The 144,179-nt window shown below is 46.5% G+C and overlaps 1 protein-coding gene across 1 annotated transcript; it reads right to left on the bottom strand.

Moving 5' to 3' along the window:
* Positions 1–29,429: 29,429 nt before the first annotated feature.
* Positions 29,430–104,759, bottom strand: B4GALT5 (beta-1,4-galactosyltransferase 5). The gene is made up of 9 exons (XM_080813424.1): positions 104,500–104,759; positions 48,785–48,919; positions 39,094–39,207; positions 38,056–38,180; positions 36,955–37,071; positions 36,140–36,327; positions 35,315–35,437; positions 33,016–33,117; positions 29,430–32,084 (listed from the first exon to the last, which is right to left on the bottom strand). The coding sequence occupies exons 1-9, from the start codon at positions 104,612–104,614 to the stop codon at positions 31,937–31,939; spliced, it is 1,167 nt and encodes a 388-aa protein (XP_080669550.1). The 5' UTR covers positions 104,615–104,759; the 3' UTR covers positions 29,430–31,936.
* Positions 104,760–144,179: the final 39,420 nt, after the last annotated feature.

Genomic DNA, 144,179 nt, shown 5'->3' with positions numbered 1-144,179 from the left:
GTCCCACATCAAGCTCTCTGCTTGGTGGGGAGCCTGCTTCCCCCTCTCTCTCTGCCTGCCTCTCTGCCTACTTGTGATCTCTCTCTGTCAAATAAATAAATGATAAAAATCTTTAAAAAAAAAAAAAGAAAAGAAAATAATCTTTTCTCTTGATAAGGTACATGAACAAGGACCTGGCACATAGTAGGTGTTTAATAAATACTCATCGAGTGTATGAGGGCATGAATGAATGAACAAACAAATGAGAGTCATCACGAGTATGATGATCGACTATCAGCTGCTGAGTAAACCTTTCTTCATCAACTCTGGGTTCTTTCTGTTGTTGTTGGGTTGTTTTGCTGTATCTGTGTACTCTCTGTACTATATTGCTTAACGTTTTTCTTTAGATCAATTTCTTCATTTAAGGAAACTTACATAAAGGAGTCTTTTTTCATTTTGTTTTTCTTTTTTAAAAAGATTTATTTATTTGAGAGAGAGAGAGAGAGAGTATGTGAGCAGGGGGAGGGGTGGAGAGAGAGAATCTCAAGCAGACCCTCCACTAAGCACAGAGCCTGACTCGGGGCTTGATCTCATACCCTGAGATCATGACCTGAGCTGAGATCAAGAGTCGGACCCTTAACTGATTGAACCGCCCAGACACCCCTGTATACAGGCATCTTGACAATAACACCACATAGGGAGACTCACCAGACGCTTTCTATAAATAGCAGGAAAATTACATAAGTAGGTTCCAGGGAGGTGCAAGGACACTATCTGATGTTGGACACTGATGCTGCCGCAGGTGCTAAGCCTGGGGCGGCTCTGTTTTGTTAGAAAGGAGATTGGCAGACAACAGAGAGCCATTGGAGACACGGTGGCTCCAATCTGAGATGTTGTCCCAGCCACAGCATGTGGGATTAAAGGAGAATGGAAATCAGACTAACGCTCTCACCATCACGTAGAGTCAAACCCATAGTTGTCCCAAAGTCAGCCCGCGAACCACCATGGTGCCATCCAAACACCAGGACACACTGTGTTATCGCCTGTAACTGACGCTCACGTGGGCACATTGCACAGCTAGCAGGTGGTAAATCCAGGGTTCGAGCCACTCGATTCACACCCCGAGTTCTTTCCCTATTCTAAGGAAAACATGGCCTCTGGTCTAAAACAGACTATTTGATTTCTGACCCCTGAGTCGGGCTGCCCCCCGCTCTCCTGGTATAGGACTAAGAAGGGCTGCCAACGGTAACTGCGAGGTGGTAAGAAGTTAGGATCTGGGGGTGCCCAGTCCTGCTGTGAACCTGGTTCTTTCCCTACCAGCTGTGGGGCCAAGAGCCGGGTCACTTCTGCTCCACAAGTCTCAGCTTTCCCACCCTACATGGAAATAGGATCACTTTCCCCCTGACTCACTAGGCTTCCAGCCATGCTAACTTTCTTCCGCTCCTTGAAGTTTCAAGGTTGGCCCTGCCTCTGGGGCTTTGCACTTGTGGTTCTTAGTGCCTAGAATGCCTTCCCCTCCACAAGCCTCAGCTTTGAAGCATTATCAGTACCTGCCTTCTAGGCGTCTTGGGAGTTGGATGGTGAGTTCTAGACTTGTGCCCCCGTCCTCAGTGAAACATGGGCACAGATGGGGCTGCCCTAAAGGTGTGTTGTCGATGTGATTAACATCTACAGTCATGGACTGTATGTAATGGAGATTATCCCAGATCATCTGGGTGGGCCTAATCTAATCAGTTGAAAGGCCTTCAGAGCAGAACGAGGTTTCCTTAAGGAAGAAGAAACTCCCCCTGTGGACGGAGTGTCTGTATCCGGTCCTGCTGAATCTCTAGCCTGTTCTTCCTAATGGCCTGCCCAGATGTGGACTTGCCTAACCAGACTCCCATCACATAGGCCCCAAGTCCTTACAATCGACTCTCTCCCTCCCTCTCTCTCCCCACCCTTCTCCCCCACCCCACGGCCTCTCTGCTGGACCAGCTTCTTTGGCAGAAGCTTGACCAGTTCAGAAAGGATAAATAAGCAGACGTAGCTGAAAAGACACTGACCTGGGCTGACACTGACCTGACACTGACAGGACATGGGATCCGGCTCAGCGCCTCCCCCATCCCTTCCCGGCAGTGACCTCCTCTAAGCCTCAAGACCCTCCACCTGTAGACAATAAGCTCACCTCCCACAGGCTTGCTGCGGTTTGAGGCCCCCCTGACCGTGTACCGCCCGGGACGCCAGACACGTGGGCCTCCACACGTGTTCGTGTCCTCCGCGTGGCACAGGCACAAACATGTTGTGCGAGACATTGGGGGAGGGGGATTATAACCCTCCTGGAAGCCAGGGCATCCCATGGCCCATCTCTGAACATAGACACACGCGGTGTCTCTCCGCAAATACACAGCCTCTCCCTGGAGGGGCTTCCACTCGGGGAGGCCAGCAGAGACGGAGGCGGAACTGGCCTGGGTGACTCGGAGGTTTGGAACATGACAAGTAATTTTCCTTCAAGATCAGCGTTCTCAGGCTTAAGTTCTAACCGCCCACCCAGGCAGCCAACCAGCCACCCACCCAGCCCCATCCTCCTGTCGGTTCATCAGATGCTCATCGAGGGCCTCCTGCGAGCCTGCACAGTGTAGACGAGGGATCGAAGAGGGACTAGACGGGCCTCTCCTGGCCCCAACCGCCCCTCATTCCTGCTTCCACCCTCTCCTTCCGGGGACAGTCCTTCTTCTGGGACATCCACGGACTAGGACATTCAGGGACTAGGAGGAGCTCAAGGGGCGGCTCTCCGCAGAGATCCAGGCCCCTCCCACCATGTGGAAAAAGTGAAAAGCTGTGGTTTCCCTCCAGGGACAGAGGCCAGGCCGCCTGGGGCTGGGTCTGGGCCCCTGGAGCACTCCTGACCCACCCACGCTGGTGGTGAACACATTTCCCCTGAGAGCTTTCCAGTGGGAGTAGGGAGACGTGGGGGGCGGGGTAGACGGGAGTCAGGCAGGGACATTTGTGTTACCAGACGGGGCGGGGGGGAGATAGAGGGTACACACAGACAGAAAGGTGGTCAGAGAAAGACTCAAAAGGACAGACAGACATAGAAAGAGAAGTTGGGGGGGGGGACGGAGAAGGGGAGAGGGAGGAGAGGTGAGCCTCTGTAGATTGTGAGGCAGGGGCACTGGCTCCTGTCCTTTCTGTTCTCAGGCCCCTCAGGGCCCCCATGGCCCTCAGGACAAGCCCGCCCTCCCCTCACCCCAGCTTGTGCCTTGGCCCCTCCCAGACCTCCTCCCACCCCAATTCCCTCCCACTACGGCAGCTCACTGACCAGGCCCCCATCTCTCCCTGGCCTCCAGGGTTTTGTCCAGGCTGTACCCTTTGCCTGGACCCCCTCGATCCCCTCCCCCGCTCCTCTTCCTCCCCCAGGAAGCTCGCCTTTAATCCCTCTCCAGGGGTAGGTCCGGTCCCCCCACCCCTGCCCCACCACACCGGTTCCCACAGCCCGGGGACTTCCTTCCCCCTCCCAGCCCTGGCTTCTCTGTGTGGGGATTGTCTGTGTCCCTGTTCATCTCCTCACCTGACCAGCTGCTCCAGAGGACGGGCCCGGTGACCATCCCGTCCTCTGCTGTACCTTAGGGTCAGGCACACCTTGGAAGTATAGGGCATATGGTCAATATTCAATAAATTTTGGCCAATTGTCAATTGGTCAGTCCACTGTGGCTCAGAGGCAGCCCCCACTGGGGACTCCGGGACCCTGGCAAACCACGTCCCCTCGCAGAGCCCCCCCTCCCCCCATCTGTAAACGGTCATTAGAAGTTTTAGATCTTAGGTCCTACATGTGTGAACACGCAAAGACTAGTTTTTGTTTTTTGTTTTGGGGGCTTGTTTTTTTAAGATTTTATTTATTTACGCGAGAGAGAGAGCACAAACCAGGGAGGGGAGAGGCAGGTAGAGGGAGAGGGAGAAGCAGATTCCCTGCCGAGCAGGGAGCCCGACGTGGGGGTCGATCCCAGGACCCTGAGATCATGACCTGAGCCAAAGGCAGCCGCTTAACCAACTGAGCCCCCCAGGCGCCCCACAGACCAGCTTTTGGATAAATGAATGAACTCAGAGCCGGAGGGGCCGTGTGAGTCCAAGGCTGAGAACTCAATCACCTCGACACAGCAGGATGAGAGTCAGAAATGGCCAAGTGGGCTGGGTGGGGACTGTGGTCGCCACTACCCAGCCCCAATCACCCACTGCCCAACCTTCCGATTCTCAAGAGTAACCTTATAAATATAGCTTTATGAGAAGTTTCCCAACTTTTCAGTGGCAGCTGCTGATGTAAAACATTTAAACACATCTGGGAGCAGCATGTAGGTCTGTGGGTCTGAGACCCTCAAGAATCTAACCACTGCGGGGGCGCCTGGGTGGCTCAGTGGGTTAAAGACTCTGCCTTCAGCTCAGGTCATGATCCCAGGGTCCTAGGATCGAGCCCCGCATCGGGCTCTCTGCTCAGCACGGAGCCTGCTTCCCCCCTCTCTCTATGCCTGCCTCTCTGCCTACTTGTGATCTCTGTCTGTCAAATAAATAAATAAAATCTTTAAAAAAAAAAAAAGAATCTAACCACTGCGGCACAGATTTGGAGACTGAGGCCTGGGGACAGGGGAGCCTTGGCCCAGGTCATGGAGCGCAGGAACTGGAGAGAAAATGGCCATCTTTCTCCCTGCACCCAGGCCTGGCAGTTCCAGGACAAGAGGGAGGTTATGAATCTCTGCCCACCCCACCTAGACCAGGCGGTATCAGGCACCAGAGATCCAGAGAATAATGCTAAGCAACGGGCTGGCCTAAGAAGCCAGAGATGGGGTGGGGTGAGAGGTGGGCACATTCCTTCCTCACTTCCGCAGGCCTGGGCAGAGCTGGGAAAGGGATGGATCTCCGTTCAGGGCCTGCTTGGAAAAGCATGCTCTGCTTCTGAGACCTGGACCCCAGGCCCAGCACCACCTTTCCAGATCTTGTTGAGTGTCTGTGTGCCAGGCCCCTCTCACCGGAGCCCATTTGACCCCCATAACCACCCTGACCTCCTTCTCTCATCTCCCCCACCTCTGCCCCAGTCACAGTGGCTGTCCAGACATGCCCCCACCTCAGGGCCTTTGCACTTGCTGTTCCCGCCACCTGGTACACTTCCCGCCATTATCCATATGGCTCATGTCCTCACCACCTTCAGGCTTCTGTTAAATGTGACCGTCTCAGTGAGGCCCTCCCAGCCTGTTCACCCTGTTTGAAATAACAAACCAAGCTAATATCCCCATCCCCCACCTGGCTTTATGTTTCCCACAACACCTCTCACCACCTCACCTATTAATACATTACGCTTGTTGATTTGTGTGTTAGTTTCCCGTTGCCACTGTAACAAATCCCTACAACTTGGTAGCTTACAGCAATGCCAGCTTATCTCCTAGTTATGGAGATCAGAAGTTCAAGCCGGGTCTCATTAGGGGGAACTCCAGGGGCCGGGCTGAATTTCTTCTAGAGATTTAAAGACAGAATCTGTTTCTTTTCCTTGTCAGTGGCTACAGGACACCTGCCTTCCTCGGCGCCAGCCTCCAGCCTCCAGACCAGCAGTGGCGAGTCTGGTCTCTCTTGTGCTGCGTCCCTCTGGCTCTGCCCCTCCTGCCTCCCTCTTGCACTTAGTAGGAGCCTTGGATTCCACTGGGCCCACTGGATAGTCGGGGATCATCTCCCCAGCTCAAGGTCTGTTGATGAGCATCCTTGATTCCCCCTTGCCATGTAACCTATTCGCAGATCCTAGGGATTAGGATGTGGACGTTGTGGGGTCGGGGTTCACATTATTCTGCCTCCCCCGCCCCAACAAAACCAGCTCAGGAATGCACAGATTATTGTCCATCTGGTCTACTGTGAAGCCCAGTGCCTGGTGCTTCGTGGGTGCTCAGTAAATGTTTGGTGTGGGGGCCCCTGGGGGGCTCAGTTGTCAGACGGCTGCCATCGGCTCGGGTCATGGTTCCAGGGTCCTCGGATGGAGCCCCGGATTGGGCTTCCTGCTCGGCGGGCAGCCTGCTTCTCCCTCTCCCACTCCCCCTGCTTCTGTTCCCCCTCTCGCTCTGTCTCTCTCTCTCTGTCAAATAAATAAATAAATAAAATCTTTAAAAAAATAATAAAATATAAAAAAAATAAATATTTGGTGAGGGCATGGATAGGTGGATACACTGTGGCAGCCGAAGGAAAGGGAGGCAAGAGGTGATTCGGACACCCCCAAAATCACCCCTATCAGATGCACGTAGGGACCTTGACTCAGAAAGACCCACCAGGCCGAAGGCCGGGGAGCTACCCCTTAGCCTCTGACCTTGCTACCCTGGCCAGAGCACGCCCATGCCATCGTGCTGTGCCCGTAGAGCGTGGACGTGGGTGGTTCCACTCCCTCAGCACTTAGCTCTGCCCATTCCAGGAAGGAACCGAGCTTCTTGCCCTCTGACAGGCCACGGACCGTGTGTGAGAGCCCCGGGGAGAAGCCCGAGGCTTGACAGTCCAAACGAAGAGGGGAGTGCCCTGGCCTTGAGCCCACCCTCCAAGGGCTCCTGCCACCCTCAAGGCCACGCCACGCCCGCGCAGGCAGGTGGCTGCCGGGGCCCCGCCTGCCCACCTGGAGGCCAAGGCGGCAGGTCGGGGCAGGGGGTGGGGGGCCAGCAGGAGCCAGCATCAGTCATGTAGCTGTTGGAAATCTCTCCCTCCTGGCCCTGCGTCTTTCTGACTTTGCAGGAGATGGGCTCGGGCCCAGGTTGGCTCATGCCAAAAAAATGTTCTGCCCCAAAGGATATGAACCAACGGCCCACAGGAAAGGCAGCAGAAACGTTCGGCTTCTCAGCACGGCGGGAGCGGCTCAGCCACATTTGGCCACACGTGGCCATTGTGGAAACAGAATGTTGAGTGAAAGAAGTAAGAAACAGAAGGAGAACCTGTGTGTAAATTAAAAACACTCATGCATAAAATACAAGCAGTAGCTTGTGGGGCACCTGGCTGGCTCAGCCAGTTAAAGGTCTCTTTTTTTTTTTAATTAATTTATTTATTTTAATAAACATATAATGTATTTTTATCCCCAGGGGTACAGGTCTGTGAATCGCCAGGTTTACACATTTCACAGCACTCATCATAGCACATACCCTCCCCAATGTCCATATTAAAGGTCTGACTCTTGGTGTCAGCTCAGGTCACGATCTCAGGGTCATGAGATCAAGCCCCACGTCCGGCTCTGTGCTCAGTTCAGAGTCTGCTCGAGATTTTCCCTCTCCCTCTGCGACTCCTCCTGCTTGTGCACTCTTTTTCTCTCTCTCTCTCTCTGTCAGATAAATTAAAAAAAAAAAAATACTACTACTTGTTTTACAAAAGCACATATACACCCAAGGCATCTGTTGTGGGCCTGGGCACCAACGATGAAGGGGAAAATATAATAAAATAAACTTAAATTAAAAACAGTGGGGCAGGGGCACCTGGGTGGCTCAGTGGGTTAAAACCTCTGCCTTCGGCTCAGGTCATGATCCCAGGGTCCTGGGATCGAGCCCCACATCGGGCTCCCTGCTGAGCAGGGAGTCTGCTTCCTCCTCTGTCTCTGCCTGCTTGTGATCTCTACCTATGAAATAAATAAATAAAATCGTTAAAAAACAAACAAAACAGTGGCACACAGACCAATGATGGCAGATTTGACACAAAAACCAAAAGGCACTCTGCTTGGCTCTCAGTTAAAGAACCAAAGTTTAGCCTGAGATCCCTGCTTCCACCTATAGAGCAACAAACATCCAGACGCTCGTTGCACACAGTGCCGCCAGGCTTCTGGGCAAACAGGCACCCTCACCCGTTCCTGTCGGTGGGGGGAGAAATTGCTACAACGTCTCCAAAGTGCAGTTCGGTCCTATGGATCCAAAGGTAAAACGCACAAGTCCTTCGTAAGATCTGATCGCAGGGATTTTTTGCACAGATCTACTCACACACACAGCACGATGGTATTAAGAACGACGATGGGGGCGCCTGGGTGGCTCAGTGGGTTAAAGCCTCTGCTTTCGGCTCAGGTCATGATCTCAGGGTCCTGGGATCGAGCCCCGCATCGGGCTCTCTGCTCAGCGGGGAGCCTGCTTCTCCCTCTCTCTCTGCCTGCCTCTCTGCCTACTTGTGATCTCTGTCTGTCAAATAAATAAATAAAATCTTTAAAAAAAAAAAAAAAAGAACGACGATGACTCTAACATTGCTTGCAAACGACGAAAAGCTGGAAATAACCTAATGGTCCAACAGCCAGGGAATGACTAAGGGGAACACGGGCCAGCCCCAGGGCAGAATATTACACAGCTATGAAAAGGGACGACGGCAGCACTCACGAGCCAAGTGAAGATTAACAAGACATGTCAGGTGAGGACAAGCAAGATGTAAGACATCGCGTATGTCGTGCCTCTATCTGTGTAACTAAAGAGCGTCTGTGGTCACGTACACTTTCTCTGTGAGAGCCCACGGGACACCAGGCATGGGTTTGCTGTGGGAAGGGGGGCCAGCAAAGCTGGGGATCAGGGGTGGGGGAACGAGTTCATCCTCACTGCATACCTTTTTGTGCCATCTGATTTTTTTTTTTTTTTGCCACTTACATGTCTTGCCAAGATTTTGAGCAGAATTTAAAAAAATAGAAAAGCAAACTCATTTCTCCCCCAAATTTAATGAAATGCAAATAACAGGAAACCAACAGTCTCTCTCCCCTCCCCTGAAACCACTACTATCAACAGCTTTCCAGATTGCATAAATGATCTGAAATGTTGGCATGGGTCTGTGCTGTTTGAACTTGAAGGACAGGATGTATGATCTGAAATTATACATAAAACCTTTCTCTGGTTAAGTCAGAACGAGCAAGAAGGTTGTCGTAGCTGCAAAGGTGAGCAGAGGTGGTGGTCTGGACCAAGAAAGGGTGGGTTTTGGGAGACGAGCATCAGGGACAGGCAGGTAGAGGCAGAAGGGAAGGTGCACCACAGCTGCCGGGGCCAGGTCTGCACTGGGCGTGTGTCTCTGTCGTGGTCAGGAGAGGGATGAGTGCAGGGAGCCCTGATAGGGGCCCAGACAGGGGAGATTGGAGTCTGGACCAGAAACTCTGTGTGGGGGGCCCTGGGGGCACCAGGAAGAGGTACTGGAGTTCTGGATATTAGAGTCTGGGACCCTCAAGTTCAGAGCAAGATTAGTGGGTAATGTACTCAGTTACTCCAGACTGCCATGAAGTCTGGAGGGAGACAGTGTTGACATTAATATCACCAATAACAATAACAGTGGCCCACACTTTGTAGTGCTAACTAGAAGCCAAGTGCTTTAATCCCCACAACCATTCCCTAGATAGGTGCTGTCATCCCCATTTCACAGATGAGAACACAGAGCCACAGAGAGGTAAAGCAACTTGTCTAAGGTCACACAGCTTGGGTGACGTGGACACCACTCAGGGTACACCGCTGAGTGAAAAGGAGGTCCCTTCACCCCAGAGTCCCAAATCCAACCTTCCTCACTCCCTCTCCCTCCCCTGGCCACCACACATGGACAATTGCAACAGCCCGGGCCTCGGTCTCAGGTGCCTTGCTTCTGTGCTCACCCCCCAACAGCCCCTTCTCAACCCAGCAACCAGAGAGATGGTTCTAAAGTTCACATCACATCACATCGTCCCTTGGCCCCGTGTCTGGTAGGGCCAGGGATTCAGGTGAGGTAAAGTTCAGGGCACATAATGTTGGGAGACCATTGTTCCCGGGTGAGACCCTGAGTCTGCCCAGCCCTGACGGCAAGTACCTTTCTCATCTGAGGCCTCTCACAGGCCCTGGGCCTGGGTCTCGGCCTGCGGTGGCTCCCCATGGCCTTCTAGAAATGTCCAAAGTCCTGAGCAGGTCTTGGAATTCCTGATCCAAACCTGCTGGCCTTCCATTTCCACTCCCCTGCCGCTCCTCTGCTCGAGCCACTGTACCCTGAATCTCCCACATTCCTCTCACCTCTGGGCCTTTGCTCAGGCTGTGCCCCCCACCAGTCCACCTTTCCCCTGACAAAATACCGTTCAGTGACCAAGCGTTCCTCACTGGACACCTCCCCCTTGAAGCCCCACTGGCTTCCCCAGCCAGAATTAATCTCAGGATTAATCTCATGCACCTGTCAGGTGCGTGGGATCTGTTCCCTGGGGACCTTGCAGAGCACGAGTCCCAAAGCCCTCTGACCTCTCTATGCCTCCCTGGGTCCTGCACGGGGTCTGCTCAGAGCAGGCTCAGTCACCACGGCGGGAGAGACCCACAGGTGACTTTCTCTCCCAGCAGAAAGGGCTTCTGGGGGCAGAGTCTTCAATTCAGGGAGGGATGGAGGTCAGGACAAAGTCAGGAGAGGCTTCTGTGTCTCTGCAGTGGTTGTCAGGCCCGTCCTCCCCTCCGCCACCCACCCTGCCTGCCTCAGCCCTCTCCCCTCCATCACTTGGCCCTGGGCTCTCTCTGTCCCCTTCTGACAGAAGCATCAGGAAGGAAAGAGCGGGCTTCCAAGGTTGTGCTGGGGAAACCTGCGTGTCTTCTGCTGTTGTCACCCCTTCCCTAGGCTCCCTGAGAACCTGTGCTGTGCTGGGTGGGGGATGGGGTAGAGAGGAGGTGGGGGTGGCTCTCTGGACCTCCCCCTGTATTCACTGGGCACTCACCAGTGGGGAACACGCCCCCACGTCCCACAGCGAGTCCCTGTTGTCTCTTGATCTAGGCACGAGGCTAGCAGCTCTCCTAAACTAAGACAGACTCCTCCTGTTTACCTAAAGAAGCCCCAGGAAAGAGACTCATTGGCTTGGCTTGGGTCATTTTCCAGGTGTTGCCAATTGCTAGGGCTACAGGATACTGAATTCTGACTGGCCAGACCAGGCCAGGCCTGGACCTAGGGCTGGGCACCACCATCAACCTGGATCCCCTCTTCCTTACCTAGTTATAAATTAAAATTCAAAGCAAGTGAAAGCAGGCCTGAGGCTACATAGTATCAAGGGATACTTTTTCCAACCTAGAGCTCAACTTCTTACATAGAAGTTAGATTTTTTTTTTTTCTAATACCCCTTTAACTGAGACTGAGGCTCTCAAGGTTCCCAGCAGTCTTCCCTCCCTGCAGGAGATATGAAAATAGAGCCCCCACATAATGATTAATTACAAAGGGAAATAGTAAATTACAGGAAATTTTTTGCTTAGCTTAGCCGAGAGATCAACATGAACACCACCAGTAAATTATAGTAATAATCATCAGTAATGGTTACTAATAACTAGTATCCTGATAAGCTGTACCCAGAAGGTTACAACATCCTTTCTGTGGCTCCCAACAAAAGCATGCAACCTGAGTCATCAGGAAACGTCAGGCTGACCCCAAAAGGAGGGACATTCTAGAAACTGACCTCACTCCTCAAAGAATACCAAGATTAAAAACGGAGTCTCTCTGATTCAGAGAGACTGGAGAGACATCATGCTATGAAGGACTTTACAGGGGCAGTTGGCAAAACGTTTACGGATTTTAGATCGTATCTGCTGAATCTGGTAGCTATGTGGTTGTGCAAGAGAACGTCATGACTCTTAGGAAATGCACATGAAAAATATTGAGGGGTAAAGGAGCATCACGTCTGCAGTGTATTCCCAAATGATTCCGGCGGGGGAAACGATATTTCCAGAAGGAGAGAGAGAAGGAATGATTGAACAAACGCAACAAAGTGTGGACAGCTAGTAAATCCAGGTCGAATTATGTAATTCTTGCAACTTTTACTTATTTCAGAATTAAAAGTCTCTTCGAAAGTTCCTAGGATCCCTCCCATGGCATTGGCCCGGGCCACAATCTTCTGCTCTTCTTTGCTTGAACCCCTGCAGACTTCCCTTAAAGTCTGTGTCGTCCATGTACAAGGCTACTTACTTGCCATGTTTTACCCAGAATCCCTCGGTGTCCTGGCGGGAGGGTTTCCCACTTCTCTGTCCTGTCCCAAAGCCCAGCCTCCGGGCTCCCTGAGGGCAGGAATGGGTCTCCCTTGTGTTGCTGTAGCCCTAGGGGTGGGGGGGCAGACCCCGGGCTCTGGAAATATTTGATGAATGAATAAACAAACCACGGGGATTACAGGCTGGGTTCAAATTGTAGTTCTTTTTTTTTTTTTTTTAAAGATTTCATTTATTTATTTGACAGACAGAGACCACAAGTAGGCAGAGAGGCAGGCTCTCTGCTGAGCAGAGGACCCGACGTGGGGCTCGATCCCAGGACCCTGAGATCATGACCTGAGCAGAAAGCAGAGGCTTTAACCCACTGAGCCACCCAGGCGCCCCTGCCCATTGTTTTTAAATCTCCATTTCATTTAAGTCTCTTTCCCTTTCTGTTTCCTGCTCTATCTGTGGCTCTTCCTTGCAGCCTGTCCGCTGCAGACACTGTGCGCTCTGACCTGCAGACTCCCCGGGGGGCGGGGAGTGGGGGGCTGCAGCGGGTTGGGGGGTCTGTTCTACATGCCTAGCTTTGGTCTTTCCTGCAAAATGGCAGCTGCTTCCAGAGGCCTGAGCCGGGTATTGGCAAGGAATGAGGATGTGTGGGAAGTGCCTGGCTTGGGAGGGCAGCCCCCAGACACAGTCGCCACCGAGACTATCTGGGGTGCCCGCGTGGCTGGCCACAGCTTGGCCAGGGGAGGCGTCCAGTCTCAAGAGCCCCCCACACAGTCCTGCCCCCCCCCCCACCACTGCTGGCCGATCCCAGGGGGAGCTGGTGGCAGAATGGTCCGTAATTTCAGCTGTTCCTCTCCCCTAAAATTATTTCTCATCTGGAAATGGTTTCCAAACCCTTCCCAGGAAAGAGTTAGTGGTACAGGGAACATTTTTTCAATTAAAAACAGAAAAATAAGCCCAACGACCAAACACTGGCTCTCTGCAGCCCAGACCCTGGAGAGGTCTGGCGGAGCACCGGCTGTATAACCTGCCCTATGGGCTCTGCCAGGGAGAAGCAGAAGGTGAGAGGGACAGTCAGGGCTCTGTCGCCAGGATCCCCCCCACCCCAACCTGGGCACGGACTCGGTCTGTGGGAGCAGGGTCTGGGAGCGCCAGAAGGAGCTGAGGAGAACAAGCATCTGGCCTGGGGTGGGGTGGTTTGCTCCAGCCCCACTGGAAGACTCGAGGACTCTGGATTGTTCCAGATTGTTCTGGATGGCTCCAGCATCAGGTCCCGGAGAGGCAGTTTTCCCTCAGGGATTCTCTCGCAGCGGCTCTGAGCATCTCAAGGGAAAAGGCTCCCTTGCTGCCAGCATGTCCCTCAGCACCTGGCTAACTCTCTCTTGTGTCCGTTTTAAAGAAGCCCCAACTGGGCTCTGCCTCCCAGCCTGGCCAGCGAGAGGATCTGGCAAGAATGGAATGACATTGTTTAGCTCATTTTGTATTTATTTGCATCATCATCTTTGATTGGTGATACATGACATGGGTTTCCCATTTCTGCTAATGATATATAGTTTCCTTTGTACAGAAACAGATTCAGCTAAAAACAAAAAATGTGGGTGGGGAGTCCATTTAAAATCTACATTGAATGGGGCGCCTGGGTGGCTCAGTGGGTTAAAGCCTCTGCCTTCAGCTCGGGTCATGGTTCCAGGGTCCTGGGATCGAACCCCACGTTGGGCTATTTCCTCGGTGGAGAGCCTGCTCTCCGCCCCCCAACCCCCGCCTGCCTCTCTGCCTACTTGTGATCTCTGTCAAGTAAATAAATAAATAAAATCTTAAAAAAAAAAAAATCTACATTGGGAAGGCAGAGCACAGTTAGCACAGAACTCAGGGGACTGGAGATTGGAAGGCTCCGGTGCCGTTGTTAAGACTCCAGAGCCAGAGGGCCTGGGCTTAAATTCTGGTCATCTGGGCAAGCTGCTCCCACCTCACTGAGCCCCAGCTTCCCCATCTGTAAAAAGGAGGGTGCCGCTAGCCCTTTGAGGGGGAGGGCGATTTTCTGCCCCCACCCCCCCACCCCGGCTCACTGTGCGTCCTGGGTCTGACCCAGGGATGTGCCCCTGCACTCCGTGTCAGAGAACTGAGCCCCACACCCCTCTGCCTTCATCTTGTCTTTCTCCATCTTTTTATGACATTTTTACAGACTCAGTTATTAGGGCTCCTTGAATCACCCCGGGGCTTTTGTACGCACTGTCCCCTCAGCCTGGAATGTTCTACCACTTCCCGGTGGGGAACTACTGTTCCTCCCTGAAAAACCCAGTGGGCTCCCTCCCCTTTCCCTGAAGCATCCCCATCTCCAACTTTCCTGATTCCCTGATAGGGAGGGTCCAACAAATGTTTTAAACAAACTATTAGGCTCTGTTTGTTCTCCTCCCTCATGGGCACAGCTGTCTGCCTCCCTCCCTTTCGTCAGCAACCCGACTCCTCGGAGAAGACCATGCAAATGTCTAAGGCAGTCCTGGTGTTTATCCAACCAGAGGCGGGAGATCTGCCTCCGTATACCCCACGTGCAGTGTGGAAGAGCATTACCTCCTGCTAGTGACCTCAGGAGCCCAGCCTCAGTTGGCCCCTCTGACTAATGGGGCAGTAACAGTGCCCCCCTCGTTCTGGTTGTCCTGAAGGCTGCATGGGTTAATATATACAGGAGCCCCTTGGAGAGCACAAGCGCTCAACGCAGAGCAGGAGAAAGGCATCTCCTAGTAGGACAGAGCCTCTGAGACCACGGTCTGGGCTGGCGAGAGGCAAGCGACCTGCCAAGGGTGCAAAGGTTAAGGGAGGCGCTCCCTCCGGGGGCAGCGCTGGTCGCGGGAGCCACAGTTGTTCCAGGTCGCCGCTCGCCCCCTGCTGGCCGCTCTGCAGAATGACAGCCCTTCCTTCTGCTCCCGTGGGTCTCTGACCCTCAACCTCACCAGCTTGGAGGGACAGGTCCTGCCTCTGTCCTGTGGGAGCCTCGGTTTCTTCCCCCATAAACTAGGAGAGCCTGCCTCAGGTGTTTGACAGATAGAAGGCACGCCTCAAACATTTATGTCCTTCCCTTCCCACAACGCCAGTATTTAATGAGCACCTACTGTATGTGGTGGAGTGAAGAACACAACTGAGACATAAGCCTTCCCCTTCCCGGGTTTAGGGCGTGGAAGAGAAGGAGGAAGAGGTCCGGGAGCGGTGACTAAAGTAAGGCATGGTCGGTGTTGAGCAGGCACTTGGTGCCACACGGGGTCCTAAACACTTGCAGATACTGTCAGAAGACAATGAGGTGGGGACTATTTTTAGTTCCGTTAGGGAGCTGAGGGCCAGAGGGGTCGACTAGCTTGTCCCAGGTGGCACAGCCTCGGTGGTGGAAGCAAGACTAGAACCCACGAAGCTCTGTGCCAGGCTGGGGTGGGGGGTACGAGGATCCATCTGCCCACCCAGTTCAGGACATGTTTGTTGAGCACCTGCTGCTCCCAAAGCCAGTGCTGGATGCCGGGGAGAGCGCAGGGACCCCGTGGACACAACCCCAGGGAGTTTTTCTCCCCGGAAGAGATTGGCAGGAAGGGAGATAAATAAGTAAAACATGTCATCGGCGATTCTCGCTGTACATAAAAAATAGAGAGGGGCGGGGAGGAGGCAGGCTGGAGTGTGTTTCGATTTTAAATAGTGGAGCGGGGCCTTGTGGGCTCTTTGGGAGTTTGGCTCTCCCCGTGAACGAGGTGGGAGCCACGGTGGGAAGGGGGGTTCTGAGCAGGGGGGACACGGGGATGACAGAGAGGACTGGGACGACTCCCTGAGCATCTGCGAGGATGGAGGTGGAGGGTTCCGTTTCAGACACACGTGTCCATTCGGCCTGTTAGTGTGCATGTGGTTGGGGCTAATCCGAAGAAGACACTTCGCATGAACCTGGCAGGCGCACCGTGAGCCAAGGGCGAGCCGGGATCGCTCCTACCCCTGCCGTGGGTATTAATATTACCGGAACCCTGGAGGGATGGCTTCTCCGTCTTGGCTCTTCCCCGGGCTGCTGCATTGTCCCATGGGGCCACCAGGTGGCGCCAGCGCACAGCGGGCGGGCCCGTCCCTCCCAGCTAGCTCGGTTTGGAGGGTCCCTCCGTGGTGGCGGCTGTCCTGTGCGCTGTGGGTCCTATAGCAGCATCTCTGGCTTCCACTCACTCGAGGTCGGAAGCATGCGCCCTCTTCCCCAGGGTGAAAACCTAAACCATCTTCAGGCACTGCCAAGTATCCCCTGCAGGGAAAAATTGCTCAGAATCTGTCAGAGCCCCTGCCTTGGTCCCTGCTCCCCTGTGTTCATTTACTGCACGTCCTCTGTGTGCTGGAGCCTGGGCTCAGCTGCGGCTCGGAGCCCGGAGGCCCTACTGCTTGCAGAGCTGACGCCCAGACACGGCTGGCCCCCAGGGGCCGGTTAAGCATTCAAGACAGTGGAACACCAAGGGTCACGTTCATCTCTGGCCCCCTCCATGGGCTAGAGGAGCCCTGGGGTCCATCCAGGTTTCACCGGTTATTAGTTCGGTGATTTTGGGCAAGACCCAGTAGCTCTTTGAATTTTCCAACAGAGAGAATGAAGTGGGAGTCCATTTCAGAGCCAAGCCCCTTGCTGGAGTCTGGGATCCAGCCACGGGGAGACCACGGTCCCCCTGCGTGAGCTCACAGACTTGGACGCAGTGTGGAATCTGCACGTGCCAGCATGCTCCCCGACACTCCGGGATGCTTCCCTGCCTCCCTTTTCTCCACTCCATCACCTGACATACTAATCATTAAACTCACTTCTCTGGTTTATCATCAGGCTTCCCTGTCGCATGCGAGCTCCCTGAGGGCAGAGGTTTGCTGCTGTATCTCTGGGGCCAAGGCCTGGCACACAGTATGGGGCTCCATATGGTTGGGCGAATGAGTTCCCTTCTTCCATTTTTGCCCCATCTAGTCCATTCTCAACAAGGCAGCTTAGGGGAGCCTGCGGAAACCCACCTCAGGTCATGTCCCTTGGAACTCTTCTCAGAGATAAAGCAATTTCTCCCTGTGACCTGTACGGCCCCGGGGGATCTACCCTCTCTCCCACCAAGCTCATCTCCCTGACCTCATCTCCCACCATCCTCCTCTCAGTCACTCTGCACCAGACACACTGGCCTCCTTGCTGCACCTCACACACATCAGCATCCTCCTGCCTCAGGACCTTTGTACTTGCTGTTCCTTCTGTCTGGAAATTTCTTCCCCCCAGATATTCGGGTGGCTTCTTCCTTCCATCCAAGTCTCTGCTCAAATGTCACTGCCTCAGAGCAGCCCCCTGCCCAGATGCTTTCTATCCATCATCTGATTATTTTTACCATACAGATCACTAGCAGAAAGGATTTTATTGGACTGATAACTTCTTTATCATTAGTCTTCCCCCCCACACACACACACAAAAGACAAACCCCTTCCCTCTTGGAGCTCATAGTGAGCCCCAAGGTCAGGAGGAGCCTCTTTAAAATGGTGACATTTGAGTTGTGACTTGAAGGACGAGAAGGGACTGGTCATGGGAAAAACTGAGCAAAGGTTTTTTCTGACAGACGGAATAGAAAGTGCAAAGGCCCAGGGGCTGTTCAATCCTTCCTGTCTAGGCAGGCCCTGCTCATTTGGGTGGTGGTTTTCCCAGGCCATGCCCAGCTGCTGGCTGAGTGCCCTGAAGTCATCAGGAAACTGTAGAGTGTGGCCGGGGGCTGGGCCAGACCTGGCCACACAAAGGCCCATTGACAGCCAGACAGGAAGGGCCAAGGTGGCCCAAGCAGTGGCTCCCTCTTGCCAGCTCCCAGGAAGCTCTGACAAGAACAATCGAAAGCCTGGAGCTTCTCAGAGACTCCTGTTTCCCAGGGTAGGGGAGAGAGATGTAGGCACCTGGGCCCGCAGGGCAGGGGTGTGAGGGCTCTGAGGTCCCACAGTCTCGTTCTAAATCCAGCCCCGCCCCTGACTAGCTGAATTGTCCTTGGCCACATCAACTCACTGAGTTTCAGCTCACCCCTAAAACGGGGTGAAAGACAGGACCAACACTACAAGGATGGTGGAGGCCACGTATGAGAGCAAGGGGGACCAGACGTGAGCCGGCAGGTGGTGACAGCAGGGGGCCGGCCCTAGTGTCTGCTGGTACTAAGCACGAAGACCCGCCGGGGAGCACGGCTGGGGTTTCTGGTTCAGACAAACCTGGGTTTGGCTCAGGTTTCCTGCTTTCTGGCTGGAGGCAGGTGGGATCTCCCCAGGCCAGGCCTCAGTTTCCCCAACTGTAAGGCAGGGCTAACAAGAGCCTTCCAGGGGGAGAGGACTGTGATGGAGCCAGCATGGCTGACAGGCCGAGGGTTCAGTCTGATGACTGAGAATAGAGAAGGCACCAAGGCACACTGGAGCCAGGAGGGGAAGGAGGATGTGAGCAGGGCTTCGAGGCAGGTGGGTGACCCCCGTACATTCGTGCGAACATATTTACAAGCTCGACCACACGTTAGGGTGGTTGGGCACGTCGCAGACTCGGGGGAGCCGCTAGAGAAGAGACCCTGGGAATGGAAAACCACACAGCAGCGACCGCGGCCACGGGCGTCTTGAGAGATCCTGCTAGAAAAGCTGGCTGGCCCCAGGCTGGGGACGGCAGACCTGGGTGGTGCACTTAGGCCTGGGGCGAAGGGGAGGTTTGGAAGGCTTGGGAATTGAGGGCCACGACATCGTGCCCTCCAGCATTGGCACAGCGAGGACACCACGCTCTGTGGCTTTGCCCACAGCACCCAGCTCAGGGCGGCCACACAGCTGGTGAGAGTTGGTTTTGAATGAATCTGTGAATGAATGGGGGAGTGACACACCAGCCACAGAAAGCTGGGCCTCGGGGCACCCGGGTGGCTCAGAGGGTTAAAGCTTCTGCCTTGGGCTCAGGTCATGATCCCAGAGTCCTGGGATCGAGCCCCGCATCGGGCTCTCTGCTCAGCAGGGAGTCTGCTTCCTCCTCTCTCTCTGCCTGCCTCTCTGCCTACTTGTGATCTCTGTCTGTCAAATAAATAAATAAAATCTTAAAAAAAAAAAAAAGAAAGAAAAAGAAAGCTGGGCCTTCTCTGGCCCTTCTCCACCCATACAGCGCTGGGGACTTAGAAATAGCTACGATTTGTGAAGCCTCGTTCATTGTGCATCTGCGATGTCCTAGGTAGGGGCTCGAGCCAGGAACGAAGCAGATCGAGTCCCAGCTCACATTTCAGTGATAGGTGAGGGCCAGGGAAACCAACAAACTGGATTCTTTTGGCTGTCGGTGCTAGGGAGGAAGCGGGATGGGAGTGTGAGGGAGCAAGGAGGGGGATCTGAGGAGACCGGGGAAGGAACAGCCGGAGAAATAGCTGAGGGAAGGGCATACCAGGCAGAGGGACTGGCACAGGCCAAGGTCCTGAGGTGGGAATGGGCTCAGTGAGACGGAGGAGCGGCCAGGAGGCCAAGGAGGCCGGGGCGGAGAAAACCAGGGGAGAGGCGCCCAGGCCCCGCAAGGCCTGTGGGGTGAGAAGATAGGAGGGCACTTCTGGAAGGTTTTGAGAATGGCTTGGTCTTATTTGCCTCTTAAGTCCTCCTTTCAAAGGGCTTAATCATTGTTATCCCCATTTTACAGATGAGAAAGCCAAGGCTCCAGAGTTTTAATGATTTACCTTAGGCGCCACAGCTACTAAGAAGCAAAGCTGGGATCTAGCCCCAGCCTGTCCGTCTCTGGGGTCTGCCGGGCTGGAAAGGATTGAGGCTGCCTGCTGGACCCAACACGGGTCTCCTGAGCCAGCAGTTGGGACTGGAAGTCACCTCTAGCAGCCAGCAAGTGCCCTGGGGAGGTGCCCCTCACCATGTCTCCGGGGGCTGCCCCAGGGCGCATCCACACGCTTTTACTCTCTGGGCAGTTCTGGTCACGGGCACCTGGGCTGGCTGATTTGTTGGGAGACAGAGTACAAGCTGCCACCTGATCTGGCCTCCTGCTTTTGCTCTGTGGCCTTGAGGAAGCGCCGCCCCAATGAGTGCCTCCTCTGGGCGCCTCCTCTGGGCCTGCTACCGGGTGCTGGTCGCCTGGTCCAACCCCAGAGCACAGTGCCTGTCCCTTTGTCCTATGAGCGCTGGCCCACTGCAGCTACTGGTACAGGCTCAGGGCAGAAGGGCGGGCAGATAAAGGCAGCCCAGATGCCTGTGGGTGCAGCAGAGGCTCAGGCCCCCCAGATAACAGGACCCCAGAGGAAGGAGACTTCTGTGCCAGAAGCTGGCTGCCCCATCCCTCCCGTCCTTCTCGCATCAGGTTTCTGGGGAGCGGTGTCCGCACTGCCCGACCCACTTCTCACTCTACCCCCTCCTCAGTGCCCTGCAAGCAGGTTTCCACCCTCTGTGCCACCAAATGGCTCTTGACGTCATAATTCTTGCTGCCAAGGCCAACGGTGGCACCCCCCGCTCATGGTCGCCTCTCAGCAACGTTCTTGTGGAGCTCTGTCTTTGGGTGCTGCTACCACCGGCCCTCCACCCCGGCAGGTCCCTGTCCTCGGTGACCTCCCCCATCGTGCTGCTTTAATTAAACGTGTGTGTGTGTGTGTGTGTGTGTGTGTGTGTGTGTGTGTGTGTGCATGTGCGTGTGTGCATGGTGAATAACTTCGGAATCCCATCAGCACCTGATCTCTCTCCTGGGCTCTGGACTTGAAACCCTAAAAAGACATCTTGATTTTCCCAAACACGTACCCTCCTCCAAGCCCACCCAGAACCCCCAGTCTTTGCTTTTCTTTTACTCCTGTCCAGCTCCACTGCCACCACCCTCGTCCGAGCCACCTCCATGCTTGCCTGTGGCCTTCTTGCTGGTTTCTCTGCCGCCACATTTGCTCCCAAGGGCAGCCAAAACAGGTCACTCCCCTGCTGAAACTTTGCACTGGCCTCTGGCTGCTCTCCTCCAAATTCCAAAGCTCTCCCCGGGGCCTCCGGGACCCTACTCTGGCCTCCTCCCCTCCCTTTCAGCCAGACTGGCTTCCTTTCACTTTGCTCCAGCAAGCTAAATTCTTTCCTGCCCCCGGGCCTTTGCATCTTGCCCTTCCTCGCTCTGTAACTCTTATCCCTGTTCTCTTCATAACTGCCTTGTTTCCTTTAACCGTCAGCTAAATCATGACCTCCCTAGAGGTCTCCTCCCTGGCCATCCGACAACCAAAAGAGCCTGACCCTGTCCCTGGTGACTCTCAGTGCCGTTACCCTGTTCATTTCCTTTATCGCTCTTAGCACGTCTGGAACCCACTTATTTATTTTGTATTCTGTCTCTACCTCTCTATCCTCTCTCTATCCTGCTAGCCTCCCCGGGACGTTGGTTCCGTGAAGGCAGGGATTTAGGTCTGTCTTGTTCACCGCCAGAGATGGAAACCGGGAATGCAGTGTCTGGCACATAGTAGATGCTCAGTAAATATCTGTGGGCTGACAGGACGGCTGCACGGATGGATGGCTGGGCAACTAGATAAACGAACTCAAACTATGACTTCCATCATGGCACGCTCCTACTCCGGAACCTTCCTTGGCTCCCCACTGCCTGTGGAATAGAGAGCAAGCTCTTTGAGCCTTCAGAGCATTCTGAACTGGTTCCAGATAGGATGGTGACGGCACTCCCAGCAGATACACACATCATTCGTGCTAAACCATTAGGAAGTGGCCAGTCAGCTGTCTGACTGATGAGCAGCAGCGGAGAGGCTGGACGAATAAACACAAGAATTGGCGAGTGGCTGAGTGAGCGAGGGAAAGCAGCCCGCTGTGACCCGAGCGGCCGGGAAGCAGGAAGGCTCGGCAGCAGACGCCTCACACCCAGACCACTGACCTTTTCAAATTTAGACGATGGGAGTCGTTTTGCTGTTTCAGGTGACTGCTCCTGGTGAGAGTTTCAAAGTGTATCAAGCTGGAAAGTGTGGTGACAGGGAAACTTTGAAGTCCGCCAGAAACTAGTCTGGCAGTGTCTCTGAGGAGGGGATGATTTGAATAACGACTCAGTTCTCTGATTAGAAGAGCCCTGTGGCGGCAAGTTAGTAAAAACACGCTCCCGCGTAATCTCAGTGAAAACCGCAGAGACCCACAGCATCAGGAGCGAAGGTTCTCGGGGCTTCTAGAAGGTCTTGCCGGCCCACTTCCAGTCTGAGCCTTTCAAACCGGACTCTCTTGTTCCGCAGGTGGGATGGGAGTCTCGCGGTGACAGAGGTGAGGTGGCTGTGTGACCATGGGTGGGGCCCTCTTCTGAGTCATTGGCTCTGGAGAGGGGACCTGCCCCGGCAGAGCAGTACAGCCTGTTTCCACGGCTCTTCAGATCAGTCCCTACCCCTGGCTGGGGTCCCTGGAAAGCAGACTCTGATGGGTTGTCACACAGGCCACTTAGTTGGGGCCTCACTGGCGAGGGAGTGAGGGCAGCGACGAGGGGCCCAGGGAGACACTGGGCTGTGATGTGGCCGCAGCAGAGGCTGCAGCCGAGCTCTGAAGCTGGGACGGCTCTTCTGCCCCCATCAGGGCGAGAGGACGGGGTCCTTGGATCTCTGCATCAACCAGACATTGGTTACAGGCACCCCTGTGGAGGGGACGTGGCTGCAGGCTGAGCGAGTCCTGGAGAGGGCTGACTTGGTCGTCCACGGGGAGGTGGGTGGCATTCCACAGTGTGGATGTGGACTGTGGTCTGCTTCTCTGCACCTTCACCACCTAGAGCCAACCACCACCTGCTGGACGGCTGTCATAGGCTCCCCACTGGTGTCCCAGCTCCCGCTCTTTTCCCTCGTTCAACACCAACTCCATCACCAGTGACCTGAAGCCAGAGGAGCTCTCCCAATGCATACATCAGACCTCCTCACTCTGGTACTTAAAGCCCTCCAGCGGCCTCCGGAGATACTCAGACTAAAATCCCAATTCTTCGCCACAGTCCACAAGACCCTGCCTCTTGAGCCCCACCTCTGCCTGTGACCCCTGTCTCCCTCCTCCATGTTGTGCCAACCCACAGCCTTCTCTTTTTCTGAAGGAAGATGTTCTACCCCAGGACCTTTGCACTTGCTGTTCCCTCTGCCTAACACTCCTTCCTTCAGATCGCCCATGGCTGATTCTCTGTCCTTTACGTCTTATCTGAAATGTCTCCTCCCTACAGCCCTGAGCCACCCTTGATGCTACCATCGATCATCAGGAGAAGGAGCACCCCCAGGTGCTATGAGGCTCCCGCTATGTGGCAGACACAATTGCTCGCTCCAAACCTGGCACCCATAATGCTACAGTAGAGTGGGGCTGCGCTGTCCCCCAATAACCATGATCGCTGAATAATGATTCATACTCACCATCACATGCGAATTCGCTGTGAGGACAAAAGCTACCACTTACGCAATGATTTCTGCTTGTCCCTGGCAGAAAACTTGCCGGGGAGGGTATGAGCCAAGCAGCTCCCTTACGAGCACGGCTCTCCAGCCTTCTCTGTCACCCCCAAAGGCAGACCTTTCCTCTCTGCCACCCGCCCAGGTCCCTCCGCGCCTCACGACTGCTCACCAGGGCGCGCACCACAGAAGCAGTGCGATTTATTTCCAGAACAATAGTGGGTGGCTTAGCGAAGGAGCCGAACAGGAAAGAGGTCCCTGCTTTGTGGGGAGCCTAGGGGTAAGGAGGAGAGGAAGTGGGGGAGTAAATCTACTCTTAATTCTAGAAAGAGCAGGGATGTGGGAAGATGCCCGATGGCCAGATCCCACTTCGACAACCAGGGCTCTGCCGCCTGGGGAAGTCACTTCCCTTCTCCGGACTCCACTTCCTTCACTGTCAGATAAAGAGAAATTAGATGAAACCAGGGGTGGCCCATAGAAGGACAAATCGAGAAGTCTAGGAGTCTGGGTAGATACACCTTCCCCCCTCCACACACGCACACCCCTCCTGTCTCTCTCTGTCTCTCTTACTTTCAACATATATCTTAACACCGTCTCCTGCCACGGGCCACTGTGGATGGTGGAGAGTTGAGATTCTTGGCCTTCGGAAGTTTCCAGTGCTGGGGGGGAGGGGCAGACAGCTCACACACCAGGGGACAACTAAATGAACAAGGAGATCACCTAGTGATCCGCTATGAAGAAAAATCACACGGGACGGGGACAGTCGGCTGCTTCCGACTGGGTGTTCAGGGAAGACATGTACCCTCTGAAACCGAAGTGTGCCCAGCACAGGGAGAAGCAAGGGAACCCCGCCCCCGCCGAGGCTAATGTCCCCAGCGTCAGCTTTAAATGCAATCCAATCATTCACTTACTACGCGAAGTGCCAAGGCTCAAAGACAAAATGTAACCTTCTGTACATGAAATGAATTAGGGAGCCAGAGGCTCGCAAACATGTCCCATTAAGGGCCGGAGAGTAAACAGTTTCGATTTGGGGGCCACACGGAGTCTGTCACGGCTGCTCAGCTCTGCCGTGGGCCACACGTAAACAGATGGCATGGCCGTGTTTCAGTGAAATTTTATTTGCAGAGACGGGCAGCTGGCTGGCCACAGCTTGCTAAGCCCGGAGTTGGGCTAAAACATAAGAGAAGTATGAACGGAGAAGGAGGGACCACAGAACAAGGAAGGAGTCCAGGAAAATGAAACCAACAAGGTGTACCGGCTGGTTCATCACCATGGAACACGGACTAGCAGTGACGAGGAAGGAAACCGGGCCAACGAGGGCAGAAAAGACAATTGAGGCTCTGTCGGCGCAAAGGTGACAGATTACAGTGAGGAGTGACAGATTACACGGAAACACAGACGAGCCGGGCTGACAAGCGGAGGGAGGACACAACACCGAACCGTGTTTCCTTGGATCCTTGTCGAGGCTGCAGAGAGAGCTCCTGGCAACGGAGGGCAACGCGGGACCTGAGGTTTTTGCGTCTGTCATTCTGCCCGAACGGGTGACCAAAGACAGCATACAGGCAAAACAGATTCTTAAAAAATTTACAGATTAATTCAACAGATACTTGATAAGGGCCTACTATGTGGGGGGGTACCAAGACTTTAAGTGGAGAGCATGGTCGTTCCTACTGGATGAGGTTAATAAGTAGAATTCTTACTTTTTTTAAAAGATTTTTTGTTTTAGAGAGAGAGTGCACGTGGGCACACGGGCGGGAGGGGCAGAGAATGTCAAGCAGACTCCCCGCTGAGCGCAGGGCCCCACGTGGGGCTCGATTTCATGACCCTGAGATCATGACCTGAGCTGAAATCAAGAGCCAGATGTTCAACTGACCAAGCCACCCACATGCCCTTCATAAGCAGAATTTTGTAATTTTTAAGATTGTGGTAAAAATACGCATCACGTGAAAGTGGAATCTTGACCATTCTTACATGCCCAGCTCCGGATCGCCGGGTATAGTCACAGAGTTTTGCAACCCATCCCCAAAACTTCTTCATCCTGCAAAAATGGAACTGCACTATCGTCGGCCAGCACCACTCCACTCCCTGTCCCTTCTGAGACTCAAGCTGGACCCAGTGACACCCGGGCCCGCGGATTCACACACAGCTATGTTCACTGTGGGGCATGTGATGGGACCGTGGAAAAAGGGGAAAACCAAAAAAACTTCCACTCCATCGGGAGGGAAGGCGTTAAATAAACGCGGCCGTTCGGAGGAAGAAGGCAGTTTTCGTTCAACAGATTCCTGAGGACCTACTACGTGCTGGGGCCAGTTCTTGGCACCGGGGAGAAAGCGAGGACAAAGCGGTCTCTGCCTTCATGGAGACGACATTTAAGTGGGGTTGACAGCCGACGAACAAAGAACCCATAAAAATACAGGATTCAGAGTCGGAAATCTTGTGGAACAAAATAAAGGAGGCCCGGGGAGGTAGCATGTTAGCGTGCCGCTTCCTCGATGCCTCTCCGAGGAGGGGACCCCGAGCTTGCTTTGAGAAGCCTTTCCATTACAGGGAAGCCATCTCCGCGGAAGATTAGGATAAAAAACCACAAGTAATTACAAGACGATTTCTGTTGTTCTTTAACATAAACGTGTCTTCGTCTCCCCATACGCATGTGCAGGTAGACGGGCATCAAGACGAGCCCAATCCCAGCATTCTAGGGTGAGGGGTCTCGAACTTTCTCAGTGACGCTGTTCTCATGTGTTATTTTTAATCCATAAAAATACTTATCAACCGTCTGTAAACAGAAGGCATTTAAGAGCACACACACACACACACACACACACACAAAAAGGAGCTTAGGGGTTCCGAGCATTCACGTCGGGGCAGACCCCAGCTGTCTCTGTGCGCTGACCTTGGGACCTCCAGCGGACAGCGGCTTTGGTGGCTTTCGCTCCCCAGCTCTCGAGCCGCGGCTGTCACCAGGGGATTTTGCTCTCCCCAGGGTCATTGGGCAATTGTCTGGTGACAATTTTGGTTGTCAGGACTGGGGAGGGAGGGGCGCTGCTACTGGTCTGTAGAGGGTGGATGCCAAGGGTCCAGCTATCCACCCCCCCCCCCCGTTCCCTGTACAGAGAATGATCCGGCCCCAGATGTTAAGCGCCGAGGGTTGAGCACCCTTGTTCTAGAAAGCGGGGCAATGTCTTCCTCACAGGGCTGAAGACTAATTGGCACAGCCTGTGGCACGAACCCCAACAAATGGGAACTACTATTTTTAGGACTGTACTTCCCCCAAATTAATTTATTTTTTTTGAATGGGGAGGAAGTGGTAATGCCAGGAATCAATTCTGCCTAATTCCAATTCTGGTGACTTCTTACTGAAAAGGGAACCTTGATTCTTTAAACAGCCACACGGGTCTTCACGGGCTATTCGTGTCTGCCGATCAGAACTGACGTGGGAAGGGCTCCTAATTCCTCCCGCGTTTTGTTTAGTCTCATCCACTGCCAGTGGTTCAGGAACATTCCTGCTAAATTAGCCCCTGTCTCTTGGACATTCAGCTCTCTCTCTCCGGTCTCCATCTCCCTGTGGCTCAAGCCACTCAGGTTTCTCTTGTAGGAAAATCAGGATCCAAACCCTCCCTGAGCTCCCAGCCTTCTCTTGCCCCTTCACGTGGGATTGGAGAGGCGGCTGCCCTCACCGCGGCTTCACCGCCTCCCTGCTCAGCCCCCTCCCCTGTGGCCTGTCCCCCCCACCCCCACCCCGTGGAGCCCTCTCCCATACCCTCCCCTCCCCATGCCCCATAGTTTCGAGCCTCACCTTCCTCATGTTTTCCCTGCACTCAGCACTGTGGACCCCTCCCTCCCCTCAAACCCTTCCCTTCCCTTTCCTGTCCTGCCCACTGCTGCTTCCTCCTACCCCTCTGTCTGCCCTGCTCCTGCCCCCTCTGCTTCTCAGCCATTACCAGTGCAGCTCTTCCAGCCTGGGGCCAAGGCCACCTTCTCCCTGGAGGGTGCTGCTCTACTCCGCTCCCGGGCGTCAGCATCCACTCCTGAATCTGGGCTCGTCTCCCAGGCCATCAGAGACACCATCCACCCTGGTCCCCACTGTTTGGAGTCCCCAACTGGAGCACGTCCCAACTGTCTGTTTACCCTATCTGCTTGGTGGCCTCAGAACCCCCGAACTCAACACGCTCACAACCGATCTTGTGGTCTTTTGCATGAACCTGGTCCGATTCTAGGGCCCTCATCCCAGAATGGCCTTGCCATGAACCCAAGTGGGGAAGCCAGGAGCTAGGTGGATGGTTCCACCCCAACAGCAACCTGTTCCTTCGGCATCCCCCCAGCCCCGACTCCATACTGTGCCCACGTGACTGTTTGCACTTAACCTGTTCCCCCCCCCCTTTTTTAAAGATTTTATTTATTTATTTGACAGACAGAGATCACAAGTAGGCAGAGAAGCAGGCAGAGAGAGAGAGGAGGAAGCAGGCTCCCCGCAGAGCAGAGAGCCCGATGTGGGGCTCCATCCCAGGACCCCGGGATCATGACCCGAGCCCAAGGCAGAGGCTTTAACCCACTGAGCCACCCAGGTGCCCCCGACCCCCCTTCTCCTTTGCTTCTCTGCAGCCCCCATTCTCCCTGCAGGCAGAGCCATCCAGTAAGATTATGTTTAATGACATCACACAGCCCCTCCTCCTGCTGGCAACTCTCGAGGTCACTGTTCTAAGGATAAAACCCAACTTCCTTACCTTGGCACACAAGGCCCCACCAGGCATTCGGCCTCATCCACCTTGCGGCCAGAGCAGCCCTTTGTCCCTTGCACTCGCCCAGCAGTGTTCTGTCCTGCAGCTCGCCCGGTAACCTGCTGGTCCCAAACCCACCGTTCACCGACCTCCTGCCAGGGACCCTTTCCACGCCATATGCCTGTGGTCAGCAGCCATGTCCTTTCCAGCACTCTTTGTGGTTGTAATTTAAAAAAAGATTGTATTTTTTTTTTTTTCTGGGGAGTGGGGAGGGACAGTGGGGAGTCCAAGATGGAGGGCTTGATCCCAGAACCCTGAGACCGTGACATAAGCCAAAATTAAGAGTTGGAGGCTTAACCAACTGTGCCACCCAGGCGCCCCAGTTGTAATTTTAATCATACCCTCCACTGGGGCTGTGGGGAAAGAGGACAGTAAGTTCTATGAGGCCACTGACCCTGTCCTTTTTGCTAATCATTATATTCCTAGCACCTGGACACAAAACTTTACATTCAGTAAATACCAGTGAGTGGTAAACATTCAACAAACAGAAGCTTTGATCACAGTCTCCAAGTGGAACCAGGCGACAGCAAACCCTGGACGGACCCCAGAGGAACTTCTGGATCCAAACTCCCAACCGCTCTCATCCTCTCCCTGCCCAGGTGTCTTGTTTGACTCAATGGGCATCACCTGGGCCCATTCTGGAAAGAAAACCCAAGTGTGGGAGGACGCCTAGATCGCACGGTGGGGTTTAGTGCTTTTGCTCCACGGGCTGAGGCTGTCACTCAGCTGGTCTGGTCGCCGGGCTCGGGCGGGCAGTCTTTCTCGGGAGCACCCCGGGGCCAGCCGAGCCACACGGAAGATGGAAGCCAAGCTGCCTGAAGGGCCACACAGACGCTGAACTCCGTGAGAAAAAGAGGGGAAAGGCCTCCTAGAAGCCAGACTGTTCTAGGCAAAGAAAGACGACCACCAAGGTCTGGTTCTTGAATATGTATTTTTTACTGAAAAAATCATTCATAAATTAACATACAAAAATGTACAAACACATGAGTAAATAATGTAATGACAAAGGACTATTTTTGTGAAAAGTGTTTTTAAAACATCTTTAGATTTCAGTGCAAAAATGTACCCCTGGCACCTCTTAAAACATAAGAGCAAGCTCAAAAAGAACATCGTGATGGAAGGAAGCTAGCTATGTTCAATGCCATCGTCCACGGAGGGCACAATCAGGACAGGCGGCTGTCGCTCAGCTACTCGTGACTGTGGTAGACAGAGGAGCTCCAACAGGAGCCCCTGTCACGTCAAAAGGAGTATTTTTGCAGTTAACTCCTCACTCAGAAAAACAGCGTGAAAGGACAAATGTTTCCCTGCACGCAGCTGAGACGGGACCGACGGAACAGGTCACCCATCAGTAGCCTTGAAAGAATTTCAGCCGCCAAGATACGCACAAGGTCACATTTGGTTCTTATTATCTGTTTCTTTTCTTTCTTTTTTTTTTTTTTTTTGTTAAACATGAGAATCTCACACCACTAACAGCTCACGGGCCTGGCTGTCTGTCTGTCTGTAACTTCCATGTTTCCCACATGATAGCCTGGCGGGTGAACGACGGGGCGGTGCGCAGTAGGGTGTCTCCACTAATAAGACAAACTCACACATGATCGCCAAGTAATTTCAGTGACCCTACCTCAAGCAGTGAAAAGACACCTTCCTTTTGGCCTCAAATCGGCGTTTTCTTTTCAAAATCAGCTGTGTAGCCTTCTGCCAACGTTTTGTTCTTGGTGGCAGGTATGTTCGTGAAAAGCTTCGAACAAGACCATCTTACAACACGGCCGTGTACACACACGGCATCCTTAACCAAGGATCGCTCTGTTCTGGCAAATTCTTCCAAATGACATCATGGCTATGTCCCACTGAAAGCCGCTCACGGCCTTCGGGGCTGAGAGAGGACAGGAGGAGGGGCAGAGTCGAGGCCAGCACACAGGCCTGAGGGGAAGTGGGAGGAGAGGGGGAAAGAAATCTTTATTGCTCTGTCACCAGACTTCAAAGGAAAACCAAGTGAGCTCCTGTGTGTAATGTTCCCTCATGAAGGTCTTTTAAAGCATGAGATGCTCAACATTCTTTTAAAACATATGATACAACTTACCAGCATTTTCAAGGGCAGCAGCCTGCTCTCTCATATGAGCCGATAAGAGCTTTGTAATGCAGTTGGTTTCCTACAACACGGCTCTATTCTTCAAAAGAACAAAAGCATGAACAAAAAACAAGGCCTGGCCAATCACTCCCACAGGTGTGGGGATCATATGTCCACGGAACCAACACATGCAACGGAGAAAACCCCAACCCACACGTATATACACAAATATATCCCTACACACACACATCCATGTAAACCATGAAAATTAAGGAAGTTGAAGGCAAACAAGGCAATTAAAAAAAATACGAAGTACTTTTCAGAAAGTACTCCTAATCACAATATATAAATATGCTTTATGGAAAAGGAGAGGAAAAGACTGGCATTTTTCAGAATCCTACAGAAGCCAAAAGGGACTATGGATTGAAGGATTTGGCTCAGGGAAAACCAGAGAGGCACAACTTCAAGGGCAATTTAGAATCTAACTTCAAGAAGTGCATGGGGTGTGAACCCAGCAACGCAGGCTTGAGTCCTGGCATCCGGGAGCTCTGTCTGTCTGTCTACCCACACAGCTCTGACTGGGCCCACCCTGGCCCCCAGCTGAGCCACAGCACACACGTGTCACCTGCTCCCTGGCTGACTTCTTCAGGCCATGGCTCATTAGTTCTATGAACTAGTTCACAATGTTGACCAAGAATCTTCCCAGAAATCAAAAAGGGAAAAATTCAGAGAATCACTGAAGCTAGTTGATAATTTAGGCACAGATTTCAAGAATTGTGGCCGAGTTCCACAAGAGCAAAAAAAAAAAAAAAAGGGGAAAAAGAAGAGGCAGAAAACCCACCCACCTGACCCCACCACTCTCGGTGATGAAAGGACAAAAACTTAAGTCCAGAGATCCAGGGGCGTGTGCACAGGAGGCCCCTGAAGGGGTCTGCTTTGAGCAGGGAGAGGTCCCGTTTAGCAGAAGACTGGGATGAGAGTGTATGTGCCCAACAGGGAAGACAGAGTCCACAGCAAAAGTCAAGAGCAAGACTTCTGGAAGAGGGAGGGAGGGGACAGGAGTCAGCGACCAGTGACAGACTGGACCGTCCCCATCTGTTTGTCACATGCCCTATACCCACTCCCCTCCAAAGTGATCGAAATCTGAGAGGTGATAGCCTTCCGCCGCATCTTAACTGAGTCCCTGCATTTGCCAACCAAGTGAGTGATCTAATATATAAATCCTGTTTGAATTGGAGCCAGCTATAAAATTAAATTTAAAAAAGGCATTTTACATGGCTTATTTACAATTATACTTCTTCAAGAAGTGATTGTTATAGGTCTGTTTATCTCCCCCACTCCCTCCCCCCACCCTCAATCCCCACCCAAAGCAGGTAATTTAAAAAAAACAAACAAACAAACAAAAAAAAAACAACAAAACTTGAAACCAAAGAGAACACCAGAGATGGAGAAGAATGGCGTGTGGAGTTTCACTTGCTCTTCCTGAAACACAGCTGCCCTGTGGCGGGGCTGCCTCTTTGCTCCGAAGGCCGAGGAGCTCCGAAGGCCATTCGTAGGAACATGCTCGGCGCAGGACCGCGGCGGACGTCGGTTCCTATCCTGGAGGTCCCGGCGGACGGGACGCTGGGGTTCTAGACCGGGGGAGAAGAGCAGCGGGACCAACGTCCGTCTTGTGAAAACAGAATGCCAGTCCTGATGAAGGATGTTCCCAGCCACAGTGAAGGCGTTTTGTGCGTGTACTCTGTTCACATTTTCTCCTCGAACCCTGTGATCCTTCACCAGACGCTGTATTTCTATTCTCTTCCTTTGTGGAGCCCCAAGACCTCTCCCCAGGCTGCTTTCTTGGTGGCGGTGGGTAAAGCAAACATAGGTTCTCTCCTCATCTCAGTACTCGGTCACCTGAGCCAGCTCGGGTGTCAAGTTGACAGTAATGTTTTTATACAAGGCGTCGTATGTGATGTTTGCAAAGTAGTTCAAGTTGTTGAGGCCGTCCAGCCCTTGCCGTTCTTTGGACTTGCGCAGCAGAGCGTACCTGTTTGAGCAGAGAACGGAGGGTGGCTCTGAGCGAGGGCCCAACGCCCTCATTGCAGAGGACAGAGCAGGGCAGCCCACACACGGGTCGCAACCCAGGGCAGCTCTCTGGCATCACACGGCCTGGGGACAAGCCCACCCGGCCCAGCTGCTCCGTGCTGAAGGTTATTATGAGAGACCCCTCCTATTTCATGCCAGGGGCTTTATTTATGACCTCATTTCATTTAATGCACCGCTCCTTAAGCAAACAAGGAAACCAAGGCTTCCGTTGTTCATTGGTGGGCCCAAGGTAAGGTCATGGAACGGGGAAGCGGGAGGTAAGATAATTAAAAATACACCAGGTGAGCAAGGTCGGGTCTGCCTTCGGTGCCCTCTCACTCCCCTGACAACAAGAATCATGCAATTAGAACCGGTGGTCCGGAGAGCAGTCCTCCTCCCTGTGAGCAAGACACAAAGGCACTCAACACAGAGCTGTCACTCCACCCACATGGCCCAATTAGTCCGGTATGGAACTTCCTTATCAAGTGCGCCACATGAACAGAAGCTCAGGGGTACCCTTCCAGAACCGGAGCTCACAGAAAGGGGAGCCAACTCTGCTTTGCCCTGTCGGTGTAAGCTACACGGGACCTTTAACCGAGTGGATCTTTCTCCAACTCCCTGAAGACTACAGAGGAGACCATGAAGCTTAAGAGGCCAAATGAGTGATTTCCTTCAAAGATCTGTGATCAAACTGTTCACCGATAATCTGCTTTCACACAAATGCCCACCTCACAGGTACATGAAAACCTATCTAGGAACTGCCAAGCAGCCAGACCAGGACCGTGGAGAGAAGGTGGGGAGTAAGACGAGGGTTGAGTACGATATGCTCTGGGACATCTGCAAATGCGAAGGATAGAGGGTATGTGTAAGAACAACGAACAAATTGCACCAACCTTCCAAGAAACTGGACTTCTCCTCGGTGGTGATGAGGAATAGACTTGTACTTCCCGGTGTCACCTTCTGGCCGGCTCACAGAGTAGCCTGCATTCTGTACTCTGTCCCAGACAAAGACATTGGGCTTTCAGATTACGTGTTCAAGTACCCCAGACCACTACACCCACGCCAAGGTTGAGAAACCCCAGGCTGAACAGCAGAACAACTTCTCCATCTAAATGTTCAATCGCCCATCCCCCTGGGTAAGTTCACTGCTTTAGGAGAGAGGTCTACGATACCGAAACGTTTTGAAAGGGAAAAGGAATTCAAAATTCTTGGGAGTAAGGTGAGACACAGGCCCTCAGGGACAGGGGCAACAGTGAGCATTCATTCCCCCGCAGGTGAGTACACATGAACGCTCCCTCTGCCCGCTTGTCTGGGTCCTACCAAAAGTGCTTTTCTCTCTGGTGGGCAGCGCCTTTCCTGTCCACAGCCCACCATAAAGCAAGTCAGTGAAGTCCGAGTTGCACTGTGTTGTCCTTGCTTATGAACTTTAATGACTGTCTACTCCCCCATCGTCAGGGAGACGAACTAATTTGTATGACATCCTCTGATCTCCATGTAAAACTTCACAACACTAGGAGGAAAGCAGGACTTAAGGAGGTGTCCGGTTACTTATCCTTCATGTGATAAAGACAGGATTTCACAAGCTGGATTTGCTGGACACTTGATAGGGCTGTAAGAAGTAGCGCATGCAGGCAGACTCTGGATTATCGACGTGCAATCTATGGTCGTCTTCATTATTTTAAAACTTGGGAGAGTATTATTTTAACATCCTCCTCTTGACTCCAAATTATACTCTCCCTTTGTTTTGGGAAATGTGTTCTCCCTCCGGTTTGGTAAATACACAGAGGTCTCAGTTGCCTGGGAAGGGTGCAGGGCACTGGGGAGAACCAGCTCCCCCATTCCTGCGCCTGGGGGCTCCTGCTGAGCTGGGGAGAGCACGAGTGGAGAATTATGACAGATGTCCTGGGGGAGTTCAACTGGATTCAAGGACCGGTCAAACCAGTTACATTTATGGAAAAGCTGTTCATCTTGACTAGGTTCCTAAGAAACCCAAATTAAGAGGATGAGATGCCATTTTTACCTCTCAGATTGAGAAAGAATTATCTGGAGCTCTTTTGTCCAGTACAGCAGCCAAGGGCTGAAATGTGGCAAAACATAAAAGCTTGTCTATAACCAATGTGGGTGGTGATCTGAGAAAGCAGGAATGTTGACGCACGGCTGCTTGGAATCTTTCTGTGATCACTTTTGGAGGGGAATTCTGGTAACTATCCAAATGTGAAAGAGCATTTACTTGACTCTGTTAGTTCCACAGCTAGGAATTAATTCTGAAGAAATATTTGCACACACGAACAAGGACGTTCGAAACTATAAACAATGTTCATTAACAGGAAAGGATTAAAATAAAATATAGTGCATCTCCATAAAGGAATGCTGTGCAGTTGTTAAAGATAACAAAGCAGTGCTCTCCGTGTTAACAGGGTTGGAAAAGGAGAAGGGATGGGTGTGGGTTGTTTGTGTTTGGATGTAAGAAGGAGAGAGAGAACAGCCCTGTCAAAACGGCTGCTTCCTGGGAACGAGACAGCAGAGCAACGAGGATTAAGAATTACACCCTTTGGTTTATGCACCTTTATTATCTGAATTTTTACCAGCAAGTATTACTTTGTAATTAAAGCAACAAGTAACTTCCGGTTTTTTAAAGCCCACCGAGAAAGTCAACAGATACGAGATGGAGATTGTTTTGCTTACTTGTTCCTTATTAGGTTACTATTTACTTACTCTGTAAAAAGATTAGTTTATACTACTCAAATATACCATCATTCTCACAAACTTGTATAATATAAGCCTTATCCAACAGAACAGATAAATCTGCGTACTCCTGTCACTAAAACGTGATCTTGGTTTGGGGAGGTTTCACTGAAATGTGCTTTGACTGTAAAATATATACCATATTTCTAAGGTATAGTAAGAGAAAAAATAAATGTGAAGTATATCTCATTAGTATTTCATACTGATTATATGTCGGGTAGATATTATTTTTGATATAGTGTGATAAATATACTATTGGCATGTTTTATTAATATGTTAAAGTGAATTTCATCTCAAAGTTCTTTTTTTAACCTTTTTAAACGTGGCTACTGGAACATTTCACATTACCTACATGGCTTGCGCCCAGATATCCTATCTGTGTGGTGCTGTCTGGGGAGCCTCAGGCAGCATTTTTAGAAGGCCCTGGAAACCGGAAGAGGGGAGTACCTGTTCCACAGGTCGTCATCTTCTCCACCCCAACCCCAAAAAGCGTTCGGAAAGCCATTGATCTTCCGAAACTGTTCCACTGTTAAGCCGCTCACTCCACCAAAGAACTCGGTGTAAGGAAGCCTAGAAGGAGACATACAGCCTAAATCATCTGGGAACCGAAGGATGGTTTCTTCCCCCGGGGAGGGCCACTGGAGAACTGCTTCCTGTATGACACAGCGCCAGCACCCTCAACCACCTGCCACTGCTCCCTCGCGCTGAAACACATCGACCTTTGGGGCTAACTGCATCTTTCTCTAACTGATTTGTTTCGTAACAGCTTTACTGAAACATAACTGTACATTCCAAACGATTCGCCCATTTAAAAAGCCTGCAATACCATTGTTTTTAGGATATTTGTGGAGTTGCGCAACCACGAACATCAATCCATTTTAAGACCTTTCATCACCCCCAAAAGAAGCCGTGTACCCAGTAGCGGTTACTCCTCATTCCCCCTCCTCCACAACCCGATGCAACCACTGTTCTTTCTGTTTCTATGGATTTGCCTATTCTGGACAAGTCACGGGAGCACAATCATGCAACATGTGGCTTCTGGTAACTAGCTTCTTTCACATAGCAGCGTTTTCAAGGTTCATCTCTCTGGCCGCACGGAGCACGGCTCCACTCCTTTTACCTGCCTAACAGTGCCCCGCGCCGGGGCCGCGTCCCATCTCGTTCGTCCACCCGCCAGCCGCCGCACGCTGGGGCAGAGCTAACAGGATTTTGCCGTCTTTGCATCTCGCAGCACCTTTAGAGTCAACGTCTTCCGGAGGAAATGATACTCACAGATACATATACTTGTCCAACTTCGTTGCAAAGTGCCTGGGCATCTGCCCGCATCCATAGTAGTTCCGATCGCTTTCTGGTATATGATCCACGTCATGAAAAATAAGACAGTCCCAGTCCAGATCCTTCATTGCTTCTTGAAAACCGACGTTGAAAAGCATGGCTCGATTAAAGGGTTGGGTGCCGACCTAAAAGAAGCAGAACTGTCTTTTTAAAAGGACTCGTGGAGCAACATCTTCACTGCCTCAGCGCAGCCTAAAGGAGAGCCTCATGAACCCGACTGGCACAGATCACCCAGCCAGAGCAGGGCCTGGCCCGCAGGCTCATCACTGCCTCTTATAAGCCACTTGACATCTGGCCTCGATTTCCTTAGAAGAAAGAAGGGTAACAGGCCCAGGCTCCTCTCTCCCAAGACTGTTGTAAGAGCAGGCATTTGACCTCTCCGGCCTTTGGAGCAGTATCCAGCCCCATAAAGGGAAGAAAGAACGATGTGGCCATTTCTCCCCACCGCTCCTTATCTTAAGGGGAATTTCCTGGGTCTGGAGACCCAAGACACCACCCAAGCACCTCTGGCTAAACCACCTCACAAGGAGCCTTTGTTCGAGGGTAAACAAGGTTCCATCCTGGACTCACTCAAGTCTGTGGGTGCTGATAACACCCCAGCCAGAAGCCCAGAGCTGCTCTCTGCTCCCTTTTCACCTCTGGGGGGCTCAGTCCTAAGAGTTCAGTTTCACTGGCTCTGTCCGCCAAGGCGGATTGGCCGAAACCACCCCGAACCGCTGTCGCTGAAAGAAAGAGCAGGAAGGGCCACTCACCTGCTCGACCACGTAGAACGCGAACCGCAGGCGCTGCCGCTGAAGCATGGGGATGAGGTGTCTGAGCAGGACCGGGAGGTGCTCGTGGCGGTTGCGGAAAGGGATGAGGATCGCCACCTGGAGAGGGTCACCGCACAACAAGCCGTCCCGTTAATGCCCGCAACTTCGGCTTTGCGGCAGGACCCTGCCACAGTATCGGTGACCAGCTAGCTCCCGGGGCATTCTGGAAGGCTGCCTTAGCCGCGAACTCAACTACATGGAGAGCTATGCCGGCAGGCGGACCCTCGGACGTGAGCACACACCACACTGTGTACACGGTCGGCCCGCTGAATGAGTCACTCTAGACCACAACCCAGAGGCACATACTCATTCTACACCATGACCCGCACACATGTGCCCACAGATATGAGCACACAACTAAAATGGACTCCACAAGACAGTACTCCCCTTACAACATGCAGTACACTTTGACATATATCTGTCTTTTATATATATGCATTTTTGAAAAAACGCTGGTCAGTAAGTTGATATTACACCCTAGTGATGGGCTGGAAAAGCCCATCTAGTCCAGATCTGCATTGCTCACTGCAGGATGGGCACAGAAGCCGCACTTGAACAATACTTGTTACAAGAATGGATGGACGCAGGCCAGTGTCAGGGGCCAGGTCTACACTGAGGCCTCCTGACCACTGTCATGCAGAAAACCACTAAGCAACTTTCAATGTTGGGCTGGGGAGCTCCGCTCTTTGTTGCACTGAACTCACAGTAACAGTGCCGGATGAGGCATGAAGCGGTGAATTTGTGAAGACGACTTTTACCAATGTGGCCCAAGAGACCTGCCAACCCTCCCCCTCGTTTAGCCAGTATTCCTCTAAGACAAAAGGGTCCTGCACAGTCATAGGAACGATGCACGTTTCTGGGGCTACAGTGTCCTTAGGGAAACCCACGCCTCCGAAGTGTTGCCATCAAATGCAGATTGTTTGCAACAGGTCAAAGGGTGCAAATTACAAATTATCACAGTCTGTGAATCCCATGGTGGCTTGGAAGGACGGCAAGGCCAGGTGGGCCTCCTAGCACCTCGGGCATGGCCCCACACCCTACCTTCCACCGAGGCATGCAATCTGAAGGCTTCCAGTGACCTCCAAGCTTGATGGCTGGGTCTTTAGAGAAGATTTCATGGACGTCATCCATTGCGATTTCGCTCATGTTTATGTCTATTGGGCCCTCTAAACAGAGAGTGGGGGGGGGGGGGAGAAAAAGAATTAAGAGGCCAGAAAGTGACAGCACGTTTTCCCCATATGACCAGGGTTTCACTCTCTAGGGAGAGTCAGTGCTTTTTTTCAGCTGACTGTGTTCTTCACAGAGATGGGAGGCCCTTCTCCTGCTTGCATCTCCCTGCATTTCAGCTCATCACTAGTGCTGCGTAAAGCAGCAAGTCGAGAAAGTAAGACTCCGTGGAAGGGCAGCTGAACTTCTCAAAGAGGAAGGAAGAGTGAGGCTGAACTTGGAGCCTCTCTGCGTGCTCCAGAGGCGAGCACAGACACAGGGCCCCAGTTCACTCATCAATGATCCCGAGTGATGCGGCCCAGAGCCCAAACACTCGTCATCACTGACTTAAGCGAAGAAGGGGGCCTGTCTGAAAAGCCCAAAGGCACGGAAAACATAGAAGGACTTACTGCCGTTGCTTGAGATTATACAGGAGACGGCAAGAACAAAAGGACAAGACCACAGAATTCTAAACCAACGCTTGGAGAAAGTCACGCTCATCCGTATTACCACACAAGGTACAATCAGCACGGGATTTATACTAAAAGATAAAGCTGGTTGCCTGTACTTTCTCTAGGACATCCTAACAGGCCCCAAGTCATCAAGGAGGGGGTACATGCAAAGGAAAGACTGAGAAATATGGTAGAAAATGACACCAGGAACACAGGCAACCTTGCAGAAGGGCTGAAGAAGGGTCAGGACGCGAGTGGCTTTTATAATCCCTGTTTCTAACGGCAGGGAGGCATTCTATCCTCCACATAGGGGAGGCATCCTGAGAGATCGAGAACACTCTCTCTTTCATTTTAATAAAAAAACAAAACAAAAACCAAAACCAGACATGTCAGTTTGAAAAGCAGGGGGCACTGTACTCACTCATGGAAGGGAGCCTCTCAGGGCAGGTATGGTTTGCAAAGTAGGTGAAGTCTTCAGGAAGAAACGTTGTGGTTTGTAGGAAGGTTTCACTGTGGTTCAAGTCAAGAGGATAATCTAGACAGGGAAGAGAAAAGGCAGCTCAGACCAGCACAGGTCATCAATTCTGCAATTCTCAGAGGCCCATCAAAGCATTTTTCTTAGCTATCATCTTCTGCAGAATCAGGATTCTGGACTAGCTCTTTGCTGCTGCTAAAAATTTGAACCTGTCAATAAAAAGGTTAACCAGATGATACTGTTTAAACCAGTGTCTCTGTTCTTACTGGTCTTACAGCTTTATATGTACTCACTGTCCAGCCGCAGAACTCAACAATGTAATTGAAAACAAACAAAAAACAACCAGCACCTGCCTCCCCCCATGTCTTACTCTCTATGGGAACTAGTTTCATTCCTTCCAGCCAACTACTTTAGTACGTACTTCCTATACAGCTGTTCCAGATGCTTCTGTTGCCCTACCCACGGACTTCCAGAGTGGGGCCCATCTTTAGTATTTACACTGAAGTATCTACTCCGTAGATACTATTCATAGCTGAGAAATGTGCCAAGTTATGATTTCTTTTCCTGCATAATTTGGTTGTTTTTTTTTTCCTAGAGTGACTGTTTTGTTTCTGTTTGCTTAGTTTTATATGGCATCATGACTAACGCCATGCCCTCTGCCACCCACGGCCCCTCTTAGGATGTCCACCAGCATGAGGCATTCTCTCCACTCTGTCTTCCCAGAGACGGTCCTGCGACTTCCAATCCCGAATGGCTCTCCCCATGCCCGCTGCGCAGACGCTGTCCTGCGGTCTCCCCTCCTCAGTGTCCTAGAGACTCCCTTCACTTCTCACCAGCGTGAGACCTCGCTCTGCCTGGCTTCAATTTCTCCCTTTTTCTCGCTGGAAAACTTCTTGCAAGTAGCTTCCTAAGCAGGGGGGGATGGGAAGTGTTTCAAACCTTGCACATCTGACTGTTTTTGTTCTCACTTGATTCACAGGGTGCCGGGGTTTACAGAATGCTCGGCTGGAAACAATTCTCCTTGAGGATTGTGCAAGTGCTACCCACTGCCTTCTAGAATCCACCTACACCTGTTAAATCGGAAGCCATTCCAATCCGGCTCTTTGTGAAGGTGACTGGGAATTTCTTTCTGGAAGTGTGAGGAACTTTGTCTTGGTTCAGGAAATGTCACATTTCTATTCCGAGTTCTATGCTTGCCCACTGTGTTGACCGTTGGACCTTTACATTCTAGAAACTCGTATGCTCCTGTTCTAGAATTTGGGGGCAGGCCTAGATGTATCACTGTGGTGATAATTCCCTCCCTTCTGTATTCTGCACTCTCTTCCTGGAGAACAGAAAACATGAGTTAGATGTTGGACCCCCTGGTCCTCTGATTTTCTCATCTTCTCAATCTTTTTTTGGGGGGTGCCTGGGTGACTCAGTGGGTTAAGGCCTCTGCCTACGGATCAGGTCATGATCCCACGGTCCTGGGACTGAGCCCCGCATAGGGCTCTCTGCCCAGGGGGGAGCCTGCTTCCTCAATCTTTTTTTTTTTTTTTTAAGATTTTATTTATTTGAGAGCGAGCACGCGTGCACGAGTGGAGGGAGGGGCACAGGGAGAGACGCGGACTCTTCACTGAGCAGGGAACCGAACTCAGGGCTCCATCCCAGGACCCCAGGATCATGACCTGAGCAGAAGGCAGGCGCTTAACCAATGGAGCCACCCAGGCCCCCCAGCCCTTCTTTTAATTTTCATTTCTGCTATTTTTTTTATTTTAAAAAGTCATTTTTATTTCCTAAGTGTTCATTTCTTACAATATACTCTCTTTTCATGTTTGCGATCCTTTCCCCCTGGCCCTTGAGAACGTGTGACAGCTGTTTTGCATTCTTCTTCTCCCAGCATCGCCTGTGTCTCTCCATCTGCTGCTCCTTGTTTGGTCTGACCCCTGCACAGTGCTCCCTTCACCGGCTCACATTTAAGAGTGGGGCACTAACCGCAAGGGCCTGGGCTGAGGTTTTCCACTGCAGAGTGTTCTGGCCAGAAGTCTGGTTTGGGAGCCTCCAGCACCAGTATCTTAGGGTCCTTCTTTTTGGTCCAATCAGATTCCCCAGAGAAGGCTTTTTTTTTTTTTTTTTTTTTAAAGTAATCTCTACCCCCAGTGTGGGGCTTGAACTCACAACCCTTAGATCAAGTCGCATACTCTGACTGAGCCAGCCAGGTGTCCCCAGAGCACTCTAGTCTTAACCTCCTGCCAGAAGGATGCAGTCCTCGTTACAAGCACACTGTGACAGAACAAGAGAAAGGGGGTGGAGGCACCTCAGGCCCAGCCAGGAGCCCCCAAGCTGAGGGGCCCCTGTTTCACCATCCCTGAGGGCAATCAGGTCTCTAGTCCTCTGCCAGGATGGGGAAAGAACCTGGGTATCCGACTGCTTTTTTTTTTTTTTTTTTAAGATTTTATTTATTTATTTGACAGACAGAGATTACAAGTAGTCAGAGAGGCAGGCAGGGAGAGAGGAGGAAACAGGCTCCCTGCTGAGCAGAGAGCCCGAAGCGGGGCTCGATCCCAGGACCCTGAGACCATGACCTGAGCCGAAGGCAGAGGCTTTAACCCACTGAGCCACCCAGACGCCCCATCCGACTGCTTTTTAAGTACCTTTCAACCAATTTTTATCTTAGCTGTCACCTTCATTCTCATCTGCAGAAGTACCTGATCCTGCTACTTCCCGAGCTTCTGGAGGGCCCTAGGGGGTAGTGGGGATCCCCGCGGCCACATCGGCAGTCTGTTTTCTTGGGTCTGCTGAGCCCCGTATCACTGGTCTCCCTGCTTTCCGACTTCCAACTCCTTGTTCTCTTCATTCTTTGGGGTCTGTGCCACTGAACACACACATGTGCACACGCACACCCCCTCTTTACCGTCATGTTAGTGGGGCCTTGAGAGCGTGAAGTGGGTGCCTTTTTCCTACGGAGTCTGTATGAAGGGGCCCTCCAACTTTTTTTTTTTTTTTTTTCAGGTAAGGAAACCAAGGCATCACATACACAACTGGTACAACTACAACAGAGACCGGACTAAGGTCTGGGTTAGTGATCTCTCCAGTGCGCTGCACTGTTGTTTTTTTCAGAGTATGAAAATCCCTCTCACCCATCCCCTTTGGGATTCATGCAGATTCTATGAAAATTAAAACTTCCTATTCAAACTCGCTTTTGCACTGGAGAATTCTACAACCTTCAACTCAAGATATTTTTCAAGCAACACTGAGAGGGTTTCCAAGAATCCACGGCTAATAAATACAGGGAATCCTTTCACAGAGGCACACGCTGTCCACTGTGCAAGTGTCCACCCACAACTCTGAGAGTCCACTGCAAGAGAACCAAGGCTTTTAAGAGGGGAGGAGAGGAACACAATGCTTTCTGTCCTTTTCAGTAGTAGTTTTCCTGACAAAAACACCAAGCCTGCATTATACAGACATGAACAGCGCCGGCATGAACCCTAACAGCAAAATTACATTTTTGTTTTCTACAGGAATTATAGAAATCAGCCCAAAAGTCCTCAGTTCGTACATGCAAACGTGTGCTAAATCGATCCTTTCTGAAAGTATTGACACTTCCAAGACCTATGTCAAGAATCTCCAGTACTAATCATTACTCTGGATAATTCTGATTTTGCTTCTTAATTACGTGTATGTGTGTGTGTGTGTGTTTAAATATATAAATGATTCTCTTTAAGTTTTCACGGGTACTAGAAAAGGTGTATTTTGTGATATGCACACGTGCAGAGGGAGCAGCTGCTGCCAAACAGCACCACAGTAATTATATTTGCCTCTGAAGGAGAAGAAATTCCCAGAGGCATTATAATAGCATTTTCATAAGCAAATTAAAAATACAAAACACAGAAGTAGAGAATAATAATTCTGGGCAATGACAGAACCAAGCCTTAGAACTACAACCTAAACAGGAAATAAGATGTAAAAACAAAAACAAAAAACTAGCATGCAGAAGGGATAAGACACTTTCTAGCCTTAATGATCCTACCTTTGGGGGTTTGCGTGAAGACACAGATAAAGCCCTTCTACTCCCGTGAAACACTAATAACCCTAGTAGCAACCAGCATGAAACAAAACAAGACAAAATCAGCACCACTTATTTTTTTTCTTCTGATTGCCAAATTAATGAAGTCTTTTTTTTTAAAGATCCCACAAATACACAACTTCTAAGTGGCAGTAGCCTTGCCCTACACCCTGAGGGGGAAAACCCCCCATAAAAACCTCCATTTCCTCATTTCTAATTTAAATTTTTTTACATAAAGATGTAATTGAAATCTTTCTCACCAGTAGAATTTTTTTTTTTTAAGATTTTTTATTTATTCATTTGTCAGAGAGAGTGAGCACAGGCAGACAGAGAGGCAGGCAGAGGCAGAGGGAGAAGCAGGCTCCCCACTGAGCAAGGAGCCCAATGTGGGACTCGATCCCAAGACCCTGGGATCATGACCTGAGCCGAAGGCAGCCGCTTAACCAACTGAGCCACCCAGGTGTCCCGAGAATTTTTTTTTTTTTTTAAGATTTTATTTATTCGACAGAGAAAGACAGCGAGAGAGGGAACATAAGCAGGGGGAGTGGGAGAGGGAGAAGCAGGCTCCCCGCTGAGCAGGGAGCCTGATGTAGGGCTCGATCCCAGAACCATAGGATCATGGCCTGGGCTGAAGGCAGCTGGTTAATTAACTGAGCCACCCAGGCGCCCCTCACCAATAGAAACCTTCCAAAGAAGTGGGAGAGGTAGAGGAAACTAACTGCTTGTGACCTGATAAAGCTGCTTGGTTACTGTGGGGTGCCAGCTTGCCCAGAAATGGGTATGTCCAAATGACAGCTCCTTCCTCTTCTTTTTTTTTCAGATTTTATTTTTAAAGTAATCCCTACACCCAGCGTGGGGCTCAAACTCACAACCAGGAGATCAAGAGTCGCAGGCTCCTCCCACTGAGCCAGCCAGGTGCCCCTTCCTCTTTCTCTGCATGTCCCTACTGCGTGAGGGAGCGGCTGCGAGGACAGAGCAAGCCTGATGAACCTCTCTGGCCATGGCTTTATTTTTTAATTTAACTGTAATCTATTTTAAATCAGGACATGTTCTCCCAGCAAGGGAGGTAGAAGGGCAAAGAAGGCACTGCTTCTACATTTATAAAATGGAAAAACAACAGACATCCTCCCTACCTACAAATTCAGATGGCATAATGATTCAACTCTGCTTCACACTGGTGGTTCGGCAGCCACGCCTGCACATTAGATCATCTACGAGGCTTTTAAAAATCCTAATAATGCCCAGGCTATTTCTCAGACTAATGAAATAAGAACCTCTGGGGGTGGGGTGCAGACATTGGTTATTTTTTAAAGCCCCACCTTGTTGGGGGGGGGGGTTTCCATGTGCACTGGGGCCGACAGGGCTACTAATACACAGGCGTGGCTAAAATCTGCCTTTTCCTTTATCTTACCACATCCAGTTGAGCAGGGACTGGGAAATGCTGACCAACAGATTTCAGAAAAACCACCAACTTCCCCTTCCATTTGAGAAAAGACCAAACACTTGCCTCTCTGATTGAAAAATGTGGACATTTATATATACTAGAATCATGCCATCAGAACAAATATCTGTAGAATGAAAGAATTAGCATTTTTCACGCGTCAGCATGCCTAAGGATGACCCCTGCACCTGCTGGGTGAGTAGACACAAGGAAGACTATGAACTAAATGCCTAAAAACCACAGAGAAAGAGGGGAAGAATGTCTAGTTCACTGAACAGATTACAAAGCGTCCCAGCAATGACTTGATTCACTTCATTCGCCTATGGCAACAGTCCTGTTTCCAAGAATGTGGGCAAGAGAACATTTTTCTGAGTATGTGACTACAAGGGGCTTGGAGCCAGAGGTGTGGGAAGGTTTGCGTGCATGTGTGTACACATGTGTGTAGAGAGGTAAGAAATCTCCCTCTGGGTCAAAGTCACAAGTAGAAGGGCACCTGCAAACTCCTATTTAAGGACAAGAAAGGACAGGTCACCTAGCCACTCGTCTTATCTATAAAATTAAGTGGCAGAGGTGGTGGTGGTGGTGGTGGTGCCTGGCTGGCTCAGTCAGAGAAGTGTGTGACTCTTGATATCAGGGTGGTGGGTTTGAGTCCCAGGGCAGGGGTAGAGATTACTAAAAAACATAAATAAACTTTAAACAAACAAACAAAAGAAGCCCTAAGTGGGAATTTTCTTCTGATGCCAATGTTCTTTTGAGTATCTCCCTCTCTGCTCACAGGAAGTTCTGTAGGATTCCTGATCTCATACACACATGGCTTTCAGTGACAGCAAGAAACTTCTTCTCCAGGTTATCACATCATGTGTATTTCCCGGCTCACAGTCCTCATCCCTTAAAGTGCATTCTTATTAGATGATCACCACTTTAGCTTTCAAGGGAAAAGAAAGCTAGCATTACCTAAACGTCGCATGAAACTTTTCAGCTACCCTCGACCTCACGAAGGCTACTGAATGTGGGTGTGAGTCCCCAGCACTGTGTCCAGGGTTGGGCAGCAGAGGTCAGGGACCACCTCAGTCCTGCTGCTACCCTTGTCAAGCCCCTGGTGGCTCCTGGCCAGAGTGGTCGGGTCAGAAATGACAGTCCCCCTAACTGTCTTGGAAGCTTCAAGTCCGGGATGCCCTCTCTGACAGTGCCAGGCAGAGAACTGCTTTGAAATGAATAAAAATGGTACGTTTTCACTCGATACACTTCCTGTGAAGTAGTATTTCCTCTTTAATACCCACTCCCCTCCCCGGATGTGCCAATAACACAGAAGCCAATTAGGATGATAATCTTGAAATTAGGTTACAACACTTAAATGTTTTCTTGTTAAATCTATTCACTCACGCACTCAAAAACCACTTCCTGAGGGCCTATGTGCTAGGCAGTGTACAGCGTGCTGGGGCTACACGGATGGGAGAGGCTATGAAGGCACTACACGGACCCAGAGGTCAGCACGCCCAACCCCGCAGCCACATGAAGTCCTGTAACTCCTGGCTGCTTTCAGCCTCTCATCCCTAAAGTGGGGACACAGCAGATACCCTATTGAGTTCCTCCCAAGTCCATGAGGCAATGCAAGTCAAGTGTCTAGCACACAGTAAGACGGCCCCTGACAGCAAAGACTTCCATTCTATAAGGGAAACAGACACCATGAACACAAAATGAATGATTATTCCAACCAGAGGGATGCTGAGAAAAATTATCTCAGTGTATATGATACTTTGAGAATAAACACATGCCAAGTCAAATAATACTAGGTCCCTGGATAAGCCTTCCAAGGCACAACTCGGTTGGTGCTTAGTTTTCAAGGACAGTCACCCCTGGAGGAGTTAGTGAGACCTTGTGCCCTGCTTGTGCCCCTCCAACTTCTGAGAGAGAGCAGACTACTTCACCAAAGGCCCAGATGGAAGTCTTAGCGGTCATGTGACCTCGGAGAGGCATGAACACTCGCACAGGATAAATGTTCCAGTGGCATAAACGTTCCTTTTTCCTGATTCATCAGGAGAAAGAGCTCTGGAGAAGCAGTCAAAGGACTCCCTACTTTCTTTTTAAGATTATTTATTTATTTATTTATTTGACAGACAGAGATCACAAGTAGGCAGAGAGGTAGACAGAGAGGAGGAAGCAGACTCCCTGCTGAGCAGAGAGCCCGATGCGGGGCTCGATCCCAGGACCCTGAGACCATGACCTGAGCCGAAGGCAGAGGCTTAACCCACTGAGCCACCCAGGCGCCCCTCTGTTTGGATTTTTTTAGGACTCCCTACTTTTCATCACCTGATGACAAGCAGGTTTGGAGCAGGGGGTCAGGGAAAGTCACATGACCCAGCCACTCCAAAATCAAGATTATTTGTACTACAGAAGAAATGGAAGTCACCCACAATCCTGCCTACCCACAGGGCCATGCTGGAGTCGAGGGAGACAATGTGCGAGGGGATTATTTGCAAAACCTAATGCCACACACAATGAATTAGGAAACAAAAGTGCGCTCAGCCTTCTCCCATGGCTTGAGGTGCTCTACCGGTTCCTCTTCCAGGTCTGGGTCAGAGCTCAGGTAACTGTCCCCTGCAACCACAATTTGGCAGAAAAGCCCTGGGAAGTCAATCACTTGCTCTTTGCAAACAACAAGAAAGGAAGTGTTAAAGCTTCAGTCCGCTAACTACACTCCTTTGTTGCTAAGCTGGTCAGCAGGGCAGACTGAAGATAAACGAGGATGTGGCCAATTCTTTTAAGGATTTCATTTCCCTCTGAGAGGCAATACTTTCTCCTGAGACCCCAAGCACCACAGAATTCTCATCTGCAATGTTTGCAAAGCAATTTCACATTCCACAGTGAGCGCTGGACAACTGAAGAACTTACTATGGAAGAAAAGAGGGCTGATTTGAAGGAAAGCGTATTTCTCAAACTGTACTCATTTTATAATACTGCACTAGGTTTGAGTGAAATCGGTAAGGAGCCACAGGAAAGCACACTAGTTCTCAGTTAAAGACATAAAAGGCAAATCATCAATGCTTAGCAAAATATTATCTCAGAATCTATTTTTTAAATAAAAATTATCCCTGGCCAGACAGGAGAAGCTGCATGACCGTCCCATTTAACCGTCTGGAAATACTTTCTATGTTCAATTTTTGGAAGAGTTAAAAAGAGAGACAAAAAAGACAGCTTTCAAAGGTGAGGAACTTACCATGTTTAGCCTCTATAAAAATAGTTAGAGTCAAAATCATGATTCAGAAACAAGTTCTTTTAATATAATGTTAGGCAAGCCATCTAACCTCTGTGTTCCTTTTTCCTCTTTATATAATTAGTGCTTATAAGATAATAAAAGCCACAGGTAAAAGACTGAGAAGGCAAAAATGTTCACTCTTGTGTCTGTCATTGCTATCTTTAGCTAAATAGTCTACAAAGCTTTCTGCAAAGATGAATGATGCTGAGATTACCACCGAGAAACTCCGTCACGTAGCTGGAACTAAACCACAGATGAAAACCACAGCTGACCACAAAGGTAAACCAGGCAAATGATTAAACTTTTCTCCCAGAAATCGCTTTTTTGATTTGTGGAGACTGTCCCAGATTACATGAGCACTGTGAAATGGGAACTTGTGGAGTCTCAAAGCACTGGTAAACAACGAGGTGAGCTAGTCCTGCTGGACTGACCAAATTCGAGTGGAGTCCAACGGAAGAACAGAGCTAGACCAAGTCCTCCGGTGCGGCCGCCTGGCCAGATCTGCTTTGAATACACTGGGGACCACCACTACCACCTCCACATGCAACTAAACAGAACAAAACACGCCCACCAACCTCGAAGTGTTAAACGATACAATCATTAAGTGCGGAACATTTTTTGTAATTGTAGTATTTCCAGAAACCACTCTTGGTCCTCCTGTTTTGCTTGCGTCCTAAACACATGCTTCCTTTCGGCCACCCTTACTATACTGTTAGCAAAGGGAACAAGGATTCATTTTGCAAGAGTCTCTTTTTTTTTTTTGGTAATAAGGGAAGACTCAGCCAAACCTTCTTTTACAATGCACTTTTCCCCATCAAAAATAATTATTCGAACCAAATTTACCTCTGTGGGGAGAAGACATTCTAATCAGACCACCGCTTTACTAAAAATATACCTGAGTCATTCACGCTGCTGTTCCTCTTGGCATAAGCGCTGCGAACCACCTGCTCATAGACCTGAGCGCCAATTGTTCTCATGTTGTCCCGGATCAGAATGCCTTGAGCCTGCATCATGAAGAGGTAGGTGTTCACTGCAGAGAACAGAAGGGAAGTGGGAAAGAGGTGAATTCAAAAACTCATTAAAACAAAACAAAACAAAACAAACACAAATACTTGGGGTTTCTTTCTTCCTTTTTTAAACTTCTTTCAGCTCTAAAACTCCCCAAATGCCTTAACTCTATTTTCCATACCGGGGTCTACGTTTCCAGGATACCAACATTTCTTGGGTAGCTCAGTAGGTCTAAAGGGAATTTCTGTCAATATTCAGCAGTTTTAGGGGAAAAAAAAAAAAACAGAAACCCATAAATTTAAAAAGTATAGCCCACCAAATTTATTCTTCAAATATCCAATCTGTATTCTGGCACTGTGATGATCCCAAAACCTTTATGGATTGGATTAAAATATTTAAAAAAGATCTCATCTCCCTTTAACTTGACCTTCTTAACACTCAATGGCTATACTCCGAGAAAGGAAACCACTATGCCTACTAGAAACTATGCCTACTAGAAACATTTAGGTCCAGATATGGTCCTGGCAATCTCTAAAAGCGGTGGACTAAAGCTCCAGCTACTTTTCTTTGGGGGATCTGGAGAGACAAGAAGATAATGAAAAACCGCCATCAGTCTTGACCACCCACCCGCCCCAGCCCGAAAGCCCAAAGCAATGGGAAAAGAACCCACAACTTGATCCAAGTGTCTAGTGAAACATATTCCCTTTGTACTATATACAAATACTGAACTATCACATTGCACACCTGTGACCAATCTGTCAATCATACTTCAATAAAAGCAAAACAGAACAAGAAAGTTACTCTTAACAATTATTCAGATTAACTATCCCATTGTCATTGCTGGGGAATGATCTCCAGTGGTGTTTTTCTGAAGTGTCTGAGATGTGAAACTAAGGGAGTCGCAAAGACAAGCGAGTATGGTTCCTGCTTGCCCCCTTGCAATCTCAAACACCATGTCATCCATTTTCAGGAAAATGCAAGGTTTCAAAACACAACCTTTTTTTGAAGATTTTATTTATTTACTTGACAGAGAGAGAGCGAGCGAGCGCGCACAAGAGCAGGAACACAAGCAAGGGGAGAGGGAGAAGGAGAAACGGGCTTCCCAGCCAGCAGGGAGCCTGATGCAGGGCTCGATCCCAGGATGCTGGGATCATGACCTGAGCCGGAGGCAGATGCTTAACCACTCAACCACCCAGGCGCCCCTCAAAACACAACTTCTTAACCAGCCATTCTAACCTACCCACTTTTCTCTTCACCACAGTACAAGGGGGGTGTCTTATAGGGGTGGCACATTTACAAACCCAAACTCCGGTGTGTGCTGGAGAGATCATCTGAGCACCTAACTGCCCCCCAACCAGGCCCCAGGCAGGGATGGTACCAAGCACCTGGGCCACTCTGCCAGACTCATGCACGAGGCCTCGGGCTGTCCTGGCTCTTCCATTAGGCATGTTTTATGGATACCACTTCATTATTATCCACAATGTCCTGCACACAATGGGCAGTAAATAATGACTAAGTGAATGAAGTGCAGATGTCAATTTACTTTATTTCAAGCTACTCTGTTTGGTGCTTGGACTGGAGACAGGGGTGGGGATGGGGACAGACCAACTGGCACAACTGTCCATGAAAACCCAAGGTGGCCCACATTAAACAGGGACATAAAATCTTGCAAAGGATTTAAATGATCTCTAAGGTATATCCTGAGCCAAAAAATAATTTAAAAAAGTCAATGTTTGTAATGCTTTCCGAAATGAGGTGGTTTCAAAGTCGGCCTTGCACCGACTGGAAGACAACCACACGTTCACTTCTGACGGTGGCAGAGGAGAGATCAGATAGAATATTTATTCTCTACAGCCGGAGAAGTTATTGGAAAGGACCAGCTTCAAATCCTTAAAAAAGTGTAATTCTGCGAAGCCTCTGAAAGCAAGAGTCACATCCCAGTTTTAATCTACAGCAGACAGCACAGGTCACAGGAGACAGGATTCTAGAAATATCCCTAAATAGAAGATTTAAACTCCATATAATATCAAATTTCTAATGTGGTTTCAAGGTATTTTTTTAATCATTTGGGCTACAGAATATGTACATTATACATATTATATATAACTGCCCTGAAACCTTCCTTCCATCCCCAACATAATACTAAGCAAGCTGTCTTCAATAATATGAAAACAGTGGGGAATCTGGGTGGCTCAAGTCGGTTAAGCGGCTGCCTTCAGCTCACGCCATGATCCCAGAGTCCGGGGATCAAGTCACCACATCGGGTTCCCTGATCAGCAGGGGTGCCTGCTTCTCCCTCTGCTCATGTACTCTTTCTTTCAAATAAATAAATAAAGTCTTTAACAGATATTTATTAAACATTGTATGTAAAGCTGTTAGCTGGGCACTGTAGAAGCATACTACTTCCCTTCCCCTAAATTTCAGTCTTCCGGGGTACTTTTATCTTCTGTACTGCAAAGGACACTGTTGTTGGCCCCTCTTTTAAATTCTCCCCTCCTTTATTTTTTTAAAGATTTTATTTATTTATTTGACAGACAGAGATCACAAGTAGGCAGAGAAGCAGGCAGAGAGAAAGGAAGGGAAGCAGGCTCCCTGCTGAGCAGTGAGCCTGATGTGGGGCTCGATCCCAGGACCCTGGAATCATGACCTGAGCTGAAGGCAGAGGCTTTAACCCACTGAGCCACCCAGGCGCCCCTCTCCCCTCCTTTTTAAAAAGACTTATTTGTTTATTTTTGAGAGAGCAGGGGGGAGGGGCAGACAGAGAGGGAGACAAGCAGATGCCCCACTGAGCACAGACAGCAATGGGGGGCGCAATCCCAGGACCCCAAGAGCCAGATGCTCAACCAACTGAGCCATCCAGGCGCCCCTCTCCCTTTGATTGGAATCCCATGTGGGGCCCATGAACTTGCACTTGTAGCAAGCTCACGAGTGATGCCAAAGTGGGGGGTCTGAGGACATTTCCAGAACCATGGCTCTGGAGAACTTCAGCTATATAAGAAACCATGAGTAACATTCGCTGAGCACTTAATTACATAATTTATCTCATTTAATTCTCATAATTATCCTAAGAGGCAAGTAATACTATTCAATTTACAGTCCATGTCTAGGCTCCAGCTTCTCCATGCAGCTTCACCAATGACCTACACCAGGTGTACCTATCTATGCTCAAAGGACTGAGCTTTAAGACCCCACTCATTCATGCTCTAGCCACAGCCTCTCCCTCAAAGATTTCAGGAACCCATATGGCTTACACGATTGCTAAGGAGCCAGCCTCTCCAGCCTTTATCCCCTCCACAAAGCTGCCAGATGGATTTTCCGTAATTACAGATTTATCCACACTGCTCCTGCTCAAAAGCCTTCCATCCGGGGGCTTCTGCTCTCCTGTCTGCCATGCAAATCTCATTAATCCTTCAACCCCCAGTTTACATACTTCTTCAGTCTTCTTCTGGAATTTCTGTGCTACTGTTAACAGATGATCAAAATTGGGCCCCTTGTTTATATTTTGTCCTAGTTGGCTAACAACTGTCTCACATGTTGGTCTCCCCATTCAACTAACAAATGTACACAAACCACCTATTAATGCTTTTTCTGATTATCTACAGGAATTAGCACACTATTGAAAAAAATAAAAGGCCGAGGAAATAAATTCTGCCAAACAAAAGAAAATAATCACAAATTCACAGTCTCAGGGCTGGATGGGATTTTGAAGAACACTTGTCATCACCATTTAATGCTTCCACACCAAACCCAAAACTGTGCCTTCCAGGAAGACTGAGTCAGTATGTAAGCCACAGCTATCTTCGAAGAAGATCCTACTTTGGGTTTAGTCCAAACGTTTCCCCATCACTTTACCCACTGGTTCTCATTCCACAGTCAAATCCCTTTCCCCCACCTGGGATAGCCGAGGGCAGCACTTTCTCGTTCCCTCCACCCTCACCTCAACCCACCGAACCTCTCCTGCCCCACAAGGCTAGGCAGCCCCACTTCCTTTGTGCGCATCCTGGCTGCTGGCCTCTGGATAGAGGCCCAGCAGTCTACACTTGACAAAGGGTGGTGCCATGCTGACGGAGCAGTCTGGAGCAGTCTGATGGGCCCAGAAACAAGCAGGCCCACCAGCAACGCTGTTCCATCTGTTACAAAGTGGTCTACTTGAGCCCCTCTTGGAGATTCACAATGCAGGATAACACAAGGCCAAAGAAATTCTACAACAGAGATGTTCAATTATTTAAAACTGGCCACTTCCCAAATCAGCCCCATTTCCTCCACATGGTAACTAGCAACATCAAGTGATTCTCTGCAGAACTTTGGGAAATTCCGTTTTATTAACAGAATTTAGAATTTCCCATCACCTGTAGGTAATCAACTGATAATTGCTGACTGTCACTGATAATAGCAGTCACACCACATTACTGATTCATATGAAGCTTGCTGGAGTCAAAACTCCTCAGTTTTTCTAGATACGGGCTGGTACCTCTGCCCCTTTCCTCTTCTGTGCTCATGCAGGTGGTTACACAGATCAAACTAGAGGGCCTTACAAATGTCCCCATTAAAGTCCTGTTACTAAATGTGTGGTGTGTGGCTCTGGCCTGAGCTAGGAAGTACACAGGCACACACACATTGCTTTCAATCTAAATTATCTCATTTAAAATTCACATCTTGGGGCACCTGGGTGGCTCAGTCCGTTAAGAGTCTGCCTTCGGCTCTGGTCATGGTCCCAGGGTCCTGGGATCAAGCCCCGCATCGGGCTCTCTGCTCAGCAGGGAGCCTGCTTCCCTCTGCCTCTCTGCTACTTGTGATCTCCGTCTCTGTCAAATAAGTAAGTAAAATCTTAAAAAAAAATAAAAAATAAAATAAAATAAAATTCACATCTTTGTGAGGTAGATATCACATGATTTTTTAATTTTAGATAAGGAAGTCAAGTCCTCCAGAAGTCATTATCCAAGGTCACATGGTCAGCAAAGTCAAAAACCCAAGAGAGGTGAAATCAGGTGTTCCCTAAGATTTTGATGAGCTTTTGGGGAAACAGTGGTTTCCAATAATATGGTCTTGATCAATGGTGACTGAATCACAGCTAAAAAACCTAATTTAAACCGGCACACAGTGGTTATAGCCTCCATCGTGTCAAAGAGTTATCTATGGAGCACCTGCTTTCCTGGGTACTTTTTACAGGCAGTACTAGGCCACAGGAGGCCGAGGGTAAGTAGGACAGCACAGGGTAAGGTACAGACACATACAAGAAATTATCATGCAGGGTGATAAATGCTAAAATAACATTTACTACAAATTCAGGCTCACTCGTAACTTTTTTACGCTTTCACGAGAAACCATTATTATTATCAAGGCCCAGTACCTAGGTTGAGGGATCTCTTATGACCATAATGTAGTGGAGAAAAGTAAGCCCCATTCGGGTTTGCATAATTGGAAATTTCCATCCAGGTGCCAATGTAGGTAGCCTTGGGCCATGGCTTTAACTGGAGCGTTTCGGGGAGCAAAGCACTGGGTCTCCTAATGGGAAGACATACTCTCTCCTCTCCATTAGAATTCTGGTCAGCCTCCATATCCATACGAATCAGGTAAATGATTTTCACTTGAACACACACATTAATAAATGACTCTGACTCATAAAAATTCCTCACAAGATAACGAGATCTGACATTCCAGATGAGGAGCAAAATAATCCAAGGAAAAGACAACATTACAAAATCCTATATACTTAAAGAGCTCATGATTTTTTATCCTAAACATGTGTAATTCTTCATGTTTGTTACATCTGGCTTGGTAAACTACAAGGAGGAAAAGAAAGCCATTCTTTTCCTGACTACTCTTAAAGATCTGTGTCTAATCCCCAATTAGCAAATATCCCAACACGCACACATGCACGTACACACACAGCCCAATCTGCCTTCCCTGCTTTATCTTCCCATTTGATATACTACACATTTTCTTATTTGTCTTGTCTACTGTGACCTCCCTCACTGGAATGTGAGCTCCATGAGGGCAAGGAGCTCTACCCCTGGTGGCGAGAACAGTGTGTCTGGAACCCAGAAGATGCACACCAATACGTGAATAAAAGCCAGTCAGGACACTAAACAATGGAGTCTTCTGAACTTGGCTGCGCCCAAGGAGGCAGAGATATGGGATTCCAAGCCCTTCTCTTGTATTAGCTACCTCTCCTTTAAGAGAAACCCCAAACATTGTTCCATGAACTAACCTGTTCCTAAGAAAAGTTCAGCAATTACTTTTTACCAATTGAGCAAAACTGCCAAATAGATTAGGTTTTCCCCCAAAAAATGTTCTCGGGTATTTCCCCTCCTCCCAAAGTTGTCTGTTTTTTTTTCCCCCATGTTCCTTAATATAATGCACAAGTGTATTCAAAACCTTATACAAAAGGGGCACCTGGGTGGCACAGTCCGTTAATCATTCAACTCTTGGTTTCAGCGCAGGTCATGATCTCATGGGTCATGAGGTCGAGCCCCACATTGGGCTCCCCACTCAGCGGGGAAGATTCTGGTTGAAGAATCTGGTTGAAGATTCTCCCTCTCCCTCTGTCCCTCTCCCGACTCGCATGCATACTCTCTTAAATAAATGAATCATCATGAAAAAAAAAAAAAAAAAAGAAACCTTGTACAACATTATCTGTAACAGAAAAACACTGAGAAAAACCTGAATGTATATCCAAACAAGACTGGTTGAATAAATTCTTGTACATTCACATGGATGGAGGGAGTAGTACTACGAGGCCATAAAGAAAAGAGAGGAACCATTAAAAATAGCCCCAAACTGGAAAGAACCCGTAAGTCCTTCTACAGAAGAACAAATTAAAAATTTGTAGCTTAGCTGGATCTTGGAATACTATACAGTGACCAGAATGAACCACCATAACTATACGCAACCATAGCGACTGATGTCTCACACATCATGTGGAACAAAGACACGGAGGAGCACATGGTGTCACTCTGTGTAAATAAAGCCAAAAACAGGCACAACCAGTGTATAGCCTGAGAAGTCAGGAGAATATAGATCCTTGGGATGGGTGGTGGGGTTGAAGGAGGCTTCTGGTAATTTTATTATTTCTTGGGCACACAAAGGTGTGTTCATTTTCTAAAAATTCATCAAGCTGTTCACTTATTTGGAATAATAAGTATATTTCCATAAAATTTATGCCCCCCCCCAAGAGTAAAGAAAACCTGTGAACTGAATTCCAGGATATCTTGTTAAATGAAAAAAAAGCAAAAAGCCTTAACTGCGTATGCACACATGCATGTGTGCTGTTTCAGCAATGAGGTGAAATTTATACACTCATACATTTATAGAAAGAAACATACAAAAGGCAAACCAGGTAAAACACTCCTTATACACCTATTATGTGCCAAGAACTGCCCTCTGCTCTGTGGATAAAAAGTTAACTATAAATAAGATACAGCAGCCCTTGTGATTATCTGTAGTACATCACCCAGACAAGGAAACCTGTAACTGGTCATGTGTCCAAGGGACAGAAGAGTGGTTCTTAATCATACTGTGAGGCGGGGTCGGGAAAATACTCTCAAGGAGGTGGAGTCTAGGGGCACCTGGGTGGCTCAGTCAGTTAAGCGTCTGCCTTTGGCTCAGGTCATGATCCCAGGGTCCTGGGATCAAGCCCCGCACTGGGCTCCCTGCTCAGCAGGGAGGCTTCTCCCTCTCCCTCTGCCTGCCGCTCCCCCTGCTTGTGCTCTCTCTCTGTCAAATAAATAAATAAAGTCTTTAAAGAAAAAAAAGAAGAAGAGGTTGAGTCTAGGGTCGGGTCTCCGAAGAAGAGTGTAGCACAGGCTGGAGAAGAGCACCGAGGAGGACAAACGGGCATCAAGGGAGAAAACATGTTTGAGGATCAAAAAGCAGTTCAGTAGGGCTGGACTGAAGGGTATATACGGCAAAAACGAGAAGGGAGGCTAGAAAGACAGAGGCAGTGAGATCACAAAGGGCTTTATGTGCTATATTTAGGGGCCTGACATTGAAGAAATAGTCCAGGATCAGATTTCCAGTGGGCCAACTAGCAGGTATTAATCAAAGCAAGTAAATTCACCGCTACTCAGACTGATGGCTCCAGATAAGGGACTGATATTTTTAGTATCTGGACCTAAGTTCCTTAATCAAAGCAAGAAAGTTTGGATGAGCTGACTGAGCCTATGTGTGCAGAATCCCACTTGGTTATTAAAAGTTGGGTGCCCAAGTCTTACCAAAGGCCATATTTTCACTTGACATGAAGCAGCAGGAGGAACATTCTGTCTGCCAAATCCTGGAGCCAGCAGATGGAGTGAAAAATAGAAACCCGGGGACTACTCATACTAACTACAGTCGGGGAGGGCTAGGGTGAGGGGCAGGCTTCTGGAGTGGGCAAGGGGCCGCTTCGCACTCGAGTGGGCTGCCAGCTCCGTGTTCTTTCGCTGGGTTCACTCACACCAGGCATCTCTGTTCTGTCCACCCCTACGGACCATGCAATGTGTGATTTATAACAGTGTCAAATACAATGCAGGAAAACATGCCTGCCACAAATCTTATGAACCAGGGTTATACCCCATGCGGATGTCCACGCTCTCAAAATAAAGAACCGGGAAAGAGAGAATGTAAAGAGAACAGAAGGAGAAAAGGAAGGACTAGAGGAAGACGGGAAGGCTGCTCACTTTCTCCCCCTTCCCCCACATGTAAGAGACACGTAAGAGACAAGATGCAAAGGCAGGGGAAACAAAGAACAGAGACGTGTCATAGGAGTTTTGGACTTGAGTTCTGCCGTGGGAGCATACTGCAAAACCTTCACTACCTTTTTTGACCAATATTTTCTGAGAAAAATAAGAACCAGAAAAAATAACTGATCTCACCACCGAAAACAGAGATCATCGATGTTCACTGCTCTCTGTACAGAGGTGTTCTATAAAGAATGCATTCACTAGTATTCTGCTTATAAAGACGATTCCTGGGAGAAGGAACACATTTCCTGAGCCCCTGTGTGCCAGCACTTTCCCAAATACCTGTGTCACCTCATTCCCTCTTTACATTAAGTCAAGGTAGGTTACCACCCTCATTTTATAGATGAGGGGACTCAGGACTGGAAAAGTAACTTGACTGTGTGTAGCCAAGATTTGTCTCCAGAGTCCATTTATTTATTTAAATTTTTATTTGCAGAGTCCAAGTTTTTAATGAATACTATGTTCCATCATCTTCTCAGGTTCTCAAATGCCTAGAAATCCCTTAAACACACAGCTCGTGTTCCCACACTTTGCTTACGGATTCCTTTTATCAGGATCTTCACTGTCAATATCGTATCCCCGACTGGCTCCCAATATCGTATTTCAGTAGTCCATGCCAGTGCTCATGATATATAGTATCGTGAGTCCCTAAAACTTTTAAGTTTTACAAAAATGTATTAAGTTTGAAGCTCTAATGTGAATCCTGAATTTTTGCATTTCAGATCTACTTAAACATTGGAGGCTTATACTACACACTGAGAGATATTAAGATCCAAGGTTGTGGGTGCACAGTGACATATATCTGAGAAAGAAAAGAAACCTGTTCTGTTTTTGTTTTTAAGATGTGAGGAATTTTTTCGGGGCACCTGGTAATAAGCCTCCAACTCCTGATTTCCGCTCAGGTCATGATCTCAGGATTGTGAGATGGGAGCCTGGTGTGGGCCTCTACACTGGGTGTGGAGCCTGCTTAATTAAGATTCTCTCTCTCTCCCTCTGCTCCCCCTCCTTCTCCTCACTTGTGCATGCTCTCTTAAAAAAAAAAAAAAAGATGCAAGGAATTTTCTGACAACAAATTTACAGCCTTTGTTTGGCACATCTATTTTAATGTTCAGGAGCAACTGTGTGGCAATTTTCACACAAAAAGTATTTAAAGAAAACTAGGTGTTGGCAGGGGAGACATTGAGAGTAAGGAACCCCCAAAACTATTCTGGGGGAAAAATTTCACTCGCCAAGTCTTTTTCTTTCCTGGTTCTTCCCATCTGAAGCAGAAAAACCGCCAAGTCAATCACAGGTTCTGTTTCCCACCCTCCCTAGTTATTATTCCCAGCTATTTAAAAAAACCCAAGTGGTAAAAATTAACAACTATGAAATACTCTGTAAACATTTCCACCGACCTGTTAGTCTATTATCTGTTAAATTATTAAACTGTACATGAGATTCAAAATGAAAATTCTGCCTGAACAAGTATTAACTAGCCACGCAGCCTAAGGCAGTCACTTCGGCTTTCGCTTTGTTTCCCCCCAAATTCTTAACAGCATGATTCCCAACCTCCTCAAGTACATACCCACAAGAGGGGCTCAGCCAACACGGATGCCCCAATCCTGTACCTTGCAACCTGCATGGAACCCTGGGTCAGAAAAAATGGAAATTACCTTCCTGGCGCTGTTCACACTGAACGCCTACAGCACCCCCCCCCCCCCCGCCCCTGCCCTGGGGAGTAAAGTCTCAGGGAGGGCCGTGATAACACTGTTGCTGTGGGCTCCAGACAAAGGCTCATCCCAGCCCTTGGGCCTCACCTCCCCAATGCCAGGCCACCACGCCTTTGTGTGAATGCGTTCTGCTGAAACCTGGTTCATACTAAACTGTCCTGGTCCCTTTCATAGCTTTTCCTGGTATCACCCCACCCCCCAGGATTAGAATGGTTTTGGCTCTCTTCCCACTGACACATAGTCTTATCCATGACCCCATACATCTGAGCATGGCTCTTCCCGCAGGTTGTAAGAATACAGACTGTCTTCTTTATTTTTGTCATCTATAATGTCTGATTAATAGGAGACACTTAACTATTTATTAAATTAATGAACTACGGCTCAGCACACAGCGTGCTGTTATGGCCGTTTGGTGGAGGTGACCTGTTTTCAAAAGCCAGAAGTACTGGCTTTTCTGCAACCACACCACAGAGATTCAGCCAGAAAAGGGCAGACAGAGTGAAACTTACACTTGACTAACTTTGCTGGTGTTAAGTGTAAACTGGTATAACCCTTTGGAAAAACTGTTTGCAAATTCAACAAAGAGCCATAAAAATGCTCATATCCTCTGATCAAGCAATTTCAAGGAAACTATTCTAAATATGCAGACATTCTTTGCACGGTCTTTTATTAAATGATTTCTAAAAGCAAAAACTTGGAAAACAACTCAAAAGCAACAATAAGGTAACAGATAAGTTAACTGTGATACATACAATTCGCGAAATCTTATACAGCTTTAAAAAGCTATGAAACCTCATAGACACAACAAATGTAGAATACCTAGCACAGACTACCATACTTAACATGAACAAAGTTCTGTTAGATTATGGTAACTAGTGCTAAAGAAGAAGCATATGCACGAGGCAAAAGAAGGCTAGAGGCAAGGTTACCCATGGGCTTACAGGTTAACAGTATGTGAGTTGACCTTCTCCTGTTTCTACAACTTTATAACAGTTAAAAAAAGAAAAAAAAAATATATGGGATTCCTCCAGCCAGACTGAATTTATGTGACAATAGACATTAGTAAACAGAACATTCGTGATTTCATTCTTTAGCTGTTAGGCTGGGGGTGTGGGGAGCAGCAAGTAGGTAAGGTTTATGCAGCTGTCATACTTGAATTATCTCCACATCAACACTCTGTTCTAGAAAGGCTGTCGATAAACAGCCACTCTTCAAGTCATTCCCGCCTTGAAGCCCAGGAGAGCTTCTTAGGACCAGAAATGTCAACAAGATCCAGGAATTTTACGTACTGACAAGGAGTTCTAGTTTTCTGTCTCTTGGGGATTGGATTATATGTATACCGCACAAATGACAGGTATGATGGGAAGAGTAAGAAACTCCTCATAAAAATCTTCCTTCTAAGGAAGATGGTGGAGAAGAAACTCCTTGATTGGGGAAGTCAACAATACCAGTGTTGAGTTCCATCCCTGGCTGGCTCTGTGGTTTCTGGGCCTCGGCCACCCCATCTATACAACATTTATGTTGAACTGCGTGCGGCTTTCTCAATCTTTCCAACCAAGCCTCAACCTCCATCACTGAGACACAGGAGATCTACAGACAGAACTACACTCCATGCATTCAAAATGTAAGAGTATAGAATACTGAAACATTCTGGTTCTTCTCCCTTCCCTCGGGTCGCCGAGGATCGCTGAACTGCCAAGTCTCCTTACATTCAAAATCTCACAATTCTAAGTGTGTTTTCTCCTCTCTTCACTTTGGAACATTCATCTGCCTTCTCTCCTCTTCCTTTCCACAGCTGGTTAGGGTTTGACTGTCCTACACTGCTGGCCTTCACTTCTGTAACAATGGTGCTTCAGCCTCCTTCGTGATAAAACTGGAGGGTGCCCGAATGGATGGGAAAGCACATTCTCAGAGCCACCTCCTTCTCCAAACAAGCCCGTCAGGATGCTATACGGAAGCTACCTACAATAACAAGGGTCATAAAAGGGCCTCCAAATTTCTGTATTTCCTTCCTCTTATCATAGTGAAAAACTATGATTTAGTGATGATTTAAAAGAATGCAATTCTATAGCAAAGAGCTGAACCTCTTTACCTATGAAATGCTATACGCCTACAGCTAAGCTTCTTCTATCCTTTTGCAAATATGAAACCTAAGATTTTAGGATGAAGCTAGAAGTTGCTTGCATTTTTAAAAGACTGATAATAATGGGAGCGTCTGGGTGGTTCAGTCAGTTAGGCTTCCGACTCTCCATTTCAGCTCAGGTCTTGATCTCAGGGTGAGAGGACAGGCGCCGAGTTGGGCTCCAGACTGGGCATGGAGCCTACTTAATAAAAAATAAAAAAATAGAAAGGGACTGATAATAACAAATGCTGGTGAGGATGTGGGGACATAGGTATCCCATGCCTGATGGAAGGAACATAAATTGGGATAACCAACCTGGCAATGCGTGTCAAAATGAAACCCTCACACTCTAACCCAACAGCTACCACTTCAGCTTTTCATCCTGAAGAAGTAACTAGATAAATTCATATGTTCAAGGATGTTCATCGCAGTACTATTTATAAAGGCAAAACCACAAACCCACCTCCATGTGCAAAAAAAGGGATTAGGGATAAAAATTTAGGCAAAGTCACACAGCAGAAATCTAAGCAATCATTACTTCATCTAAAAAATCATCCTGTAGAAAAATGTATATAATTAGCACATCTGAATTAAAGAAAAAGACACAGAGGAAAATATACACATAAAAGTTTTTAAAATTTGGGGCGCCTGGGTGGCTCAGTGGGTTAAGCCTCTGCCTTCGGCTCAGGTCATGATCCCGGGGTCCTGGGATCGAGTCCCGCGTCGGGCTCTCTGCGGGGAGCCTGCTCCCCCACCCTCGCCTGCCTCTCTGCCTACTTGTGATCTCTGTCAGATGAATAAATAAAATCTTCAAAAAAAAAAGTTTTAAAATTTGTACATCAAATGTTCAGTGGCATCTCTGCTTAGAATTATGGGGTTTCTGCACTTTCTTTTCTTTGCTATGATACAGCATTTCCACGGCCATCAGAAAAATCCTTGTATAATGAAGAAGTTCTCTGTTCCAACAGTGAACGTTCTTGCAGTCACCAAATCTGTTTGAATTGACCCCAAATTTTGAAGTTTCCAGAGTTACTGAGAATGCCTTTTTCACAGAGCACCCACTGAGTATCTATGAACACACTCTAGGAATGCTGCCTCGGTCTTTTTCTTTCTTTTCATTTTTTTAGAAGATTATTTTTATGAGATAGAGAAGGAGTGAGCGAGCGAACACGGGCTCGAGCGGTGAGAGGCAGAGAGGGGGAGGGACTATCAAGCAAGCTCTGTGCTGAACGGGAGCTGAAGCAGCGCTCCATCTCCGACCCTGAGCTCATGACCTGAGCCAAAACCAAGAGTCGGATGCTTAACCGACTGAACCACCCAGGCACCCCTCTTTCTCTTCGTTTTTTAAACAATCATTGTAATGATTTTAATGGTGGGGGAAGCAGGCAGTCCACAAACACAACCAAGCTTCTGCCTTAGTAGCTCTTCACTCTTTACTGCTCCAGACTGAAATAATTTCCCCAATCCTAAACCATTATTTCACCTTCACCTACACCCTAATGATTCATAATTACCTTAACACTTCTGATCCTCCTAGTTAAAACCTCACCAAGCACGCTTCCTCCACCTAGCCCACGAGCCCGAAGTATCCGTCCATAGACAGTTCTTTGGCTGCCCTCCTGATCCTCTTTTGGAAAGGAGATTATTCTCCATGTCCTATGGGGATAATATATTATAATCATATTACTGTTAGCCTAGAAGACTGTAACAGACTAATAGGGTTATCTACTCTTTAGGAATTCAAGTGTTTCCAAAAGGCATCATTCTGGCTGACATTAACACTTACACTGTTAGACACATGAAATCAGAGCCATCATTTCCAGAGAAAGGCAACAATTACCAGAGAAAGCACTTGAAAACATCTTGACTCTCGGCATACACACTTAGTAAAGAAAGATCTTCCCTTGACACCCTAGAGGTACGAACCCTTCCTCTAGACCAGATGGTTTGTGCTTAGCAGACATGAAACTGTAGTCCTAGGAAGAGGTCCTCTGAGCCATGCAAAATGCTGGACTCATTTTCTCTCATCTATTGCTTTGTCTTTCACTTGGTCCAGAATGATCAGACACTAGCATTTCTTTTTTTTTTTTAAGATTTTATTTATTTATTTGACAGAGAGAGAGAGATCACAAGTAGGCAGAGAGGCAGGCAGAGAGAGTGAGAGAGGGAAGCAGGCTCCCTGCAGAGCAGAGAGCCCGATGTGGGACTCGATCCCAGGACCCTGAGATCATGACCCGAGCCCAAGGCAGCGGCTTAAACCACTCAGCCACCCAGGCGCCCCTAGCATTTCTTTTTTTAGTTAAGTGATGTTCACCTGTTTAAGCAATGCAAGATCTACCTAGTCCACAGAAACAGAGGGGCCAAGCAAGAGAATGCTGGAAAGCCTAATGCATGGTCAAACTGGTAAGACTATCCTGAAACATTAAAAAAAAAAAAAAAATTCTTCCCACAGATTACTTGATTGCAAAGGGGGAAAACGTACATTTACAGTGGAGAGTTCAGACAGGCACCCCTTGACCAAGGGATCACGCTAACACCGGAACAAGCTACTACTACCTTCAGAATATTTCTGCCAGTAACATGTAACCTCAATCTAATCAAGCTTTCAGAACTGTCTCCCAGTTTACAAAAATTCAGGGGCATTTTTAAAAAACACATCAAAATGACAGCAAGCAATTCCAGAATGTAGACCATTCTCTTAGAAAAGTTACTATAATGAGGGGTATGGGGAGGGGCGGGAAGGCGGCTACAGACTGAGACTGAAGAGACACAATCAAATATAGTACGTGATTTAAGGGGAGGGTAGCTATAAATAACACTTTGGGCACCACTTGGGAAATCTGGATATGGTCTGGACATCACAAGGTGCTTTCAAAGTACTGTTAATTTTCTTAATTTTACTAACAGTATTGTGGTCATGCAGGAAAACATCTTTATCATTTTTTTAAAAGATTTTATTTTTAAGCAATCTCTGCACCCACAGTGGGGCTTGAACTCACAACCTCAAAATCAAGAGTTGCATATTCCACCAATTGAGCCAACCAGGCACCCCAATCCTTATCATTTTTAAGAGATGCGTGCTGATGCATTTCGACGTTAAATGTCTTGCTATCTACAGTTTAATTTCACATGGCTGGGGGGGGTACTCTTTCCAGTTTATTTTAAAATAAACCAATGGTAATAATTGTTGACCCCAGATGAAGGGTAATATGTACACTGTGTTTACTCTTCTAACTTCTTCTGCAGGCTTAAATTTTTTCATAATAAAAAGCTAGGGGAAAAGTTCAATTTTGGATGCTATCTAAATTACTAACTAAATCTAAATTAAAGTATATTAATACCGTATTAAGAATCCTGTAAATGGGGGGCGCCTGGGTGGCTCAGTGGGTTAAAGCCTCTGCCTTCGGCTCAGGTCCTGATCCTGGGATCGAGCCCCACATCGGGCTCTCTGCTTAGCAGGGAGCCTGCTTCCTCCTCTCTCTCTGCCTGCCTCTCTGCCTACTTGTAATCTCTGTCAAATAAATAAATAAAATCTTAAAAAAAAAATCCTGTAAATGGATCAAAAATTATAATACGGGGCGTAAATACATAAGTAATGTTCGCATAAAGAAGCTAAAGCATTTGGTGGCTATCCTATGCCAACAAAATTTTTTTTGTTTCTGAAACCAAGAACTGCATATACTCTTTTCGTATAATTTTACAGGCGAACTGTAGAGAAATTACAAATAAATTTTCCTGTTGCTCCCTCAATTTATATTTGAATGGCTTTCCACTGCCATCAAGGTCAAGATCAAACTCCTCTTGTGTAGCGTGACTCACCAGCGTCCATAAAACCTGGTCTGTCTCTGCAATTTCTTATCTTGCCACTCCCCAGTTCCACCCTCACTGAACAGCAGCAACTCTACGCCACCAGCCAAGATCTCGGACAACACCGCTTCTCCCGCAGGGAACTTAAAAGAGAAAAAACCTGAGATAAAGTGAAGGAAAAAGTTCCAGGAAAAATCAACGATCACAAGGAAAAGCACGCGCTCAGGATGAAAAGGGAGGGGGAATGGAGACGATGCCAGTGACCGCCAAACCCAGCTGTGCTTCCCTCTCTCTTTGAAAGTACATTCCTAGCTTGGCCTGTTTGTCACTCCCTTTCAAAATTGCCTTTGCAGGTTCACCGAAAGAAAAGTGACTAAAAATTCCTGGGTCGACCTTACTCTTCGACAAAAATTCCTAGGACTGCACACCCGACAATTAAAAAAAACAAGAACAAAAACAACCTTGGATAGGTTAAGAGTTAAAACTCAGTATGCCTAAAAACTTTATGAAAACGACCCTCCGCTGACAACCACAGAACACAGAAATGCCACAAAAATTAAATTACGGTGCTTTGTAATAGATTTAGCATTTTATTTTTAAATATTAACAAGACCGCCGGAGGGAGTAAGTTTATCAGGGGATAAGAATCCTAGCAGTTTAGCTAGCTCGCTCAGAGGCCAATTAACATTTCCCACCACGCCCAGCACCTAGACTCACCAGGCTTCCAAGCCGCCGGAGGCCCCTGACCAATAAGCTGCTGCAAGCAATGCTCCAAGGGCTCCAGGCACAGGAGGCTGGACTTCAACTAATACAATCATGAGCCAATTTCCTATGCCTGTATTCTGTTTCGCTTCTTCTGCTGTCTGGAGACCCCCGACGCCCAATAATGTGGCTATATGATTTTCAGTTTCTCTTCTCACCTTGGCTTTTCCTTTCCCACAGTTATTTTGAAAATCAGCAAATGCCTCACGTTCATAAACTGTCAGTAGCCATCTGTGATTTTCACAATTAGATCACTGTTAAAAGGGAGCAAAATTTTTAGCTCTAGACTTTACTTCAATAATCTGGCAAATCATTAAGGGGATGAGTGATTTTATCTTTAAGGCCACCCTAAAAAAAACCCAATTCTTAAACGACTACAGGCCCAGAGTTTTCTGGTTAAAGATTCCCCTCTCCTCCAAATCCAGCCCCCCAAACAAAGCTTGGCACTTTCTGGATCCCTACTCATAAAATGACCAGGCCGTGGATGGAGTAACTGAGAAATTTTTGACGGGTAAAAAGTGAAACAACAAAAAAAAGGGGGGGCGACTGGGTGGCTCAGTTGTTAAACTTCTGCCTTCGGCTCAGGTCATGAGCTGGGGTCCTGGGATTGAGCCCTGCATGGGGCTCCCTGCTCCATGGGGAGCCTGTTTCTCCCTCTCCCACTACCCCCTGCTTGTGTTCCCTCTCTTGCTATGTCTCTGTCAAATAAATAAATAAAATCTTTTAAAAAAAAATTGTTCTAGGAAAGCTATGAACTATATAAGAATAAAAGTAGGAGCGCCTGGATGGCTCAGTTGGTTAGGCATCTGACTCTTGATCTCAAGGTTTTAAGTTCAAACACTGTGTTGGGCTCCACAATGGGCACTCAGCCTACTTAAAAAAAAAAAAAAAAAAAAAAAGATCAGGTAACACCAACTACAATAACCCCTCTAAATGGACCCACAGTTAAGATTTTAAGTGTCTTTTTTGCTAATTTGCGGTTATAGCACAACACACTCAAGAAAATGATGCTCACAGCAGGTCACTAACACCGAGTAATTTTATGAGAATTATGTCTGCATTTGTGCTAAATAATTGATGCTGGGGGTGGTAATAAAAGCAGAGATGAAGTTAAGCTATTGACTGAAGATACTAACCTTGTCAAACAGATAGAGAGAAGGATGAATGGGTACCTTCCAGACCCAGTAGAGATGTACCCGCCAAATGATCTCCTCCTTCTGGAAGAAGTCCCCTTGCTCTTACGGGCACCACTGTTTGCACTTGGCAGATGCTCAGTGACTGCAAAGTGTGTCAAGGCCGCGCGGTGCCAGGACTACAGCAGCACACAGCAAAACTACTAAGAAGCTGGCTGAAGGGAGGAGAGGCACAACCGGATACAAGACAGTGAGCAGCTGTCCATACTGGGGGAGGAAAAGGAAGCCCTACACAGTGAGTGTTCGCACTCTTGAGAAGAACAAGGTTAAATGGCATTCATCCTCTGAGTTTAGAGGACTAGTGCCTGGGCTTTCTGGTGAGTAATAATGAAGAGGAGTCATTCTGAGAAGCGAAGAATAACTTCTGTATTCCTCTCCCTACATAAAGGCATAATCATCCCCAAATTACGAGACCGGGGCATTCGAATACCATCACAGGAGGTGTGTGTGCCTATCTTTTGAGAGGCGCTATAGTTTTGCTGACTTCCTTGTCTGCATGCAGCCTTTTCAGAAGCTTAGAGTGCTAGCCAGAGAGCACTACAACTTTCTGATGTCATGCGGTGAGCAAGGGCTAGAAAGGAACCACAGGACTTCAAAGGTGGTCATAACTACATGAGCCGTTGTGCAGAGATGACCCACGCTCAACTAAAATATAAGTTCCTCCTGAGGAGGAGAGTCCAAATCTCCCTCCCCAGAGCCAGGCCCTAAGATAACACCACAGACACTGAGCCTGGTAAAACCTGCACCATCCCCCCCACCCCAACCCACCCCACCCCAGCACGGCAGGGCACCCAGAAGCAGTTTCCCAAGGCAACACTTACAGGACTGCACTGCTCTTTCATCTATGACAACTCGGGCTAATCTGTACTAGTGTTCCTATTTTTTTTAAATTTTAAAAAAATATTTTATTTATTTATTTCACAGAGAGAGAGCGCAAGCAGAGGGAACGGGAGAGGGAGAAGTGGTCTCCCTGCTTAGGGAGCCCGATGCGGGGGCTCGACCCCAGGACCCTGGGATCATGACCTGAGCCCAAGGCAGAGGCTTAATCAACTGAGTACACCCAGGTACCCCCAGTATTCCTATTTTTTAATCCGCTTTCATACCACTTAGACTGTGAACACTGAACTCTGACCCCTAATGCAACCCCTAACACTTCTTGGCAATGATGTTCAAGTAAGGCTTCCTTGATTCTCACTCGACCCATTTCTGACTTCTGAAGTGAACTGTCTCTGTAGGGAGATGGGAGAAATTGCTTTTTTATCATCCAGCTGAATGGATATGACAAAATTTAAATATAACCAGAATGCAATACAAAAGAAGAGTCATGTCCGGCAAAATTACACAAAGATTTGGCTAATGTGATAGGTGAACTATCTTTTAAGTCATATGTTAGCACATGTTCTAGAAGATATTTTCCATCTTGGGGCACCTGGTTGGCTCAGTTGGAAGAACATGCGATTCTTACTGCTGGGGTTGTGAATTCAAGCCACACACTGGACTCAGAGCACTTTAAAAAAACCAAAATTTTAAAAAATAACAGTTTTTTAAAAAGAGCTATTTTCCACCTTAAGATACAGAGTAAATAAATTTTATTTCTTCAGAGCACAGGAAAATGGCAAGGTAGAGAATCAGATGACATTGGAAGGGAGCCTAGATCTCACCCCTCCTGATACACCAATCAGATACAGCCTAGGGCTCCTGAGCCAAATTAAAAGATGAAGGTCAACTTGGTTACTAATTTCCCAGAGACAGCCCAAGGGAATCGAGATAGAAAAGCAGAACCAACCCTGGAACTCAAATAGGATTAAATGCATGTCACAGCATTATTGATAGTCCCAACAAGTAGATAGTAATTTGGCTGGACAAGAGTTTAGGCCCTTTCCTGAGCTGACTTTGCCTACTGTTCAAAGAATGTAGGTGCCTTCCTATTTAGCCACGGGCCAGGCACCAGCCACGAGTCCTTAAGCTTAAGGGTGTGGATGCCCCCTCTGCAGGGCAAGATTTCTAATCAGCTGGCCAGGGGATCTTGAAAAAAGCCTAGCAATGCATACAGGAGAAGATCCAGATCATTGAGCCCTGGAAGCCATCCAGGGGCTCACAGGGCCTTTGGTAGGACAAAGTGAGGCTGACAGATAACAAGGCCACATTCTTTTCAAACTTCCTCCTTGCACAAACCTTAATCAAGAAGAAAATTAAGGGGTTTCATTTAATTTCAATGAAGTATCATTATTTCCATTTTATAGAAAAACAAGCGGAGAGTCAAACACTTGCTTTGATGTGGCCTACAAGCTCTCACCAAGCTTGCTACTAAGACCTTGGCGAGCCCTGGCCTGCGGAAGTACCTCACTCAGTACAGGCTGCCGCTGCTCTTACAGCTAACGGGCAAAAGCGGAAAGTTCTCAGCGTTCATGGAGCCCGAAGCAAAGTCCCCTCCAATCTCCCAGATATGTGCATTCCATCCCTTGCCCACTAGGTGGTTACGTAAAAAAGAGAAAAAAAGAAAAATTTTAAAACCTAGGGCCAGACCCCAAACTAACCACAGTCTGAAAGGAGAGAACAATGGATACTTTGATCTTTCTTGTCAACTCTTTGCGGTGGACGGTTTTTAGCCCTGCTGGGACGACTCAATGAGCTCTGGGAAGTGACCTGAGAGCTCCACCGGAAGCCACCACCCCAGGGCTGCGTCCTGAAAACAACTTCTTGCCTCTAATTTTCTTCTCAAAAAATAATGAAAATTTTTTAACTATTTTTTTTTTTTTTGGCAAGTGCCAGTCTGCAAGTGAAACTAAAAGTTCATTTTTGTTCTACTCTCCATCATTCTCTGCCACCACGGTAAAGAACATTACTGAGCCTTGCCTAGGAGACTGAATGTTGGTTAAACAAACAACGCCTTGTTCACATGTCAACTGAGCTCTCAGTGAACTTAACTCCTGAACCTGAAAGGAGGGCCAGGTTCTCCCTCAATGCACTGCCTGCCATAAATACTGCTGTTATCTAGCACAGAGTCAAGGAGATAGGGCGAATACCACCACGAATGCCTTGAAGCAACAGGCAAACATTGCAGGACTTGTTCCCAACCTTAGCAATTTGTCAAATGAGCAAGCTGTTAACATTATGCTCTCCAGAAACACCTCTCATCCCATTTCCAGACGGATCTATTCTGACACACCTGCCACCTATAAGCTGTCCCTGTTTCAGGTTTTCTATTGATTTTGAGACCACCTTGTCCTGATGAAAAAATGCCATGTAACAGCAGAAAATCCATCAGATCACGTCAGAGAAGCAATCGTCCGGCTACTTATTATCACTGTCACTATTTTACTAGTCACACAAACAAGAAGGGGGCTGCATGGGCTGAAGGAGCCGTCCTCAAGCTCTTACAGCTTCTCAGATCCACAGACCAGGAATGTTCTGGAACACAAAGCTGAGTCATTCAGACCTCTCAGAAGCAGGACCTCCTCTTCAAAACAGGCCTCAATATAAGCAGTTTGTATTAATTATTCAAAAAGGTCTAAAAAAAATAATGAAAGCACTGACAGGCTACAACATGGATGAACCTTGAGGATGTTATGCTAAGTGAAATAAGCCAGACACAGAAGTACAAATACCACATGATCCCATTTATGGGAGGGACCTGTAACAGGCACATTCATACAGACAGAAAGTAGAAGTGTGATTATCAAGGAGCAGGAAAAAGCAGGACTGGGGAATTGTGGTTTAACAGGTGCAGAGTCTGTGTCTGGCATGAGCAGAGAAGTTCCAGGAATGTGCAGGAGTGATGCGATGGCGGCACAGTATTCTCAGTGAACTTAATGCCGCTTCACTGCACACTTACAATGCGTACAATGATCATTTTCATGTTATGTGTATTTTACCACAATTTTTTAAAAACTTCTTCAGTGTTCCGGGGCGCCTGGGTGGCTCAGTGGGTTAAGCTGCTGCCTTCGGCTCAGGTCATGATCTCAGGGTCCTGGGATCGAGTCCCGCATCGGGCTCTCTGCTCAGCAGGGAGCCTGCTTCCCTCTCTCTCTCTGCCTGCCTCTCTGCCTACTTGTGATCTCTCTCTGTCAAATAAATAAATAAAATCTTTAAAAAAAAAAAAAAAAAAAACTTCTTCAGTGTTCCAAGATTCACTGTTTATGCATCACGCCCTGTGCTCCATGCAATCCATGCCCTCCTTAATACCCACCACCAGGCTCACCCCTCCCCCACCACCTCCTCTCCAAAACCCTCAGTTTGTTTCTCAGAATCCACAGTCTCTCATGGTTTGTCTCCCCCTTCGATTTCCCCCAATTCACTTTTCCTTTCCTTCTCTCCTTATGCTCCACACGTGAAATCATATGATAACTGACTCTCTCTGCCTGATTTATTTCACTCAGCATAATCTCCTCCAGTCCCATCCATGTTGATACAGAAGTTGGGTATTCCTCCCTTCTCATGGAGGAATATTCCATTGTGTATATGGACCATATCTTCTTTATCCATTCGTCTGTTGAAGGGCATCTTGGCTCTTTCCAGTTTGGCGATTGTGGCCATTGCTGCTATGAACACTGGGGTACAGATGGCCCTTCTTTTCACTACATCTGTATCTTTGGGGTAAATACCCAGCAGTGCAATTGCAGGGTCATAGGGTAGCTATTTTTAATTTCTTAAGGAAACTCCACACTGTTTTCCAAAGTTTTACCACAATTTTTAAAAAGCTATATGTTAAGAGCTAGAATCAGTAAAATTAGAGGTGGTAAATAATAAGCCTAACCCAAGGGGCATGAAGGTTCTTATACTTCAAATCCATTTCAGACTGAAAAGAATCAGGGCAGCTGGGTGGCTCAGTGAGTTAAGTGCCTGACTCTTGATTTCAGCTCAGGTCATGATCTCAGGGTCATGAGATCGAGCCCCTGAGTCCTGCTCCATGCTGGGCATGGAGCCTGCCTAAGACTCTCTCTCCCTCTGCCTCTCCCCCACTTAAAAAAAAAAAAAGAATGAAAAGAATCAACACTCCCAAAGCACAGAATCAGTCCAGACAAAGCTACAGTGGCTCCCACTCTTCTCCATCCTGTCTCATGACCCCGAATGTCATGTGCACGCTGAAGGCTCCTGACCGAGTCCTGCCTTAACTTCTCCTATGCACTGGTCTGCAGACCAACTGCATCCTTGACATCCCCACTTGGATGTCTAACAGTCTCACCACACCCACCTTGCCTAAACCAAAACACTGTCCTCACACGCCACCTGCCCCGCCTACAGCCTTCCTGTCTTGGTTTAAGTGCAACCCTGCCCTGTCACCTCACCCCTTAACAGCCATTCTCAACCAGGAACTGCGAGGCATTCTTTTAAACAGAAGTCAGATGATCTCAGTCCACTCTTTTCAAAAACTTCCAACGAATTCTCATTTCTCTCGGAGTAAAAGCCAAACTCTGTGGACCATGGCTGTCTCCTAAATCACGAGTCAGGAAACCTGAGTGGGGGGGAAATCCTGCCCACCCCGTTTTTGTAAACAAAATATTACTGGGACCCTGCCACAGCCCCATGTGTTGCCTACGGCTGTTTCCAGCTCGGGGCTACCGGCTGCTGGCAGAGACTGCACCGCCGGCAACAGGTGCGGCTGGCCCTTTGCACACACAGTCTGCCCACCGCAGCTCTGGAAGATCTGTGCCTTGTCCTCACCCCCTCTAAGGGCAGCAACAACTTCTCTCAGCCTCACTCACTCCGCAGCAGCCACAATGTCCGGGACACCCTAAGCAAGTTCCCACCTCACAGCCACCACCCGAGGGGCTCCCTCCTCCTCGCACCTGCAAGGCAGCTCTGCTCCTGAAAGTATTCAGTTGTCCCTTCAGTGAGACCTTCCCTAACCACACTGTATTTTTTAACATTACAAGCCTAGCCCAGCAAAAGAAACACATACCCGCACGTTCCATTCTCCTGTTTATCCTTCTCCAAATCACTGATCACTTAGTAGAAAATTAGCTCCAGAGGACAGACTTTGGTGATTTCTATTCGTTGATCCCAGTGCCCAGTGTACAGTAGCTAGCATACAGTAGCAGCCCAATAAATAAATGTTACCTAGAGCTGAAAGAGAATGTGTGGTATGGCTAGGGAGCCTAAGGCAAAAATTCAAGATTTCTATTCTAATGGGGGGAAGGGTTAAATGACTAACAGAAGAGATGGAAAAAATTAGGATCCATACTTAAAAAGATCTGAAAATACAATTTTGGCTTATGGCACATTCCAAGTATAGACAAATACCTCTAAAATTAAAGATAAATTTTTCAATTAAAAAAAATCAAACACGGGTCTAGAGTTGCAATTAAGTAATAAATACCATCTGTGCTCATAATCTGAAACCTGTTTCAAGCTCTAGCTTTCCAATTTATTCATATTCTACTGAATTTATTTTTAATCTTCAAAGTCAACATCTTAATTTATATATAACCTATCATTCCATTCCAGTTTTCCATTAATACTGCTTTTCATTCCACCTTCTTAGCCAAAATGACCAGAAAGGGGGAAAAACCCCTCTTGCTTCGATGAAGCTAAAGAAAAGGTTTGTTAGCAAAAAAAACACACCAACCTGGAGCTGAGAAAATGGGTAACTCTAGTCTGTTTGTTTGTTTTCAAGATTTTATTTATCTTTGAAAAAGACAGAGAGAGCGCGTGAGCGCAAGCGCAAGCACAAGAAGGGGGAGGGGCAGAGGCAGAACCAGATCCCACTAAGCAGGGAGCCGGCTCTGGGCTCAATCCCAGGACCCCAAGATCATGACGTGAGCCAAATGAAGATATTTAACTGACTCTGAGCCACCCAGGCACCCAGTAACTCTAGTTTCTATAAGCAATATTTGAAAGAAGAAAAATGTATTATGCAAGAAAGTCAAAGATGGACAAATGGTAGTAAATTCTTTGCCCCACAATCAAGAACATCAAGGAAATTTGTAACAAACTGGCCTTAAGGGGGGGGACAGCTTAATAAATACAACTTTGACATTTAACAAGAATAATGTACCTGAAATGAACTCAAAAACTATTATTAATGTTTAGAAAAAAGCTTAAGAGACATATGTACCAGGCTGCTTAAACAGCAGTTACTTGGAGGAATGGTGGGGTTATGCAGGGCTTTTAACCGTCTATGATTATACATTTCCATAACGTTTTCATCTTCTATAACTCCATATTCCTTTGTAAAAGAAAAATATAGAAATGATACAGAAGAGTGAAACAAGCTTAGATACAGCAGATAAAAATTCCCAACTAATGATTAATGAAGCAGTTATGTTAGAAATAAACTGTTTTGATCTCACAAATAGTTAATGTTCAGATGAGACTTTGCAAAGTATCTACACACAAAGGTTGTTTTGTTTGGCCTATTAGGTGTCTTCTGGTTTCCTTTTATCTTTTTTTTTTTAATATTTTATTTATTCATTTGAAACAGACAGAAACAGAGAGAACAGCAGGGGGAGAAGCAGAAGGAGGGGGAGAAGCAGAAGGAGGGGGAGAAGCAGAAGGAGGGGGAGAAGCAGAGGGAGAGGGAGAAGCAGACTCCTCGCTGAGCCAGAAGTCTGAACATGGGACTCGATCCCAGCATCTTTTTTTTTTTTTAAGGTTTTATTTATTTATTTGACAGTCAGAGACCACAGGTAGGCAGAGAGGCAGGCAGAGAGAAAGTGGGTGAAGCAGGCTCCCTGCTGAGTAGAGAGCCCGATGCGGGGCTCCATCCCAGGACGCCGGGATCATGACCTGAGCCGAAGGCAAAGGCTTAAACCACTGAGCCACCCAGGTGCCCCTCGATCCCAGCATCTTAAGAGATCATGACCTGAGCTGAAGGCAGATGCTTAACCATCTGAGCCACCCATGTGCCCCTCCTCTTATCTTTAAACTGTGAATTAACTACCAGGTAAATAGTTTGGTAGTTAAAAGCATCAATTTTGGGGGCATCTAGGTGGCTTGGTCAGTTAAGTGGTTAAGCATCTGCCTTCGTCTCAGGTCATGATCCCAGAGTTCTGGAATAGAGCTAAGTCAGGCTCCCTGCTTGGGGCGGGCCGGGGTAGGGCAGGGGGAGTCTGCTTCTCTATCTTCCTCTACCTTCACTCATGCTCCATGCTCTCTCTCTCTCTCTCTCTCAAATAAAGAAAAGTAAAAAAATATTTTTTAAAAAAATTATCAACTTCGGAGGTAAACTACTTGGGGTTAAATCATAGTTGGCTGAATGATCTTACGCAAATTACTTAACCATTCTGTGCCTCAGTTTCTTCATCCATAAAATAGGGACAATATTTGTACTTCCTTTAGGATTAAATGAATTAATATTTGTAAAACACCAAGAAGAAAGCCTAGAACATAATAAGGACATTTATTTAAATGCTTGTTATTATCATTCATATAAAAATTCAGGTTCTAGAGTCTCTCAAAGTATCAGAAGATCTAGCAAAAACAAGCGTAAGATTTCCACCTCGCCACCTTGATGGAATCATCAGGTCAACGTTGAGAACCAGTGGCCATCTCCTTTTAACCAAATACAATCTTTTTAGTTGACCCTAAACCCTCATTTACGCCCTCTAATCTAAACTGAAAAGGAAAATATTTTATAAAATCAGAATTTCATTGTTTCTACACTCTAAGGAGTTACTTTTATATTATCAATCTAACTAGAGAGGCCTCTTTTAGGCAATGCGTTTGAGCAATGGAAACATGATCAAACCAGAAGGGCCCCACGTTGACCACTGAGCTGAGTACAAACCAGCTCCTTCCGTGACCCACCTCCAAAGAGCCACAGCCCTAACTGACCAATGGGCTACTTACACCCAGTCACAAGTTCCCAAAAAAGGGAAAAGTCCCTGTGTCCCCATACTTCCTCACCTGCTCCCTTTAAATACAGCCAGACAGCTGCTTCCTTGCTATGTATTCGATAAACTTCCGTCTGCCTCAGGCGAATCCTTTCACCCCGTGCCACTGGGATCCCCGATGGAGTCACCCCACATTTGCAGGCCCCCATCCAATCAGAGAGGCACCCCACTAACCATCCTTCAACATGGGAGTGTCTACTATAAAACAATGATGACCCAGAGACACTAAAACGGGAGTACAGCTTAGTGGTTAAGAGCAGGCCCTGGGCCTGAACATAAGCTTTGCCATACACTGTCTGCGTAGACTTGGCCATGTTAGTTAGCCTCTCTGAACCTCACTTTCCTCACCTAGAACATGAAGCAAGTAACAACACCTATCTCAGCGGGCTCGGAAGATAAGCAACACATGCAAAGTTCAAAGACCAGGGCCTTGTATATAGCTGACACTCATGTGTTAGTTCAAAATTTATTGAAAGAAGTCACTAAATTGTACACCTGAAACTAGCATTACATTGTATGTTAACTAACTGGAATTTACATAAACACTCTTTTAAAAATTAATGGAAAAAAAAAAAAAGAGAGGAACGGGAGTGTACACACCCGTTAAGTGCCATGCGCTGTTACTGGTGCTGTAACAGAAAGAAACTAAGGCATACGTGCGAGCTTAAATCACACACGGAAGAGCCAAGACTTCTACCCCCCACTCCCCAGCAGGCACAGAGGGAGGCGAATGGGGTTCCATTCGTCTTTCCTTCGGCTCAGATGAAGGTCTGAGTCAGGATCCTGTGGTCCTGAGCTCATGACTAAACTTCTCAGTCCCGTGCGGCTTAGAAATAACAAATGTCAAACCCCTGAGTTAGTGATTAGAATACAGTGGGCCTTTAGCAAGTCACAGTTACACTCCTTGTATGTGCCTTTGGTTTTAGAATAATTTTAGATTTACAGAAAAATGGTGGCTATATTACAGAGAGTTCCCATACCATTACGACTTTTACCCACATTGTTATTCAGGTTGTGAAGACAGAGAAATGATTTTTAAGCTATTTCTTTTTCTTTCTTTTTTCTAAGCTACTTTTAAAACCCATGACAACAGTAAAGACAGTCACTCTGGGAAAATCCTACTTGAAGCACTGAAACACACCAGACCACATCAGCAGAAGCAATTTAACAGGTCTGTTTAGATGTGTCGTACAGTATGTTTAAAGGCAGATGTGAGTAGGAGGCTACAATGCTCATCACAGACGTAGCAACACCTTCTCCACGTTACCGTTTCTGACACCAGCTTCAGCAGGCAACTCCTCGAGGTTTCAAAAACATCGCGTACACCCCACAGGGCCCATCACAACACAGTATTTCCTAACCTACCAGAAAATGAAACAGTCTGTGGCCCAGACAGGCCTGCCTTTGAAAGCAGCAGGGATAGCAGCTGCTGGGCTCTCAAAGGTCAGGCTCTGAGTGGCCCCCCAGAACGCTGTGGGCTGGCGAAGGTATGGGGGGAAAATGGGGGATGTGAGCCGGGATCTGAGCACGCACTAACAATTAGTCTCATTCCTTAGTATGTTTTACTCCTAGCAGCTGCCTATCATAAAGGCAATGTAAAAATATCATTTTACATTTTACAAAATAGAAATTAGAGACTCAGAAGACCCATGTCAAGACAACAGCTAAAAAGGCAGGAAAATAAGTTACTGTTCCAGAAATTAAGTATGAGTCCCATTAACAATTGGACCAACATTTTTCCTACTTCAGGTTCATTGTGAAGAACTCTAAAAACCTCCTGTCATAGACACTGCTGGGAGATTTTTAAAGCCTCATTCTTTCTAAGGTACTTTTTTTAAAAATTAATTTATCTGAGAGACAGAGAGGACGAGAGGGCAAGCAAGGGGAGGGGCAGAGGGTGAGAGAGAATCTTAAGCAAACTCCTGGCTGAGCACAGAGCCCAGTGTGGGGCTTGATCTCACAACCCTGAGATCATGACCTAAGCTGGTATCAAGAGTCGGACACTCAACAGACTGAGCTAGCCAGGTACCTATAAAAGCCTTATTTTTTAAGAGCAGGAAGAAAGCATCATCTGAATTGAGGCATCAGAATAACTCATGTGGAACGCTTGCTACAAGATGCCTGTGCAAGAAAACCGGCAGCATCTGGGCGCCTCGGAGGGATCTCTCCTCTTCGCCAGTGCTGGGATACTGTTCTGCAATCTTCTCTGACTCAGCACCCAAAAGGCACGATGGGAAGGGAGGACCATAAAAAAGCCATGCATTAGTAATAAGAGCCTTGGCATCAAAGCAGAATGATTTGGAAAACAGGAAAACGTCTGCAGAGTAAGAAAAAGAGGAGCAAGCAGCTTAAATCACTTTCGGCAGTGTGATACCATTCAGAAATGTCCACTTGAAGTCATTTCTCTTCTTAAGCTGTCTTTTTCTCTTTTAGTCCTTAGTTTGGGGCCTAATATGTCCTTCCTACCTGAAATTCCCAATGGTTATTTACATTCTCCGAGAGGATTTCTCTGTGTTCATTTGCTCCCGTCAGCTTAAGGGCTATACATGAGTCAGTTCACAGTGAGACTAGACCAGCACAACACTGCTCTGCAGAAGCCCAAGGAGATACCCCACAGGTGGCAACAGTCCCCATCACCTAGAAATCAAATCTGTCCTCTCAACTCTAGGGCAAGTGAACAGGTGACTACAACTAACTGCCCATTCACAGCAGGCAAGTGAACAGTGAACGAATCCATGTACTCTTAATGGTATCTACCATCAAATGATCACAAAAGAATGAAGGTGGAAAGCCACGCGATGATGATGGAAGACAGGGACCTGCGATACGCAGACTTCATTCCATGTCTCTGGCACCAGACCAGATTAGGAAAACTAAGCCTACTCCTAGACCAGTGGTTCTCAACCAGAGGTGATTCTGCTCCCCGGGAGACATGCTGCAACACCTGGAGGTGTTGTGGGTTGCTGCAGCTCAGGGAGAAGGCTGCTATGGATCTAGTGGGTAAAAGGCCAGGGACGCTGCTAGAATTCTGCAGTGTGCCTCCAAGAGCAAAGCATTATCCAGCCCAAAAAGTCACTAGTGCCGTTACTGAGAAACTCTGCATTTACTTTGTGTTAAAACTTACTTTTAAGTTAGCTGTTAAACTGTTTCACAAAACCATAGTAGTAATGTACAAATAAGTTTATAATGGTTCATTTTAAATCTTATTTTAAATTTTAAATTAATAAACATATTTCTTTCAATTCCCTTTGAACTAAATGTGCCTTCTTTAATAAATGGAGCAGAGACTAATCTTTTCTGCAACATAAGAAACAAACACAGGAACACGAATTATATAAAGTAGCTTCTGCTTCTGACTCTGACTGAGTAGCTTGCTATAAACCAGTGATTCCCTCAGAGAACTAGAAAAGCCAGATTAAAAAAAAAAAAAGGTATGGAGACTCAGGAGAGCTGCTGAGGCAACCAGGACTTCAGGGCACCAGATCCTGGAGTAGGGCAAAACCCTCAGAAGTGAGCCAGCTTACTGCAATGGGTTTTATCATTCAGCGCACTTGCCAATTACGGGTACCAAGAATAAGACTGAGGGAGCAGGCAGTCTGGGCACAGGACTGGAGCCACTACTAAGAGGCAGAGAAACCAGCAGAACTTTGGCAACACCTCCTTGTCTGGAGAAACAAAAATAGAGATTTAATGGACCAGAATCCTAGGGAAAAGAATTGAGCCAGTTTTCCCCCCAGGAGATCTGTAGAACCCACAGCTGCATAGGTTAGGAGGCCAAGACACCAAACAGAAAGCCTCTGAAGAACAGAGAAGAGTTCCTCCATTCCACGTGCTAAGGAGACAAGGACTGAAGTCCAGGACACATCCTGCTGAATGCCCCAGGTTCTCAGAACTCCCACAGGGCTACTCCCTAAGAGTACAGGCCACCAGAGGTCAATGGAGCCTCACCACAGCCACACCCTACCTTCGGTGGCTCACTCCCTGATAGGATGACTGGACAGGTCCCCACCCTACTTGCCTGGCAAAGGGAGTAAACCCACTCCAGACAAGGATGAAATCCTACAGGACCGCCGTAATTTTTTCTTTTTTTACACAACATTCAGTTTTCAGTCAAAACTGCCAAGCATGCCAAGAGACTGGTCCAAATGACTGAATATCAAAAGAAGAACCAGACAACAGAAAAAGACCCACAGTGATACATTAATGTATTACTACATTTAATACTATTAATACATTAATTTAATACATTCATATTGTAATACATTAATGTCACTGTGTACTAGTGAGTCAAAATTTGCTTCATTCCTAAGATGCACTGTGAAGAAACTCTATGAAAGTGTGCCTTTTAAAATCTGTTTACTGATTAAAAAAAAAAAGAGTAAAGATGAGGAAAAAATGGAGAATTTCATCATAAAAGTGGAAACTATAAAAAAGTACCAAGTAAACACTGTAGAACCAAGAAATACAGTAACTAAAATTAAGAAGTTAATAGATGGGTTTAACACTGGATTAGATACAGCAAAAAAGGAGAATTAGTGAACTTGATGTCAGGGCAATAAAAAATATCCACATTGAAGTCCGGAGAGAAGAACAGAAAAATACAGATTTGTACTGAGCATCAGCCTTAGAAAGTGCCTTGGCAAAGAGTGTTTATGTGTCCACTGGATATTGTATGTGGAAATGAACACAGGTGCTACCTCTTTGACAATTATACAGTGTGTATGTTACTTGGTCATTTCTGGAAAAGTAAAATAATCAGAACAATAATTCTAGGACTCAGTGAGAAAGACACTGAGAGATTCTTCTCTTTTTAAAAAAGATTTATTTATTTGAGAGAGAGAGAGAGAGGACGCATATGCGCAGAGTCTGGGGTGGGGGCAGAGACAAAGGGAGAGAAACTCAAGCAGACTCTGCTCTGAGCTGCTGAGCATGATGCCCAACATGGGGCTCGATCTCACCACCATGAGATCAGATCCGAGCTGAAATCAAGAGTTGGATGTTTAACTAACTGTGCCACCCACGTGCCCCGAGAGTCTTAACGTAGTAAACATCAAGAATCCAACAATTCTTAATTCTCTATCGATCTAAAGTTAAAATTATTATGAAAAATTGCAAACATACAGCAAAGTTGGAAGAATTCTGCAGTGAAGGGGCGCCTGAGTGGCTTGGTGGGTTGAGCCTCTGCCTTCGACTCAGGCCATGATCTCGGGGTCCTGGGATCATCGAGTCCCCCCATTGGGCTCTCTGCTCAGCAGGGAGCCTGCCTCTTCCCCCATCTCCCCTCCCCCGCCCCCGGCCTACCTCTCTCTGCCTACTTGTGATCTCTGTCAAATAAATAAAATCTTAAAAAAAAAAAAAAGGAAATTTGCAGTGAAAACCCATATACTCACAATCTTTATTCTTAACTTTCTTATCACAAATAATCTCTCTAGCCATCCACCCATTCATCTCATTTTTTTCATTCATTTCCAAGTATATTGTAGAGATCAGTAAACTGCTCTCTAAATACTCTGGCGTATCATTAGTAAGAGTTCAATATTTGCATAATTTTCCCCCTTCGGATATAAAGTTTCATAAAATGAAAGTGTGCACTTGCTGAGTTTTGATAATTGCACACCCGCATAACCCAAATCCCTATCAAGACATGGAACATTACCATATTAGTGTTTCCTCAGCCTCTTTCTGGTCAATCCCAACACTCATTTCTCCCTCCCAGAACAATTGTCATTTCCAAACCACTCTTTTTCAGAAACGCATTTTGAACAATATTCAACTCTATGGTGTGAGGAATCAATCTTAGAAAAGCAATGTTTAAAGAGATCATTTTAATTATAATATATCAAATGAAAGCACATTCCTAAAGTTAAATTTATATACTTATATATGTGAAGATGGGAAAAAGTGACACCTTTAAATTCCTACAATTCCTTGAAATTCCTACAATTCCTTGAAATTCCCCTTTAAGCGATATTAATCTAACAGTTAATTTGCTGCCAGTACCTTTCAATGTAATAATATTCAGCCCCACAGAAGGCCCACTGATTGGTATGCCCAACATATGAATCCTTTATTTAACAACTATTCTTGTTTGCTGAAATTCTATTTTTATTAATTCATGGAAGCATAAAATACTCTAGGGAAGGACGAATCCTCAGCCACGGATTTCCATTTTATCCATAATTTAAATTCCTTGAATACTTGCATTTCCTTTCTGTGTATGACCAAACCGACTCTTTCTTGGCAAGAATGGATTGTTCTGTCTGCTGTGAACTATAGTTACCTCACTTTATCAGGCTACTGGTTAATTTAACGTTATATTAGCAGACTGCCTGAGCTCTGCTCCTAGAATATTATTTAACAACAGATAAGAGCTGTAAGTGATCAAAACAGCACTTGTTGAGTCAGGCAAAACTTCCTTGAGGATTAATTTATTATTTTAATTTCTGAGATGGCCTACAGATGGGGAATATGAGTCATCCTGATAAAAACAAAGGGGCAGCACTATCAGCCTGACTTAGACATTAGTACTATATCAAACACATTCCAAAGAATGTGCTTCTATGGCCTATGATAAAGTCCACACTTTCACAGAGGACTGAAAACCTGACACTGGCTCTACACTGTACTTTAACATTTTAAGTTAATATATAAAACCACACATACAATATGGGCTCAATTCTGTTTTTGAAAAATTACACACATACTAAAATACAAACAAACAAACCAAAATGTTAACAGTAAATTATCTTTGGATTATGAGATTATATGCTGCCTTTATTTTCTTTATGCTTGGCTAATTGGTTATTATTGGTTATTTTCCAAATTTTATACTTTCAATGATTACTTTTATAATCCAAAATAAATATTAACTACTGGAGGGAAAAACTAAAACCCCAGCAGTGACTGACTTGTAATGATCCTCATCCCACTATGATTATGGAGCTGTAATGCCCTTTGTACCTGTTTTATCCTTACTGCTCACCCCAAAGATGCATATAACCTGGTTTTCCCACTTAGCCCATGTCTATAAGGACAGCAGATGGTACTTGAACTGTTTTAAACCTATGCCCCCACAATCATGCTTTCTCACTACCTTCAGTATATTCCCATCTGCCAAGTTTTTTTTTTTAACTTATTCACTGTAGTCTGCATTATAAAAACAATAGGTATGTTGAGTGTGCTTTTTCTATTTATACACAAGCCTCTCTCTGCCTCACCACCACCCACAAAAAATCCTGGTATCATCATATCACCATCATCATCCAAAGGTAAGTTTATGAAAACCCTTGGTTTAACAACCAGACTGAGCGTAAGCTCTGGTCTTGGCACTACCCCGAGGACTGAGTAAATGCTTCACCACCTCTAAAATTCCATTCCCCCACCTGTAAAATACAGAGGTTGTTCCAGTACTCTTGAATATCCTCTCCCACTCTTTTACGCTGTAATTCTTCGAGCCTGTTCTATTCTGTATATGTAACCAGGTCCTGAAAACACATCCAAGATTATAATCTCCCAGAGGGCAGAGTATCAGTCATAGGGGCAGCTAGCATTCACTGAGCATGCTTACCGTTGCCAGGAGGCTCGCTAAGCACTTCACTAGGAAGTAGGAACTTTTATCACCCCATGAGAAAGCTGAAGCAGGACCGGAATGGTTCAGTAATTTGCCCCGAGTCACAAAACCAGCAAATTGGAGAGCTGGGACAGGAGCTCAGAAGGTGCAGCCTCACAGCCCAATGCGGTATTTTCCCTCCTATGGGCAGGCACACTTCCTCTGTCCTGAACAAAAAAGCAAACATGGTACATGGATAACTTGGGTGTTTCTAAAGGTCCGTAAGGCAGATGAGTGACAGACTGGAAGAGCGGAGAGAGAGAGAAAGCAAGCTAGCTAGCTTGCCACACCTCTGTTTCGAGGAGTCTAGGGCCTGAGTACAAATATCCTTACTATTCTCACGGTTATACATCATTAAGAAACAAGCTTACTTTCCTCAGCCACTTTGCAAAAGCCTGGCTGACGGTACGTTTCTTCTCAGATATGATTAGCTCAGCTCCATGGTCAGAGAGCCGCGCAAATGAGGTCACGGTGCCAGTTCCACTCCAGGGCAGGCCTGCAGCTCTGCATAAAGATGCTCTTGGCATCAGGAGTCGCCCTCGGGAAGCTCCCTAGTGCCCCTCCGCCCCCTCACAGAAGCCGAACACTAGTCACGAGGGAGAGCTGTCGTGAAGGGGGGCAGAGGGACAAAAGAATTCATCTCTGTACCTCGAAAATAACTCAAAACCACATGACAGGTACCCACTTTCAACACAGCAATTAGCCACATCATTCCATTCTAAGAAGTAACAAGACTGAGATGGGCTGATAAACTGAGTCAACTCCAAACTGCTCTTCCTTGCGGAACATCAAACAGCTTAAATGTAGTTCACGGAAGACCTCCGGATTCACATTAGCTTCCAAGCAGAAGTTTTGATCCTTGTACTTCAAAGTGCCCCTTCTGTATGAAGAGTGGAATTGTGCTCAGATCACTGGAGAAACTGGCTTATTCAGCCTCTCCACCGACCACTCCTGTGGGCCCATTCCAGGAATGCCTAAGTGGCCCTGTTTCCAGATGGCTAATAGCATCTATTCTCCCAACGCTAGAGCTTATGTTTCCTTTTCCTAAATCAAAAGGAAACAAAAACTGTAACTAAAAAACTCAGTATCATCAAATTTATCCTAATCATACAGAGGCAGAACAGACGTAGTCAAGAGCACAGGTTCTCAGAAAAAAAAAAAGTAGGCCTGGATTCAAATTACATCTCTGAACCTCTTACAAGTTATATGACCTTGAACAAATTATTTAACCCCTCCCAGCCTTGGTTTCCTCATCCGTAAAACACCAACATCTCACAGAGGTAGGGTGTTTTAATAGGATAATACATGCAAAACACCTACAGAAAAGGCTCAGCTAATGGAAACAGCGCCCGCTGCCACTGTCACGCTGGGTCACAGGAAGATGGCACCCAGCTAGAAGGGGAGAGACAGAAATGCCATCTACTGACCACGACAGTCACTTCTGGGAAGGAGGCTTTCTCAGACATTACAGCCCCTACCTATGCCACAGGAAAGATCGAAGAAGGGGGAAAAAGACTCATAAGGATTATGTGGGTTAAATGTTTCACTTTGTCACCCCCTCTGGTTAGCTAAAAATGTGCAGCCTTACAGGAAGTAATCAAGAATATCCTGTGTACTGAGAGACACAGAAAATAACCTAAAAAGAATTTCAGAAAGGTATGTTGACTATATTTTCAGAATTCAAAACTAGGTGACGTGGCCCAGGCAATTCTTCCCCCCAGAATGTGAATTTACTTATCAAAAAGTTTTCTATGGGCTCTTTCCCCTTTTCTAAAACAAATCAGTCCTAAAGCCATTAGGTGGGGCCGCGCCTAGGGAGGTGTCTGTGCTGAGGGGTCCAGAGAAGACACAAAGGGCCACAAAGGGAGGCCTGAGCACGGCAGGAGCGGGCTGCCCTCCCTGCAGTGTCAGAGCCTGGAAGGGTGAGGAGGGCACCCGCCAGGGAAGAGAGGGATGCCAGGGTGGGGTGCCACAGGCCAAGCAGGAGTGAGAGGAGCGTCTACCGCGAGAGATGGGGCAGCCTAGTCCAGGGTGTCAGAGCCCAAGTGGGGTGCAGAGGACACGCATGCTGGCAGATGGGCTGGTGCAAGGTACGGGAGCTTAAGGGCTAGGGGCGGGGGGGGGGGGGGGGTGAGGAGGGAGGAAAGCCCAGGAAAGGGAACTGAACTGTTCCAGGTGAAAAGGATATATAAACAGGGAATGGGGATGAAGCAGCGTGGTATATACAAAGGATTGATCAACTAAGTAAATATATTAAGGAAAACGGGAGCTAGGATTCCACCGTCAGAGAATGGAGTTACAAATACGGAAAGGGAGAAAACTAGCATGAACCCTGAAGCACTGCATTTAAATTGCAGCTACTAATGTGAACTCCGCAATTTTCTGTTCATACGCATGTAGAAATACAGATGTCAATGTGCGTATGTATGTACACACATATATATCCCATAGCTTTATACATAGAGGCAAGAAGCCTTAACACTCCAATAGCAATGAGTGCCCCCAACACCTGGATCTTGGCTTCTCAATATCCATTCTCCATTAGAAAGACTCAAGAGGTCTTGGGAGAAATAACTGATTCCAGGTTTGGGATAAGGAAGACACGAAGTGCCTAGAACACGTTGTTATGGCAGAAAGTAAAACAGTGATGCTGACCTGAATTATTTTTGATATAGAAGACATTACTGGGGCAACTGGCAGCACTCTGATGGGGGCTGAAAGATTAGACGACCGTAACGTATCAATGTCAATTTCTTAACTTCAATGGTTGGATGGTCCTTTGCTAGAATATCCTTGTTTGTTGAAAAAAAAAAAAAAAAAAACAGTCTAGTATTTGGGGGTGATAGGAAATCACGTCACCAAATGGTTCAAGAAAAAGCTGATGTACTGTAATTGCACCTTTTCTGTTCAGTTTATGATTTCAAACTTTTTTTTTTAAGATTTTATTTATTTGACAGAGAGAGACAGAGGGAGAGAGGGAACACAGCAGGGGGAGTGGGAGAGGGAGAAGCAGGCTCCCTGCAGAGTAGGGAGCCCGATGCTGGGCTTAATCCCAGGACCCTTGGATCCATGAGCTGAGCCAAAGGCAGATGCTTAACAACTGAGCCACCCAGGAATCTTGATTTCAAACTTTTTAAAAAAATCATTTTTAGGGGAGCCTCGGTGGCTCAGTAGGTTAAGCTTCTGCCTTCGGCTCAGGTCATGATCTCAGGGTCTTGGGATTGAGCACGGCATCTGGTGCTCTCCTTCCCCCCCCACCCCCCCACCCCCCCACCTCCCCACCTCCCCACCTGCCTCTCTCTCTGCCTACTTGTGATAAAAATAAAATCTTTTTTAAAAAATCATTTTTAAATAGTCTCACACATTTATCCAAATTACATCACATTTTGTCTTATAGACAGTTCCCCTATGATGCTTATTTTGAGAGTGCACATTTGTTCCAAGGTAACTGATATATTTGACAACAATAAGCAAAACTAAAAACTTCACATTTGCTTATACATAATTTCACCCAAAAGGAACACCCAGATAACCATCCCCAGCTGAACAGACATACACACACGCACATACCCCAAATATCTACCAGCTACCTGACTTCACCAAGCGGGTGTCCTATACACATCCGACGTGACATTTGGTTCTGTATCAGATAATCCTTCCACCACCAGGTAATAACTCACGGATTAGCTGGCCTGATGCCCATATCCGTGAGCAAACTTCTGGTCTTTTCAAAGTCAGGTGTTCTATTTTATGGTATTTCTCAACCATTTAATAGGTGTAAACCTGTGCTCTGTTTTAATTAGTTTCCTTTTTCATTAGGTCTCTTTTAAAAAAATGAGTCACTAATAAAGTTCTTAAGTGTCATGTACCTAAACTCATTTTTCCCATAAACTCTATGGCTTTTATTCAACAATTGTGTGGAGCATGCTGATTTTTAGGAATGCTCAAACCATGTCATAGCAGAACTAACTGTATTTAGTATAACCACCTTTACAAAGAATAACCTGCATGCTATCAATGATGTCCCTATTCTGTACGTATTAGCTATAGAAAAGAGGTGGAAAAAGAAAACATGACATTTAGTTGCAACCTAAATTTCCAGCAACTCAGAAGCAAAGGAATATCCTGAATTTTCATTCTGTCTCATAGTTCCAGATGGGATCTTCCAAAGGTCTAGAAAAGCCCAGAAAGCCTAGAGCAGGCCACACAAATTAACTATGTATTTAATTCCTTTAATTACAGATTTAGAAGGAACACTGTGTCACACAGCTACATTTGAAAACACCAGGGAAATAACAACAGCAGTGGCCAGAGAAGCCCAACTGACCCTCTTTGTTTTATCTGCTCTGACTTACCTGTGAGAAACTTCTCTGTCAAAGTTTAGTTACTTCGACAAACTAGAGAAAAAATACCAGACTGGAGAAAAATAATCACGAAGTACAACAAGATTTCTGAGAAAGTGTTTATTTCTACTTTGCTGAATCGAATCAAAGGAGGAACTAGATCAAATATTATACTTTTGCATTAAATTAGTCACACTGGTATACGATTTCATGAGATTTTAAATTCTTCCACTTAATTTTACTAATAATCTTTAGAAATGAGATTAAACCAACTTGACACCAAAGGGACTACAATTTCCTATCAGGTTTTTTGCTATCAGTAAACAGAACAAGTACGTTTTCTTTATAGCTTTCAAGAATTCCCTTGCCAGAAATAATCTTCTAGCAAGACATTATGGTTAGTTATAGTAAGGGAAACACAGAACCAACCAGGAAAAGATGTTACAGCAAACTGCGAAAGGTTATTCCAGCACAAAACTTGCTACCACTCTTCCAAAATCAACTCTCTCAGACTAACAATTCCTAAGGTGCAAAATTTTCAAGTATCTGAGTGTGTATAAAGATCAGAAGGAAACCAAGAAATGAAAGCACTTGTGAGGAAAACATGATTATGAATAAATTATTGTAATTTTATCATTGTTGAAGCTGATTTAATAGTTTAACAATATTGTTCAACAGAACAAGGGTGGTAACATTTGTGAGATTATAATTAAACATGATTCATTCCGGAATGTTTCCGGTGACACCAACTTACATAAATAATCTACTGGTAAGTTTGTTCGGATAGCACAATGAAGAGAGTCAATTTTTCACACATACAATACAATTTAAAACTATAGCCTCAATCTATGCTGACTGTTTAACTATTTTAATTTTAGAACTCTTAAATTAACCAAATAATACTAAAATCAAATCAGTGGTGGTAATGTTTAATTTGTGGATCTCGGGGGATGTTACTAAACACACACCACAAAATCTATGCCAAAATGAGTCCTAAAAGGTGTTTTTTCCACTTTCCTTTGCAAACTTTGTACTTGGCTTTGGTCAAAGCTGACATAAATAGCTACAGAAATTAGCAATACAGTCTCAGAAAAAAAGGTCATGGAAACCAAAAGAACACAGGTTACCACCTGCGTAGACACACTAGCAGTAATGGTCTGCTCCCAAGGGCCCCCGAGGCTTCAGCATCCTTAGCCCCAGCACCTGCTCCTCAAGCTCAGCAGAACCTTCCAGGTAACACCACAGCATGGAAAGACTTATCCTTTGCAAACACGCTGACCTTTGTTCTTCTTGCATTGAATTCTGAGGTTTCAAATGAAGAACAGGGTAACAGAAAAATTTAAATCCTCCAGAAACTTCGCTGTAGTCAACTGCTTCAGCTCTCGTCTACTATGCACCCGTTCAGGGGAGCTGGTAATCCCAGCAGGCAATTTCCCGCTTTCTCTTCCCGTCCCTCCTCCAACTGAGCACCGTGATCGAGGAGCTGGGGAAGGGAGAGGGGACCGGGAGTGGTGAATACCTAACTAGCATCAAGACATGCAAACATGTGATGATTTCTCTCCTTTATGGTTGCAATAATCTTGCATTTATATACTGCTCATTTTCTGAACAAAAATGAAATCAAATTATCAAATTACCTAAAAACTTTAAAAATCCAGTTACAAATTAGTGTAAGCCTATCCTTTTGTTTTTGTTTTGTTTTGTTCTGTTTGTTTTCTTTTCTTTTAGGAGGGGGAATCTTTGGGCCCTTTTACCTTTATATCTTTCATAAATACAAAGGCCACATCAAAAAATTACCTTTGTTCGTGGGGATCCACTATACTATTCACTCTGCTTTTGCATCGGTTTGAAATTTTCTGTAGTAAAATGAAATAATTAAGGAAAAAAGTTATCTCAAACATAAAGCCAACCAAAAAAGTAGCTCTCTTACCTAAGGTTAATTCCCAATAGAGTTCAAATAAATCCAAATTTTCTAACTCACACAAATCTTAGGATTTCTCAATACTTAAAACCAGAATGAAAAAGCCAGACAAACCAAGTCAATGATGAAATAGGCAATTAAGCCAAAAGCAAAACATTTCACTTCCCCTCTCATATACATTGGCTTTCTTTCTCTCTCTCTCTCTCTCACACACACACACAGAGCACAACGGAGGTTCTAGGTGTGCCTTCCAGACAGAGAAACTGATGGGTGTTGGCCTAGCACTAATCAGCTCAAGCTTTTATTGAAAATATAATCTTAGTGACAGAGGCAAGGTCATTTCCATCTTCCATCCAGTAGCATGAAGCACAAGAGACTACTTATGAACAACAGTCTTACTTTCCAAGCCATCCACATGGACTTCTAATTTCAGAAAAGTGTTTTATCTTCATCTCTCCCTGGATGAAGTAAAATATAAAACAATTTCTCATGTCCTAGGCAAAAACTACCTCTCAAATTAAAGACTAGCAAGCATATTCACAGCATAAAGGTATAACTTTTATAAATTTGAAAATACCAAAGCCATTAACCTAAATATCTTTCTCATTAAAAATTAGAAACAACGTCCCCAGCAACATAAGAGAATTACTTTAGCTGCCCCATCCTAAATTTGGACTGATTGTTTTCCTAGGTTTATTCTTTTTATCATCTAAATGTCAAGTTTAGGGACAAGATAAACCATTGATAAATTTATCTGTGACTTCCAATTGCAAAGCATCATCATACACACAGTATGTAGGACACAGAGCACTTGCAAGGGTTCAAATCCTTGCTGAATACAAAACCGGCAAAACTTGAAACTTCTACTTGTCATCTGCCCACAAACCAGGCCTCCACATCACCAAACATGTGACTGCACTGGGGCATAATTAATCTAAAAGTATGCTATGAATCACATTTTCAATTATAATGAACATATCTACAAATCATTGTGTTTTTATTTGATACTTTTAGTTCCTCACCCTGAAATCTCAGCGGTTAGCACAGCCCTGGTTAACATACCCAAACAATCAGAGAACTGGCTAAACTGTACTTTTCAGCACCTCAGATCTGTCCACCTCTACTTCACTTCCCTGACTTAACAAATAAACATTGATTAAACACCTACTGTGTGCCAAAATGGTGTTCTAGACAGGAATACAACAATGATCGAGAAAGGTAAGTTCCACTCATTGAACACTGACTTAGAGGTCTGAGGATGCAGTACAGGAGTTGGCCACTGAAAAGATAAAGGAAAGAGCTACCTCGTCTGTGCTGGAGGGATAGGAGAGGAGTGGCATAAATGAAGCTGGAGAGGTAGGCTGAAGCTAGATCATGAAAGGCCTTAGAAGTTACAACAAGGAGTCTGAACTCTATCCCAAGAGTAATGAAAGTCACTGAAGGGTAGGAGACAAATTCATCATGTCTGACAAATCCCTCCTGAGCACCTACTCAGTGCCAGACTTGTATTCTAAAACCGACACTCTTCAAGGTAGAAGGGAAGAGGCCTTGGCATGTAAATTCATGCACCCTCCACTGGTCCAGAGTGCACTGGTGTTATAAAGAAACTTCAGGTCACTGCTTATCATCATCACCATGACATCACTCAGGAGATAAACAGCAGACACATTCCTTGTAAATACGACCACCACCAAAAACTGGCACAACCAATGAGTTAATGGGGTAGGAAATTAAATGTGTTTTCAAGAATTTCTTAGAAGTGGGGTGCCTGGGTGGCTCAGTGGGTTAAAGCCTCTGCCTTCGGCTCAGGTCAAGATCCCAGGGTCCTGGGATCAAGCCCTGCCATCAGGCTCTCTGCTCAGTGGGGAGCCTGATTCTCCTGCTCTCTCTGCCTGCCTCTGCCTACTTGTGATCTCTGTCAAATAAGTAAATAAATAAAACCTTAAAAAAAAAGAATTTCTTAAAAGCTTTGTTGCTGTCTTAAATACCTATAGTTAAATCATACTGACTAGTATGTCTAGCAATTAAGGAATGTTAACACCAACTGAACAGTAGTCAAACTGGACTGAACCAACCTTCAATTAAACCACTCAAAACTGAATTATTTCTTACTATGGGGAAGCTGTACTCCCTAGCTGAATACTTAAAATATAACACAGCTATGGTGTCTGCTTCATTCCTCACTGAACCCCCAACCCCAGCACACTGTAGCGATGTAGTACATCATAAAGATTAAGCTAATGAAGTTAGTTCTAATAGCCAAATCAGGCAAATGAAAAGCCAAGTTTATATATTTTTTCTTTCATCACAGGCCTCACAACATAAACCTTTCTGAGTACCCACCTGTCTTTAATCGCTACCATTATCATTCACATTTAGGTAAATACATTTGCAATTCAGCTGGTACCCAGGACAAAAAAATAAAATTGCTGTATTTTACCTTGAGTTACAGGAGTTCAGCTACAAATTAGATTCTTCCATACTCCTCATTCTTTAGCACTCTGTTCATTTTCTGATAATGTTGTTTATGAAGGAAACAGGGTTGTTGGGGGCGGGGGGGGGAATCCTGTGGTTTGCATCACACACCTCCCAGTCATGCAGGGCCTGTCCCGGCAGCCTGTTCCTCACCTCCACCTGCCACCCTGTACCTGTGCGGATGACTGGGAGGCATGGGGAAACAGAATGCCCATCCATATTCTGGTGAATAAGGAATTACCGATTTTCACCAAGTCAGAAGACAGAAAACAAACAAACAAAACCCCATGCTTGATACCAAATAGAAAGTCATACCTCCATGTCATCATTCCTAAATAACAAAATACAAAGGTGCTGGTTAATGGAGATTTGGGTTTAAAAAAAAGCCAAGAAAAACTTACCTTTTCCTATCTTAAAAGTCAGTAGCCCCTTTCATTTCTGTATGGAAAATAATGAGTCCAGTGTTTCACTAACTATGTTCACCAATCTATAGTATTTTCCAAATTTCTCTTCTAAAGGGTATGTTTATTTTTTTATTTTTTTTTAAGATGTTATTTATTTACTTGACAGGCAGAGATCACAAGTAGGCAGAGGCAGGCAGAGAGGAGGAAGCAGGCTCTCTGCTGAGCAGAGAGCCTGATGCAGGGCTCAATCCCAGGACCCTGGTATCATGACCTGAGCCGAAGGCAGAGGCTTTAACCCACTGAGCCACCCAGGCACCCCTCTAGAGGGTATGTTTATCAGTAAACTGTACTGTCCCCAACACCAAAAATCTGGTGGCTCAACATCTGGCCTTGCCTTAAATGGGCTTTCAGAGAACTAGAAGCAGAAATGTATGTTTCAGTCCTATTAAACAAAATAATTAACAAAAAACATCAAATAATATATGGACAGCCCCCCTTCTATCAGAAAAAGTCCTAGGATCCTTCTAAGACTTGAAATAGTTAACACAACCCACAGACCATGTCAAGTGTGACAAAGAGCAACCATTTTCAAGATTTTATTTATTTTCGAGAGAGACAGACCAAGCAGAGGGAGGAGCAGAGGGTGAGTCTCTCCGGCAGACTCCATGCAGAGCCCAATTCAAGGCTCGATTTCACAGCCCTGAGATCATGACCCGGGCTGAAACCCAACTTAACTGACTGAGCCACCCCAGGCGCCCCGAAGAGTGACCATTTTAAAGACAAAGAGAAATCAAGCAACCAGCATCAAACTTAAAGAGTTTAAGAGCAAGATAAACCCAAAACCCTTGACTCCTGCTTCCTCAATAATCAGATCAGTAGTAGCTTGTGCAGGAAATGCCTTTTGGTAACTTAAAGCATTTAGAAGTGCCTGTAAGACCTTCACAGGCAAAAGAAGTAACAGGCAGGCTGTAGGGAGCAAAAGTTAAGTGATACTTAGAGACTAGTACATTTTTAAAAGTACAAACAAAAGAAAAAAAGAGAGACAAACTGAACCTCATTAAAATTAAAAATTTTTGCACATCAAAGGACACTGTCAAGAGACTGAAAAGACAACCCACAGAATGGGAGAAGGTATCTGCAAACCATACATGTGGTAACGGTTTAATATTCAGAAAATATAGAGAGCTTCTCACAATTCAACAACAGACAATCCAATTTAAAAAATGGGCAAAGGACCAGAATAGACATTTCTCCAATAAGATACACAAATGGCCAATAAACACATGAAAAGATGCTGATCATTCCTCATTAAGAAAATGCAAAGCAAAACCACAATGAGTTATCACTTTCACACCTACTAAGATGCCTATGCTTTGAAAACAAAAACAAAACAAAGACTCAAAACAAAACAAAAAATGGAAAATAACCAGTGTGCCCAGGATGTGGGAAACTGGAACCCTCATCCTCTGCTGATGGGAATGTAAAATGGTGTGCAGTCCCTGTAGAAAAGTCGGGCAGTTCCTCAAAAAATGAACTACGATTACGTTACTTAGCAATTGCAATCCTAAATATATACCCCCAAAAATTAAAAACAGGGACTCAAATAGACATTTGAACACCAAAGTTCAGAGCAGAACTTACTCACATACCCAAAAGGTGGAAATCATTCACGTGCTCATCAACAGATAATAAACAGAGTGTGGTGGCAGACACATACAAGGGAGTATTACACAGCCATAAAAAGAACAAAGTTCTGATACATGCTTTCACATGGATGAGACTTGAAAACATGATGCAAAGTGAAATAAGCTAGATACGAAAGGACTGTATGATGATTCCACTTATGTGAAGCACCTAGAAAAAGGCAAGTTCATATTGACAGGAATTAGATCAGATGGTAACAGGAGCTGAGGAAAGGGGAATGAGGCATTACTGCTTAGTGGGAACAGAGTTTCTGCTTGGGGTGATGAAATTTTTGGGAACATCAGCGATGGTTGCATAACACTGCGAATATAATTAAAGCCACAGAATTACACATTTAAATGACCAAAATACATAGCAAACATCATATTATATGTATTTACCCCAAAGAAACAGCAAGCAAAACAAGTCCAAAGTAGCATGGGGCAAAACGAATTCAAAGTCACTTCAAAACTGGGATTAACAGAAGAAGCGATCCTTGCCCCAGAGTAAATATAATCCCAACAATGAAGAGGCTGGCTGACCCAGACAACAGTTATCCTCATTCATTTCATTAAATATTTTAAGTGCGTACAATGTGCTAGGCACACTATCCTGGCACAAGAAAATCACAACCACAACCCAGAACACTTTCCTATCACTACTCTCTCTATAGGTTATGAGGATACGGATAAAGTGAGTTTTTCTTAAGTTAAAAGATTAAATGCTTTTATTTAAAGTACACAGTTTCACAACAAGTACAGGAAAAATCCTAACGCCAGTCTACTACCATCTTTGGTCCACATGGTTTAACTTCCTTAAGTTGCCAATTTGTCATTTTCTAAACTGGAATAAAGGATTTTTTTTTTTTTTAAAATACACAAACGTGACCGCATCACAGCAATTAGGAAAACACTATTTTCTGGCTTCAGAGGACAATGGTCTACCAATCAGAAAACACAGTGGTGCCTGGGAGGCTCAGCTGGTTGGGCATCCGACTTTTGGTTTACGCTCAGGTCATGATCTCGGGGTGGTGGGATCAAGCCCCTGCATAAGGTCTGATGCTCTGCGGGGACTCAGCTTCGGATTCCCGCTCTCCCTCCCCTTCTGCCCTTCCTCCCGAGCACGCTTTCACTCTCAGATAAATACACAAAATATTAAAAAGAGAGAAAAGAAAATATAAACAACACAAGCCTGAGTACAATTTAGACACGGTGCCTAGAAGGAGAACTCCTCAAAATGGGATAATGAGCAGTCTTACAAGGAAAAATAAATTCCTATTTTCCCATCTTTCCAAGCGCACGGTTGTTCAACAATGAGAACTGAGCTAAAGGTTTAAATGTCTATTAATCATACTTTTAGGACCATCTGGAGGGTGAAGAAAATAGTTACCTCTTTATATCTATGTGTTTACAGCTCTTTAATAAAAATAATAAACAGTCGTGCTCACTAGCACAGCCTAGATTAATTTAAGTTTTAAAACACAACACTGAGCTTCCCTACAATCCACGCCTGCCTGCACCTGACACCCCACAGCATTTTCATCACCATAATTAGGCCAGGAATCGCCTCCGAGAACTGTTCATAATTGATGACAGTAACTAAGGCAACTCAGAAACAATGACCAGCTTCCCTTCTAGTCGCTGTAGAGTACCTGGTGTCTGTAACCTGGGAAGGAGGAGGAACAACACCTGAGTCTAATAACTGCTTACTCAAACTAACGAAAGGAGGGGGGAACAGGACTCTAAATGATTCGGTGGGACTCCTGTGCCTGGGAAAACACTGCATTCAGGGGGTCAGCGGGAGGCATGAGTGTTCTTTGGATGAAGCCACAATATAAAAAAGAATTTACTGGGTCAAAATGTAATATTCATTTTCACTTAACATCAATTATACCTAGGAGAGAGAGGATGGGCCAGGAGCTAATGAGTCCAGGGCCCGCTCTCACGCTTAAAAGCAAAAGTGTGAAATTAGGGAAAGGACGGATTGAGCAGATTAAAACTTAAAAGCCCCAAGGACAAAAAAAAAAAAAAAAAAGGAAAGAAAAGAGAAGAAAAAAGGGGGGAAAATGGTCTTAACATCCTGAAGATATTGCCATAAAATTCTTTTAATTTAATTTAAATTAATTTTAGTTTAATTCTTTTAATTCTTGACCAAGACAACACAAATTTTTGTCATAGTGATTTCAAACATATAGACTTAAGTGCAAAAATTCTTTTTAGGACAAGTGTCCGAAAACAAGAGATTGCAGGGTGTAAACTTTTTCATCACCCTAAAGGGTGAAACCGGGCCATGTGCAGACTCACGCAAACACCTCATTACTCCAGCAGTGTCACAGAAGCCACGGCTCAGCACTTCACCGAAGATGGGAAACCAAGTGAAGGGGAACCTGCATTTTTAAAAATGGGGTACTTTAACTTGACCTAAGCTGTCACACCTTCTTCTACTTCAAGGTTCAACCCACACTTGCTTAGACTCATGTAACCTCAGATCTGAAAGGGACCCTAGAATCTGTACTGTCACCCATGTCCTCCGTTTACAGGGAGAAAAAACTGAGGTAACACTTCCCATCTAGTTATTGGTAAAGCCGGACTGGAGCCCGGGTCCTCCCAGCTCTGTGTCACACTAGCATGAGGCCAGAGAGGACTTCTCCCATTTATAATCACTGTAACGTGGGGCTTCAAGCTCTGCGTAAACCCCTTTACATGTATACTCTACTCGATTCTCGAAACAGTCCGTGTGGAAGATAGTATCTTCTACCGGGGAGGTAAGCAAACTGAAAATAATTTGCCTGAGGGACCTGGCGGTAGGCAGTAGAACAGGTGATTCTTAATCTCAGCGTGGTGAGTTCTAGCCCCACTCTGGGTGTAGAGCCTATTTAAAAATAAGTAAAATATTTTTTTAAAAATCTGCCCATCCAGTGGGTTGACTTAAACCTAGGTGTGGCTGATTCCAAAGCTAATGTGCACCCCTCTCCTACAAGTCCTTCCCATGGCTCCAGGGTCCTACATGACCTGAGCCCTCCCACCTTTCCAAATTCATCTCTTACCACTCTTCCCATCATTGAAAAAATCCAGTCAACCTTCACTCAAACTCATCCTTGCCTCTGGTCTTTTACATGTGCTGGGTACCCCCCCATCCCTACCTTGTCCACCACCCCAAGACGTGTTAGCAACAGTCAAGGCAAGTATCACCTCTTCGACAAGGCTTGCCCTAACCACTCAATCTAAAACACACTCAGTCACTCCTACCACTATCCGAAAATGTCCTCTGCACTGGCTGTGCCTCCCATTAGAATAAAAGCACTGTAAGGGCAAAACCCTCTCGCTGATGTAAAAGCCACCATGACTGCAGAAACATTCTGCTTTATTCATTTCTAGACTGCTCCATACTCAAAAGAGTATCAGACAAGAGGAGACACTCAGAAGAACTACGGGTTGAATAAAGGAATGAATGCCTGCCTGAACTCCCATCTCATTAAGAACCAGTGTCATATAATTTAGCAACTAACTACAAACTATCTCCTGTTTCCCCCTAGCTGTTTCTTGTGATTAATCTTGTCTTTTCAACCATATTTTTTTGTATGCCTCAGGGACATCTTATCATTCTCAACTTTGGGTGAGTTAATGACTCCACGTGGGCTTATGTGATCATCTATAAAACAAAAGAAGCAGTCAGAAGTCTAGAATTCATGCATTTCCCTCCCGTAGCTGGTAACATAATAGGCAGACATTCGAATACTAATTATTGACCCATAGATCTCAAATTCATTTTCTCACAACTTTCTACAAAAATACACCTACTGGGCAAAGGCAGGCACACACTTACTTAGCTAGTGTTATTAGAAACCTAAAGAATAAGGGCCTTATGCTAGTCGTATGCTGGCCTGCCTCTACTCTCGAAACCTCTCCATTAACCTCTTCCAAGCCACACCCAATCTGTTTGCTTCTGATTATCCTTTATCTTGGCCAGTGTTAACCCCCAGTTTTCTCTATTTCTTTGACAGGTCTCAGCAGCATCACATTCCTTATTTCTTGCTTCTGCAAGTTCTGTTTGCTTTACGTGGTTTTAGATGCGTCCGACAGATCTTCCATGATCAAAAAAGCTGCAAAACTGGGGAAGTCAAGAGCATTTTGGCTTCTACAGCTTTGGAATTTCTACTCTCCTGAAGGGTTCTAAAGAATCATAGCAACACAGAGACCCTTCTTCCTGGTAATTTAATATATGCTGCTCCCACTGGCCTGTCAAGCTGTTGGGGGCGGGGAGAAATGTCAGAATTAGAGCAGAATCATCTACTGGCTACACCACTGCCGGTCTGGAACTGTAACTGATACTGCTTCTAAAGATTGTCCAAGATTAGCATACTTTCACTGTTAAAAGAAATTTCGACTCCAAACCCATTGTTTCACTGTTAAAAGAAATTTCGACTCCAAACCCATTGTTTCCAATGTAGCAAAATTCTGCAAGGAAGCCGTAAAACATCACCAAAGTCCTGGTCAAAAGTGTGCTGTTAGGTTTTAAAACTTCAACCTGTTCCCTAAATATGGTTTCCTTCTAGAATGACACAACTCAGAAAATATTTGAGTGAGTGAGTGCCCATGGGCATGTGGGAGGTGGGGTTCTTTAACAGGACGATAAAGTTTACAATAAAATAACACACATTACACCGCATGTATATCCTTCCACAAAAGCTCAAGAACTATGTTTTAGAGGGCATTTTCATGTGAAAAGAAAAAAGAAAAAAGGTCGTTCTCATACTAAACTGTGGGGAATCTGAAATTTTCCTGTGGTTATTAGAGAAAGTTGCATTCGAGGGCACCTAGGTAGCTCAGCTGATTCCTTCAACCAGGGTCATGGTCCTGGGGTCATGGTCCCAGGGTTCTGGGATTGAGCCCTGCATGGGGCTCCCTGCTCAGTGGGGAGCCTGCTTCTCCCTCTCCTCCCCGCTTTCTAGCGGTCTCTGTCTTTCTCAAGTAAACAAATAAAATCTTAAAAAAAAAGAAAAGGTTGCATTTGATTACATAAAACGTATCTTTTTTTTTTAAAGATTTTATTTATTTGACAGAGATCACAAGTAGGCAGGGGGGGGGGAAGCAGGCTCCCCACTGAGCAGAGAGCCCAATGTGGGGGCTCAATCCCAGGACCCTGAGATCATGACTTAAGCCCAACGCAGTGGCTTAAAGCACTGAGCCACCCAGGCGCCGCATAAAACGTGTATCTTATCTAAAATCTTAGGTCTAATATTTATACAGAGTGTGAATGAATTATCAACTTTCTGTATATAAAAACATCTCATTAAAAGTTTGGTTAAGGGGCGCCTAGGTGGCTCAGTCAGTTAAGCATCTGCTCTGGGACCAAGCCCCATGTCAGGCTCCCTGGCTCAGCAGAGTGCCAGCTTCTCCCTCTGCCTCCGCCCCCTACCCCTAATCTTGTGCACTCACATGCTCTCTCCCTCTCTCTCCCGCCATCTCAAGTAAGTCTTTAAAAAAAAGTTTGGTTAAGATGCACTTCTAGTTTTTCAAACAGCTTTGGGCTTTTCCCAAGATCAGAGAATCAAGTGACCTGCTCAAGGTCATTTGGCCAAATCAGGTAGAATTAGAATTACTGGTTCCTGCCCTACAAAAGCCAGCCATAAATCAAACTTTTCTTGGAACTAAGCAGACCAAAAGGGAAAAATCATTCCCTATTTCCTTTCCTCAATAATCAAAGGGCAAAGGAAAATCAGTTTAAGTAGCAGAACTTCAATTAATGAAATATCATCAATAGACTAGTACCTCTAACCAGGAATAGGCACCTCTCCCAAAACTGGTTAACTGTTTTACCAACTCGTGAAGGTCAATAACCTCTCTACAGCCTTCCCATCTGAGGGCACCATAAACTTATTAAGATGATTTCCAATCAGCACTTCATATGTATATCTATAAAGAGTTCACTTATCTTCTAAAAGACCTGGTCAGATGGGAATATGGATATACCCTGAGCTGATCTCTTTCTCTCTCTCTTTTTTTTTTTTTAAGTTAAAGCATCATATAAGTAAGTTCAAAGTTTTCTTCAGAACTCTGAAATACATAGGGATATTTCACCAGGACAGGTGAAACAGTGACTCAGTAAATGAGAATCAGGCTGTGGCCGGGAAAGAGCAAGAGAGGCGGCGTGAATGCATCTTCAGCACCACCTCGGCTTCCTCTTCCATTTCAAATCCACCATCTCCATCTCTCTTTCTTTCCTTCTTTTTCTTTTTCTTCTTTAAAGTGGGCATGGAGCCCAATCCGGGGCTTGCACTCACCACCCTGAGATCAAGCCCTGAACTGAGATCGAGAGTCGAGAGTCGGATGCTTAACTGACAGAGCCACCCCCACACCACATTTCTGCCCCCCCCTTTTCATTCCTACTTTCAAACTACTGATGTAAGACACTACTTCTGAATTCATAACAAAAATGTAATGTCCAGTGAAGCCGTACTTTGAAATCCCTAACTGGATTTGGATAGGGATATTAAAGTTAATTGAGAGCACTCTGTTTGTTACAAACACACTACAGTCGTATTTAGTTAACACTCCTTACATCCAATTTCTAAGTCAAATGGCACCATTAGCCCCATTTCAGATGACCCTCAAATCCAGGAAAATTTCCCTTTGATCTCAGACTATAGGTCACCAATATTAAAAGCTGGCATTAGATCTGAAAAATACTAAGTTAATGGGTAGGCTGACACTGGGGCTGGATTGTATCATATATGAACAACTTTAAAACATTTGTAACTGACATGATTTTTCTCTTATCTCAAATTCAATTCAAGTCTACCTATTTCTGAATACAACTGTAATACACTCTTTGGACTATTTCTCTTTAGACCCTTGAGCAAAAAACACGGTCAGAAGGTATACAAAGTAAATCAGAAGCAGGACTGGAAAAAATTAAACCCAGAAGGAAATGTAAGTCTAACACTTTCCATTATGCCAGAAGTCAGAACTGTCATTCTCTGGAAATGAATTAGGTTGAACTACTATCCCACTGCCACTATACAAACCATTTTTGACCTGCAAAAACGGAAATTTCATATGGTTCAACCTAATATTATTTTCTAAGCTTATTTTAATAATTGTCTCAAATTAAGGTCTTCACAACCCAAGGCACATAAAACCTTGTATTTCTCTAGATTGCCTTAACCTTTGGAAAGATTTGCCACCCCACTGTCCAAAGCTGGTCATTTGAAAAATTAAGTCTATTAGCAAGAAAGCCATGATTTAAAAAAAAAAAAAACAAAAAACCACCAAACCACTGAATGTAACTGTGCTTGCAGGAACCCTAAAGCCATTCCACATCTTTTTTATGGCTCGCCTTTCCCACTAACAAAATTTGAATCTTAAGTAGATCTGCCCTTTGAAAGACTTCCATTTAAGTAGAAACTAGTAAAAATTTAAGTACTTTGCAACTTTTTCACTTATCAGTGATACAAGAATCTAAGCACGGTAGGTGCCCATCACTTTACACTGGGGTTCCACTGACCTAAAAATCTATCCTTGAGGAATTTTAAGTAAGTTGGTAAGTTCCACCTCTGCTGGAGAACCTGGCTTCTAACCTCTCTACTCTAAAGGGTGACCACCATCCCAGTGGGATTATTCTGCATGTAGATATGGCTGATTTATGTACAAACAACAGAAATAATCCCCATCACTGGAAGTGGTTATGGCTCCAAGACTGACTGCATCGAGGTCCAAATCTATCATTTCATACCCATTGTTATTGAGTCTGAGATCCAATATGTTAATGACCTCTTTTCTCAATTAGTTCCACTAATTATGCACCTGTTCTTGTTCTGCCAAAATTCCTATCTCCTCATCTGATCCGTCAGACCACACACTGTACTCTCCCGGAGGGATGCTTTTTCCTTAGATACTTCATGAACTGTTAGGACAATCTGATGTTGCCTTTTCTACCTTCCCTGATCTAGTTTACAGTACAGATCATCAATATTCACCATTACATGAAATATGCTCTAAAAAAAAAAATCAGGGGACGCCTGGGTGGCTCAGTTGGTTAAGCGGCTGCCTTCGGCTCAGGTCATGATCCCAGCGTCCTGGGATCGAGTCCCACATCGGGCTCCTTGCTCGGCAGGGAGCCTGCTTCTCCCTCTGCCTCTGCCTACCACTCTGTCTGCCTGTGCTCTCTCTCTCTCTCTCTCTAACAAATAAATAAATTTAAAAAAAAAAAAAATCAGGAGAGAATCTCCTGCTCTATCTGGAAATTTCTCTATTCAGCTAGTTCAGTGTTGACAGGTCAACAGAGAATGGCACTAGGCACTACTACAATCCTAAAGGGCATTCCCCTATAGTTAAACCATCAACCCTTTCCTAACATCCAAACGACCCAGACCTTTTAGAGCAGAATTCACTCTCCTTGCCCCAGCTCTAACAGCATCTTCTGGTCATTCCTCACACCCTGAACTGAAGTTTCCTCTAGAGCCTGTGGTGACACCATGTCAGACAAATACCTTCTTTAAACCTTCCATCTACTCCCGTCTTTCTGAAAAGTTACATATAACTGCTTTAAAACACAAACACACACACACACACACACACAACACTCCCTATGCACTGTAAGTACTTTAAAAGGGAATTTATTTACTTCCTTAAAACCCCATGAGGTTAAGATTAATACTCCCATTTTACAGAGGAGAAAAGCTGAGGCCTGTTAACTTGCCCAAGGTCATAAAGGACAGGGATTTGAATGCAAGTCTGACCTCAGTGTCCTCTGACCTTAACCCTCATGCTGTATTTCCTTCCAATCTCTTTCTTCATGTCCTAAATGTCCACTTGGTGGTCTTACAAAATCTGTGGGCAGTGTTCAGTTTCCCCAGAGACTGCCTTGCCTTTAAAGGACATGCCTTTGAGAAGAATGAGTTCCCATTCCATTTTTTCTCCATGCTCCTCCCTCCCACCTGGCACCATTTCCCCAAGGCTCTTATCACAAATTCTCCTCTAGGGCCAATTTACATGTCCTCTCGGTCCCTGAGCAGGAGCCTTAGGGTACTAAAGGGCCACCTTCTACCTTGAGACTAGGGGAGGGCAGCAGTGAAAGCGTGGAAACATCCAGACAAACCTTTCCCCAAGTCTTCGTTCAAGGAGGAAACTGTGGCCGAGGACCGGAGCGGGGGTGGGGGGTGGGGGCGCAGAAAATTTGGGGAAGGAAAAGAGGTACTACAGGGGCGGAGGTAACAACAAGGGTGTGCCCTTGGGGAGGGGGGAGGAGACAGAGCTGGGGAGACGGCGTGGGTCGCTCAAGGGTTAGACTGAATGGGGGTGGACCTCCATAAGGTGGGGGGGGTGTCACCGGTGAGGAAAGGGGCCCGCCAAGAAGAGGGGAATGTGTATGCTGGGGAGGAGGACCTGGAGGTGGATGTAACAGGAAAGTGGAGGGAAGAAAGGATAGGGAGGGGGAGCAGGAAACGGTGAACTCAACCGGGAGGAGAGAGGGGAAGGATGGATTGGAACCGGGGAGGTGGGGCACCTCGAGACCCGAGCCCCTGGGCTCGGCGAGGATTAGCAGGCGGGCCGAGGGGGCTCAGGGGTCCGCGGAATGCCGGGAACCGGGGCGTCGGGAGACCCCGGGGGAGGAGGAACGGGAGTTCTCGAGCCCAGCAGCGGGAAGGGGGGCTCGAGCGAGGCAAGGGCGGGAAAGGGGGCGTCCCGGCCCGGGGGGCGGGGGTGTAGGTACCGTCGGGTTCGCCAGGGGATGGGGTTAGGAGGACCGGGGGGTGCGTGGGAGGCTAGTGGGGGGGGCGGGTGTGGGTTCCCGGGCCGGTCGGGGTGCAGAGAGCGGGAATGTCCCGGCGTCCCCCGAGGGTCGGGTGTGGGGTCTCCCGAGGGCCGGGCCGGGGTCCCCGCAGTATTCTGAGGGCCAGGCTCGGGCCGGGATCCTCTGAGGGCCGGAGTTCCGTCAGGGTGGGGCGGGGGGGTTCCCGGGATCCCCCCCGAGGCCGGAGTGGCAGCCCCCGCCCAGGACTCCAGGCCCCCTCCCTACCTATGCCGGGCGCCACATAGACGAAGTAGAGCAGCGAGGACGAGAGCGAGAAGAAGAAGAGCGCGGCGAGCAGCGAGCGGCGCGGCAGCCGCAGCAGCCCCCGGCGGACGCGCATGCTGCAGCCGGGCGGCCGCTGGCGAGCCGGGCCGGGCCTGCTCCCGCCGCTCCCCGTCCGCCGCCTCCTGGGCCGCCGCCGCTGCCTGGGCCTCGGCCACCACCTCCCGGGCCTCTCCGGCCGCCGCTCCCAGCCGCCGCCTCACCGCTCCCTGCCGCCGGCCGCCGCGGGCCGGGCCACATGAAGCGGGCGGGGGGCCTGAGCGGCCCGGAGCGAGCGCAGCGGCAGAGACGGGGCGGGGCGGCAGCGCGGGAGGCGGGGCGGGGGCGGGACTAGCGCCGCCGGGCACCGTCGCAAAAGACCGGCGCGCGCGCGCTGCCGGCCCGACCCCCCGGTCCGGCTCCCGCGGCGGAGCGGCGGCCCTCAGGGAACGTCGCTAAATGGCGACAGCCCCTCTTCTGGCGCAGCCACCGCCCAGGCTTTCGGGGAGCGTCGCTTAAGTGCCGGTCGGCTCCGCTCGTGGGCGCCCCCAGCCCCAGAGCCAAGGGGCCGTCTGCAATGTCGGACGCGGCTGGTCGCCCGCTGCGACAGTGGAGCGGAGATTGTAGGCATAGGGGCTCGGCATACACCTTCACTCATTCATTCATTCATTCATTCATTCATTTCACCATTTATTGAAGGCCAGACATAGACCAGACACTGTTCTTGGTGCTGGGGATGCTACAAAGAACAAAACAGACAAAATCTGTCCTCGTGAACTTACACTCAAATGGGAGGAGAAAAGGAGACAAATCAATTCATAGTATCGGGAACTGATAAATGATATGAACACAATAAAACAGGAGAATGTCTTGGAGGCAGGCTAGCGTGGTCAAGGAAGGCCTCGTTGAGCAGGTGACCTGAGATGAGACCTAAGAGGGCGAAAGGCGGGCATAAAGGCCCTGAGGTTAAAGAGCTTCCTCTGTCCCCAGCTTATCCAAGGCCAGCACAGATAAAATCTAGTGAGGCAAGCAAAGCGGCGGGAATGAGATTAGATCTCTAGGCAAGGCAAGGTCCACATCCCGCAGAACCATAAGGAGTGTAATGATAAGTTATCAACTTGAAGGCTTGGGTTGAAAGACGCGGGTCTTCACTTATCTCATTAAACGGCCCCAGCAGCCCTAAAATGTGTGCTCTTCTTATTCCTGTTCTAGACGGAGAAGCAGTAAGGGCTCACATCCAAACTGAGCTGTCTCCCAAGGCCGGAGGTCCTACGACCACTAGGTGGTAACTTAGTTCAGCATTCCCTGGGGCTCCTAATTCTCATCCTGCAGGTAAATTGGCATCCTACTCCATAGAATAGTGTGCGAGCACAACCAAAACAATGCTTTAAGACCAGCCCCAGGCCAGAAGACCTCCAGAGACAGTGGGCAGTCAGTACAGACTCACAGTGAGGGCCAGAAAAACTAGCCCCAGCTTCAGGAAGCTCCCAGCTGAACTGGGGAAGAAAGTATTCCCTGCGTAGGCACATCTCAAACCTGGAGAGGCTGTCTTGGAATGGCAGAAGCTGTCAGGAGGAGAGAGGACTTTGCAGGATTCTTTGAGAACCAACAATAATCTTGCTTTCTATTCCTAAAGTGATTTCTACTTTTTACGGTGTTTGACCCTTCAAGCAAGGGCTCTAGAACCAAGCTGTCTAGGTATCCCGACTCCTAGCTCTTCCATTCTTAGCTGAGTGACTTTAGGCAAGTTACTTAACCTCTCTGTGCCTCTCAGTAAGGTGGGGGTTATTATTAGTAATAACTGCATGGGGTTGTGAGGATTTGCGTAATACACACAGAGTCAAGCACATGGTAAATGCACGTGGCTCTCACCTGACCAACACCCTTAAGAAGTGGGATGGGCCAGAAGAAGCATAAACAAATAAAATAAAAATTAAAAAATAAAAAATAAAAAAATAAAATAAAATAAAAAATAAATAAATAAAATAAATAAATAAATAAATAAAAATAATAAATAAATAAATAAATAAATAAATAAATAAATAAAATAAAAATAAAATAAAATAAAAGCAGAGAATTTTGACTCAAATTGGGTTTCAAATCTTGGCTTGGTCTCAGCTGGTTGTGTGATCTTAGGCTAAGTCACTTACCCCTCAGATTCTGTTCATTGTTTGCAAAATGGACCCAGTGCTGCCCACAGCCGCAGGCATGTGATTTGGAGTAAGTGAGATAGCTGAGCTGAGGCCCTCACCAGAAGTGTCGAAGTAGCGGGAATAATCTGACCAGCAACTACTTCTCATTGGACCCACACCATGGCGCCCCGAACCCCCGGCCTGCCATGTCTGTAGTAATCATTTTCAAACATACAGAAAAGTTGAAAGAACAGTACAAGGAGCACCTGTACACTCTCCACCCGGATTCAACAACTGTCATCATTTTTCCAGATTTATCTCTCTATATTCATAAGTCCAGATCCCACCCCTCCCCTATATTATTTAAAAGTAAGTTGCTGCTTTACTGGTGGTATTTCATGCAGAAATCCTTCAGCAAAAATCCTAAAAAAAATTACGTTCTCCTACATAACCGCGATAATAATATCACACCTAAGAGAATGAACAATCACACTGTAATATGCCATAATAGCCAGTGCATTCCCAAATTTCCCCAATTGCCTAAAGGATGTCTCTTATAGCTGTTTTCTCAACAATATCAAATTAAGACTTATCCATTGCATTTGGACTTATTTCCATAGTATTTATTTACCTACAACAGCATCTGTACCTTTTTTTTTCATAATTTCTCCCAACATTTTATTTAAAACATTTTTTTAACCTATGGGGAAGTTGAACGAATGATACAATGAACAGCTGTACATCACCATGCAATGTTTTGTTTAACCGAACCAGCGCTGGATCAATTAGATTTCCATGTGGGGGGAAAAAAAGAGACTGTTCACTCCTACCTTACACTATCCACAAAATCAATTCAAGATGGATTGTAAGTCTGAATGTGAAAGATCACAAAAAAGCTTTTAGATTGAGAAGAATATCTTCATGTCTTTGGGGTGGGCAGAGATTTGTCAGAGGAACAAACACCAAACAGAGGGGAAATTTTGATAAAAAGGACTGCATTAAAATAAGAATTTCTCGTCATCAAAAAGCACCAGTAAGGAAAATGACAGGCAGCACAGTAAAAAGAAATAGATATACATAGCTTATAAGGACCCATACAGAATTTTTTTTTTTAAAACCCACCGACTTACAGAGACAACAAGACTGAAAACCAAATAAGTTAAAAAAAAAAAAAAAAAGACTTGACCAGGCATTTCATAAAAGGTATCTAAATGACCAATAAGCCAATGAAAAGCTGCTTCAATCTTCTGAAAATGCAAAGGAAAAGCACACCTTGATACCATCTGTGGGACGTGGTTCTGAGGAAGAGAGGGAGAGCTGCCACCAAGGTTTGAGGAACCCCCTCTTTGAACAGCACAGTAGTAGGAAAGTGTGACTCGGCCAAGCAGACCGAAAGGCAGGAGGCAAAGCCAGGAGACTGAGTGCTTGGGAAGCCAAGGGAAGAGGTCCTTCCGTCCTTGAGAGCAGGCTGACCCGACTTTGAATGGCTCTGTTGGAATCCGGCACTCTGTCATTCCCCATCCATAAAATGGCACTCCTAGGATCACCTTCTTCAGCACATGGGGACTGGGGGTTGGGGTCTGGAAATATTTCAGGGACTTGGACACTTCTGACCCCACAAGGAAAAAGAGGGTCTGGACCCTCTGGAGTTCATAAAATGGGCTCCAGTTAGGAAGGGGGGTTGTGGACATCCAGCGGACTCAAAGCAAATGTCCTCACCATTGGCCTCTACCCTAGCCTAGGCAGGCATGGAATTCTGCTGTTCCCCTATAAAAAGAGACAAAGAAGCCTTCCTACATCTGGACTAGGTACTGATGATCAATCTCTGAAATAACACGGTACTGAAAAAGATTGGGATTTTTTTTTCAACCTTTTCATCTCATGTTAGGTTTCCAGATTGCTCAAACATGCGTCCATTCATTCATCCCTCCTCTACCATTCAGCTGTCGGTCAAACAAGTTCACTGCATTCTGGTCTCTGCTCAGATGGTACCCCCCTAAGAGACCTTTCCTCTAAAATACCTTTCCACGCCGGAACTCTCTCTTCCCTTACCTAGCTTTTTTTTTTTTTTTTTTTTTTAAATCTTCGTAGTACTTTTCATCCCTGACATGATATTATACATGTGTCTGTTTATTTATTTGTTTTCTGTGTCCTGTATCAGAATATAAGCTCCATGATATCAGGGATTTTGTTTCCTTTTGTGCTATATCCTTCCATCTAGCACCTAGTGCCAGGCACCTAGTGGGTGCTCAATAATTGCTGGAGGAATGAAGAAATCACAGGTGTGCTCTGAGCATGTTGGCCTTGGTGGGTCCACAGGGGCCCAAGAGGAGGTTCTCGGAGTCCAAGTGGCAGGACCGACAGGAGAATGGGTAACTGTGGTACAAGGTGGTAGGGACAGGACTCGTGCCAACAGTCAGGGGGAGGCGTTCCGTGAGATTCTAGATGGTCTTTGAAGGGGAATTGAGACAGGCTGGCTCAAGGGGCAGTGAGAGGAGGCGTGCCTGGCTGGAGCAGCCTGTCAGCCCCAGGACAAGGGAAAGAAAAGGGCTGAGGCTGGAGGTGCCTTGACCCCTGTGGCTCAGCAGGGGGCCCTGAGTCAGAAAGATCTGGAGACCAGCCAGTCCTGCTTCCTTGTTACCCTGTGATCTGGACAAGTCATTCCACCTCTCTGAGCCTCCATTTCCACATCTGGTTCCTTCCTCTAGAGGTTTCTACGAGGAAGATTTGCGATAGTATCTATAAAGCGACTGGCACACGGCAGGTACTCAGTCACTGTTGCTGTTCTCACACTCTTTCCTGTGGGCCATAGGGAGCCCTTGAAGATTCTGGAGGAGGGGAGTAACCTAAAGAAAGGGAGGTCCCTGGAGAAATCCCAGAGAGCACAAGTTGGGTCTCATGTGTGCTTGTCAGCACCCAGTAAACAGGCTTGCCCAAATCAAACACATAAAGAAAAGGACCCACAGCCTAAAGTAAGATCACAAATGAATCCAGGCCCTTCCTACCCTCTCTGACTCTACTGGAGGTTCCAGGAATCCGCCCTGAGGAAGCCATTGCTCAATCTACCGACACCAATCACCAGTAGTACGATAACATCATAGAGCAATGACTATCGCAGTTCAAACTCCCAGAGGCATGAGCAGATAAAGATCATTGACATGTGTGTAACTGCTCTCTGTGTCCGAGAACCCTGGCACTGAACGCTTCCTGCGCCAGGAATGCCCGTTGACTGAGCGTTGACTGGGGGGCTCACCCTGGTAACCTTCAGACAGGCAGTACTTCCTTTGCCACTCTTTTACCTCTGCCACAGTAACCACCAATGTTCTGCAGAGCTGATGCCCCACCAGCTGAGTTCCAGGGTGAGGAGGAAACACCCCCAACCCCATCATGATCAAGACGTAAAGCTTTGTTTTAAGCCTCTGAGATACAGGGGCTGTTTACTACTGCGGCTTATCGTGGCTTACCCTAACTGATCATGAATATACTTCTCTGCAACATGCATTCTCTCGACATTATTTTTATGAGCTATAACCACAGTGAAGCAGGTAACTTGACTTTACTCATTTGCACTAGGATGTGGCGTTTCACTGCATAACAAGGCCACACTTTTCAAGTCTTCTTCCATGATGATATCTGTTCAGGTTGTTTCCTTTTTTACTATTATGGGCCCATCAGTCCTTTGCTAAAATTCAAAATCCAAAAAAACCTAAGACCTAAAACGTTTTTCATAATTTATTCAGCAGCCAGACCTGACCCAGCCTAAACATCTTCAGTGGTGAAACTTGACCTCAATAGACAGAAAGCTGTCTATAATCTTTATCTCACTGTGAATATTCATATGTTCCACTGAGGAAATACGTAGATTTTTTGTTTACAGACTGACCTATCCCTCTCAAGGGGTGTTATATAAGTATTCAGTGTATGTACCGTATAACCTTTCAAAATTCTGTGACCTTCACAATTTCAAAGCACATCTGGCCCCCGGGGATTTGGATAAGGGCCTGTGGCCTAATGCGAACACTGCTGCAATGGGCCTCTGTGGCAGAGTGTGTTTTCCAAAGATGGTCTCGGCAATATTTCCCATCTCCATGCGCTTCTAGAACTTTCTTTAATTCCCCTTTCTTTGAATCTGGGTGGGATTATGAATCACTTACAAGCCAATAAAAAGACGTGGCAGTGATTCTACACAGCTTCTGACTTGTTGGTTCGGACACACACCTTTGGAACCTTTAGCCACCACGCTATGAGGAAGCCACATGGAGTGGCCACAGATGGGTGCTCTGATCAACAGTCAGCATCAATCCCAAGACATGAGAGAGAATAACTCTTTAGATATTCCAGGCCCTAGCTGTGAAGTCACCCTAGACCAGTCTTCCCAGCTGAAGCCCCAGACATGCTGTCCCCACTGTGCCCTTTCCACATCCATGAGCATAATAAAATAGTTCTTGTTTACACGCTAAGCTTAGAGTGGTTTGTTCTACAGTGATATTACCCTTCTATACCTATCCTGTGCATGTGGACAAGAGTTTCTCCAGAGCACATACATATGAGAGTAGATTTGCTGAGCAATAGGGTTTGCACATCTTCTGCTAAACTATTTCCAAATTGGTCTTCAAAATGGGTGTACCAATTTACACTCCCCGCAGCAGTGAATGAGGGTTCCTCTGGCTTCCTGCCTCACCCACAGTTGCTACGATCCGAGTTTTCCAAGGCTCTGTTCTGCCGTGAAACTCCTCTGTAGAGAGAAAGATATGAGGAACTGGTATGAAAGAGTCAGCAAAAGTCTTCCAAGAATGTTGATTCTAGAGAGGGCTATGTCTTTACCATCAAAGACTGATTTATATCCCTTTTAAAAATTCTGCCACTGTCTGCTTTCTCCTCTCTCTCTGCCTGCCTCTCTGCCTACTTGTGATCTCTGTCTGTCAAATAAATAAATAAAATCTTTAAAAAAAAAAAAGGGGGGTGCCTGGGTGGCTCAGTGGGTTAAAGCCTCTGCCTTCGGCTCAGGTCATGATCCCAGGGTCCTGGGATCGAGCCCCACATCGGGCTCTCTGCTCCATGGAGAGCCTGCTTTCTCCTCTCTCTCTGCCTGCCTCTCTGCCTACTTGTGATCTCTGTCTGTCAAATAAATAAATAAAATCTTAAAAAAAAAAAAAAAATTCTGCCACTGTCTTTTCTGTCCTGGACAGGAAGGCCTAAGGCAGAAGGGTTGCTCCTGGGAAGTATTAGCTGATAGAACTAATTTTCTTTTTTTGTTTTGTTTTGTTTTGTTTTGAAGTAGGCTCCATGCCCAGTGTGGAGCCCAATGAGGGGCTTAAACTTACGACCCTGAGATCAAGACCTGAGCCGAGATGAAGATTCAACTGTTCAACATACTGAGCCACCCAGGTGTGCCAAAAAGTAATTTTCTCATTCAGCAAATGTTTATCAAGTACCAAACTATGTGCCAGGCATTTTTATAAATGCTACCAGAAATGATGAGGACAAGGGCTAGGTACCAGGCATTTGTTAAACGTTTTTAGCTACTTAATGTTCATTCACCTTCCACAACAGCTTTTGTTATCCACAAAAGAACAACCTTCTTTTGCTTGTGGTTCTCTGGGGTTGCTGACTCCATTTCCACCTTCAGACTTGTTATGATAATGAGCCAGCTAGGTCAGTCAGAACATTGTATTCCTCTGGTAATAGTGATCAGTTGGGGGATGGACAGACTGGTCAGAGCCAATGAGATTCAACTCCCAGATATTTAAATGTGTGCATTTGGAGAAACCAACTTTCTCTTTCATGCTAGACTTAAATATGAAAGGTTGTGAGGTTGGAGCAATGGCAGCCATTTTATCAACATGTGGAGCCTGGCAATGAAGCTGGCATATGGAAAGAGACTGATGCAAACAACAAGAAATTGAATCCTGATGACATAATTTGAATCCTGAATCCAGTTAGCCCTGGTGGCCATCATTTTACCCCCCAGGTTTTGTACTTGCTAAGGTTTTCCTGTTTTGTTTTAGAGAGAGAACGCATGAGCAGGGGAGAGGGGTAGTGGGAGAGGGAGAGACTCTTAAAGGCTCCACACCAGTGCATGACCCTGAGATCATGACCCGAGCCAAAATCGAGAGTCGGATGCTTAACTCACTGAACACCTGGCACCCCTGTTGTGTTTTGTTTAGAACTGGAGTATAACATAAATACAGACATACACATATCACAAGTGAACAGCTCTCCTGTGTAGAGTGACTCTACACAGCTCTATCACAGCACTAGTCACACTGTTTTACATGTATGTATACACAAGGACGTCTGTTCAAGGGTGTGCACGTATTTGAGGAAGCACTTAAATAGTACTTATTGTCAGGCACTGTTCTAAGCACTTAATGCACAGTAACTCACTCAACCCTTACAAAAACATCTCCAGGCAGGTACTATCATCGTCCTCAACTGCAGATGAGGAAATTGAAATCTAAAAAGGTCCAAGGTCACACAGTTGGGATCTTATAAATTATGTGACAGCTCTGGCTAGATTATACATTTATTTGAGGGCAAGGAAGGGCTGTCTCCTTTCTACCTTTGCCGCCTCCACCCCCGCCGCCCAGTGCCTAAATTAAGGCCTGGCACAATGTAGATCTTTGAAAGAATGAGTAAATGAAACTTTATGAATTCAACTGAGTCGGCTGTGAGAAAATTTTTAAAAACCTCAAAAATCCAAATATTAAAAACAAAAAAAGTCAGGGTGTTTCTCCTCCCACTAAAGCACGGAAAAACAAACTTCTTTTGTAAAGGGCCAGATGTTTTTGGTTTTGCAGGCTCTGTCACAACCACTTAATTCTGCAATTGTACAACAGCTCATGTGGCTGTATTCCAATTAAAGTTCATTTTCAAAGACAGGTAATGGGCCAGATTCGGCCTCTGGGTTGTAGTTTGCTAATCCCTGCAGTAGAGAATAAGTCTTTATTTTTATCAGAGTATTTACTACAGATAATTGCAGTTAGTAAAATCAATCAGTACCTTAATTTTTGCTTTGTTTTAAAGACTATTATTTATTTATTTGAGAGAGGGAGAGAAGAGAAAGAGCTGTGTGCATAAGGCGGGGGAGGGGCAGAGGGAGAGCGGACACTCCGCTGAGCAGGGATCTGGATGCGGGGCTCCATTCCAGACCCTGAGATCATGACCCAAGCCAAAGGCAGCCACCCAGGCACCCCTGTTTTAAAAAATCATTCCCTTTTTTATTTTTTTTTTAAGATTTTATTTATTTATCTGACAGACAAAGCACACAAGTAGGGGGAGTGGGAGAGGGGGAAGCAGGCTTCCCGCTGAGCAGGGAGCCCACTGAGGGGCTCCATCCCAGGACCTTGGGATCTCGACCTGAGCCCAAGGCAGATGCCTAACAACTGAGCCATCCAGGCACCCCTAAAAAATTATTCTTAAGCCACTACCCTTTAGTTAATTTCAGGTACTTCCTTCACTATATTAAGGTTAGAGAACATAATTTTCTTTTTTCTTTCTTTCTTTCTTTATTTGACACAGAGAGAGAGAATACAAGCAGCGGGGATGGCAGGCAGTGAGAGAGGGAGAAGCAGGCTCCCTGCTGACAGCAGGGAGCCTGACGTGGGGCTCGATCCCAGGAATCCAAGATCATGACCTGAGCTGAAGGTAGACGCTTAACTGACTGAGCCACCCAGGTGCCCCGAGAACATAATTTTCATCATGTCACATTAGTAATCAAAGACTTTGGTGGCTCCCTATAGCTTATAGAACAAAGCCTAATCTTCGTTTGACCTTTAAGACCCTCCATGATTTGATCGTGATCCTTTGCATCTCTTCCTTCTTTCCAATGTGTAAGTGGGGATGTAAACATCTGAAATTGTATAGTGAGGAGTGTGCTTAGTAACATTCTATGATTCTACACCGTAGTGTGCTCAGTCAACATTCCATGATTTGACACAGAAGAAGGGGGTTCAGCTAACATTCTTTATGTCTATACAGACAAAGAAGTTCTATAGGCATTCCATAATGATTAGCAAAGAGGCTCTGCAAACACTCAGTGATTTTGTAGAGGCAGTTGTTCTATAAATCATATCAGACTCAAGCCACAAGAAGAATCTCTGCCAACATTCCGTGACTCTGTATACATGAGGGTGCTCCTCAAAGACAGTTCATAATTCTACATACAGGGAAGAAAAGTTATCCAAACACCCTAAAATTCCAGATACAGGGAATGCTCTGTAAATGTTCTAGGATTTTTATACCTAGGAGGAGACTACAAATATTATGTAATTCTATAGATAGAATAAGGCTAGGTAGATCTTCCTTGATTTCCCGATGCGCTTTGCAACCTGTTGGTGATCCTGGAGAGAGCTCTGCAAACAATTAATGATTCTACATGGAGGAGAGTGTCTACTCCCCAGACTCTACCTAGAACAGGGGTGCTCTATAAAGATTCCACGGTCCTAAACATAGGAATCTGTACAAAGTTAGTGTTGCTACAGATAGGAGGGAATAATATTTCTCAATTCCACACAAAGAGGTGGCAGGCAGTGCATAGAGGCCATGACTGTGTACAAGATGGTATTCTACAGATAACTCACGATGTGATATGTAGGAGAGGGTTCAGAACGCATTCCAAGATCTTACACAGATGAAGAGGGTCCAGGAAATACTCCTTGATTCGATGAAGAGGACACAGAATCTCTGTGAGTATCCTCCAGTGTTACATATAAAATGATTTGGAAACAGTTCATGATTTAATATACAGGAGGGTGCTCGGCAAAAGCTTGGGGATTTTGTGGGCTGTAGTGGGCTTGGCAAACCGGGCCTTATGAAGGAAAGCTGAGCACTGGGCAGTTTTACCAATGGACACCCGAGGCCAGAGGCTCCAAATATTTCAAGTGAACATAAAAATGTTTTAGACCTAAAAACAATATTGACTCCAGAGTATAAAAAGGAAGCTGCAAAAATTGAAATTAATCAGCTTAATTAAAATGTCTACGAAAAGTAATATTAGGCCAACTAGTCAACTGCTTCTGAATTCACATGATTACATCTAATTGTATCTAATGGGTCATGAGAGTGCATTTTGTTATGCTTAATAGGATATGGGTGGGCCTTAAAAAGTCATGCCAGAAGCCCAGCAAGATCCCAAAGTGGCCCCAGATGGGGAAGGTGCTGGAAAGTTCCTGTGGGAAGGTCAGAGGACTCCCATCTCCAAGCCACCTGCTGCCCCTGTCCAGCCTAGCTCCTGAACAGAACACTGACATTCCAAAGCTGGGAATCTCCCGAGAGATGGACAGGGCTCCAAATGTCACCACTGATTAGGAGAAAGGAAGGCCATGACAGCAACAGGGAAAGCCCATTAGCCAAGGACATTACATCGTAGCAGGTGTCTGGAAGAATCAGATATTGTCATGGTCTCAGGAAGGAAAAACAGCTGTTTCTGTTTCTCCACCTTCCTCCCCCTACACATCCTCTGAGTCTCGGGGGAGGGCTTTGAGCTAGCAGCAGTACTTGGAGCAGAGTAATGGGGGCCAAAGCAAGGAGCTATGGCCACAGCTAAGCCCCAGGGTCGCAGGCAGGAAAGAGGAGTGTTGATCAAAGATAGTGAGGGCAAATCTGAGTCTAGGGTCTTAACACCCCAGAGCCCAGCCCTCATCAATCAACTCACAGGACAGCAAATGTAATATTGCCCCAAGCTAGAAGCCACAGGATGGGTAGAGGTTATAGCTTTGTTTCTCAGTTTTCTTAACCCATACTCCATGTCAACAAACATAAAAGCATCTCAGTCTCCTGTGGCATCATTTTAGAGAATTAAAAAAAAAAATATTTTCTCTTCAAAAACTCTAAAAACAATGAAAGGACCACATAGACTTTGGAGAGAAAGCGATTTCCTCAACCAGGCACAAAAAGCACAGACTGTAAAGGAAAAGATTAATATATAGGAGTACATCAAAATTGAAATATTTTCTCTATGGCAAGAGACCTCACAAAGGGGAAAAACGAGTGACAAGCTGGGAGAAGATACTCGCAACCACTGTAACAAAGGAATTAAATCCAGAATTTATATAGAACTCATATAGATTAATAAGAAAGAAAATAATCATCCCGGTGAAAAAGGATAGAAGGATTTGAAAGGCATTTTTGTGAACATGAGAAACACATGAAAAGATGTTCCATCTCCAGATTAATCAGGGAAGTGCAAATTAAAACCAGAATCAGAAACTGCTTTACATCCACAGATTGACAGAAATTCTACTTGTACGTATGTGCTCCAAAGAAACTCCGGCAAGTGAGAATAAGGAGATATATATGTGTTCACTGCAGCACCGAGTCTAACTGTGAACATTTGTAGGCAAACTGAATTCTGTTATTAAGGGAACAAGCTAATGAAATACGGTTAAAAAAAAAAAAAAAGAATCAGAACAGCAAAAAAAAAAAAAAAGAAATACGGTTTTACTGGTCACATGATGACATACTATGCAGCGGTGACAATGAATGAACTAAAGCTTCTCTATGTATCAAGGCGAGAAAACAGCAAGCTACAGAAGGAGACACGAAGTAGGATAACATTTGGCTCAACTGTAAAACATATAAACAATGGAACTATAAAATATGACAAGAAAATAGGAAAGAGGGCTTTCTAACTATGATTAGAAGTCCAGAAGCCATAAGGGTGCCTGGGTGGCTGGGTGGGTTAGGCATCTGAGTCTTGATTTCTGTTCAGGTCATGGTCTCAGGGTGGCGGGATGGAGCCCCGCCTCGGCTCTGTGCTCAGTGGGAAGTCTACTGAGTCTTTCCCTCCCCCTCTCCCTCTGCCCTTCCCTGTGCTCTCTCTCTCTCTCTCAAATGAAATAAATAAAATCTTTTTTTTTTTTAAATCCAGAAGCCATAAAAGAAAACATTAGTAAATTTGACTACGTTAAAAAAAAAACCTTTATGGCGAAAACAGGGTAATAGAAAAAAAGCCACTGTATGCAAAGTCAAAACACACATGACAAACCACGGAGAAATCCTTGCAGCTCATACCACAAAGAGCTATTCTCCCTTGTATAAGAAGAGCTCTTAGATAAGAAAAATGGACGACAGCCCAATAGAAAAAAACAGGACAAAGGAAACAAACAAGACAGTTCATAAAGAAGGAAACTCAAAGGGCTGTTAAACAGACGGGAAAACCGCTCCTCTGCTCTCATTCTAAGAAATGCAAATGTAAAACCACCGTGGTCCATCTCTCATGCAAAGTTCCGGAAGCCTGATAAGAGTTTGAGGCCATAGGGCATCTCCAGGATTAAACTAGCCCAACCGCTCTGAAGGGCAATTGGCAGAATCTATCAAAGTAATACTTGCACAGACCTTTTTGACGCAGCAATTCCATTTCCACGAGTTTGTCCTGCATGAGTGTGAGATGACATTTATATGCAATTATTTATGGAAAGCATGGGTTGTAATAACAAAACAAAACAAACAACAACAACAAAGGAAAACAACCCCATTGTCCATTACAAGGAGACTGGTAGCATAAAACGTCACCTATCAAATCACAGAATACTATGCAGAGTAGGAAAAAGAATGACAGTGTTGGGCGCCCGGGTGGCTCAGTGGGTTAAGCCTCTGCCTTCGGCTCAGGTCGTGGTCTCAGGGTCCCAGGATTGAGCCCCGCCTGGGACTCTCTGCTCAGCAGGGAGCCTGCTTTCCCCCCTCTCTCTCTGCCTGCCTCTCTGCCTACTTGTGATCTCTGTCAAATAAATAAATAAAAATCTTAAAAAAAAAAATGACGTGTTCTCTACAGATTGGAACGGAGAAGTCTTTAGGATACACTGAGTGCTGTGTGAAAAAACGAGCCTGATAGTACCCACCTTGTATAAAAAAACGGTAGGAAAACAAAAATGTATGTTCATATTTGCGTATATATGCCAGAAGAAACTTCAAATGAACACATAAGAAATTAAAACAGTAGCTACCTCTTGCAGGGGGAGGGAAACGTATGAATCATTACCCATTTAGAGATTAAATGCAAAAAACAATGAAAACACACATTACACACTTACACACACACACATAAATTAGTTCATGTTTCTTCTCTGCTTAAAAGGCTCCCATAGGGGTACCTGGGAGGCTCAGTTGGTTAATTGCCTGCCTTCAGCTCAGGTCATGATCCCTGGGTCCCAGGATCAAGCCCTGCATTGGGCTCCCTGCTCAGCAGAAAGTCTGCTTCTCCCTCTCCCTCTGCTGTTCTCCCTGCTTGTATGTGCTCTCTCTCTCTCCATGTCAAATAAATAAATAAATAAAATCTTTAAAAAATTATTTTTTTTAAAGCCTCCCAGAGCTGCCCCCTGAAATCACAATAAAACCCAACACTTGACTGAGGGACTAGAAGCTGCGCTGGTTCCAGCCTTCCCCTGCAAGCCCATCTTGTCACACTGTGCTCACCTTTCTTCATCTCCTTCTACCTAAATGCTCGTACAGTTGCATGTCACAAAAAGCGAAAAGGTATAAAAAGGTCTCCAGGAATTGGAACCCTTGTAGGCAGCCGGTGGAGACATAAAACGGCGTAGCTACTTTGGAAAGGAGTATGGCAGTTCCTCTGATGGTTTTGTGTGTGTGTGTGTCTGTGTGTGTGTGTGTTTATTTAAAAAAAATTTTTTTTAAGATTTTTATTTATTTATTTGATAGAGAGAGAGGGAGAGAGCACAAGCAGGGGGAGCAGGAGAAAAAGAAGCAGGCTCCCCACTGAGCAAGGAGCCCAACACGGGACTCCATCCCACGACCCTGAGATCATGACATGAGCCAAAGGCAGACACTTAACCGGCTGAGCCACCCAAGCACCCCAGTTCCTCTGATGGCTAAACATCAAATTACCAAATGACCCAGAAATTTCACTTGCATGTATATACCCCAAAGGACTGGAAGTATCTGTCCACATGAAAACCTGTACACAGATGTTCACAGCAACATGAGTCCTAATGGCCCCAGAGTGGAAACCTCAAGTGCAGATTACTAAGTGAACAAAGCCAATCTGAAAAGGCCTGTATGCTGTATGATTCCACTTATATGACATTCCAGAAAAGGCAAAACTATGGAGACAACATAAAGGTTAATGGCTGCCAGGGACGAGGAGTGGGGGAGGTGAAGAGCACAGATGATTTTTAGGGCAGAGGAATGACTCTGTATGTTAAGGATGGATATACACCATTATACTTTTGTCCAAACCCCTAGACTATACAACACCAAGAGGGAAGGTACAACTCTAAGGTAAACTGGGGACGCTGGGTGACTATGATGTGTCAGCATAGATTGCTCCTTGCCAAAAAATGTGCCATTCTGGTGAGTGATGTTGATGATGGCAGAGGCTATGTATGAGGGGGCAGGGCGCATATGGGAAGTCTCTGTACCTCCCGTTCAGTTTCGTTGTAAACCTAAAACTGCTCTTAAAAAAGAAGCTCTTGGGGCACCTGACTGGCTCAGTCAGTGGAGCATGTGACACTTGATCTCAGCGTTGTGAGTTCGAGCCCCGTATTAGGTGTAGAGATTACATAAATATAAAATCTTAAAAAAAAAAAAAAAAAGATCTTAAGAGCACACTACACATACATACCCCAAGACAGAAGAAGATATAATTTTTAAAAAAGATTTTATTTATTTATTTGACAGAGATCACAAGCACAGGCAGAGAGAGAGAGGAGGAAGCAGGCTTCCCACTGAGCAGAGAGCCCAATGCGGGGCTTGATCCCAGGACCCTGAGATCATGACCTGAGCCGAAGGCAGAGGCTTAACTCACTGAGCCACCCAAGCGCCCCAGAAAAAGACACAATTTTAAAAAATTATTGAGTGAGTTAGTGATGGAAATGAGACTAAAGATCACCTATAGCCAAACATGGCAAGCTAAGGCTAGCAAGGTGCCCCCGGAAACACTGAATGGGCTAGAGAAAAGCAAATCCAAAGATGTCCTTCCTTTGCTCAAAACTTCCACAGCTGCCCATGGCCCTCAAGAGAAAACTCAAATGCCCTGTGTTTGCCAGGCTCTGCAGGAGCTGGATTCTATCTTCCTCTGTTTCTTTTCAGGAACATGGATCTCACTGGCGGTTTGCTTTTATGTTGCTTGAATGAACCATTTCCTTTCTCTCTCTCTCATTGACTCTCTCTCTCTCTCCCCCCTCTCTGCCTTTCTCACTCTCTATCTCCCCACCCCCCTCACACGCACACAGTTTCCCTGAAACCCTCCCCTGCCCTTCCCACTCTCTCAGGCTCACACACACCTACACACCTGCCAGGCTCAGCTCCAGCTTGACCTCCACCAGCAAGCTTCAGAGCCCAGGGGAGGGACCAAGGTGGTGAGCTGGGGCAGCAGGGAGGAGTGGAGTTGGGGGGGAGCTGGACAAAGGAGATCAGAGGTAATGCAGGGAGTGGGGGATGCCATCACAGAAGGCCTTATCAATCATAGTAAGGCTTTTACTCCAAATGAGGTGGGAGCCATGAGCATTTTGAGCTGAGGCACATGGTCTGACTTAGGATTCCTTTGCGTTCTAGAGAGGGGCTATGAGAGTAGAAGCAAGAAGACGCAGCAGCCTCAATCAGAATTAATGCCCCCTTGGGCTGTGCACCCAGAACCCATGCACAGACTGCTTTAAACAAGCAAAAGCCTTTATTTCTTCAGTTTTATATTCTAGTTATCTATAAGCAGGTGAGAAGCACAATGATTAAGACCAAGGGCTGTAGAGGCTGGCCCCTGGGTTGAAGCCCAGCCTCCCCACCTAATAACCCAGTATTATTTAGTTTGTTGGAACCTCAGGTTTTTTTTTTTTTCCCCCATCAAATGGGGTTGATAAATTATACTGACCTCCGCAAAGTTGTGAGGATTAAATGAGTTAATCTATATGAAGGGTGCCAAGAGCATGGTCAGTGCTCAGTAAATATTAGCTATTATTACAAAGTGTCTGTCTGCACAACTCTAATAAGAACTTTTCAGAAACTCTGTGTTGATTTAAACTGGGTGCCCAGAGGCAGCCCTCAGGGGAGACTGGTGGAGGTTTAAGCTGACTGAAGGATTTCCCCTCTCCCCTCCCTCCTCCCCTCTCTCCCTTCCCCTATCCATAGTTTGTTGTGATTCTTACCTTTTTTTTCTTTTTAAGATTTTACTTATTTATTTATTTAAAAGCAGGCGAGCAGAGGGGAGTGACAGAGGGAGAGAATCTTTTTTTTTAATTTTTAATTTTTTTATAAACATATAATGTATTATTAGCCCCAGGGGTACAGGTCTGTGAATTGCCAGAGGGAGAGAATCTGAAGCAGACTCCACGCTGAGCTCAGAGCCCTAGGTGGAGCTTGATCTCAAGACCTCGAGATCATCACGTGAGCCAAAGGCAAGTGTTGGATGCTTACTCGGCTGAGCCAGTCCGGCGCCCCAGTTTGTTGTGATTCTCGCCAACAGTTTCCTGCAGTCTTTACTTGTTAACACATCCAAATAGCTCCATCCAGTGGGCCACGGGCTTCCGGGACAGGTGCACAAACGGGGGGAGGCATTCAGTTACAGGATGGAGGGCTGGTGGGCCCCAGAGCCCTTGCCAAATGTGCATCAAGGGAAAGAAATGGAGGACTGGAATGGTCAATCCACCAGGCACAGAGTGCGGGAGTTAGGAACAGAACCTGGGTGGGAATCCAGGTGTCCTCTCTGCAGGGCTGAGGTACTTTTGTTTCCTTTTATAAATGTTTAAGTACACAAATAAGGCAGTCTCCTCATTTTTTTAAAAAAATGCAGGTGGGAGTAAAAAATGTCTTTAATGATCACCCTGGGCCATCTGCCAGCATTCTTCATCTATACCCTCTGCTCTGTTTTCCACCAAAGCTCCCATTTCCCCTAAATGTACTATCCACTGGAATAACAACTCCAAAAGGGCAGGGAGTTGGGTCTGTTATAGTCACAGCCGAGGTCCCGGTGTGAGGAGAGTGCATGGCACAGAGCAAGCGCCCAATAAACACCTGTGAAAAGAATAAATGAGGGGGCGCCTGGGTGGCTCAGTCATTAAGCGCCTGCCTTCATTCGGCTCAGGTCATGAGCCTGGGGTCCTGGGATAGAGCCCCGCATCGCATCGGGCTCCCTGCTCAGCAGGGAGCCTGCTTCTCCCTTTCCCACTCCCCCTACTTGTGTTCCTTTTCTTGCTGTGTCTCTCTCTGTCAAATAAATTAAAAAAATCTTTTTTTTAATTTTGTGATTTTTAAAAAAAGATTTTATTTATTTATTTGACACAGAGAGAGAGACATCACAAGCAGGCAGAGAGGCAGGCAGAGAAAGAGGGGTGAAGCAGGCTCCTTGCGCGGGGCTCGATCCCAGGACCCTGAGATCATGACCTGAGCCGAAGGCAGAGGCTCAAACCACTGAGCCACCCAGGTGTCCCAATAAATAAAAGAAAAAAAAAGGAATAAATGATATTCTGCCATCCTTCCTCCATCCATGTCAAAGGAATTATTATTATCAATTTGGCTTTTGTTGTTATTATTGTTTATTCCAAGTTACTTATTTTATGCAGGAGTTTTCCCTCAATTTGGCTTTTTTTGTTTTTAAACCATCCAGACCAGCACCATCCAACAGAATGTACTACAATGATGGAGACAGTCTACATCCATGTATCTGGAGATAGTCCGATATGCTAGCTGCCAGCCACTGGCCACATGTGGCCACTGAGCACTTGAAGTGTGGCTAACACCACTGAGGAGCTGAATTTTAAGTTTTATTTAATTTTAATGAATTTACATTTAAATGTAAATAGCTACATATGGCTGGTGACAACTGTAGCAGACAGTACTGTTCTGGATGGTTTTTTTTTTTTCCTGGGCATTTACATATGTATGTTACTGATAGACTGTTTTGCATTTTTGTGTTTTACATGAGTTTTCATGCTCTTTGTATCCTTCTGCTTCTTGCTTTTTTTGGCTGAACACTGTATTTTGGAAGTCCTTTCATATCAGGCCATACAGCTCTGCCCCATTCTTTTCAACTGCCGCACAGAAACCCGTAGTGGGGATGTGAGGATGTACCATAATTGGTTTAGCCATTCCCTACTGGGAGATACTCAGGTGGTTTTCAATCTGTCACTATTAAAAATCGTGCTGCAATGAATATTACTATCCATATCTCCTTGGGCATAAATATGACCTTTCTCTCATGAATATTAATATTAATAGTTATTGTTATAATTATAATAATAATCTCTTGGGCTCATTCAGACTTTATTACGTGCCAGACATTGTACCGAGCCCTTTGCATGTGTTGAATGACTTACATCTTATTACAGTCCAATAAGGGAGGTTTTGTTATCATCTCTACAGTGCAGATGCAGAAACTGAGCACAGAGAGGTTGAGTCATTTGTGCAAAGTCACATAGCTGGTAAGTGACAGAGCCAGGATTTGAGTTCTCAAGCAGTTTCTTCCAGAGTTGCATGTCCAATTTCAGCTTTCCTAGCTCCTGCCAAACTACTCTGCAAAGGATGGAGACAGGCATGGCCCTGGGTCCCTCCTATAGGGCTGAAATGCCACCCTCGGGCTCTCATTTCTGGGCTGAGACCTTGGGATCCTTGTTCTAGGGTATGTCACACATCCCTGGGAACTGGAAACTTAGCGGGGCCAAGCTGCTCTTTGGGTCTATCTGGGCAGCACCGAACTCCTGCTGATATGCCCTGTGTCTTCCTTCCAGGCCTGGGTGAGCTCAGAGTGGTATGACAACAGCAAGAAAGACAGTGAGAGCAGCATGTGGACTTACGCAACCTGGTAGAAAGTGATACTGGCCGACTGGTTGATTGGAAACAAACAGGAAAGGAGTCAGGCAGAGCTTCCTGGAATCCAGGTCTAGGAGCTGCCAAATACAGGCCTCTTCTCTTTGGAACAATTGAATGTCACTGGGGTAACTGAACACTTCTGGCAAGAGAGGCCTCCTGCCCACAGCCTCACAGAGCGGCCTGTGTGAGCTAGGCCAGGCTCCAGAGGAAAAAAGGGCCTGGCGAGGTGCCCTGTGAGGCCATCTGAGGAGACACTGCAGTCTCTCACGCGGGACCGGCCTTTGCTGTAACCGGGCAGACGGGCCACAGGCTTGGGAATTCCCAGGGCGAGTCTCAGGCACAGAGACAGCTCATGGGGAGGACTCCAGCCCAATGCAGAAGCCAGGATGCCTGAAAAGCAAAGACAGTAAGTGTCTGCTAGCCCACCCAGCTGTCTTCCTGTGAGAACCGCTGATATCATGGCAAACACAAGAGCAGGAAGTGCACTGGCTCCAGACATTTCTGGAACTAGCATCTGAAAAGTCACCTGGAATTACGGCATCCATATTCCGTGTCCCTTTATCACTCAGCCCACAGGTTCCTTCATCTCTGCTGCTCTTCTCTCTCGCTCTCCTTCCCCAAGCCCACGACCAAATATGGCTGCCTCACAGCACCTAAGCGAGCAATCTCTTCCTTAAACAACAGCTGACAAAAATCACTAGATCATAATCCCACAATCTCAGGAGAGAGGATGCGGTTGACTCATTTAATCAGGTCCCCAGCTTCATCCAGTCAACTCCGGCTGGAGGGCAGGGTTGTGTGGTTGTAAGCATGGCTTCCTAGGGCGTCCACACCTGTTGCAAAACCAGGGGTTGCGATGGGCCGGCCAGACCCCACATAATGTGTCCCCAGTGCTCTGTACCTGAATGAGGTAAGTTACAAAGAAACTGAAGCCAAGTAGCTCGGAATTCCAGAAGCCAGGAATTTGCTTCCTCAGGACAGGACTGAACCTTGCCTCTGGGGGAAGGCTGAGGCGGCTTTCAGGAGCAAGTGGACCCAGCTGTCGGGCGGGGCTCTGCAGGGCCTGGAGACATCCAGCCAGAGCAGACCAGCAGAGCTATATCCCACCAGGAAGCCGGGAGAACACCTGCAGGAAATATCAATCATCATAATAATACAAAAGAGTGCTAATAGTAATCCTTATTCTGTGGTACTACCAGGCTTCCCTTTAGATATCTTAACTGCATAACATTTTTAATCCTCACGATGATACAATAAAGTAGGTACTTAGGATCCTCATTGCAGAACACTTGTTGAATGACTTAACTTTAACCGATCACTTAACTCATTTGTCCATGTTCACTCACTCCCTGAACAAATACTTACTGACAACCCACCACGTGCCAGATGTGTGCGTGCTGGGTGTTGGGTCCACCGTGGAGAGCAAAAATGATCTTGCCTTCACAAAGGTTTTAGTCAAAGGTCGGAGGGTCTGAAGGACCGACAGTCATTAATTAGACAAAGAGAGACGGGAACAGCATTCTAGATAGAGGGAAGCGCATGTGCTAAGGCCCTGTAGGGGGAGGAAGTATGTGAAGCAAGACCAATGCAGGTAGACTAATGGTGAGCCAGGCAGACAGAGAAACAAGCAATATACACCTGTACAATGTTGACTCATTGAACCCTTACAATAATTCTGTGAGATCTTTAATATCACTTTTGCAGATGAGGTGACTGAGACACAGAGAAAGTAAGTAACTTGCCCAAGGACACACAGCTCCATCAGCAGTGGTAGAGCAGAGATTAGAACCCAGGCCTCTTCAACCAGAATCCCAAGCAGCTCTAATTCTTAGGTAAAGAAAGGAAAGAGACTGTCACCCACTGGGGTCAGGTGTGTAGGGTGGGGGCCTTCCAGGACGATTTTTACTTGCAGTTGTAGCCACAGGATTTGTGGTTTCCATAACAGAGGGGAGAAGAGTGCATGCAGCCTTTCCCAGCCACAGACAGGAATCCTTCCAGGCAGTTATTGATGTTCAGCTATAGGAGATGCCACAGGGAGACACAGAGAGGAGCCAGCCCAGGGAGAGGATGGTGAGAAGACCAGGCTTTATCCTGGAGGGGCTCATTAGGAGTGAGTCTGTCAGAATAGAAGAAGCCTGGACTCTGGGGCCAGGCCAACCTACCTACCCTCCTTCCTTCCTTCCTTCCTACCTCTCTCCCTCCCTCCCTTCCTTCCAAGATTTTATTTTTTTTTTATTTTATTTATTTATTTTTTTAAGATTTTATTTATTTGCCAGAGAGAGAGAGAGTACACACAAGCAGGCAGAGAGGCAGGCAGAGGCAGCGAGAGAAGCGGGCTCCCTGCCGAGCAAGGAACCCGATGCGGGACTCGATCCCTAGACCCTGGGATCATGACCTGAGCCGAAGGCAGCTGCTTAACCAACTGAGCCACCCAGGCTTCCCAAGATTTTATTTATTTGAGAGAGAGAGAGAGAGAGAGAACAGAGGGAGTGGGAGAAGCAGGCTTTCTGCCGAGCAGGGAGCCCCATGCAGGGCTTAATCCCAGGACCCCGGGACCATGGTCTGAGCCGAAGGCAGACGCTTAACGACTGAGCCACCCAGGCACCCCCCAACCTCTGTTTCAAATGGCAGCTCTCTCACTCACAGGTTGTGTGGCTTTAGGCAAGTTACATTTGAGCCTCCGTTTCCTCCTACAAGCAGAATAACAGTATCTAAAAAAGTATTATTCTCTCTCCCTCCCCCATCCCACTGCTCCCAGTACCCCCACCCTCAGAATGCACTCACTGTTACTAGGTTCATGTATCACCTTCCAGGTAAATTTTATTTTATTTATCTTTTTATTTTTCATTTTTTTAAAAAGATTTTATTTATTTATTTGACAGAGATCACAAGTAGGCAGAGAAGCAGGCAGAGAGAGAGGAGGAAGCAGGCTCCCTGCTGAGCAGAGAGCCCGATACAGGGTTCGATCCCAGCACCCCAGGACCATGACCCGAGCCGAAGGCAGAGGCTTTAACCCACTGAGCCACCCAGGCACCCCACCTTCCAGGTAAATTTTTGATAAAATAGATACCTATATACCTATATAGAATATATATATATATATGTACATATGTATATATATACATGCACATATATGTATATGCATATATTATATCTATTAAGAATGTTTTTGGCTATAAGCACCAAAAACAAAACAAAACAAAAAATGTACTATTTACTTATCAAAAAGTCTGGAGGTAATAAACACCTGTTTCATGTGTCCACCTGTTACCTGTTGATGTCTAATAGAAATCTCAAATTTAACGTGGTCAAAATCGAACTTTTGATTCCTGAACCCCCCAAATCTATTTCTCCCTTACTAAACCCGTGTTTGCTCAAAGCCAAAAGCTCATTAGAATCACTCTTGATTTCTCTTTGACTCACTTGTTACATCCAGTCCTGCCTGGCTTTCCTGTAAACCCAGAGGTGTACATACCATGAAGTGAAGGAGACAAGAGTTCAGGGTGCCTCATTTGGGCAGTGTTGCAATGTGGCTACAGGACCACATGATTCCGTTATACCTGCAAAAGTAAAGTATTGTAACTGCAATCGACAAGTCTGCTGTCTCAACAACTCCCCCGCATCCCTGCCTTGCATCAGGTGGCATCGGGGAGCCATGGGCACGTGGGGGATCAGCTAAAGACAAGCTAAATTGGGGACTCCGTTCAGTTGGGGCTTAGTGGGTGTGATCATGAAGCTGTCCATCTCTTCCAAGCACAGTGAAGGTACAGCCTGCTGTCCTGGCATAGCGGTGGCTTCCAGAACCCTCCTATGGCCTCCGTACTGACTCACCTAACATAGACTCAAAGGTGTGGAGACAAAGGTCATACTGCTAAGGAGACTGGAAGAGGGAGGGAAGGAATCTGGGTCATTGATGATACCACGGCTCTCCTAAATGAACCAACTCTGAAACTGTTCGACACCCAGACATCTTACAAGTAAGGCATTCATTTGTAGGTTGGCTGTTGTTTTGTACTTAGAGCCCAAAGGATCTCAAAAGATACAACATATATGCTTATGTACATCTGAGGTTTACCCAGAAGGGGATGTGGGATCATGGAAGCCACCTGAGACAGGGAGGGGAGGCAGCGAGGCGGGGAGAAGCAGATGAGAGGCAGACTCACTTTTTCTGGATATTTTTATTCTGCTAGAATTTTGTTGACCTTGAGTCAGCTTTTCCCATTTCAAAAACTAGAAAGTAAAACTTCAAAAGTCAGTGGAACAATTGAGTTTTACATCTCTTTTATGTGCATGAAATAAATAAAATTAATCTGACAAGCCTGGCCCTTGCTGAAATAGTCTCCGGGAAACCGTTAGGATGGCAAAAGAAGAAATGTTGACAAGTTCAGTTACTCAGGGGTCGGAAGGTGATCTGGGACCCAGCACGCAAAGTTCCAGAAACATTCAGAATTTTTCCGGCCTGAACTTCCCGCCACTGAGCAGCTCAGTGGGCCCAGCCTGATGTTCCAAAGGATTTCCAGGAAACTGACACCAGCCACAGCCCCTTGACAGTCTTTTGAATGACTGTTTCAAATCCATCAGCCTGCTTCCTCTTCGAAGACAGTAGAGAAAATGTTGCTGACAAGCTAAGGGACCTCAGAGATGGTTTTGCCATCTGTTTTAGAAGTCAGGAGGTGGGATTTCTTTTTTTCAAGGTCATACAAAGTCTAACTGATGACCGGAAGGGAGTAACAAGGACTCCCCTGCCTGCCTGGGTGTATCTAGTTTGGCCCCTTTGTGCTCCTGATTTGCCCGGGGTTCCTTATCTCCTCCTGGAGGCCTCCCAGATTCTCAGTGTTAGTACTGGGAGGATTGCCTTGAAAAAATGACCTTGACATTCAAAGTCCATGAGTTTGGCGAATGCTGCATTCTATTGTCCTTTACTGGAGATTTACAGAGCATGTTAGCAGATGAACGCCTCTGGAAAATCCTACCGTAAAGGAAACTGCCTTAAAAACAAAACAAAACAAAAATCCCCCCCAAACAGAGGCTCTGGAATCAGTCTTCCTGGGTCCAAAACCTCACTCTTCCACCTCCTCGCTGGGGGCCCTGGGCAAATAATGCCTTGGACCCTCAATTTCCTCATCAATAAAATGAAGATATTAATAGCATCCATCTCACAGAGTTGTCACGACGATGACCAGTGTTTCAAAATACAGAAATTTCTGGATTTTAGAAAAGTAATGTGGTTTATATGCCATACATTTTATAACATCCCGTAATCAAACACATTGATTTGAAACCCATGACTCCAGATTCACATGAAGAAGCCTTGACAAGATTATAAATAACCTCAGAGCAGATCAGGGTTTGCTCCCAAATGAGTTTTGGTGCCAGACTTTGGGAAAACTGTTGGTTTTCGCAGCTTTTGCAAAAAATTTTCAGAATTCTAGATAAAGGAGTGGGGGCTTGTAAGGAAAATAATAACTAATATTTATTTATTGAGCATTTATTTGAGCGAGGCAATGTTGCAGGCACTTCCCATGGATTAACTTCGTTGAATCCACAGAATGATCCCACGTGATCAATGCTATTGCATCTCCCCATAAGGCAGATGAGAAAACTGAGGCATAGAGGGACTAAGTAACTCATTCACGCAGCAGAGCTGGGATTTAAATGAGGTTATGGATATGAATGGTGCATCACAGTGCCTGGTACATGATTATCATTCTACAAATGGTAGTTATTATTTTCTTTCATCGATGGTAGAAGAATTATGATTGATTTTTGTCTTCTTTTTATAAAGGTGCAATTTCTCATTTTACTATAATAAAAGTATTCTCTGGGAAAAAGAGTTTTTTTAAGGTTTATTTATTTATTTGACAGAGAGAAAGAGGGATCATAAGCAGGCAGAGAGGCAGGCAGAGAGAGGGGGAAGCAGGCTCCCTGCTGAGCAGAGAGCCCGATGTGGGGCTCCATTCCAGGACCCTGAGACCATGACCTGAGCTGAAGGCAGAGGCTTAACCACTGAGCCACCCAGGCGCTCGTGTTTTTTTGTTTGTTTGTTTGTTTGTTTGTTTTTAATGAAACTCAATTTCTGAATTGAGCCTCGTCTTTCCATTGTTCTTCTAACCTTTCTGTCAAACTCGATGCTAGCCCTGGGCAGAAATGGATTTGTCACCTCACATCTGACTTCCTTGGGCATAGCCAGGCCAGATGCAGGACACCCTAGGACAGTCCTGGAGGGGCACAGCTTCAGGAAGAACCCACTGTTCCCCTGTGAAGAATGCGGTTAGCTGGCAGCCCCCAGCTGCAGCATCTTTGGGATCTGTCTCAGCTTTCAAGCCAACAACATGCTCTTCCGGAATAGCCCCAGATCAGTGACTGAGCATGGGAGGGTTCCAGGGCTGGCCATCTCTGCCCAACATGGGGCTCCTCCAGTCTCTGCTCTGGGGCCCTGATGGAGTTGACAAGGGCTTGGAAGATCTGCATGGCAGTCTGAGGCTCCTTCAATCAATTCTGTTTTCTCTCATATTTATTTTTATTAATTTTTCACAATCATAACACCTCTCCTACCCCTGTAAACCTCACCCCATCCTAGCATCTGCTTCCCAGAGGGCGTGAACTGACACACTGCCCCTTGCTGCCCCACAGGCATTTCCACCCCACGTCCACATCTTCTCTGCCCAAAGAACCTCGATTTGGGGCTCAGCGAAGAGGTAGAAATCCCTTGATCTTTGGAGACTGGGTGGCTCTCCAGTCCCAGCGGATAAAAATCATGACCCGTCTTTGGCAAAGCCTTGATCCTGTTCCCCTTCAGCAGTGATTGGTCAAGAATGGGCATGTGATCCCGCTCTTGTCCGGGGAAGGTCAGGGGAAATCTGGCAGTTCATTTCATTGATGAGATAGAGCTTCAGAGGGTGAAGGCCTTTTGTCCCTGTCCCTTCCTTCCTGCTTTGATCGGTGTCCCATGATCAAATGGCATGTGAGGCCGCCATAAGTGTGATGGGTAATGGGTCTGAGGCCAAAAGCCAACCACTGGAGAAAGGAAGGAAGGGCGGGAAGTTGAGAAGAGCCTGCCTGGATCCTTGACAACACCATCGAGCCACTGCAACAACTTCGGAGCTGCCGACCTCCAGAGTTTTTGTTATGAAAGATAATTACATTTCTTCTTTGCTTAACCCACTATTAGTCGGACATGCTGTCACTGGCAGGTGAAAATATTCCACCCAATGTGGTCACTTCACTGATATTCTATTACCCAGATTCCCGGGAGGGGACTAGAAGGAAAGAGAGGAGGAGGAGGAAGGAAACCACAGCCGGCAAACCCTTGAAGGCGCAGAGCTCAGAGTTCCCATAGAGGCGTTTGGACTTTCCCTGGAAGGAAGACATTCAGAAAATCCTCCCATTTTCAAATTGCTAACACCTGCTTTCGACACTTGCGTCTCTCCTGCTTCAGGAAGGCCTTCCATGACTTTCCACTGCTCTCAGGACAGAGTTCAAACTTCTCAGTATGAAGACCTGCAAGCACCGGGCCATCACTCTGCCCCTCTTTACCTCCTACTTGGGCCCCAGACAGACTGAGCTACTTTTAGTCCTCTGATATCCTACCTCACCTCTAGGTGTTTGCATGTGCTAATTCCTCTACTCTTCCTCTTACTCGTCAGGCCTCAGCTCAAGTGTTGTCTCCTCCAGGAAGACTTCTTTGATTTCTAGACTGGATTCAGTAAATCCCTACATCTCTTATTGTACCTTATGCTAGCCTCTATTAAAACACTTATTAAGGGGCGCCTGGCTGGCTCAGTCGGAAGAGCCTGTGACTCTTGATCTCCAGGTCATAAGTTCAAGGCCCACATTGGGTATAGAGAACACTAGAAGAAATAAATAAACTTAAAAAAGAAAAAACCTTATCAAACTAGATTGTAATTGTCTGTTCTTATGACTGGTGAAGTTGTCTTTGCTCTCCACTATGCCATTTCCAGCTCTTTCTCCTGTTAGTCCTGCTGAACGAAAGCTATCTTAGGCCCATGGCCAGATGCTTGGCTGTTGACTCATAGAGGCAACTGCTTCCCATAGATCTCTCCAGTAACTCCCTTGATTTGGGGCTCAGCTAAGGGTAGAAATCGCTTGATCTTTGGAGGGTGGACTGCTCTCTAGCCCCAGCAGATAAATCATGACCCATCTTAAGCAGAAGCAGTGATCCCATTCCATTCCCCTTCAGCAATGATTGGTCCAGAATGGTCACGTGATCCATCCAACTCAGTCTTACTTCTGCTGTTGGGCACACTTGGTTTCTTGGTTTGACTGGTGGCTCTTTTCTGATCCTTCAAGTCCTCCTCCAAACCTTCACTTCCCCACTCCTCTCATAATTGTGGGTAGTCGACTTCCTATAATACATCTCTCTTTTTTTCTTTTTTTAAAGATTTTTGTTTATTTGAGAGAGAGAGAGAGAACAAACGGTGGGGAGGGGCAGAGGGAGAGGGAGAAGCAGGCTCCCTTCTGAGCAAGGAGCCCCATGTGGGGCTGGATCTCGGGACCCTGGGATCATGACCTGAGCCAAAAACAGATGCCCAACTGATTGAGCCACCCAGGTGTCCCCACAATAGCTATTTACTTCTATTATTAATTCTTCTTATTCATTTTTTTTTCTTTTTAGAAGCAAGAAAAGTTTTATTTTGTTGTTGTTGTTTGTTTGTTTTTTAGTAGGCTCCATGCCCAGCCCATGGAGCCCAGCCTGGGGCTTGGACTCAGGACCCTGAGATCAAGACTGAGCTGAGATCAAAAGCCAGATGCTTAACTGACTGAGCCACCCACATGCCCTGAGAAGCAAGAAAAGAATTTAGAGGGCTGGTGTCATATAAAAATGATAGTAGACTCCTTAGGAAAGGGTTCTAATCATCATTTAATCTAATCCTTTTTTATTACAGATAGGGAAACTGTTGCTCAAAGAGGCAATACAGATTGCTTGGGGTCTTAGGGCCAGGTTCTGTTAGAACCAAAATTAGAGGCCAGACTGAGAATGCACAGTCTGAATCTGATCATGAGGAAATACCAGACAATTCCAAAATAGAAATATTATTTAAAAAAAAAAAAGACAAGAGGTGGGGGAGAGTATTACTGAAAAATGTCAATATAATAAAAGACAAAGAAAGACTGTGAATGTTCCAGATGAAAGGAAACTAAAGAGGCGTGACAACGAAATGCAGTATCGAGCCCTAAACTGACTGGATCTTTAGCTGGAGGGAAAAAAACACTTCAAGACATTAGTTGGATCAGTTAGTAAAATTGGTATACGGTTGGTAAAATTTGTATTTTATCGTAATACAAATAGTAGATTAAAGAATTTTATCAATGTTAAAGTACCAAGTTGCAGGGGAGGGGGGGGCGGGCATCTGGCTGGCTCAGTTGGTGGACCGTCTGACCCTTGATTTTGGCTCAAGTCATGATTCTAGGGTCCTAGGATGGAAGCCCATGTTGGGGTCTCCACTCAGCAGGGAGTTTGCTTGTCTCCCTCTTCTACTACCCCTCCCTCTGCTCTCACACTCTCTCAAACAAATAAATAAATATTTTTAAAAAATATAATCTTTGGGGCGCCTGGGTGGCTCAGTGGTTTAAAGCCTCTGCCTTCGTCGGCTCAGGTCATGATCCCAGAGTCCTGGGATTGAGCCCCATGTCAGGCTCTCTGCTTAGTGGGGAGTCTGCCTCTCTCGCTGTCTCTGCCTGCCTCTCTGCCTGCTTGTGATCACTCTCTCTCTGTCAAGTAAATAAATAAAATCTTAAAAAAATATATATATATATATATATATAATCTTTTTTTAAAAAGTACCAAGACTGATAACTCCTGAGGTCCTGTAAGGAATTTTCCTATTCTTAGCAAATATACACTAAAAGTATTTAGTGGTAAGGGACCATGATATACGTAACTTATGCTCAAACGGCTCAAAAACGTGTGTCAACAGAGAGAGAGCACGAGAGACAGCAAGAGTGAGCACAAATGATAAAAAACAGAAAATAAAATATTAACAATAGGTACATTGCGGTGAAGGGTATAGAGGTGCTCTTTGTCCCATTTTTATTCATCTAACTCTTCTGTAGCTTTAATAGTATTCACAAATTAAAAGATTCAAAACAAAAATTAGGAGCTAGGTCAGCTCCTAGGTCAAGCTCCTAGGTCAGCCCAGTCTTCCCCTCTCCGGGGTAGATGCTCGCACAGGGCTTCAGGCAACTTTTAGACTTATGAAGGAGTTGACAAAATTCAGTCCAGAATAGTCGGGTCCTGATGAATTATTAATGCTTATCAGCAGCAAGAGCTTCATAATGGAGTAAAGAGCCAAATGAGAGAAGCGTGATCGGCTTTAGAACCAGAATAATCTCAGAGAAGTGGTAGCCTTTTTTGTTCTGCTTTCCCGGCCTTCCATTTTTATAGTCTAGAGGGGGACCAGGTAGGGCACTTTGGACAGCAGGTAACTGGACACTCCATCAAGACAGCCTTAAAGGTCGATCTTTGTTATCTCAGGTAACAATAAATCAATGAGTAAGATGTTTCAGGTTTGGCTATTTCAACCTCTAAGTCTTAGGGCAATGGGTCCCCTTCTTGAGGATCCCTTTTGCCTTTCCCTTATAGTCTCAGAGTAAGTGCTGTAGCTCCAAAGGTCACTTCCTAGCACAGCAATGTCCAAAGGATGGAAAAACGTATAGGTTAAGCATCTGCCTTCGGCTCAGGTCATGATCCTGGGATCCTGCTTCTCCCTCTACCCTTCGGCCCTGCTCATGACCTCACTCTCTCTCAAATAAATAAATAAAATCTTTTTAAAAATTTCATTCTCTGGGCCTTACATGTTGCTCCTCACCCCAACGAGATTAGGCTCTGATAGCAAGGAAGAAGGGAAATGAAGCCATCAACAGAGTCTACTTCATGGTTTTGGTTGTTTCCTGAGTGGGTGTCTTGGTTCTCCTCTCATGATCTGAACCAAAGAATAACTTAGACCCACGAGAGTGCCAAGAAGCCCAGAGCCCTCAAGATACACGGCCTATACCGGGAACTCTACTTTGGACATCATTGTCTTGCCTGTCCAGCATTCATTCTCCCATGTATGCCCACAGCACTCAGTCTTTCTCTGGGGAACGTCCCCTCCACAGGCCCAGTCCCTGTAGTTCGGGAGAGGCTATCTCTACCTCAGCAGGCATGACCAAGCCTAGACAATCAGAACATTGCCTTCCTGGTGTGACAGTGATGGGTTCAGAGACAGGCCATGACCTAAGTTAGTCCAATCAGAGTGGGTACTGGAACTACAGCAGAGTTTTCAGGAAATGGCCCCCTTTTTCCTACCAGACTTGTACCTGGCAGAATGCAGGCCTGGAGCTCCTGGTTGCCATCTTGTCAGGTAGAGTCTAAGGATGGAGCCAAGACACTGGAGATGGCAAGAGATGTCAAGATGGCAAGACAGCAAGGCAAGGGATGGCAAGAGCCTGTCTGGCGACCCCATTTGATTTCATGGATCCAGCCAGCCCTAAAGCCAGAGCTCTCGGGCTGCTTCAGCCAGTCCTTTTTCAGGTCCTTAAGCCAATACATTGCCTCTTTTGTGGAAAGAGGGTTTCAAATGGGTTTTCTGTCACTTACAAGTAAAAGAATCCCGAGTTTCTCAACCTTCGGAGAAGTGTGTTTGAAAGGTCAATTCCCTGGTCTGGTCCCCAAAGACTGAGTCCCCCTAGGGCTGGGGCCTGAAACTCCACTTTGGAACCAGCTCCTCCAAGTCCCCTAACCTCTAGGTGGTCCTGCCCACCCCGATCGGAGCCTCTAGAACCTTGGGGAAGGATGGTCTGTTCTCCTAACTAGGGGTAAAAGAAACCCAGACCTTTTGATCACAAAGTCCAGCTACCTTCTGGGCAAAGAGGAGGGGAAATACCTTTCATTCTTTCCCAGTGACTCCGGAGTGGAGGAAATGAAAAGTAGTTAGTTTCTCAATCAGGTTATTCCACCATCATAAGCGTTGGTAATTCCCCTTGCTCCACAGTGTTGCTAAAGCAACTCGGAACAGTCAGGCAAGAACTATTTCCCAGCCAAACCCAGGGACTGCAAACCTTGTCACTTGAGGGGCCAGACAGGGAGAGCACGCCTCTGTAGCAACAGGAAAATGGTCTGTCTGTGGGGGAACAGGAGCGCTCAGGACATCCCATGCTAATAACTGACATGTAAAATTATGTCTACACCGCGCCGGAACCAGGGATGCACAGATGGCCACCGGGATCTGACTTTTCTTCCTCATCTCAGCACCACTGTCCTCTGAGGTGGCTTCATTGGCAGAGAACACCAACCCCCAAGCCAGTAATCGAACAGTTGAAAGACGTTCTTGTTCTCACTTGTTTCACCAGAAGTCCAGGAAGAAGCTGCCATTGGCCTGGGGTGGGGGTCACGTAGTGATCCCTGAACCAGTTGCAGTAGCCAAAGACATATGGTGATGTGAATGGGCAGATCCAACTCTGGAGTTGCCGGGTGGGGTCAGTCTCACTTCCAGCATATAGGAGACCCCAGACAAGGATTTCAAGTGCAAGTACATTCTTTGGGAGATGATCCCAGGCAGCACCCTTAGGGGCTTGAGGGAATGAGACAGGGAAAGAAAGGTAGGCGGTCAAGATGTTTTCCAACAAATTACCACTGTGGGCAATTGGAGCATAATCCCATCGGGGGAACTCTGAGAGCCAGTGTAGAACATGCATCTCGGAGCTTTCCCATTGTAGGATCGAGGGCACTGAGGAGCTTAACTACCAACTCCGGTTAATCCTTGTCTGAGAGCTACTCCCGGGACGTTAATTGCCCATAATTTTAAGCGTGCAAGAACAAACTGATCCCTGGAGACCTAAGAAAGTCCTCAAAGAGATGAAGTCTAGGCCAGCGTTCATGGAAGGTTCTGACAATGGCCAGATCAAGAGATTGGAAATGGGCAGTTGGAGCAGGGGGACCGACCATCCCCATTTGGGAAAAGAGGGTTCTGGTCAATGCCACCATCCCCATGTCACTTGAGACCCTAATTCCAGTCGGAGAAGTGTGACCTCTGTGCTCTCTCCTCCTCCGAACAAGCTTCTCTTTCCCTTCATCACTTCCTGTTTGACTAAAAGGTAGCCAAGCCTTCTGCCTACTCTCTGTCCTCATTGTTGGACCTCCTCCGTCCTCCACTGGGAACCCCAGTGATGCCAGAACCTCTGTCCTGCTTCCAGAATCCCGCATGCCCTACCACCTTGTTTCTGGATCATCTCAGCCCTGGGACTCCAGGACTTGGGGAGCTAGAAATGAAGGACCAGAACAGAGAAGGCACTTGCTGGTCTCACAGAATCAAAATCAGGACTCTGTACCCCTCAGAATCCTTAGTGTCTGTCATTTGGCTAACTGGACATTTCTTCAGAGCTGAGATGAACTCCCTCTAATGTGCCCTGTGGTCAGCAGAGGGCAGAAGGCATGTCATGTCGTGTGGTCTCAAGAAACACTGTGAAATACCTCTAGGGCCCCCTTCTAGCTCCCAAATGATCTCAGGGACTGCTTAACCTGTCCGAACATAAGTTATCACTTCCATCCCCCAAACCTGTCCCCCACCATCCCCTGACAGCTTGGGGGGTGGTTTTAGACCCCATTGGCAACAATATCCTAGTATAAACCCGGGTTTCTCAACATCTACACTATTGACATTTGAGGCCAAATAATATTGGGTGGGTCCTGTCCTTTGCACTGTAGAATGTTCAGCAGCATCCTTTGGCCCTTACCCACTCGATGCCTGCAGCGGCCCCCACTGTTGTGACAATCACAAATGTTTTTGGCACTGCCAGATGTCCCCTAGGAGACAAAACGACCCCTGGTTCGGGACCACTGAGGTAGGCCACTGATGTTTCCTTAATATTATATAAAGCATAGCAATAAGCAACTTAGAAAATGTAGTCATTGGCACTGAGCTGTGGATACCATTTACACAGGGACTCAAGCTCGTCACACACATACTGTAGCCCCTGCCAGCCCGCTGGCTTCTCCCAGTGAGTCACACACAGACTCTGGCACCACTGCCACTAACCCTCCCCCCCTCACCCCGCAACACAGAACAATGGCGCTCTCTTTGGCTCTCCAACCTTCTCCACACACCCACTTAACTCTATCTCCCTGCACTGGAAAAGGCCTTTATGTGCGGGCAACTGCGTTTATGCTAAAGCAATAGAATGGTCTCCTTGGCCTCCAACCTCATGGCACATTAATACATTTCCCCTGAGTTTCTTGATCTTGGCCCTATTAATACTTAGGGCTGGATAATTCTCTGTCGTGGGGGGCCATCCTGCACACTGAAGGATGTTCGGCAACGTCCCTGGCCTGTTACCCACCAGGTGTCAGTAGCACCCTCCCTCAACTGTGACAACCAACAATGTTTCCAGACATCGCAGCACATCCCTTGGGGTCCCAAATCACCCCAGTTGAGAACCATTGTTAATCTGTCCTACAAGCCATCAAGGTTGATAACATCATCATCATCTTACAGATGAGGAAACCAGGGTATGGAAACAGGAGGATTTGTTTAAATGGTAAAGGGCAAAGTCAGGGATTAGTGTTAATGTCCAAACCGAGCGATTCACAGAGTGTCTGGATGGCTCAGTCGGTTAAGCGTCCGGCTCTGGATTTCAGCTCAGGTCATGAGCTCAGGATCATGAGATCAAGCCCTATGTCGGGCTCTGTGCTCTACTGAGAGTCTGTTTGAGATTCTCTTTATCCTTCTCCCTCTGCCCCTCTCCCGCCTCTAAAATAATATATTAATAAACAAATCTTCTTTTTAAAAAAACCCACAAAACAGTCCCAAACTCAAAAAGAGTCCCAAACTCTCCAACTGATTAAATCCTCGTTAACAGAGGTCCCAGCTCCACCCCAGCCCCATCGTGCCCAAACCTTTCAGAATGGAGCCAGCAGCTACGTATTCCCCACAAGGTGGCTTTCCAGATAGCAACAATTTCCAGACACCAGCAGCTCCCCACATTCCACGGCTCCTGTCTTTTGTCCTTATAGCTTTCGCCTCATACATACCCGCAATGTTTTGAAATTACTTTGCTTATCAAACAAAATCTGCTTATATTGTAATAATTCATACATTTTGCAGATGGGATTAGTTGGACAGGCAGACTGTGTTAATAACTGTCACTCATTGAGTACCTATGGAAAAAAATCCAAGCTGTCCTCAAACAGAGAAGGAAGCCAACAAACAGTATGTCTAAGAACTGTTACTCTAACTTCTCCTGTACCTGGGGCTTTTAGCTGGGTTATTTTTAAGGGCCACAGCAAACATTGGCACGTAAGAACCATTCCCATTTTAAAGGAGAAACCGAGGCCAAAAAGTTTAAGTGAGATTAAGCCCAAAGCCGCATAGAAGTGAGAAGAATGTCATTATGTGCCTAAACCCATTACCGGCAAGTAGATGGTATAGCATTATTGTGATTCACTTAGGCTATGTAAGATTTAAGGGTGTGTGCACCCAGACACAGAAAATTAGGGCTGAAGACAGGCCCAGCCTTTCCCTTAAACACATGGCCATCCAGTGCTCCCCACCCTCAAACTGAGGTTCTGTAAGCAAGAAAGAAGGAGTGGATGGTTATTAGGTAGGTACCCATCAGTATCTGCCACGTACCTCCCTCATTGTATAGCTAGGAAAGGCCCCACAGCAAGTTAATGGGCAAGATTGAACCTTGAGCCCACAGTCTGGGCCAGCAGACTCTCCACTGTTACAACTGGGGTTGGAGAGTTTGCTGGAGACTGTTTCCTGGGGAACAGCAATCAGCCACTGGCCAGGCAGACACACAGGACCCCCCCTTTCCTTGACAACCCACCCCCTAGAGCATCTACTCAGAATCTACCTGCTTAAGGAACAGAAGGTGACCCTCTAGTCACTGGCAGACTCCTTGTTCACGCAAAACCCAGTGAGTCATTCTCCGAGGCTCCAGGGAAAAAGGACTCCCAGACAGGGGCCCATCCCAGAAAGAAATAAAACATTGGCCTCAGGCCCAGTCTTTCGGGGAAACCAGCTGGCCCACTGGGCTGGGGGCAAGAGAGGGGTCATTTTGAGCTGAAGTTTATCTGGACAGAGCTGTTTTCTTATTCAATCATTTATTGACCAACTCTGTATAGTTATACCTTTTATTCCTTTATTCAACACATATTATTGGGGGGTGGCAAGGTAACCCTTTTGAGTTGTATGCATTCGGTATTACAAACAGAACACGCTCCTTTGTTCAGCTTTGTTTTTAATTAATTTTTAATAACGAGTGATACATGAGCACTGTCTCCTTGATGAGAGGTAACTCACACTGGGACGCACGGGTGGTCTCTTTCTAGACTTCTTTGGTATGTATCCATGCAGGTCCATAGAAAAGTTTTGAATTGTTTTGTGTGTGTTTGAACGTATGCCGGCATGAACTGTTTGCAATTTTTAAAAGAGGAATTAAAATCAATTTTACTGAGATGCTCTTAACCTGCCAGGCGTGACTAGGTGCGAGCCACACAGCCGTAAACGCGGGACAGCTGCTCCTCGAGCGTCCTAGGAGCTACAAGTAAAGAGATCGTTATAACACAATCTATTAAGTGCAATGAAAATGGAGAACCAGGCTGTTTTGAAAATCCGAAAGTGTACCCACTCCATCCCAGGGGTTATGGGGGGCCAGGGAGTACTAGTCAGGTGTATTTAGGTTTTAAGTGACAGAATACCCACTAACTAGAGAAACAAATTGGGGGGAGATTCATTGGTTTATGAGAAATCATGACGTAAGACTGCCTTCACGTGTGACTGGATCCAGGGGCTCAAATGATGTCAAAATATACATCTCTCGGGGCACCTGGGTGGCTCAGTGGGTTAGGTCTCTGCCTTCGGCTCGGGTCGTGATCTTGGGGTCCTGGGATCGAGCCCCACATCGGGCTCTCTGCTCAGCGGGGAGCCTGCTTCCCCCTTTCTCTCTGCCCGACTCTCTGCCTACTTGTGATCTCTGTCTGTCAAATAAATAAATAAACAAAGTCTTTGAAAAAAAAATATATACATCTCTCCGTCTCTTGTCTTTCCTCTCTCTCGTTCTCTCTCTCCATCTCTGTGCTCTGCTTTTCTCTGTTTGGAATTTACTTTCAGACAGGCTTCCTGCACCTGTTGGTGAAGACAGCCAGCGGGCACCTCCTCCTTATTTGCAGGAATGGCGACAAACCAATCACTGTGGGGGGTGGGGGCTATGCTCATTGGCCAGGCTCACCCATAGAGCCAGGGCCTCCTCCTTGAACCCTTGGATAAGCGTGGGGGAAGGAAATCAAGAGGCTGTTTTCTGATCCAGCAAAAACCAATGCTGTACAAGCAAGATAAAAGATCCCCCGCTATAGAAAGCTTCCTGGAGACATTGACCTCTAAGCCTAAAACTCAGGAATGAGCTGGATTATGCCAGGTGACAGGGAGAGAAGGGGCAGAAAGGGTACACCTGGCAGAGGGAACGGAATGTCCAAAGGTCTGGAGAACATTGCTTGTTCCGGAAAATGTGAGTGATTTAGTCTGACCCACGGGTACGTGTGGGGAGGGAGCAGAAGTGATGAGGTCAGAGAGAAAGGCCTGAGGCCTTTAGGGAATTGCAATTTTAGCCAGGCCCTGCCCCAAGCCCCTCCCCGCCCCACCTCCCCACCCACATCCCGGTCCCAAGATCATGACTCAGTCATGGGGTTTTCACAGTCTCTGGCTTCAAGCCTGGCACAGTTTCTATATCTCAGGAAATGTGTCATTCATCAGCAGACCATGTCACCCTACGGGTCCACTCTGTGGGTTCCTGAGTGTCAGCTGATGGTCCCAGATTGGACAAGAACTCTTCCAGAGTTTCACAAGGCAAAGGAATTCCAACTTGAGAATCAAGGGAGCATGAATACTTATGCGACAAGCCTGGTGTATAGTCCACAGATGTTCAGGCCAGTTTTGTTCGATTGGAAAGAGGGGAATCCCATTATAACCAGGTCTACGACCACCTTTTATTGATTGTGTCCTGTCCCTAGCAGCTGAGTCTCCTTTCCTCCTGAGAAGAACCGCAAGAGGGAAATGCTTTGGCTCTCCCCGTGTCACACGGGGGTGAGGAACCGAGGCCCAGGATTGAGGAGACTTGCTCCAAACCTCACATCTTTTTCAACCTCGCTACAGGGCATCCCTGTTTCAAAAATGGGGAAACCAAAGCCCAGAGAATTGACACAACTTACCAGAGTCACACAGCAAAAGTGAGTCACACAGCAAGAGTCTGTTGCTGTGTGGGAAGGTGACATGGTGCAGCCTCTTTGGGAAACAGTCTGGCATTTCCTCCAAAGGTTAAACATAGCATTACCGACCATAGCACCTAGCAATTCCACTCTCGGGAATAAACCCCAGAATGGAAAACGTGTGTCCACACAAAAACACGCCCAAGTAGGTTTATAGCGACATTATTTATTATAGCCCAAAGTAGAAACAACCCAAATGTTCAGCAACTGATGAATGGGTTAAAAAAAAAAAAGTGTTCTATTTGTTCTATTTGGGGTCTTATTCTGCCACGAAAGGGAATGAAACTGTGATACAAGATGGATCCCGAACACAGGCGAAGTGAAGGAAAGCCCCGAAGAAACACATATTCTATGATCCCATGGATATGAAATGTTCAGAATGGGGAAATCTATAGAGACAAACTAAATTAGTGAGTGCCAGGGACTGGGATGGGGTCAGGAGTGGGAGGGAAACAGGGAGTGACTGATCATGGGTATGAGGTTTCTCTTTAGGATGATGAAAATATTCTTCTTACGGTGATGGCTGCACGGCTGTGAATATGTGAAAAACCATTGAATTGTACGCTTGAAACAGGTGAATGATATCATATGTGAATTATACCTCCATAAAGCTGTTAAAGTCACAAGTCAAAAAAAAAAAAAAAAAGTAAGAGGATGGCCTGAATATCTGCTACTCTGTGCTTAACTAGCCTGAGCCAACAAAAGGGAGGGAAGAAGAATGGAAAAGTTCAAGGATGTTTCAGGTATGGCTGGATCCAGGAGCTGCAGAGATGTCAATGGGTTTTGTCAAGCTCAGATTTGCCTGTGTCGCCTTTTCAAGCAGGTGACAAAGATGACCTTGGCCACTCCAAGCTGCCTCACTCTTAAACACCCCCACCACCCTGGGGAGTTCTGCATAGTATCGGTAAAGGCTTGGAGGAGGGTTCTCATTGACCTGGCCTGGATCACCCTTACACTACTCACCGTGACCAGAACAATTTGTTGCTCTGATGGTCCAGGACTGGGTGACATGAGCCACCCTAGAGCCAAAGAAGTATGGTCAGCTCCCTCCAAACCATGTGGTCAGAAGTGGGGGCAAGTGGGTCCCCAAAGGTTAACCGGGATTCTGAGCAGGTGCAAGCCACAGATGCCCATGGTATTGAGGAACCGTGGACCCATTGCCCAGGTTTGACTCCTGCTTCCTCCACTCGCTAGCTCTGTGACCTTGGCAAAGTGCTAAACCTTTCCATTCCTTACTACCCCCAAAACCTCTGTTTTATGCAGATCACAATAACAGTCCTATGTCCCCCGTGGGACTGTTCCATTGGTGAAGTGTGTGGAGGGATGTCTAGCCCACCATGAGCAGTCGATACACGATCTACCATGATCACACATGTGCTGCTGAGCGATCTTGTTCCCCATGTCACTCTGGAGACAGCAAGAAAACAGATAATAAGAATAACAATCACCGGTCAAACCGTGAAGAAAGAGGAAGAGACAGCACTGGGTCCTCCTGG

Source organism: Martes martes (assembly GCF_963455335.1).
Source record: "Martes martes genome assembly, chromosome: 9".
NCBI lineage: Eukaryota > Metazoa > Chordata > Mammalia > Carnivora > Mustelidae > Martes > Martes martes.
The sequence above is the reverse complement of the archived record's forward strand: the minus strand, read 5'-3'. Positions and strand labels throughout refer to the sequence as shown.

Bases quoted from the DNA above. Each gene is read 5' to 3' on its own strand.
- B4GALT5 (XM_080813424.1), bottom strand. From the start codon at position 104,614: ATGCGCGTCCGCCGGGGGCTGCTGCGGCTGCCGCGCCGCTCGCTGCTC. The intron at 36,328-36,954 runs GTGAGTGGCCCT...TGCTTCTTTTAG, and splicing joins CGTTCTACGTGGTCGAGCAG to GTCGGCACCCAACCCTTTAA. The intron at 32,085-33,015 runs GTTGGTGCAATT...CTGCTCAAACAG, and splicing joins GAAGTCCAGTTTCTTGGAAG to GTACGCTCTGCTGCGCAAGT.